The sequence below is a fragment of the Agelaius phoeniceus genome, chromosome 2 (assembly GCF_051311805.1).
Source record: "Agelaius phoeniceus isolate bAgePho1 chromosome 2, bAgePho1.hap1, whole genome shotgun sequence".
NCBI classification, from domain to species: domain Eukaryota; kingdom Metazoa; phylum Chordata; class Aves; order Passeriformes; family Icteridae; genus Agelaius; species Agelaius phoeniceus.
The window spans coordinates 31,964,830-32,083,209 of record NC_135266.1 but is presented as its reverse complement, the minus strand read 5'-3'; the positions used below and the strand labels follow the sequence as shown (position 1 = coordinate 32,083,209).

At 38.5% G+C, this 118,380-nt stretch overlaps 1 protein-coding gene across 1 annotated transcript; it reads left to right on the top strand.

Annotated features, from left to right (window-relative positions):
- The first annotated feature begins 13,246 nt into the window (after positions 1 to 13,246).
- Positions 13,247 to 106,989, top strand: TMEM131 (transmembrane protein 131). Its single transcript, XM_054654533.2, has 41 exons — positions 13,247 to 13,524; positions 32,806 to 32,867; positions 44,051 to 44,091; positions 50,599 to 50,667; positions 60,017 to 60,140; positions 61,046 to 61,162; positions 62,046 to 62,168; positions 62,831 to 62,911; positions 65,521 to 65,671; positions 65,801 to 65,857; positions 66,781 to 66,842; positions 71,945 to 72,053; positions 73,852 to 73,960; positions 74,703 to 74,856; positions 74,958 to 75,128; positions 75,398 to 75,508; positions 75,594 to 75,728; positions 76,142 to 76,246; positions 77,569 to 77,655; positions 80,814 to 80,966; positions 81,120 to 81,195; positions 81,298 to 81,415; positions 82,907 to 83,045; positions 83,136 to 83,245; positions 83,627 to 83,693; positions 84,624 to 84,775; positions 86,061 to 86,203; positions 87,310 to 87,496; positions 88,502 to 88,687; positions 90,641 to 90,799; positions 91,394 to 91,989; positions 95,110 to 95,285; positions 96,484 to 96,611; positions 97,828 to 97,952; positions 98,100 to 98,258; positions 98,919 to 99,093; positions 99,748 to 99,869; positions 99,976 to 100,072; positions 101,151 to 101,248; positions 102,471 to 102,634; positions 105,977 to 106,989. The coding sequence occupies exons 1-41, from the start codon at positions 13,359 to 13,361 to the stop codon at positions 106,271 to 106,273; spliced, it is 5,661 nt and encodes a 1,886-aa protein (XP_054510508.2). The 5' UTR covers positions 13,247 to 13,358; the 3' UTR covers positions 106,274 to 106,989.
- The last annotated feature ends 11,391 nt before the right edge of the window (positions 106,990 to 118,380 follow it).

Sequence of the window (118,380 nt, the reverse complement as noted above, 5' to 3'; positions counted from 1 at the left end):
AAAAAGGGCAGCCAAAGGGCAGCCTCCACAGGATGGTTACCTGCACTGGGGAAGCTTTACGGGGGGTTCCCCTCTCCTGGTCAGAAGACATTTTTAACAAGGCAGAACTTTATGTATTGAATTTAGAGTGAGTAATACACAGAGACTGTGTGCCCAGTGGGAGACTATTAGAGACTTTGGTGTTAACATTTACTTTGAAAAGAGTTTGCACAAAGGCAATTCATTGTTTGTTAGCAGCAGAAGATAACTCCATGGACAGGTTAGCAACAGAGCTATAAACACTGAGACAGAAATTTGGGGTGTTTTTTTAAAGGTATCAGCTGTGAATTCCCAGCCTCGGGGTGAGTCATTTAAACCAGATGCAGCATTTCAAGGAAACATTTCTGGTGAAGTGACTAAAGAGTTGGAGGAGACCCAACTGCAATGCATTCATAGGCATCCCATGGGTCAGGTGAAAGAAGCTGTTTCAGAGGCCTCCTGGGCCAGAAGGTATTTGTAGATGATGCAGAGACAAAAGCCAAAGGAGGTGGGGTTGCCCATATAGAGGCCAACTCATCAAAAAAAGTAGAAGCTGCAGAGATGTCAGCACCCAACAATAAGAGTAACATGTGTGAAGAGCTGTCCAGGCACCTGCTGCTCTGAGCAGAAATCAACAGCTGAAAAGAATTGTGATTTGGTGAAAATATGACCCATGGAAAATACTTATGAGCTCGAAGGGGAAGGAAATGTACTGCCTGAATAACACTGGGAGCTACTAATGACTGGCTGATGCAGATTTCAAAAGAAATTAATCTCCCATCAACTTTGAGGGTGTGTAAACTCAGTGGATTATGTTTTGTGATCAGTATTTCTATCGCTCTTGTACTGAGACTTGCCTCCATCTAGGGACCCTGAAGGTGTTCTGGGCTACTGAAGCAAGTAAATGTGCTCTGGAGCAGAACTGAACCCCTCCACAGAAAGCTGTCAGGGAGAGATGTGGCTCCAGGGAGTTCTTTAGGCTTCAGGTGCTTCTAGAATGAGTATGGAGTGACAAAGATTAATTGCCACCCCATGACAGCTCTAAACTAGGTCATTGTGTAATAGTAAGCCTAAGTGAACCTGTTGGAGTATTTGAAACACAGCTGTGCCATCAGGTTTTCTCCTTGTCAGGATGCTGCCTCATGTGGCATCAAAAATTGAGCTCTAAGTAAGAACAAAAATGCGATTGACATTACCAGATTCTAAGGACAACAGCCAAACATTTCACAACATGTCATGGCAAAGAATTGTGAAACATCCCACTTTGTCTAAGTACTAAGGAAATATTCACAGAGGACAAAGAATAGAAGCTATTGCTCTAATACAACCCACTTATCTTAAATTTGCAAGAATTTGAGCATGTAACTGGGTGTAGTATCAGGTGATATACCACAATGTGTCTTTGCTTTTTTTTTTTTTTTGCCATAGTGGATATCTGTGAGGTATTGGGTGGTGGAAAATGGCCTGACCACATCCACATCATCTTGGACTTCCTATATTGGAACTATTAAAAAAAACCCTACTCAGCCACTTCACCAACAACTGAGTCAAAACTTTGCAATAACTATAAGAAAGGTAATTCAAAATAGCAGCAAACTTTCCTGCAGTCAAGAGCTGAATGTGTTATTGGTTTTGACTGGAAGTCTGCATCATCTAGTTACACTGACATTGACAAATTAAGACAGAGTACAAACCACCGCAAGGTCTGCAGAGTACCTTTCATATTCATGCATACACTAGAGATATTCCAGAGGATGAGAAATTATCTAATATAAGAGATGAAACCTGAACACATTCAGGAAAACCCATAGGAGGAAGATCCAGACCAAGCCAAAAGGTCTCTGAAGCTGTTTTAGAAGATTAGTTAAGAAGGTTTACCTCTCAGGGGATGTCACTGGATTCTGCACTAAAACTTTGAAGAGACAAATTGCACAGGATGGATGGGCCTGGCTGATAGAACAAACATTTTTGTCTCACCAATAATATAGAATCAGGAATTCAGGGTATCCCCCCAACTTGAGCAGGCATTCTCACACTGGAGCCTGTGAGGACTGGTGAGCTTCCTTCCAGCAGAGAAATCCCAGCAGTGATCACACTGGTAATGCTTTCAAATTCTTGCTGAACAACATAGGGAAAAGTTGCAAAGAGCACCTGGCTGTGATACTGTATGTTTGTCCCTGTGGGAAATTGCTGTGTTTATATTATATCACACTTTTTGCACTTGATGGGTGAGGAGAGGAAAATGAAAGTTGTGCCAGAGCTTATACTCAGAGTGCTTCTCTAAGTTTTAAACTTCTATGTGTGAATGATAAAAAATAACCTGGAAGAAGAAAGCTTCACATAGATAAAAACATGACTATAACAAGGTGTTCATCCTAAGGTATTTGCTTTATTTTATTTGATCCCAGCTGAGTGAGAAGAACACCAACAGAAATTGCACAGTACCCCACCCAGACTTCCTTCAAGAAAATCAGTTCTGTAAACTACAGGACCTGTGTCTGAAGGGATTATACTTTTTGATCATATAACTGCACAGATTGAAAAGAAAAAAATTAAAAGTTGAGACTAAAAACTGACACTGCTGTATAAATAAAAAGCAGCCACCACTTGCTCAGCGGGAGTAAGCAGAACATCTGGCTTCCAGTTCTGTAGCTGCCTAGCTGAACAGTTTGGGAGCACTAAGGAGCTACTGCTGCCTAGGAGGAAGGGAGTGCCCAGCATTAGTCACCAGAAACAAGGTCTGAATCATTACATGGAGTCCTGATTCAGCAAGTTAAACACTGGTGTGAAACAGGAGATGGGTCCTCAGCATTCCTCACTGAAGCGGACAACTGCTGAGAAAACCAGGGGACACCAGTGACATGCCTGGAGATCCAGGAGGACCTGGGACTGACACATCTGGCTCTACAAGGGCTTGGGCCCAGGCATGAGATATTGGTGTGCCGGGGGGAGGATATCCTGTCTCTGGGGAGGTCAGTGACGACAAGAGGTGTATGAGGTGGCCCTGGAAGCCCACAGCCATGTTCAGAGTTTGCCTTCCCCCACTCATTTTTGCTCTCCCTGAGCAGATGATATAAAGGCTCACACTTAGGCCTCCTGCACCCGAGAGCAACTGCCCACAATTACGCAAAGCGAATGTGTGTTTGGAGAATGCCACATCAGCACTCCTCCTAGGGTGTGCAGAGGATTTGAGCCAGCTCCATATGATGTTTACATAAGAGGATTTGATCTAGGCTTCTAGTGTGATTCACAGGGCTCTGCCCTGCTGGAGTAGCTAAAAGTTAATTCCTCTTGCTTCTGTACTTGGCCCTGGTACTCTGCTTTTTATGGCAACTGCATCAGTAACAGCAATATTGCAGCAGTCATTACAGTCCAATTTTAACATAGGTATTTTTAATTGGCTTTTTTTTTTCCTCCACATATTTTCCCAACTGTAAAATTTGTGCTTACAAATTTATACTTCAACTCCAAATCCTGCTTCCTTTATTTAGATGAAAACCAGAACACTAACATTTAGAAATACAAAGTTGCCAGCACTGTTTAAACATCCTTCTTTAAATATGTAGGTTTGCAAAAATGAAACTGGTACCTCTGTATTTTGATGAGCTAAAAATGACACTGGTTTCAAAGATATGAAGCATGAAAAGAAATGAAAGGTTAAACTATAAATAACGTGGTTTTCACTTGTCCTCCAGAAACTTACACAGCTTCCTATACATGTCACCACTAAGATACCAACTCATTTATCAATGCCCAGATGTTTCCCTGTTTAAAGAGAAGGCCAAATAATGATTGACAGTTGTGTCTGTAAAAGCGAATAAAACAGTGCAGAGGTGGTTCTGACACTAATGGAACCAGCCTTAATCTGTTACATGCAGACACAGAACTTTTTCATCTTGGAGCAGGGTACTGTGTCTTTATTATCTTTGAGCAAAATCTACAGCCTGCTCAGTCATTAGATCAATACACTAGGTGAAATGTAGTAAAAGGTGTGAGAATTTCAAAGAACATCACTGTAGCACTAGATTTGGTTGGTTTTTTATTAGGGATAATAGTCTCAAAAATATGCTTCCTCATATTTTTTCTTATGAATTTATATGTTTTCCATTCAAACCCCTGGTGTTCTCTCTTCCTGCTTTTCGATCAGGGTAACCATTCTGTATCTCAGTCTTCTGACTTTAAAAAGATTGCAAGACTCACAAACCACACAAGAATCTAAGAAAGCTTCACCTACCAAAATTTCTTACATGTCTTACTTTCCCCATACTTTAGGAGCAATGTGCAGACAAACTAGAAGGCATTAGAAATAACCATGTTTTGAGCTGGATTTAGCATTTAATGCCTGGAAGTTCAGGATGTGACCAGCCCTTATTGGGCTCAGGCTTGATTATGATACTGAATGATCTTTGCTTTCTATGTGGCACAACTTCTGCTGTGCAACTTTTTCATGTAGGGCTATGGTTAAATTGTAAGTTATCGCAGCTAATTTATCTTGATTTGCTCTTCTTCTTCTTCTTGCAGATTAATTTATCTCATTTTTAAGTGTGGTGTGGCTTTCTGGATAGTTCCAACACCAGCAGATGCTGCTTAAGCAAGAAGTTTGACTCCCCAGATCCATCTGTCAGGTTCCCTGGGGATGCTTCTCTTACTCGTATTTCCAGGAAAGCAGGCTGATGGCTGGCTCCACAATCTCCAGCCAGGAAGTCCCCCTGGCTGCTTTTCATCTAGTCTCTTTCTTCTGACACATCCAGTTTTGGTGGGCTATAAGGAGACAGGCCTCCTCTGGAAGAGCTCCTGAGTTTTTGATACACTCATGCAATCACGCTGTGTCAAAGTACAATGAGAAGCAAAGGAATGCTGGCAAGAGAACATCCTATATAAGCTATGATTAAGACATTAACAGAACCATTATTTATTACTCAATTTTCTATCACAGCAACCAAGATCAAAGGTTTTGTCTTTTATTCCCCTAGGAAAACCTTATCTGGATCAAGCTGAGTAATACTATTCAGATTTTTTGCAGAACTCTCTCCTAGGTGGGCTTTTCATGAACTTGCAAATGTACTTTCTTCAGCTCAGCCCTCCATATCCGTCTCCTCTCCATTCGCCACCTAAATCATTTACACACAAGTAAGTCTGGATTTTATTGCTTACTGTTTCACTTGGAGCCACGAGAAACCCATCTGTCTTTGAAAAGCTTAATTTCATTTCAAAGTAATTTAAAAAATGTCAGTTTAGAGCTGCTCTGGTTTTAATTTTTTTTCCTTTGGTTTCAATATAATGCCATTTTTACATTTTACTTGAACAATCCAAAAGGATTATATACTATGAAATTTGAAATTATATACTAAGAGTGTCATTGTCACAGGAAGTTTGTTTCCACTGCAGTGCCTAGCAATTCTTTCTGTGTCTGCGTACAAGTGCTGCAGTAGCCATTGTGGGAACTGACTTCTGCAACTAAGCAGAAGTGCAGGGTGGTACATGCAGTTGCTTATGGTCTGAGCCAGCTGGAGGTTATCCAGGCTGGTCTGGGTATCAGGTAGCTGCACTAACCAAGAGCTCACAGCTGTGTTGATAAGTCCTGCAGAGAGAACAGTCATGGTAAATGCACACACAGTGTCACACTGTCACGGTTTCAGTTTTCATATCAGAGCTGGCCTGCAGCCTGGTAGCTCAAAGTATAAGAGCAGGCAAGCAGCTCTCACACCCATCCATACAGATATAATCCCTGAGGTATGCATGAGGTCTTTTAATATTCCAGAGAGAACGTCAGTTCCAAAATGCTCTGTTTTCTCTGGGTTCTCAGTTCTCTCTGTTAGATGAAATTCCACCTCCACCCTGATGCGTGCCCAGACGTCTATGCCTCAGTTTGGACAGGCAAGGCTGACAGCTCTTGTGTTGCTTGATGGGAAAGCAGCACCTGGAAGAAGAGCAGCAGGTTCTTATTAAAAATAAATTTCTTTTTAAAAAATTAACTAGTTATGTGGGAGCCTCAGCTTAGGCTTCCTTGGCACTCCAACCAACCACAGCTCCTCATTCAAGACAGCACTTCGTCTTTTGAATCTTTTTGTATAACAAAAGACCGGGATGTTTCATACTTTCATCTTATGCAGACTGGGGTTTGATAGACACTAGATAAAATTTTGCAGGGGACTAAAATATGCTAGCCCTGTTAGGATGAGGTGGCACTGGGAACTGCAGCAAATTCCTGGCTATATCCCATTTGCTCAGCCCCATGCTGTTACTTAAGTGTCATGCAGGAGCTCTGTTGGTCCTGTCCTGCTCAGCTGGTGCTACTTCTCTCTTTTTCTGCCCTTTTTTTTTCTGCCCTGCCTGGTGTCTCCTCTGAAGGGTGAAAGGGAGGAGACAACACCCATGAGCTCTACATCTCATCTCCTCAGACCTCACTCCTTCCCCTGGAGCCTTATAGCACAAAAAGAATGGCACAGCATACTTTAAAAGAAGTTGAGGAGATCTCAAACAAACATGGAGGCTGAGGGAACAGAGCCTTGAATGTTCATACTGGTACAGTCTGTATTGGGGCTAACCTTCATCCATAAATATCTCTGTAGTGCTTCTTGGGAGCCTTTATTTGCCAGTGTGAGAGACGAGATAATAAGCACTTGGAGACATGTTAAAGTGATGTCGATCAGTTCACAGCAGCAGAATATCAGGGACGATCTTTCCAAACATACAAGGTTGTACCATGAGAGTCTACCCTAGCACTTGGTCTTTTTTGGTTTTTTCTATTATAACATGCAGAAGTGAAAGAGATGCTTACCCACAACAGCAGAGGGGAAGTCAGACAAGAGCAAAGAGCCATTATTTATACAATCCAACCCAGAAACACAAATGAGACAACAGCAGAGCAAAAGAGAAGTGCATATCTGAGAGCCTGTACACAGAATGCCAGTACTAATGACAACCTAGGCTACCTGAAAGGACAGGAAAGTCCAGACATCCCCTTACTTATACTTCATATCATAGAGCGTATGCCTCAGTTAGGATGGAGAAAATATTTAGTGTTGTCTAGAGGGCAATGAGAATGAGGCAATCATCAAACTCATCAAGCTCCTCCACAAGTGAGACTTTAAAAACACAGAGCAAAAGACACAACGCATGCACAGAAAGCCGTAAAAAACAGATTGAACCATTTTCAATTTTTAAGGCATTTAATCAAATTCTACAATCAGAATTTCATCCTACCTCATCCTGCAAGGTAATCTTCGTGAACAGATGTCTCTGACTTTGGTCTCTTTGAGGATGAGGGGCCCAGGCAGCAACTGGAATCCACAGCATTTGATGTATGCCCCCTTTGCATGCTTCATCTATTGCTCTGTTCAGCTTTTAAATTGAAATCAACAGTCCTCATAAAAAAATGCCCTCCTATGATATAGGTTCCACGAGCATTGGTAGGTAATCTGGGACTGATAAACTCTGGCCATGAATTTCAGATGGAGGTATCTGTGGCTGAGCTTCTGAATCTGCATGGAGACAACTAGATAAATGATCAAGTGTGTTGGTGATTTTAAATTCTCCATGAAAATGAGTTGCACTTCAGTCTGAGTATGAACTAACATCTTTTCACACAAGTACAGAAACCCTTTGGCACTGGCACATCATTGCAGTGCTGTTGGATGTGCTCATCAGAAAATAGAGCACACAGCTGAGTGTATCACTATTATGGTAGAATCCAATTTTACTGAAAGAACAGGTTTCCAGTGAAGTTTCAACACCCAGAAAAGCTTTAGGAACTTAAGGATGCAGTTCTGTGTATCTTTGGGCTGAACAAGATATTTATCAGCATTCTGTTCATGCGCATTTATTTTATTTTCCTTTCTCCTTTCTCTGTTTTTATATGGCATCAGTGGATTACTTCTGCAGTCATGAATGTTTTAGCATAAGATGCCTGCTCTTATGGCAGAAAATTCAATACACAGGATTTACCATACAATTAACATCTATCTAGCATGATGTTGTGGGTACCACACTATGGTACCATGTCAGCAGTCTTGGATTTCTACCAGACTATGACAGGGACGAGGACTGTGTTAGAAAGTTCCAGCTTTGCTGAATCAAGGTGGAGTATGGGTGGAATAAATATCACATACCTTGCTGTCACACCAAAATACCTATCCACTACACCTGAAATTGTGCCAGGCTGCCAAACATTGGGAGAGGCAACAATACTGTGCTGACAGCAAATAGGGCTGTATTGCTGCACCCTTGGGGAGTGAATCTGGAAAGTCTGGCTCATACTAGCAAGGCATTTAACAAACACACAGCCAAACAGGAGCAGTTCCCTTCACTGACAGTACTTGTATGCACAAAGCTAACCTGGTGCTGAAGTATTCTGCCATGCCACGTTTTGAGGTAGGATAGAGTCCTTTGTGTTCTATCCCCCAAACTCACTATGACCCAGTGCACAGCAGAGCATGGGATAGGCTGTCAGGACGCTGCAAATGCATGAGGTCAAGTAACAGCCACTGAACTACAGCCACACAACATCCCTTTCTAGCCAGCCTCCTTCATGCCTTCACCTTTTTCTGTATCAAACCTCCATGCTGGACACAACTCCTTAGGTCATCCCAGATCAGCCCAGCCCACTCTGCCTCATGCCAGGATCACTACAGGAAAGAGGGACAAGAACAGAGCATTTGAAAGACACTGATGTACCAGTGGGGAAACCTGAATTGGTGGTCAAATAAATGAGGCTAATGCTTATTTCATGCGTCTTTCCAGGTACCTATCCACAGCAACAGTTCACATCCCAGTTCACAACAGGGATATTACCACAAAATACTGCATCTTTTATTTACTGTTCTTTTATTAGAAAAATGTGGCAAACCAAAATCAGAGTCATGGCTTTTATCAAGGCAAAGCTGAAAGTGGGCTCTCATCGGGCAAGTGTGTATCAGATTATGAGCCCAAAAAAAAGGTCATAATCCCTTTCTCCAAAAAAGAAATTTCTGGATCATTACATTTAATTCTTAAAAGGCAAAATTCTTAAGGAAATTGGGGAATTTTTTTCTCATGGGGTTAATAAAAATCATATGACATATCTTGGATTTTAATTTAGGTTCATGATAATATGAGTGATTAAGCAAACAGAAAATCAAAGTAGAACAAATAATAACACCCCCCCCTAAATTCCCCAATTTACCACTCTAGAAAATAAAATCATTAAGTAAAAAGTAACGAGGGTTCACTGAAAATAAATCTTGTACACAATCCTGGCTATTAAAATCCCAATATACCATATCTCCTCTGTTTTCATCATGCACAAGTTTCACAATGTCACCAATGTTGGAAACAAAGTGTTGGAAACAAAGCCCTCCAATGACTTGAAGCTGGCATGGAAAATGAAGCAGTAAGGGAATCCTGAGCCACTGGTCCTGAATGCAGGGCTGTCTTCAGCACACAGGTCCAGTATTGGCAAGTAAAAGACACATCACAGATCCACTGGCCAGTAAACCCTGCTTTAGGGTGCTCAAAAACATAGCCAAGTGATGGGGAGCATCAAATTGATGCAAAGTCATTTTGGCAGCTCAAGCTTATTGAAACATTTCCAAAAGGACAACTTTCCCCTGGTAGACTCAGTGGTATGAACATTGTTTCTCTGTCATCCATCATAACATTGAGGCAAATGAAGTAATGTGAGGAACAGCAACAAGCATTATCTGGAAGAGTGGTTTTATAGGGAAAGGTGAAAAGAGCTTAATACATCCAGTTTTGTTAAAGCAGAAGTAGATGGAGGCATGTTTCCAGCCAGCAAATGTTAAAGTAATGCAAACCCTAAAGATGGAAAGGAAATACTTGGGCTTATACATATGGGAACAAGTAGGAATAAATGAAAAGAGGTGGGGATATACTGAATATCAGAAAACCTTATTGGCAGTGAAGAGCAGAGCCTGTGCAAGATTTTCAGGATAATTTTTAAAGTTATTTAAAAATCATTTGAAAAATATGAATAAACAAGCCACTAGGAGTAAGACTTCACTAGCAGAAGAGTTGATTGGATTACACAACAGCCTCCTCTATCCCCATTTCTTCCTTTGCTTGGTTTATCTTTTACCAGTTAACAATATACAACATTTGGTAAAAGCAAAAAAAAAAAAAGTAACCTAAGGCACATTCATGACAGAAATCTCAATGCTGATTTAAGAGAGTTTATATGCTCCTGGATCCTGAGAAAGTGACCCCACAAAAATTTCTCGTTTATTTGAGTGCAACATCACTTGGATTTGATCCATGTCCCACAGAAGAGGTAATTCCCTGCAGGAGAGACAAGGTGGTTCAAACAATGGATTATTGCTTTTGTAGTCTGTCAGGCAGATAATCTCTAGTGAGTACCAGCAGTTGAAAAGGTTACAGCTTCTAACTAACCAGACTGACACTCTCCCAGAAATTTCTGCTTCCATATCAAGGTGGCAGAAGCAAAAAAAATTACTATAACCTATCAACAAAGGTATCTTACATGACAATTGAATGAGAGCATTTTGGTGTGCTTAGGAGGAATATTTTAAACTATCACAGCTCAGTAAATGCAGCAGTCTTTAGGTACACGATTTTTCACTCAGGGTGGAAGAACCACCACACTCTTCTGGGTGTTAACTTTACCCTGTTCGTTGTGCTAGCAAAGCTGACAGTGGCTGCAGGAATCAGAGTACAGCTCTCTGTCTCAAAGTCTTTCTGATGTGTTCTGTAGAACAGGGCATTTCTTCATCTGATGAGTCAGCTGTTGAACTTTAGTGCCTAAGTATTTCTGTAATTTCTGTTTATGAACACAAATACACTTCCATAAGAACTATAATCTAGGTCTTGTCATAGTTTATTATAAGAAGCTTTTTTCTAGTATAGAAATTGTTTTCTAAACTGTTCAACATGCTCAAGCAACACTGCAGTATCCAAATGTTGGTATTTATATGCACTGCATGTATAAATGAAACAACTTGAAGAACCTCAAATACGTATGAAATAATATAACCCAGATTAAAGCAGAAATAAATTAATGGAATGCTTTTTTGCTTTATCATTTACAGACATTGGACCATATTGTATTGGTTTTTCCTGCACAGAAAACAGTGGGAGTTCTGGATAAAGATGAAAGGGAGAATATGTACTGTGAGCTGTTTGTTTTCTACTCATAATATCTTTTGAAAAAGACATTCTGTATTTAGAACAAATAAAAACTGCCCATATTTTAATGTTGAAAGGTTGAAGATTCATAGATACCATAACAGTAGGACTCATAGTTCTCTTCTCATTTATAGCCTGGCGGATTTTGCCATGCTTACATCTTAGCTTTTTTAGAGTTCCCATTCATTTTAGTGGGTAGAACGCTCTAGAGCATGAATTATGAGAAAGTCTTTCTGCTTGGTTGTGCAATAGGGAATTTGAAATACGAGTAATAGAAATTAGCTGACTTTTTTTTCCCAGAAGAGTAATGCATGTACAGCAGAAGCCCAGTAAGGAAGGTAAAATCAAAATCCTAGAGGGTCTACTGTAATAAGAAAGCATTACTAACTGCTGTTTATCTTTCTGAGTTCTTAGGTTTGATTGTGCTCTTTGATGTACATACCTAACCCCCACAGAAGTCAACATGTGGGCTTTTGCTCACAGCAGCGATCAAGCTTTATATTTACTGTGGTTTGGGTGGTTCTGAGAAATATGAACAGAGACTCATGCTCATAAATCACTGATTTGTATAAACCCATTTTCAATGCACTAGTCAAAAGGCTATGCAAGTTTGAAAGATTAGTAATTACACAGAAGCCTTAGGTTCCTCCTCACATGTCTTCTGGAAACAATCACTATGGCTGGGAAAGGTTTCAACCCAGTACTTCTAAAATTCCATTTCTCCCTTGAAAATAAACCTAGTTCATGCTGTAGCCATAGTTCAACAAAACAACCACCTCCAGACTTTCAAGGTGTCTTTAGGGAGTTTTAACAATAAAGAACAATGTATGTTATGACTGTGTAAGAGCCATAACAAACGTTACTATTTTTAGTTAGGCTGTTAGTCAGTCCCTTAGAGACTCTGGCTCTATTACACTACCAAGATCGGTTATACTGTTGTGACAGATGAAACTCAGTGATGTGTTCAACCACTTCAAATCCAGTGTGACGTGTTGATCAGGTGGTGAAATGAGCAGTTGAGATGGCACGTGGGTGCATACAGGTTCTTATTCTAAAAAGGTAAGGCAGTTCTTCAGTGAACAGACTATACTACAGACTTTTACTCCTGCCACTCTATCCAAGATGACTTTGAGACTATCAGTCCTGTACAGATGATACCCAGACCACATCTCTTACTGTGAGCATTGCCACATGGCACACCTGGTACCACAGCTTCTGTCAGCACTGGTTCCACGGACCCATTTCCCAGTGTAACCTCCACTTGACAGACACCAACCTCATATGTATAACAATGCGCCTATTCTCCCACTGCAAATTCACTCCATGCCTTCCCAAAGGCCTTACGGCCACGCGTGTCACTCAAACAGACAGCGATAGGTACACGTCTTCCCTCCAGAGGGGCAGACGGGTGGTGTCACGCCCTAGCTCCAGCACAGGCTCTCACTGCGCCTCTGAGGCATACAAAACCTCGCAGCCCTCCGCTTCCGCTGCGGCCGAGGCTGCTGCACCGATGGGACCGGCCCAGCCCGGCAGCTGAGGCAGGGAGAATTCCCTCAGTGTGAAGCTATCGAAACCCCTGCTGCACAACGCTCCGGACCTCCAGCTGGGAATATAAGACACAGGAAAAGGACAGCAGCACCGGAGAGAAACGCCCCCGTCTCTCCAGCGAGGCCGCGCACAGAAGGAGCTGCCCGCCTGCCGCCATCTTGGACGCGGCTGGGAGAAGCCCCGACGGCCTCGGCAGGGAAACAACAGCGCCCCCGGCCCGCCCGCAGACCGGGAGACGAGAGCGCTACGGAGGCGGAGTGACCGCACCGCGAACAGCCGCCGCTTGCAGCAGATCTAAAATCGCATTTAAAAAAGCTAAATAAATAAATAAGAAAGAGAAAAAAACCCTCAAAACAATTAAACCAAAGCGACCTAGTCAGCAACCCTGCGCCCAGAGCAGGCGGAGCCAGCGGAGGGGCACGCTGCCTTGCCCGCAGTTAAAATGGCACCTGTTCTCCGCCCCAGCCCGGTAGGGGCGTGGCCTGGCCAGGGGGCGTGGCAGCCCGTGACACGCGCGTCAGGAGCCGCAGCGCGCGCTCGCGGGGGTGTCCGCCCCGCCCCTCCCCGAGCTCCTCCGCGCGCGCGCCGCGGCCCGGCCGGAGACAGACGCGGACACTCGGCGGACTCGCGGCGGCGGCGGCAGCAGCAGCGCGATGACGGCGGCGCCCGGCTGCCCCTGCTGCTCCCCCCGCTGCCCCCGCTGCTCCCCCGGTAGCTGCCCCTTCCCCCGCGCCGGCGGCTGGGCAGCCGCCTGGCGGGGCGCGGCGCTGCGCTTCGCGCTGGCGCTGCTCCTCCACACGGCCCGGGCCGAGAAGGAAGGTGAGACCCAGATTTCCCTTCCCTTTCTTGTCCTTCTTCCCCCCGCTCCTCCTCTTCTTCCTCCGGTGGCGGTGGGGCCGTTGGCGGCCGCGGCCCGCGCCCGCTCCCCGGCGGCGGGGTGGGGGGGCGGCTGGGGAGGAGCCCGGGGTCGCCGTCCCTTGTCCCGCATCCCGCCCGCTCTGCTGTCCCGCCCGCTCTGCTATCCCGCCGGTTCCCGCATCCCGCCGCTCCCGCTGCCCTGGCTGTGCGCGGAGTCGCGGCGCTGCCTCCCCCGCCCCGCCGCCGCGGCTGCCGGAGTGCGGGTGTGTGTCTGTGTCCCTGTGCCGCTGACGTTTCGCGGGGGTTTCTCCTCCCTGACAGCGGCGGGGACAGGGATGGAGCTGGAGCTGCCCTTTAAATAGGGAAAAGGGAAATAAATAAATAAATAAAATAGGAGGCTTGCTCGCGTTGAGCTGGTTTCCCTGCGGCAGGCTTCCAGTAGGAGACGAAGCCAAACCAAACAGACTGGCGAAGCAGCATGAGAAAGGGCAGAAATGCACGCTTTTGCATGGATTGGATTTTTATCCAATCACCAAGTGACAGTGGGACACCCCTTTTCCTCCCCAAACTTTTGACAGGTTTCCAGAGCCTTTGCGGAGTCGATGGCGTTTTCTCCAAACTTTTTAAAGTCCCTGTCTGACTTTCCCTAACTTGTAGTGTCTGTGATTTTGGCGTGGAGTCTTTTCATTGTGGTTTAGCAAGGAAGAAAAGCCCTGAGCGAAACACCTAAGCATAATCTGTAGCATTGCTGAGAACAGCTTTCAAGCATTTCCAAGGTGCAGACTTGTAGTCTGCTTGAAAGCATGGCCATGTGGCAGCATGAAAAAGCAGCAGGTAAATGTAATGTATTACTAAAGTAGGTGAAGCAGATTTACTTTGGCTGGACAGGAGAATTTGCTTTTCAGGCAAGTTGCTGCACCAGAGGAGGGAGGAGATTGAGGTCTGACAGGAAAAAAGGGAGTAAGAATAAAAAGGGTATGGAATAGGAGCTTAGCAAGGAGGGTCTAATCGTATGCCTAGACCAGACTTGAGGGAAGAAATACATCCTAATAAGGCATGTATTATTAAAAAAATAGTAGATATACCTTTCTAAAGAAGGGCTCAATTCCAGTCATTTCCTAGTAGCTTCTTTTTACAAATATGGGGATGTTGATATTAAGGTGATTGAAAACCCAAATCAGTTGTTGCACAGCCACTCTTGTTCACTTGACTTTGTCTACAGGAAATGTAAACATTCAGAAAACAGCATGAGTATTATCCCATATCCTTAGAGAGATTAGAATGTGTAAGTTTGTCAGTGTGGCCTGTAGTGTCTTGAGGTACTAAAAGAGTTGAAATGCTTGAGAAATTTCTGTTTTTAACTCTTATTGTGATTTCATTTCTTCTCAGGTAATAAGGTATATGTGTTTATAAGCTTTGTCAGTGATGTCATATACTGGTATGATGGAATTGATTCATACCCTAAAAGTTGTGGCAGCTAGGGTCATGGTCTGGTTGGTTCATTTGTGAAGAAGATACTGGATTTTTTTTCTCTATGGATTTTCTTGGCATTCCTAAATAAACAAGGGCAGTTTTAGATTCACAATTTGAACAGATACGATTGAAGCCCCTCAAGACAATGAAATAGTTGTAGTGATAACATTTAGTTCTGTTTACACAGTCAATTACTTAAGACTTATTCCAGCAACACATCTGTCATTTTCAAAAAGTGAATTTTTTTCTCAACTAGAACATGGATTTCTTTTAGCCTTCAGATTTCTGACATTTCCTGCCAAGTGTTCTGCTGTTTAGGGTAGTCTATGAGTGGTACATCTAAGGTCATCAAATAAGTGTTTCTTTGGTGTTTGTTTTTTTTCTGTTATTCATCTTTTATGAACTCCTGAGCAGAATTCACTGGCAATCTGCATTTGTGGATCACATGTTATAAAGTGTTGTCTTGCTTCTATTTGCTGAGTGCAATGACTGTTTAAACCCTGGATTAAAAAAAAGCAAAACAAAACATAAACCAAACAATAGTTTTAAAGCAAGACAAAGATTAAAGGGACTTGTGAGAGCTAGTTCCACTGATCTTAAGCTACAATGTAAGTGCCAGTCTGCAAGAGGTAGTGACTGAACACAGGAGAGGAAGGACCACTTTGGACACTGGGCCTTGAGGGAGCTCAAGGTGGGAGCTCAAAATGAAACAGTAATTGAGAAGAAAGGAGGGGATCATGTTCAGGCTCTGTCCTTAAGTGCCTTAGTTTTTACCAGGTTGTGTCAAGTTAAAGGTAATAAGACAATTTAAAAATAATAGTCAGGAAGCAGGGAGTAGCTAGGAATATCCTTTCCATCTCCCAAATGTGGGCATTCACTACAGCTGCAGGAAGGAAGCTGTGGAGAGGGATTAGGCCTGAGGTTGTGCATTGTTGTTTCTGAGCACTGCCAAGTTGAAGGTGGCTGTGGTAAGTAAGACACAGGGCAGTATGTACTCCAGAGAAGTTGGTACAGAAAACACTTGATAGAAGCAAGTGCCAAGTGAACAGTGAGAAGAATAGATCAGAATATGGCAAAAGAAAATGAAAAATGAATGTGGAGGACATTCTTTTCCTCTTACCTTGCATATACATGAGGAGAAACTGGGGGAATGATAGAGCTGATGGAGAGAAAATTATGCTGGCTTCATGTGGAGAAGAACCAGCAAGCAGTTCTTTATGGATGGAGCTGTCACACATAGAAACAAGATTGATGCTGGAGTATGCTACATAGATATGACTATTTCTTGTGCCCAGTCTTAGTTAAGGAGTTTGAGGGGGGCAAATGTAAACATCTTTGCCTAAAAGCGAGAAACAAAACTGAAATTGTGTGTTCTAGCTGTAAATCAGTCTTGAGGAACTGTGACATTGCTATACACTCTCTCTGTGCTAGAAAAATAGAACTTCTGGAATTTATCTGGTATCTGAGCAGATAGCAGAGTAAACTGGGATTGAACCAGCCAGAGAACCTTAAACATCAATTTCAGACTAAACACTGATATGTGGCTTTTCTTTTTTTGTGCCTAGCTGGGTCCTCCTGAGTGCCCATGTATTGCTGAGGAATGAGTAAGACTGAGAAGGTTGTAAAATTTTATGTTTGTTTTTTTTTCAGTTAGGAAATCTGTGAACCATTGAAAAGAATGACATGGAAGGAAAAAATTTCAGTCTCAAAGATCCTCTTGCTATTTAGGAGGGGCAAAAAATAACTTTATAGTTTCTTTGGGAAATATGTATGATTTTCAGGATTTTTGTAAGGCTTGTCCTTTCCTAGGGTAACTATCACATTCTGTATTGCCACATAGATTGAGGACAACTGTCAGTTTGTATTGGTGTGCTTTTTGTTAGGTGTTTAGTTTGTTTTGTTTTGAGATTTGTTTTGTGTTTTTTTTTTTTTTGTTGGGGATGACACAGAATAGCCTTCTGGGTTTTAGCTAGCTGGAAGCCATAGTAGTGCCATAACCCCATGGTAAGTTAAGTGTTTTGAAGATAAAGGTCTAATATGAGGATGCTTTTTTACCTGAACTGTTTTGTGTTGGCTTCCTTGTTTATATACATTTATATATTTTTAGAAAATCTTCACTTTATACAACTCTTTTTTTTTTAAATCCTGTTTTATTTGGCCAGCTGACTGAAAGCTTGTTGAGAATACTTTGATAGTTGTTTTACCTACCCATCTACTCACAACATAGGTGCAGGTAGAGCAAGGTTGATATTTAGGCTATGTTCAATTGCTGACTGTAATTTTTGAAGTTACATCTTAGTGCTGGATCTGGGAAAAAAATTCTATTTAAACATCACATTATGAAACCAGACAGACCAGTGAAAATAGCTCTTTTTTTTCTTAATGCTTGATGTATTCTCTTCTAGCTTCCTAGAAACCAAGTTAGTTACTGAGTGTAAGTGGGATATTGTCATCAGAGCAGTGTACTGATATGTTGGAATTCTGGTTCTATTTTTGTCATTCTTTCCAATCTCAAACAAATAACTTGTTTTTTTGTTTTTTACTGATATCTACAATAGCAAACCAGTATACTTCACAGGAGTATCAAAACTAGATTAATATTGGAAGATGACTGAGAGAAAGCTTATATGCTTAATATTATAAAAAGTGTCTTCACATATACTGCTTGTTTGTCATATACTGCTGTCAGAACTAATCTACAGCATGCCAGCTTTTACTTTTATGCTGGTGTTTTGACCCTGGCTAAATCAAAATTTCATTCAGAAAGAATGACCTCAATCAAACTGAAAACACTCCAGCAGTTGAGGTAGCACATCAGAACCATGAAGAGTGTGAGGAAAACAAAGTGGATAAAAATTGACCATGCTATCTCACTGTGGTTTTGAAACTTAAGTGTGGGACAGCTGATTAGGTCTGCACTGTGTCTGTGCACTTGTGAATGAAAAATACGGACCATGTGCTTGGATTGAATGTGCTTACTTGCTTGTGAAATCTTTGGACTAAAATAAAGGAAAAATTTTACTGCAGTGGACAGGAAGTTGAGACCCCATATTCTCTGTGACCTTCAATGTAATCTCAAAGTGGGTGCTATCATCTCCCTGCACCTCTTTCTCCCTCGCTGGTGTTCAGTTATATTGCATGTGTGAAGCAGACTGGGGTCCCCTCACCTGTAGAGGTCCATTGAAGGATGGTGTGCTCAGTTCAGGGCCTTGGATTGTCATCTCTTGAAGGAACTTGCTGTGGATTTGCGTAGTGCCTAATATGATGAAATTCCACCAGAGTGTGTGGAAGTCAATAGGCTTGGCATTATTTAAAGCTTTCAGTTGTGATTTTTTTGTGAATGATTGCAATATGGATTGCTCTGAGTCATCTGGATGTATTTGTGCATTTTAAAATTTTCAGCTGTTTGCTTGGACATTTGCTGTGAGTCACTTTATTTCAAAGCCTACCGAGTTTTATGCTGCTTAAAGTGATATGGGTTATGGTTCCACAGTGTGATTTACTGAGCCTGTAAGTTCAAATAATCTTTTCAAACAGTAAACTTGGTAAATTACCTGGGAGTCTGACAGTGAATGGTGGATGCTGTGGTTCATGCATAACGAGCAGTAAAAGTTATGTGACTGAAGCACAGGGTAGAACCAGTTTGGTTTGTTCCTGTGTTTGTGGGTTCGGCAAGAATAGAAGTCTATAATAATCTCTTTTATTTCTCTTGCTTGTACCTTCTGTCCCGTGTAGCACCCCTGACTTTGTCAGTCTACAGCATGAAATTACCTGGGTGCAACAGGCATTCAAGAAAGTGTTTTGTTTCTTTTTTCCTCTAAAAGACAGCAGTTGAATTAAATTCCTACTCTTCATAGTAATAAGTGGGAGTACTTGGAACTGGACTGAGTAATACCTAGAGCAGCCTCCTCTAACTAGATGTTCTCTGATCAGGTGACTGGGGTGGAGCCTCTGGGGTCACATCCAGCCTGCATTATCCTGTAGTTCCAAAAGTTGAGCAGAGTAGGTCCTTACAATGGAAGCAGCTGATTTGATCCATTTACACTGTGGGAGTTAGCAAACTTGAGTTTGAACTAAAGTTATTTTTTAAATAATTCCTGTTTTTCAAAAAAATTATGTTAGTATTTCAGCATTTTAATTATTTATACCAAGACAGAGGATGCAGAATTTCTTCTTGCATTGGGGGAAACCAAAGGAACCAGTGACCATTAGATCTAAAAACTTCAAGTTTATCTTTCTAGTCATAAATACAATCAATGAATAAACTTGTGTCAGATACGGATTTGTTAGAGGCAGCTGTTAAAATTTTAATGGGATGCAAGATTGTTATGTATTTCTGTTTTCTCAACTACCCTTATAGAATAGTTAGTGATTTACTGACTGCAGCAAAGATATAGTGCAGCATTTGCATTTAACATTTTTGAAATCTGATTTTAACATTTTCTCATAAGGATCCTTGGATAACTTTTGCTTTGGAATATGAAAGGGATTAAACCAGGATCATGTCTGTCTGTGTCTTAGAAAACCTTGGATGTAATGGGGAAATAGCAGAGCGCTGAAGGATTGCCATTTAGTTCCAATCCCTGAAAAGGAGGATAAAATTGAGGTGTTTCACTAGTTTGAGATTTTCCTGCTACAGTTACCAGATTAATCTTCTCACTAAGACTATCATAGATGCATTTTTAATACCTCTTCTACTGCCTGGCATAGCTTGCAACAGAGAACCATCTGAAAACAGGAGTTCTGCTGTCCTTTTCAAACTGGTTTTAGAGATATCTGAGTGAAATTTAGTGGAAGGAATTGTACAGGAAATGAAACTACAGCTCCTTCTGTCTGTGTACTCTATGAAACTACAAAATGTTATGTAATATAACTATTTGGCTGACTAATGCAACGCGCTTAGTTTTTTTAAGTAATTTTATAAATGGATCCATTGCCTGTTCTTCATGAAGCAGTTTGTCTTCACAATGTCTTAAGCGTTATCTGAGGGGTTTTTTCAGTTGAACACTTAAATCTGTGTTGGACTGTATAGATTTGGTGTAATAGGATGTACATGGACTTTCTAAAGTTACTTAAACTAGGAAAATCCCAGCCAACCCTTGGTTAAAGGGTTAGGTTTTTTTAAAGTTGTTTCAGTGAGGAAGCAGAGCTAGTATGATGTTAAACAGATTAAATCACCATTTGAAGGAATGATGATAGGAGACAAAGTTGTAAACATGCATGGTACCAATTTAAGTAGTCTGCAATATTTCCTAATAAATATGTTAAATGAATTTAAAGACTTGTTATCTGAAGCTTGTAAATGAATAGAAAATCATCCAGAAACACAGAAGTCGTCTAAGTGAATCAGTGATTTGCACCAAAATACTGTACAAATATTTACAGGTAGATTTTGTAGATAATGATAAAAACTATCTGGGCAACTAGATAAACTGCAAGGTGTATGGTTTTGGTTTATTTCCAGCAGTGGTTCATGTTCTACCTCAGAGGCTGGCTACAAGGAGCTCTTCCTGGCTATATTCTGGAACCTGTCCTGCTTTAGATATTTGTCACTGATCTGGAGTTGGAATGTACCAATACTCAAGGGCAAGTCTGCATTTGGGAGAGACCTAAGCAGGACAGAACAATGGGCTGACAGGATCTTCATGAAATCCAAAAAGGACAAATGGAAAGCCCTTTATATGGGACAGAATAACCACCTGCAGGGAATACAACCTGGAAATGCTGTTCATGAGTCAGCAATGTACCCTGGCAACATATAGGAGTGTAGCCACTGGGCTGAACAACGTGATTATTCCTGTTTAGTCAGCACTTAATAGGACACACCTAAACCACTGTGTCTAGTTTTGTTCTCTGCCATCCCACTGGAAGTCTGCAAGGATGGTCAATATATGCATGACCTGTGAATGGAGGCTGAGGGATCTTGTGGCAGTATGCCAAAATCATAGTAGTTTATGGAGGAAAATGGAGCCCGACTCCTCACAGAGGTTCATGGCTGGAGCCTGAGACAGTGGCCATAAAGTTAAACATAAAGAAAAGTCCAGGAGATGCTGCTCTCTGATGATCTGAGTAAGAGAGGCACTTGGGCAGTATAAAATAGCATTGAAAATTCTGTTTATTAAAGCTAACCATATAAAGAGAGAGTAGTACAGATAATCTTGGATCTCTTTTGATGCTGAGAACCCTGAATTGTGCAGCACCCAACAGACCTTTGAATGGACTCCCATGTGCAACACACTGTGCAGACCCCATCCAGAAAGGTTACCCTATTTTGCTCTTTTGCTGGATTTCCTTCCTTGTAAGAAGACAAGTCTATTCATAGTTTTTGCTGTCAGAAAGGATGTTCACATGGGAACTTCCATCTGCACTTTCAGATAAAGCAAGGCCACCCAGGTGGCATAATCACTGGTGATGTTGATTGCAGCTTCTCTGGGCTCCCCCTGCAGCCACGGAGTACGTGCAGCACGGCCAGCCCAGACACGCAGCCCAGCACAGGGTGGGTCTGCTGGGCTTGGCTCCTGCATGGATCACTGCCTCCCATCTCTCATGGGCTTCCGGTCAGCATGGCTGGGATCTTCTGCCTTGATGTGATGAGTCTGTATTTCACCAGGAGGCTGGTCAGGCATTGAAGCAGCTTCTCTAGGGAGGTTATGGGATCTCTGCCTTTGGATGTTTTCAAGACCCACCTAAATGAGAGCCTAAAGCAACACCATCCAAATTCAGCATTCACTTTACTTCTGCAGAAGGTTGAGCTGGATGACGGTCTTAATGTCCATTCCACCCTCAGTTTCCCTGTCTCAATATTTTGTGCCTCCCCTGTGATCTTAAAACTTAGTTAGAGATTGCAGTACTTTAGTTGCAGCTGATGGTAATATCTGTAAGGCATTACAGATGTCTTACAGATAGACATCTGACTTTTCGTGTAACTCCGTGGTGAAGCCAGTGTTATGGTAATAGTAATACAGATACAATTTTGGTAGAAGCAGAGCTGTAATTGTACCAGGAAGCTTCATGGGTTGCTGCATCACTAAAAAAGGGTGATCATAGATAAAAACAAGACCTTGTCAACCATTCCTTATTTCTGTAATTGTGGATCACATACACTTTTTTGTCCCCATGTTTTTGTTCTTTCTCTTGAAAAATTTGTTTCTAAAGGAGTATTTGTGTCCCATCTTTCATGTGAAGCATAATACAGCTATTAGTTTTTGCCTTTGCCAGCTGCTGGCAATATAGCAATACATTCAATTGTGATTTACATGTTAATATACAAGATGTATTAAAGTTAACAATCTGTGCAGCTAATATGTCTGAAGAAATACTGAGAGATTTGGATAGTTAATGTTGTGAAGTTTTTGACTATTCCTTTCTTGCAGTGGGAGACATGGAGTACTTTTCCCTTACTAGAAACCTTCTTGTCTGTTTGCTTGGGTATTCTCAGCTGTGTGTAACTTCAATCTGTGGAGGCAGCAACAGGCAGTTTAGAGGTACCAGAAATGACCATTATTTAGTGTGTACTAGGAAGCACTGAGGCTACTCTTGCCCTCTGAGTTGTCTCTCCTAAGTATAGGAAGATAAGGAAGGGGGTGTATGTATGTAACTTTTATATTATGATACAGCTGCTTTTATATTATCATATACCTTGCCAGTTGCCTTTTGTGTAGCTTAACTAGGTCATGATGTGCCCATATACCTTTGGCTGACCTGTATCATCCAAAATATTCAAAATATTAATAAATATCTTGTTTTCGGAGAAACATCCCAAACATTTGATGTTCAAGGAGAGATGGTTGTCATTGACAGTCTGAATCTTCACAGGTGAAGTCATTCTGCCAATCAGTACTACTGAATATCATTATCTGATGGAGAAAAGATTGAAATGAACTTCCAGTTCATCAGGGGAAATTTGATCAGAGTTTTATACTTGATGAGTGCTGTGAATTCTTCCTTTGATTAAATGAGATTTCTCTAAGGAAAAAGACTAGATTAAGGACCTTGGAGATTGAATAAAACATTTATTTATTTAGCATTATTTAATTAATCATCCTTTAAAAATACCTGTTTTGTGAAAAAACCCTCTAATGTTGAATTTAGCAAAGGTCTTCCTGTTTAGGTTGAGAGACTGAGTACTAGGCATATCAAAGTAGAAATGAGAACTATTTTTGAGTGAAGTCTTGTCTTGGGGGGCAGCTTAGTGATGAGTAAATTAGATGTCTCTCCATAACATATTCTGTCACTAAGCCTAAGGGTTTGGAATTATTGGGTGAAATCATGATCTGTGTTGCACCGGGTGTCAACTTAGATCATCCCAGCTGTTTGTAAAAGAGTCTGACCAGAAGAGAGTGTTTATTTACTTCTGAGGGGTAACTGCTTCCAGGGTATTGTAGGTAGCTAAATTGCATTCCTGCAAGCATTTAATTTCCCTATGCCTACTTGCACCTTTAATTTCTTATTAATGTTTTTGAAGTGTTCCCCCCAAACTGAAATTCTCCTGTTTTGTTTAATTGTTTTTGCTCTGTGTTTTATCTTCTTTCAAAGATTCTTTCCAAACTTTTGGTTGTTCTTCTCCACCCTTTTCTCCTCTGGTTTTATCAGCCTTTGCAAGCAGCTTTTTCCTGCTGGTGGTCTGTGTTCCCTCATGGCAAGTCAACAGACTGCTGTGCTCAGCAATCAATAAGTAGTGTTACTGCCACATCATTAACACTACAGCTTTAACGTCAGACCTTTTCTACCTTTTCCTGGCCTTTGATTGTTGTATTTATAAACTTCATATGGCAGCTGAACCAGCATTATCTTGCCACTCTTTTTCGCTTGTCGTCAGCCTTAATAGCTGTTTCCAGCGGACACTCGAGTGTTGCCGAGTGAGCATGGGAGGGGCGGAGATCAGTGCTCCTCCCTGCCAATGATACTTCTCTCCAGTAACTTGGTATTCACCCAGTCGCAACTGTTACACAACAAAATATAAACAATTGTGTTGTTCGTGTACCCTTGTTCTTCTGAAAATTCATGCAGGTCCGCCTTGGTAACTGACCAAGAAAAAAAGGGAGGCAAGATCAGAGCTCTCACTTAGTAGACTGCTGTTTCTGTGCCATGAATGATAGAAAGCATTCTCTGTAGTAGCTAGTAAGATAGGAGTAAGGATGGAAAACTGAGAGCATAAGCTGTAGCTCTTACCTGATGACATTCACCTTTCCAGCAAGACATTTAGATGTCAGGAGGTATCTGCCTGGCTCTGTCACCTTCCTGTTCTGTGGAGGGTTTTTTAGAAACTCTAAAAATTGCATCTTCCTTCCTATTTTCTGTGATGTGGAGAACAATGCTTGATCTTGGTTGGTTTTTATTAAGGTCATTAATCATCCTGGATGTACCTTCTAGGTGGGTCTTTCCATTGTGTTGATACAACCCTTTTTATTGCATAAGTGGGGGTCTGTTCACTGGTTCATTTCATAGGAGTATAAGTTTGGAAGACTGATGTTAATGGCAATAGCTGAAATTATTGTCATTTAATGCATTGTTTTCCTGAGGCTCCAGAAGCCATGAACTGACTGCTGTTTCTGGCAAGCTACATTTTGAATGTTGCTATAGGCTATAATTGTTTCTATATGCTAAAAAGATTAGAATACCATTAAGTGCATGTTATCTTTTTGCACAACAGGTTTCAGTGCTACATGAGTAGTAAAACTGCCACAATGAAAAGTTTCTGATCTAAAACTTGAGAAATTGAGATAAATCATTAAGAGTAGTTTGGAGGGACTATTGTTTTCCCCCATCTCATTGCAGCACTACTTACCTTGTTTTTGAGGGTAGTTCCAAATAATTTTATGTCTGTACACATTCAATAACAATACATGTATAGGAGTATAATTTAATTTACATATTGAAATTTTAAAATGGCCATCATTAGAATGAGTTGAAAGCCACATTTGGTATGGCTCAAAGCAAAAAAAAAAAAAGGATGCTATTTGCAGATGTTTGTTTTCTCTCTAGCTCCCTTTTAATTTTTTTACTCTCTTTAAATGATTTCTGAGAAGTTTCCATGAGTGTCAGGAGTATTGTTCTCTTTGGCTTCAAAATAGCATGCATGAAAGTTTTTCTCCTGCTTAGAGAATTATTTCTCCTTTTTATTTAATTTAAAAAGAAATTATTTTAAAATAAGTTTTCTCGTACATACCCCCTGTGAATGGAATTGAGTATTATTTCTTGAGAAGCACTTTGGAGCAGGAAATAAATATCTTTGGAGGAGCTAATGAAATTTTTGAAAAGTTTAAAAGTAAAGCATCAACTTCGAGCATCTGGCAGCTTTCAAAGTAGTATTTTAGTGGATTTTTTCCAGTGAAGTTTTATGGCCTTTACTGCTACTAAATGAAATCTGCCATTTTGGCCCATAGCAGATAGTTTTTTACATTCACGTAAAAAAACTAGATGAAAATAATAATTGCTTTAGTCAAAGTGGTTGGAAATGCACATTTCTGTAAAGCAGAAATACAGGCTGAATACAGAATAAGCATCTGAGAATAAAGGTGTATGAATAAAATGTAATCTTTTTGTGTGTCAATCTGAAATCATCTAATGTAATTTTGTTAGGAATATAAATAAAAGCAGATTTTTAGGTAGAGTACATGTTACTTTCAGTGAGCTTTTCTGTTTCTATGTATGTTTTGCAAGGATATATCTATCACAGAACACATCTAATTAGTGTTAGCTGTAAAAGAAACCTTGATGCAGTTGCACTGTCTTGTGAAGCATGAAACACATGTTGTGAGCCAGGTGTGTGAGCAGTGGCTTCAGGGTGGAGACTCACTTTCTTCCTTTCTCAGTCTAAGCAGTAGCTTCATTGTCTGTCTGGAGCCTGTGTTCTGAATCAGAATCATGCTGTCACTTTCTGTTTCATGGCTAGCTTTAAAAACTGAATTGGTGACTGAATTCCTAAAAATCTGCATCAGTCTTAACTAAGGCGAAAAGAGATGAGTGAATGAGCACAATGTGACAACTCTTCTTACTAGGGAAGGGCCTTGCTGGGCAAAGAAGCTTGTCTTTTATCTGAAGGAAGAAAAGACACAAAAGTAAGTTAGTGAAAGATTACATGCAGACTTACTTGGCTGTCAGTGATATGCTCAATTTGTGCTGTTGTGTGCAGTAAAGCAGAAATCATTTGACTTTCCCCCCCCCCCCCGTGAAATACTGTGCTCAGGTATTGCAAGTGATCCACTGTCTCTGTTTAGCTTGTATTAATTTGGGCATAGGTTGGTGCATATGAACTTACTTGAGTATGTATTGTGTAAAGTCAGATTTTTTTTTTTTAATGAGGAGTATAAAATGAGGGTTTTGATGAAGATTCTGGGTTTTTTTATTTAGCTTAATATATTGCTTTCCCATTTCACATGATGATTAAAGTGCGTTATCTAGGGATGGTTCTATTTCAAATCTAATATATATAAACAGAAAATACAAATTTGGCCAGTTGGCTTTTTGAGGGATGGTCATTAGAGATTTTAATAATGAAGAAAGAATAAATACGTTTCTATGTAAAAAGACTTCAAAGTGTGATGTTTGTGATCTTTACTGCATGTGATCTTTACTGCATTGTGTGTATTTTCTTGGTCGTGGTGACTCTTCCTGAGGTCTGCTGGAAAAATTATTGATTTCCTTATGTTATGGAGTACTGGAAAATAAATAAGTAAATTGCCTAGGTAAGTGCAAGAGGATTTAGCTGGAAAGCAAACCTGCTGGCTGGTGATTCTCACTTGCCTGACATTCACTGTCTCATGAGAGAATGACCTTTTACATTTCCAGTGAGCAGTCACCTGTTGGGACATAGGCAGAAATCCAGGCTGATAGCTACACTGACTTGTCTGTCTCGGAGAACAGGCCTTTTTTAAACAGATTTGGTGTGTTGGACACTGAACTGAGACGTATTTCTTGAGGCTCACCAGACTTCTGTAGTCCTGAAGCTGATTAAAATGGTCACTCGCATTACAGTGTAACAGTGTTTTCCCTTATGTGTATGGTATTTTATTTTTTACAATGGAATTTTCCATCCATAATAATTTCATTTTTTCATTCTTTATCCACCTACCTGTATTCCCCATGCTGCTCAGTTTTCCACTGTTCAGTATGATTGAAATTGTGTGACTGTGCATAAGCGGTTAATTCATACTCAGAGCTTTAAAAATAACTTGTCCAAGTTTAGTTCTGCACTTTAACCAATAGTGATACAAATGTAGCAATTACAGTTACATAGACGGAAGTGAATGGCATTTAGCACATTGTAATTGGCTCATGTGGTTATAGTTACCTTGAAGTGAGCTTAGTCATTAAGACAAAGAGTTAGAAACTGGACTTAAAAAAAAATTTAATGTAAATTAGAAATTATTTAAATAATTGACCTTTCCCTATTTTGGTAAGATAGGACACTATTTTTAGAATTGGGAGAAAATTCGTGGACTAGATGATACAGGTTTGTATAAATCCAGTTTATAAGAAAGAAGACTGGCTTAGACAAGATTTAGGAAAGAAAACAGTTCCTGCAGCATGTAAGAGAGTATATAAAGATCATTAGCATAAAAATAAATCAATGCACTGCTATTGAGTAGCTGTTCCAGAGCTAAGTTATATTTCAGAATAGGGGTTTTATAAATGTATATATGCCAGAATGTACTTCCCTATTAAAATGAAAAAAATAACAGTGGCTAAAGGAAAGATAAATGTGCAAAGCCACCTTAAAAATTGGATCTCAGTCAGAGTAGGCCTCATAAACTGTGAGCCACGGAGATTTTTTTTTTTGTTGTAACGCACCAAGAGCCTTGGCATATTCACTGCTCTCATTACATGCAAATTTATTCTGTTTTGTGTAATTCAGTCACAGCTGAAGACTGGTGTTGGCTAAAGTGATTTTGATATTAAGTTCCTGTTTGCTTTGGAGATGTGTAGGATTTTAAAATTTTCTTGTTATTTGATGGTTTATAGGTCTGTATTTTTCTTGTTTTAGCCCCAAATATCAAAGGCTTGGACTAGACACAATCAAAATAGGGATGTGTTTGAGCAAGATTTCTCTATTAGGTGTATAAACTTCTGAAAATAAGCTACTTAAGTTAATTCAGCTACTGTTGGTTTAATTTTCTATCAAGCACTGTGATGTTGTTGGAAAGGGCAGGGGAAAGCATTTAGGAATCTTCTGGTAATAATGACTAGATAGTGCTTTCACTGTTCCAGAAAGCCATGGTTTGGGGACTGCGGGGTATGGTTGTGGTGGTGGGTTTTCTTTTGCCATTTTTTAAAGAGTTTGGGATGCTTGGAAAGTGCTGACAAGAACAAGCTGTTCTGGAGCAAGTGGAAAGCCTAGGTTCATGGTCTTTTTCTGATATCTTTTATGGGCTTTTCACAGTAAAGCTGACAATCAAAGAAGTTGCATTTTAAAGGTTAGAGATTGAAAACAGAAATTGAAACTTAGAGTATTTTTAGTGTAAGGTTTATGTATTCTGTTAGTAGTGACCTACTGTCTGAAAAGAGGAAACCAAGAATACACAAGCCAGAAGCTGAAAAAAATTGACCCTGAAATCATATAATATCCTAGTAGCTAGAGTGACTGAAATAGTTACAGATTCTCATCAATCTGTTACATTTGCTTTTTGCAGAAGTTTGAAAGGATAGAGGCCTTCTCTTGAGAGGGATTTGTGTATACCTCTCAGAAGAAAGTATTCTGTTCAGGATAGGTGAAGAGGAAATGAGACTAAGATTCTTCTGGCCTTGAAATCTGCGGATATGAATATGTATCCTTTTCCTTCTTTGGTCCATGAACATTTAAAGTTTGACTAATAGCTATTATAATAACCCCTCAGGGCTTCAGTTGCCTATAGGCTCAGGAAGGAATTATTTTCCATATGTGTAATGTGGCTTCTTGGCTGCTGATTTGTGCAGTGGCAGATCACGCTGTGACAGCTGAAATGCTTCCTACCCCAAATATTATATTGTGCCCCTCTTGTAGTAGTCACCAGTCATGTTGCAGGGATGACTAAAATAGCACAGGCAAGAGTTCTTAATTTGCTGCATTTTACTCTTCCAGAATATTAAAATATTGGCTACAGTATTAGACTGGTAATGGACCATGATGGTATCAGCATAAGCTTTGGGAAGAAGTTTTCCCAAGGGAAATTGTTAGGGACTTAGCAGAAAACAGTCATCTTCCTCTGTAGCATGGGGATTAGTTCACCTAATAAAGCATGCCCAAGTGATCTCATACTTAATTATTTACAGTGACTTTGCACATTGGTAACAACCTATTGTCTATCGGTGACAATAGGTACGTTGTGTAAAAGGACAGTAAAAACTGGTTTTGGGCTTGCATTGCAAAGTTTGTGAACTTGCTTAGGTCAGGTAGCACAAATGCAAAAGATGAGCAACTGCTTCTAATTCTGGAACGGGTGAAAAAAGACCCACAAGGGCACTGTCAGCATTTCACTTTGAAGAAAACTTTGTCCTCTCTGTGGTCCATGTTGGATGGTTTGAGAGCTGCTCTCAGAGGGATTCAGGTGACTCTTTATGACTCGTCAGTGGAGGTTTTTTAAAATGTAATTAGTTTTGCCTCATTTGAATGAGGTGGCTTGTTGTTTCATCCCGAATTGAGAGTCTGAGAAGCCAGTTGCAAAAACAAGCTTTCATCTCATGAAGGTATATGTATTTACTTGCTATTTCCTTGCTTTGATGAAATAACCAATAAAGAGAAACGCTTGAAAGGCTTGAAAGTTAGTCTAAACCAAAATGAAAGGTATAACCACAGCAACTTCATCACCACCTCGGTTGAGATGTGTCTGCTGTGAAATGGACAGCAGCCAGACTTTGCAGTGCATCTGACTTCACCTGGCACTGTCATCTGCTCTCTGAAAACATTTCTTAAATGGTATAGTGATGAATAGCACTTCTATTTAACGGTGTTTTCCATTCAAAATGTTCTGTAACATCTGTTGCTTTGTTCATAACTTGTTGTAAAGATGGAATAATTAAAGAGTGGCTGAAAAAGTGTTTGTAGCTTACAGAAGGTCTGTCTGAATTCAAGATGCTTGGGTAGAAAGCTTGGGCTAATTTCTGGGGGCTTCAGTCCATATTATCCTTGTGAAAGAACTGTTGCTGCTTTCTGGTCTTTGTACTGATGGTGCATTGTATTTAAATCAGGGGAGAAAAGCCTCAGAAATACTAAGAATTTGTGATTAGATGAAATAGCCTTTTATGCTTTGCTGGTTGTTAATAGATCATTTATGTAAAAAGTTGTTTTCTAATGACTTTTTTTGTTTGTGCCTAATGCCACAATCAAATGCTGTGTATTCTCTGTTTCCAAACTGGAGATCTAGATAGCAGTAGAATGCCAAAAAGTCTAACTTCAGAGGTGCAGTTCCTTTTGATTAATAGGAAGGTTTCCTTGTATCTATAATTTTTAAAATTGTGATTGCTGAATTCCAATATATCAAATACATGAGAAAACATAATTTCATTCTATATTTTTCCCAAGTTAAAAATTGAGAATTTTCCCTCTGTGCTAGTTAATCTGTAATTTGGGGTTCTTGTGCAGAGGATAAGCATGACACTTCTGTGAAATCATGATTAACTGTCATACTCTGCATTTTATCCTAACGTGTCAAAGCTTCATTTGACACTGCAATACACTTAGCCTTTTTTTCAGTGATTTTAAGACCAAAATTAAACCATGAAATTAATGTCTTGCATCATATATATTGCCAGATAAATTAAGAAGAATTCACTTGTTCTTTTTTCTGACATTAAACTTTAAACTGGCAGACCTATTCCAGTAATTTAAGTTTTAAAAGCCCAAAATTTGATAAACTGTACGACTTGATTTTGTAACAGCTCTTCAAGTGCTGTTTTGGTTTGTTTGGTTTTTGTTGGTTTTTTTTTTTAAATCTCTTGCCCTATGTTCTGTATAGCTCTTCAGTATAAATGATTGACCAAACTCCTGATTCTTGGATCAAGGATCGATTTTTGTTTGTTTTGGGTAACATTAAGGTAATAGCAATAAGCACACACAAAAAAATACTAACTTATTGCTGACACTACTGACTAGGACTTCTCATGGCACTGTACGTATTGCAGTGCCAGTGTAAATATTGCAGGACATGTGTTGTTTATGAGCTCCCCCTTTCTTCTCTATGGTGATTCTCACACTCCACCTGAGCTGGGCTTTCTCAGCCTGTGCATGTTAGAGTTGTGTGGTATGGTAGCTTGAAAAGTAATTGTATAAAACTTTGTTATTTGGAGATCTTTTAAATTTGTTTCAGGGTTTTTGCATACTAAAAGACTTGGAGACAATAGCAGCAATCTTTGTCTTATATTAACTTTTACTTTGGGTCATATGAAAGCAAGGTCGTGGAGTTTGTGCCTTTAAGGTGAAGGTATCAAAATGTGTGAGGAAGTCAGGGATGCAGAATGGGGTTTGCAAACAGTGATATGTTAAGTAGCACAGTGAGTTTTGGGTACTGAGTGAGGTGTCACCAAAGCAGCCAGTGAGGAAATGTTTGGGACAAATATATGTCAAAGCTAATGTTTCTCCGTGTGGTAGGTGCCTTTACTCCTGTCTACCAAGAGTGCTTTTTGTTTTCTAAAAGTACTGACTTTTTTTTTGTTTAAAGGATCGTAGAGTGGCATTGTTGGTGATGTCATAATAAACAAAGCTTCAAAGTGGGAGATAAAGGTCTAAGTCTCCTTTTTCAGACTGGGATTCAAAATTCATCTTCCAGAAGCAAACAGTGTACTTCTGTGCACTGGGAAATCTTTAATTTCTTCCTGTAGAAGTTGTTCCTCTTTGTGGAAAGAGAGGAATGTTACCAGTCGCTACTTCATCTAGTACACGGTAAAGACAGTCATGGAAAAAGGACATAGGATAGAGGAGGAGTTATTTACAGAACTTTTTTTTTTTTAATACAATTTTCTCATTTGAGATTGCTGCTCCATTTTATTCTAAAGACCTCCTTTGTGTGTGTGTGTGTGTATGTGAGTAGATTTTTGGGGAAAAATGTAGAACTCTTTGATCCTTTCTTTCCTCTTTAAATCATACTCATTCTTGTATAGATTATGATATTTTACAGGAAGGGCAATTCCCTTATTCTTTGTCTTTAGAAGAAAGTTGCATTCCCTACATTTAAGAGGAATTGAAAAACAATTGCCTGACCAAACATGTAGAGGAAATGAGTGGAGTGCTGGAGGATCCCAAATTTGACTGAGGCATGAACTTTTCATGGAGTTTAGCCTTATGGTACAAACACTTCTAAACTGTTTCAAATTTTAATATGTTCCTGTCAAGATGGAGCGGATTGTTGCCGTGCCAAGGATTAGGCTGCAGTGTGAAGGAGGCTTTCCAGATGTACAATAAAGATTATTGGTGTGTAAATGATACAGAAATTCTGTTTGTGTCTGAACTCTTTGTGGGCTTAGATGTATTAAACTTATTTGTTCAGGTACCCAGCCTGTCATTTTGTGGAAGTGTGGAGTTGGCTTGGTAGAGTCACTCATTTTTGAGACCCTAGAAGAAGTTGTTCCCTTTGGAGTTTAGCATTTTTAAGGTAAAAGACTGATTTGCCAAGTGTGGTGCTTCTCAAGCAAAGTTAGTGTCACAGACTTGTGTTTGTTATTTTGGTAGATTATGCATCATTATTTTGGTTTGTCATAGCTCTGTCTACAAAATTAAGATGTTTAATTTTTTTTTTTCTGATTTAGTAACAAAATGGGTTTTTGTTACATTACTTATTTTTTTGTTTTTCTTTGCAGCTTTTATCCAGTCGGATGGCATAATAGAAATGCTACGTTTTGATGAAGGAGACCTATTGCAGGTATGTAGTCTGAGTAAATTGTCTGATCCAGCAATATTGCATCTTTTTGATAGCTGCTTTTTGAACTCATGGGTTTGTTGAGTTCTGAAAACAAGCAAGCATTAAGCTCAAGTTCACAGAACCTTTGAACTTTCTAGTTACTTTCAATAGTATGCTTCAGTGTGGCCAGAGGTTCTGGTTCCTTGATATTTTGTGTTGGGAAAACTCGTGGGTATTACCACAGGTGCTCTCACAGGTTCTTCTCTCTTTCTCAGAAAAATTGGAGGATACTTTGTGTTTAAAGCTCATCTTGATCTAGAGTTGAGATGCAATTGGCTATGTAATCTGCTGGAACTGCAAGTGTTGCAACATTCCCAAACCTAAAGACAGTTCTTGGGACCAAGTTACCACTGGGTTTAAAGAAATTGTAATTACTGCAGTGAAGTAATTACTGTTGCAAATAGTTGTTTTTCATGTATGATGTTGCCATTCCTGTCAGTTCTCTTTTTGGTCTGAGTCAAAACAGGAAAAAAGTTAATTTTAAAGAATATATGCTGAAATTTTGAGATGGTGGTAGTAGCTAGGATGACATACATAGCAACATGACTTGATACTAGAGCTGCATAGGTGTGAAGTTCTATTGACTAGGATTTCATATGCATTTATTTTGTGGATTGCATGTATGTTGGGAATATTTTTGTTAAAATTCCTTGATGGTGATAGTCTACTACTTGAAAGGGAGCAGAGGAGTTACTCCTCCAGCATCTTGGGAGAAGTGGAGATAAACCAAGACTGGAGATGTCCTAAATCATTATGAGAGGAGTTAAAAAAAATATTAAAAAAAAAGAGGAGTTACCAGTGCTTGATTTATAATTCCTATCTCCTGTGTAGTTCAGGAAAGTCAATATATGCATCAACATATTACACATTTCAGATTTATGATGTTGCCTTTTTTGTTTTTTCCCTGCCTACTAAGTTAAGTTAGTTTTTTTCTTTCTTGGTCCTTAATGTAACTCAGGAATATCTTTCTGTGGATGTTAAGACTGTAATGTCCAAGAGTAAGATACTCCAAAATTATGTAAGCTGGTTACAGGAAACATTGCTGTTAAAAACAAATAAGAAACCCCCACTACAAACCCCTCAAAAAAAAACCCTCCCAAACCCAAACACCCTACCAAACAGGCAAACAAAAAAGCCTCAGGTTCTTCATTAGCCAGTTGTTCAGCTGTCATGTGCTAAACATATTCTCATAGCAGATATCTGTGTATAGGTTTATGTTTGGATGTGTAGAGTAGAGTGGTAGAAGTTTTCCATATAGTGGTTACAGTTTCAATTATTAAAGGTTTCAACTGTGAATATTTCTTTACCTTGCTTGAAGATCCCACATATCACCACAAATAGAAGGAAAAAACCCACAAGACTCAGTTTATTTTCTTTTACATACTCTACTAGAACACATTTGGTTTAATAAAATGAACAAATATCATTGGCCCAGTGTTTAGGGTAAAGATGATAGATGATGGGTAGTTGCATTCACTCATCTGTAGTTTAAGTGTTCCTTTATCACCAGGTTTATTTTTTTAAGCTAGTTCAAATTAATCATTAAAATCTGTAATTATCTTACTTATTTTAGCACTATATTAACCACTAGTTCTTAGACTAGAAAGTAATGGTACTGCTGTGAGCCACTCAATAAGTCATATCAAGATGGGAAAGTAAAAGAATTGTTAATTATACTAACCATTGCAAGATGCAGAAATATTATTATGGTGGGACAAATCCAAGCAATTCTACATTGGGCTGCCACTTCCCTTAATATGTTGCTGAATGTTTTATTTAAAAGAAAACAAGTGAGACAAAACTTCTGATAAGTGGTTTGTATGTTTTATGTTATGGTTGTGGCTCTTAAGCCAAACATACCTACATAAGTGAAACCACTTCCTTTTAATGCACAGGATAGCATATATTGTTTTCTCTAGCTTACAAATTATTTGGGTATTTTTATGTAGATATTAATATGGTGACATCTTGTGACTGCTTCCTGGAATTAAAAAAAATAAAAGGCAATTACACTGTTGTGAAACTAGACTTATGTCTTGTGAACAGCAGTTTACTAAAGTTTTAAACCTACTGTGATGTCACTGACTGTTTCTCTTTTGGCCTTTCCATAAGCTTTCACAAATGGCTGTTGTTCATTACAAATGCTATGATGTAGTGGTAAATCAGTATTGTCTGTTATGTCACCTTCAAACAAATGATTTGGGTTTTTTTTTAATATAAAAAACAACCAATTCAGTACAGTGATTAATAATGATTGAGGTATCAAAGACATCTCCAGTCTTGGTTTATCTCCACTTCTCCCAAGATGCTGATATCTTTAGAGTGGAAGCAAGATTTTTCTTGTTTGAAAGTTGCTTTACAAGTAAAGTAAATCAAATGCCTTGAATAATTATATTTTTAGGGATTCCTGCCACTTCCTTCCAGTTAGTGTGAACCCTGTTGATACTGGTTTCTTGTACTAATTTGGAGTATATACTGTTGGTAAAATACTCCTTATGTCTTTCAATCACACTTAAGGAATTCCATTGTAAAAAATGAATGTGTTGAAAAGTTTGGTTTGACCAGTCTGACTGAAAACCACTGTTTATTGAAAGAGAATAAATATTTAAATATTTAAGTAGAAAAGCGTTTCATTGGTAAAAATAAACTGACAATGGAAATTTCATGAGCTCATGCTACTGGATAGCAAAAGTAAGAGACTGTACTCTCTGGGTGTGGACTTAGAGTTTGTGGTTTAGAAAGTGCTATACTGTGTAGTTCAACCTTCTGAGAAAAGTGAGAATTATATTCTTTAGCATATGTGTTCAGATTAAAGGTTTATATCTAAATAAAATTATGCTAGTTCTGCCTTTGGATTAAATTAAAATAACGAGGGAATTTCTTATTTCTGTCTATTCACATGAATTGGTCCTTTAAGAGCTCAGCTTTTTGAACTCTTCAAATAATTCATTTAGATCCTGAATATAGGGTAAGAATAGTATTAATGTAAATGCAATGTAGGGTTTGGGGTTTTTTTCAATAGCAGGTGGTTTGCAGATGTCTGTATAATTGTTTGTCACTTCAGAGTCATAGACTTGGTTGATTGTGAAGGACCCTGGGAGATCATATATTCATTTTTCAGGTGGTGTTGTGTGTAGATGGGCTATGCCTGGCAGGTGCTTGACTCTTCTGCTCTTAACACATGTAGAGAAGTACGGAAGTTTCATGCCTAAGCTGGTTTTGCTGCTGCTTTCTTCTCAAGGGCATGTGTACACTCAGGTTTTTTGTTAGGTTGTTTTACCTCTTCATCATGATAATTTTGTGCTGAAATCTACCTGTAGCTTCTTCATGCAAGTTTTTTACAACACTCAATTTACTGGATTTTTATTTGTCACTACTGAAAGTGTAGCATTTATTTGAGACCTTGTGCTGAGAGAGAGGACAGAGTAGTTCCTTCCCTGTCTAGTAACGCTTGTTTTAGTAATGCCAAAATGAGTAGTAAGTTTTTGAGAGCATTTTGTTTGCTCATATAGTTTGTATTTCACTGTGCTTTCCAAGCACATTGTTTTCTTTAGTGTGCTATCAGTTATTCCCTTCCCAGTTTTACCTTTAAGCTCTCCTTCAGCTGAACTTTGCTACGTCAGTGTAGGCTGTCCCCTCCATGTGTTGTCCTGATTATTTGAACCCTTGTCCAGACCTGACAGATGCTTCATGTCTCTGACAGTGATGTCATCTGCAACAATTAGGAGAGCTGAAATAAACTACAACTGTTACTTTTAATAATTTGTCCTTTCATGTTAAGCCAACATACTAGCTCACTTTTTGAGGACGTTACTTTGAAAAATGAATGGTAAAGGAAAATTTATTTTTCAGAGCAAAGATTTCTTTTCTTTTCTATTTTTTTTCTTTTTTTTTAGTTAATAAATTACTTTCCCTGGTCCTATTTGTTATTAGAGCTTTTGCCTTGGGTATCTAATATTCTTCTGGACAGTGTAGTTGGGACCACTATTTTATAGAGTTATTAATTTTTTTTTTTTTTTAATTCAGACTGTTTGGAAAGTACTTCTGTATATGTAGTAGTATTTTTAAAGTAGTTTATTGCTAAAATGAGAAAGGAAAATGCTAAGACTTTTCAAATTATCTTAACATGAATCTGCCGCAATAATCATAAGTGTTTGCAGCCATTTTTTACAAGTAAATTCCTAGAAATTATTTTACTGATAATTACTGGTTTGCAGAATAGCTGAAATACTGGGAATAAAGAAAGCCTGTGTGCTTATATATACTTAATACATATTTGCTGTCTTTGTTCATAAATTGCTGTAAACTGCTTGTTACAGAGACTGATAGTGAGAATTGGTCTTATATGACAAAGAGACAGGATCTTAATATGACTTGCAGTGGCTTCTGAAGGCATGGAACCAAATTACCTTTGTAGGACTCAGCTGTATTGGTCTCTTACTGATGGAAGTTTAGTATTTTCTGCACTATCTCTACTTCAGTAGTGCAGCAAAGAATTCTTTTAACACTAGTGGCAAGCTTTCAGTTCTGGTGTATCAGCACTAGTGTTTTCAGGGAGTAAAGTCTAAGCATATTTTTTAATTACCTCAAATTTTCATAGTCTGTGTAAATCCATTTTTTCATATTTTATATTCATTAATTCATTCATTAATTTTCATATTGTATAAAAATAATTTTTAAAGGGATTTGATGTGATCTCCATTGATATTTCTGTAGCCCAAGTGTTAAGAATACAGGCTTGCAGGTGGGCAGTAAAGTGGCTGGACCATTGACCTTGATGGGTGTATTCTACAGGACAGAGTTCAGCTGGCAGTTGCTTACCTGTGATGGAGCTTGGAACTGAGGGCAGCATTGCTCAGTGTTGTCTTTAGCAGCCTGGTTGGTGGCATGGAGAGTACTCTCAGTGAGTTTAGAGATGCTACCAAATTGGCCAAAGTAGCCATTACACTGAAAGGCAAGGCTGCTGTTCAGAGGGCTTTCAGCAGGCTGACAGGAACCTCATGACATTCAGCTCAAACAAATGCAAGGCCTGCACCTGAGAGGGAACCACAGGATGGGCTGGGCCATGGCAGCAGCACTGCAGAAAAGACATGGGGGGGTTCTGGAAGAGAACAGGTTGAACATAAGTTGTCCGTGTGCTGTTGTAGCAAAGACAACTGCCAGCCTTCTGACTTGTGAACAAACGTGGACCCAGAAGATAAAGGGCGTGATTTTGCCCCCTCCTGTGAGACTGCAGCTGAGTATTGTGTCCAGTCTGGGCTACCCAATGTGAGGAAGGCACTGACATACTGGAGCAGGCGCAGCAGAGTAATACAGGATGGTAAGGGGCTGAAAGGCTTCTCATGTTAGGATATATTTTTTTCAGCTATTAGGAGAAAAGACCAAGAGGAAAACTGATTTTTGAATTAACACGAACCAGATTTTTCCTGTGTGCCGTGGAAGGATGAGAAGCCTTGGACACAGATTCCCATGCAAGAAAAAAAAATACTTTTAAACTTGAGGATGTTCAAACACTGGACCAGTTTATTAAAAGAAGTCGAATTTCTATCTTTTGAGATACCCAAAACATGATGCTGCAAAGCTCACCTGCACTTAGGAGACCTCCACTGAGCAGCAGCTGACTAGATGGCCTCTGGAGCTTTCTTTCCCATGTATGTGACTTTATAACAGAGTAAGAGCCATCCTAGTTCATTGCCATGGCTTGTGAGCAGCTGAAGTTCTTCTGCTTCTTGTACTGGAAGAGTTGCCATCCCCAGGCTTTAGATTAAAAATAATTGGTGCCCAGGAGTGACTGTTGTAAAGCCAGTGTCAACAGCATGTGTTGCATCAGCTACAGTGAAGTGATGAGGTTTTTGTTTCCCTATGTGAGTTTGGGTCATGAAAGACCAGGGCAAGAATGGCTTCAGTCCACTTTCAGCTACCTTTCAGATTACAGCATTCGTTTTTTCATTATCTTAAGCAAGATATAACTCATTAAGTTTATTTTAATTATAATAATTATTAGCATAGAGCTCATGAAGATTTAAGAGCAATGAAGATTTAAGCTGCCATTTATGTATCACTTTTGTAGCTATCTCTCAACATTTAGTTGCAAGCAGCACATACCTCTTCTACAAGAAGGAACCAGACCAGCCTTACTATGAAATAGTGAGATGTAAAATGTCCTGAATCTTTAGGACTGCAGCAGTCTTTTATATTGGTGTGGCAACTCCATTATGTATGAATATAGAAAACTTTGGTTGTTGAGAATTTTGTTAATATTAAATAAATATAATTGGTGTTGGATATCCCTGCTCTTGAATCCCAAGAGGGTCTGCCTCCTTGCATTGCCCCAAATGTCCTTGTTGAAGATTTCTGATCTCTAGCTTAGCTGCTTAAACATAGGTAACCAGTGCTATTTGAGATGTCCTGGGCATCTACATGGACCTGGCAGATGTGGCACAGGGTGTAGGAGAAACTGTGTCCTTCTGGATGTCAGTCAGGGAGCAGGCAGGCTGCCCTAGGATGTTTATCTCAAGTGGCAGCAGATGCCTATGTTTAGATGACTGAATGTAGTGCTAGGTAATATGACCTCTTATCAAGAAGTGAAGAATAGCTATTATAACAAATTGTGAGGCATTAAAATTAACTTGGTGGTTGTGGCTGTTTGTTTGTTTAGTGGGATTTTTTGTTTTTATGTTCTGGCTGAGGTTAACAACCATGGGTATTTCTTTAGAGACGGCCTTCAGGCTGTAAGGTATGGATTTTAATTCTCCATGTATGCAAGATTATTGTCTGGTGTCTTCCACAATTATACTGAGTCTTTAAAGTGTACTTTGAGCTACAGATTCTCCATGAAATCTGTCTTGAGAATATAACCCCATGGAGAGAAACTGTTCCTAAGTCTTGAAATCATGATGTTGGCTGACTGCCTTCAAATTTTCTAGCTCACTTTGTGCAAGTTTTCTCAAGATCTTTATACTGAAATCCCTTGATTTATGGTTTAATCCTACTAGGGTTACATAAGAGATTAAATTAAGACATGATACTGTTAGGAGCAACAGCCTAAATGTTATCTTCTCTCTTTAAATTAAAAAAAAAAAAAGAATTAAAAAAGAATCATCTTTCTTCAAGTCTTGAACACAGCCTGTTGGGTGGAAGGATCATAAATGCCCAGTACTGGTAAAAGGGGTGATTTTTCCCTTTCTCACTTTTCCCCCACTCAATTGTATATTTCTTCTGTGCATTTTGTGCTGACCTTAGGTTTTGTTGTTAGGGATTTGGATTGGGAAATTAATCCAATTGAAGGGGTTTTTTTCCTGTAATTTATCTTATTATATGTCTTGAAATATTAATAGTGTACACATGCATCATACTTCTTGATCGGTGCATGTCAATATTTTAAAGAGCATAGTTATGTTTCTCTTTACCTGATAAACCAACAGTATTAAGCAAAGCCTATACAATAAATAGTGGATTGACCAGGTACATGGCTTTAGTTCCTGACAGTTTTCTGCAGTCACAGAGGAAAAATAGCAGGCCAGACTGCAGTACAATAGGTCCACAATTATACCTGGAGATCAATTTTTTAAAAAAAAAAGTGTTTAGGACTTGTAACTGAACATAGTTGTATGTTTTTGTTTACTGCATGACTTGAAAGATTGACGTGTAATAAAAAAGAGTGGTAATTATAGAAACTGCCACATGAGATTTATTTTTGGTTTAGTTCCATGATGCTGTAGTTGCTGAAGTTGGTATGCTATTTCTTTGCTCTTGATTGACACTGATCCAAAAAATGAACTTTAAAAACCCCAGTGAAGTCCACACAACAAAATACACACAAAAACAATCAAACAGTAAAATGCAAGCAGGTCATGCTCAAAAAACAGAAAGTGTAATTAAAATGAATTTATAATATTGCTTGTGTTTAATGGACATCTGAGAGCAAAAACCAGGCTTTTCTTGTAAGCATGAATCTTTGGTGGATTTTTGCTCTTAAATATTTCTAAGAAATACCAGTCTTAGCAGAGTGATTTATGATTTTAAACCTGATCTACAGATATTCGACTTAATATTTTCATAGCAAATCAGTAATTTCAGAACATAGGGGAAAACCTTGGATGTGCAGTCAGATAATTCAACTCCCAGCAGTTAACTACAGCATGGCAATGTAATAGTTGCACTTTTTTTCAGATATGAGTATTTCCATTTCTTTCTGCATTTTTTTCTGGAATTAAAGTTGATCTCCACTGCCCTCTGTCTAAAAGTTGGCCTGGGTGGAATCTTGGACTGAGTCTAATATTAGTAGTATTGACAGCCAATTATGATGCTTAAGAGTACATATAACTAACAACTTTCTGTGTGAAATTATTAAATACTTAATAGAATGAGCTGTCTTGTAAGAGCCAAAGCTAGTTGTCAAGGATGGGACAGTGCTGGTAATTGCTATTTTAGTTGCCCTGTCATAGGATCTGAACCTGTTAGTTCCATCATCGGACTGTCAGGTAGCTGCTGGTAACTTAATTATGTGCTTTAGTTATGTTTTGAAAGAAAAAACCCTGCATTGTTGAAAGAAAAATGTTTTATTTGATTTTTGTGATTCGTGTGCTTTAAAGGACATTGGTAAGGATTACAAGGTTTTATATACAGTTTTGTATGTCTGTTAATTTCACAGAGTAAGTCCAGTTGTTGTGGTTTAACTCCAGCTGGAAGCTCAGCCTCACACAGCTGCTTGCTCTGTTTCCCCCATGGGATGGGATGGGGGAAGGGAATCTGAGGAGTAAAAGTGAGAAAACTTGTGGAATAAGATAAAGACACGTTAGTAGGTAAAGCAAAATAAAGCAATCACGGAATCATAATCTCAGAATATTCTGAGTTGGGAGGGATCACAAGGATCAATGAGTCAAACTCTTGGCCCTGCACTGGACAGCCCCAAGATTCACACCATGTGCTTCAGAACATTGTCCAAACACTTCTTAAATGCCTGTTTTTGTGCTAAACCACCCTCTGGGTGAAGAACCTTTTCCTAATATTGAACCTAAACCTTCCCAGACACGTGCTGTCACAGAAGTCATATACCCACTGTCCTTATCTCAAGCCATGAGTTTTCTCATGGTTGAATTGAGAAAATAATGTGTGGCAACTTGAAACTGGAAGGTTTGCCTTTGTCTTTCCAGTCTGAGGAAAATATAAGGTGTGGAAGGAAGAGATCTGCCTTTTTGTGTTTAATTTCTTTAGATTTCAGAGCTAATTAACTTGTTAATTAGCAGTACTTGCTAGAAAGTGTTAGATAGAAAACATTTTGTACCTTAAGCATTCATCACTTAACTAAAACTGATTTTAAATTTCTTCCTTCTTCATTTTAATTTAATTTCTCTTATAGCCTGTTGTAAATTGTTTCAGAGTAGTAAGTATTTACATGTATCTTACAGGAAATAGAAAATGGAATGTGGCATCAGAAGTTAAGAAGCTGAACTAAAGCTTATCAGTATATGAGTAATATACCTTAGCTAGGAAAACATGGAAAGATGTGTAAGCTTTTTTTTCTATTCAGTAAATTAATGGTGTTTAAATGAAGATTAAGATATTGACTGGTTTCCTAATTACAGTACTAACATAGAAGGTATATTTAAAGAAAAGCTTGCTGACTTTCAAATTACAATAGCATAGTATAAAACACCTTTGCTTGTTTTTTAGTCTTTTCTTCACTGAGTAAAAACTCCACTGATTATTCTGTACTATAAAATGTAATTTCATGTGAACCCTTTCCTGCAATATTCCTTCAGCAAGGCAGTCTGACTCCCTATATCAGAGGTTGTAAACAAAAAAAAAACAAAACTAAAGAATACTCTGTATTGCCTTTCAAAATTGCAAATAAATCTTCAAGTTACAAAAGGATTAGCTTTGTTTTATGATGGTAAATAATACACTTCCAGCTTTCTTTAGTTTGATGTGAACTGGAGGGTGAGTAACCAAATAAATTCATTTTAAATCTGGAATGCTACTTAGATTTACAATCCAGAACTGATCCTTGACGTGAATCAAACATTAATGTTTGTAGACTCAGTGATTTAATAGGAATAATTATAAAGTTTCCAAAAAGTGTCTCCAAATAGCAAAATCAAGTTCCTCTAATAAAAGAATCTATATTTTAAGTAAAGACAATTTTTAAGAAACTATTTAAAAATACTTTTAGCTTAAAAAAAAAGATACAAAGTGTAATTTTTAGCTGAAATGGAAGTAAGTGAAGTGTCCAGCAAAAGGGACTTGATTTTTAGTTCTGAAATGAGATACAGGTTTGCATTCCCCTTGCAAACAAATGACATCGTTGTACTGGAGGTGAACTGGTCAAGGTGCACTATGGACTTCATCAGACCTGTGAGCTTTTTCCCCCCACTCTCAGGAGATAAGTATTCTGGTTGGCCATGAAATGTCTTTAAGAGGACAACTAAAATCCTCAGTTTGATCTCCAAATCCTGTGGGAAGACAGAAGTTTTCCAAGTGTGGTATGCTTTAACATTAGCAGTATTAGAAGGACACTGCATACACAGGCTTCTAATCCAGTTGGTGTTTCTTAGGCAAGAGTAAACTAATTGGGAGTCCCTAGACAACCTAACCTCCTTGTTTGCAGGTAATTAACTGAAATGTCCAGCAGAGTGGAAGGAAGGGTATGAATAATAGAGGCTAGAAGATCATTAGCTGAGAAGGAGGAGATGGTGTTTCCTAGTCAAATGGAGATTATAGCCTTCTTTGTTTTCTAGGTGGTAAATTACATCAATGAGGTAGTTGGTGGACTATTTCTTGTTTTATATGCTTTTCCTTGTAGTTTGTTTCTTACATCTATCTATGCTAGGCTTTTCTTTTGCTCCATACAGTGTTATCATTTCCTGGACTTTTTTCTTCTCTCAGTTTTTAGGTTGTTAAGTTGCTGCTTGTTTTGTAGTTTGTGAGCATTACTACTACAATTCTTGTCTAAGGCCAAACTTAATTTCTCTAATTGGAAAAAACCAATTTACATTTTCTGCTCCAGGTCAGAGCTTCTCCTTTTTGTTTTCAAGCTCTGATTTACTCAGTTGCAGTTGCCAGGTTGTTAAGTTGGGGTTTTTTCCTTGCTGGTGGTATAATGCTGTTGGCCTCTTAAACTTAATTTTTTTTTTCTTTTACAGACTGAGACAACTTTAGGCCTCAGTTCATATCAACAGAAAAGGTAAGCACTTTCTAAAAGTTTAAAACAGACTTTAATCATAAGATTTGTGATACTTTTCATAAGAATAGTAACATTTTAATGTAAAAAAGATCAAATACAAACCATGTTATTTTTTTCCAATTATTTTTCTCATACAGAGGAAATGAAACTAAAATGAGATAGTTTTTAATATTGAACAGCTCAATCATGGAATGGTTTGGGTTGGAAGGGACCTTGAAGATAAGCTAGTTCCATCCTTCTGCCATGGGCTGGGTTCCTGTCCCTCACTATCCTATCAATAAAGAATTCCTTCCTAATATCTCATCTAAACCTTCCCTCTTTCAGTTTAAAGCCCTTTCTTTCTTGTTCTAGTACTAAATGACCTTAATGACCTTGTGAAAAGTCCCTCTCCACCTCTATTGTAGCCTGTTTTGGGTACTGGAAGGTGCTCTAAGGTCACCTCAGCCTTCTCTTCTTCAGGATGAGCAGCCCCAACTCTCCCAGCCTGTCTTTGTAGAAGAGGTGCTTTGTCCTTCTGATCATCTCTTATGGCCCTTCTTGAGGAGGATGCTTCACATGTGGAATAAAAAACTGAAGAATTCTTTGATTCACTTTGTGACTTTTACCACAGAGTAATTCTGTGTAATTAAACTGAAAGTCTGCTTGTAGATTTTTTTATAAAAGTAATTTTTCTGTAGTTTCTTTTATTGAGAAAGTTTGCCTACTTCAAAAATTCTTCATGTACTCTTTGAGGAAAAAGTTGATGTTATCTTTGATAGATTCTTCCCTGCATTCCTTTGTGCCATCATAAAGTCATTAAGGTTGAAAAAGACCTCCAAGATCACCAACTCCTACCTTCAGCCACGTGCCACCATGCCCACTAAGCCATATCACAGAGTTGTTCATGTGCTCAATTTGTGATGGTGATGTCACCTCTTCCCTAGGCAGGCTGTTACAGTACTTAGCCACATGATGGTTTTTTTCTGAATATCCAACCTGAATCTCCCTGGCTCAGCTTGAGGCCATTTCCTCCTGTTCTGTCTCTGGTTGCCTGGGAGGAGTCTGACCCCTACATGGCTACAGCCTCCTTTCAGGTGGTTGTAGAGAGCAGTGAGTTCACCTCCAAACCTCCTTTTCTCCAGACTAGACAACCCATGACCCTGTGTTGTCTTCTCCTGTCCTGAAGACATAATCTGTTACTGAAGAGTTTGCCATGTATGATCCCTGAGAAGGAAAATAAGTGGCCTCTTTTTTCCCTGGTCTCTAATTTTTCTCTAAAGAATCATCAGATATTCTTGTTTGTTGAATGAATGCATTGAACAGTAATAATCAAGCTTGTTTCTTGCACAAGTAGCATTCAGCAAGCTGTCATAGTGCATTTTCAGTAAATAGAGTTATGTTTTTTCCAAAACCTGTTTTCTGTTCCTTTCCAGGAAATCTAGTAAAAGAATTTTCCATTTTGAATGAGTTCCTATTTTACTGTGTGTATAGTTGCTTAATTGTGGGTTTAAGATCCTTCTTTTTGCAAGTTTTGAAAAACCTAGGAAATCTCCAGCTGTGGACAGGAATGCAAACAGCTGTAGTTATGCACTGCAGTATGTCAGATTGCAAGTATGAGAAGATGAATTTACAGGAATGATAGTTGAATGAAAGATAACAATGATTAGTGTATTTCTGTGTCTTGGATATAGCCAGACCTTATGGAGATTCTTTAAATGGAATAGTATCTTGTTTAAATCATGAAATCTCAATGGCAGGAAGAAAGTGCCTATATTGGCATCCATAGATTTGGTGCAGTATTGTTTCCCAGAAAACAACTGAATTTGGAGGTTCTTGAGATTGAGTTCATGGACTAGATTGTTTGCAGGATTTTTTAAATTTTAATTTCTCATCTAAGAAGATTGCTTTCTGTATTGGAAAACTTCAGTGTTCTAGACTGTGTTCTGTTAAAACACTAGTTTAGAGATCTGAAAATAAATAGTCCATTCCACTTAAGAGTGCTAGCCTATTTGAAGTTCAGTCACAATGTGATGAAGGTCTGCATCACAAGGTGTCTGATACCATGTTACATAGCAAATACCAAATTTGCTTTCTGTTTTTCTCTCTCACTACTGTTACTGGTTTTGCATGAATCTTTCCTTGAAGTTTTTTTCTAGGTGATTTTTTTCAATGGCATTGCAAAAAAAAAATACTTAACTTCTCTAGATGTCTTGTCTTTCCTTATTCTTATTAGGGATTATTTCTTCTTCTTGGTATAGAAGAAATAATATTTCTTTCCAATATTTTTTCCCTATTTAGGCAGTTTATTCAGTTCTCTGATCTACTTTTTAGCACTAAGTGGAAGGAGGGAAATGAGCTAGCAATTTAATTTGTTTTCTTCATGCCCGTGGTCAGGTTACAGTGCATCTATTCAAGCTTCTCCCTGTTCTTTCCCCAGACACTCCCCCTTGGGAGTTGCTGGCTTTGAACTTTGCCTGTTACAAGAGTGTTTTCCTGATATAAGGTTAATATTGACATATCTGAGCTAGCTACTATCTGGATAGTTTATAAAAAAAAAATTCTTGCTAGTCTTTTTTATTCATCTGCAATTTTAGCAGCAGCTTCTGCCAGATACTGAAGTGGTCAATTGTTTTGTGGAAGTTCACTTTCTCACTTTCTCTCTGTGATTAATACCCATATTTCTAAAAAAAAAAAATCTAGTTTTAAAAATTAAAATATCTCAGTCTTATTTTTAAATATTAACAAGTTGTGGATGCACTCAGGTGGTTACAGAAGATTTTTAGCTCGAAAGGTCTGCAGTGGCTCTTTCGAGGATTCTGGCACAAAAAGTACCCACTGTGAAGCATTTGCCAATTTGTCATTTTAAGGGTTCACAGAGTTATTTTTAGATACGCTTTTATTTGATTTTGTGGTAATGGAAATAAAGTAGCAGCTTTCTAAGAGTTCTTGTCGCTAAATATAATCATGAGAATTAAGTTGTTGCACAACTTAATTCTGCTGTCTTTATTTCTTTACAATTTATGGCACAAGAGAGGAAATAAAACCCTTTAAAAATCTGCTGAAGTAATGTGGGAAAAAATACATGTGGAGTATGCTTAGATTTGAATTTTCTGCAGTAGCAATTAAAGATGTTACAGATAAGATTCCACAGAGCACACAACTCCTACAGAAATCCCAGAACAGTTAGAAAGGTAAAGTGAGGATACAGAGACACAGTTGCTGCCCAACTTTGCAGAAATCTTTAAGTACTGTATGTGACAAGCTTTTTCTTCATCTCCAAATGCAAAGATGTGCATTGATTATCTACAATTGAGTGCCTAATACTCTGATAAACAGCAAAGCATTATGGAAGTGCTGAAGAATGTCCTTAAGCTAGAAGAATATTGTGGTTCAGCATAGATGGACACCCATATCTGCTACAGTGTTTGCAGGCATTGCTATTTTGACCATGTTAATGACAGCATGTGTGACAAATACTATTGAGACATGAAGATGCACTTCAGTGAATTGCATCTGGGTAGCAGCAGTATCTGAGTTAGCAGTTGAGATAAATGTCCATTCAGATACAGCATGGATGGAACAGGGAGGATAATGAGCCTGCTGGGCACTATATGTAGCTCATTCTCAAGTCTCATTTTTAAAATCAAAATTCTTGCAGAAGGAAGAGGATGTTGAGAACATGTGAATTATGGGTCCATGTGACTCCTGGCCAGTTCTTAGTCTGCTGGCAGATATCTGCAGTCCTCTCTTCCAGATGCATCTTTTCTTTTTCATGCTGTTCTTCTTGTCTTTAAAAGTTAGAAAACTTGGAGGCGTAGGGAAGGAAAAATGTTTAAATTGTGATATAAGACCGGGAGCCATATTTCTACATGCATACAACAGTAATTAACTTCATGTCATTATGCTGTAAAGTTGCCCTTCCCATGGGTGTATCCAGCCTTCGGTGAGCAAGTACCCAGGAGAGCAGAGACATTATCATCATTTCCTTCTCTGCTGCAAGTTGACTCATGTTGGGCCCTTCAGAAGGCAAAGTTTGTGGATCCCTATATTGCTTGCTCCTGTTTGAATCTTATTACAGTTCTGACTTTTATAATAATACTTGGCATTCATTATGATGTTGCTGCCTTTACCAAACTTTAACCAAATGTAACAAATTTTAAAAATCTGTGTTGTCCAACTGGCTTTCCAGGATAATATAGCTCTGTGTCCTGAGAAAATGTTGCCTAACCTTTTGTGTATGTGGAGAATTGAGTATGTAATGATTGTTCAAGTTAGGCCAAGTTACTCTTGACAGTGTTTTCAATGCATTTGAAATAATGATATTAATTATCACTATTGTAAATATTTTTAATATTTTTCCATAAAAGGAATTGATATGTTATTCTGCCAATAATTACTGACACAAAAGAGGCACTGTCTAACTGTTCAAAGTTCTAATTTTGGAAGAAATGGACAGAATTATTTTTAAGATCACTCTAAGATGAGTGGTTTCTGTTTAGCATTACCTTAACAATGGAGGTACAGGAGCTTTTTGGCCTTTTTCATTTTGAAATGCACTCTAAATTGTTTTTAAAATTAGACTGTAAACTCTGAAGACAAGCTAGTCACTTGTTGTATCCTTATGAAATTTAACTGCTAGTATAGTTTTCCAGTTGTATTCTCCTACGTCCAGTGTCTCTGTAAACCTCATTTTGTTGAGTATTTGTTCTTCAGTTTGAGATTTGTCTTTAGCTGGTAAGGTGTACCCAAGCACTCTCTTATTTGACAACTGTAATGTCTTACAGTCACACTTAATAGTAGCAAGAATTTTAATTTTTTTTGTAGACCTGAATACAGTTTTTCCTATTGGTGTCTTCTTGTATTTTCACATCTGTTGTACTGTGATCTGCAAACACTTGGCATATGTGTACACACACATATTTAAGTATATACTAAGGCTGACTGGATGTACTAAGCCCACTCCTGTCCTGGTAGTGTTTTATTACTTTTATGTGGACAAAGCTGTTTTTAGTGACTAGGCTCTGTAGCATTGGAGATGCTTTGACATTAAAACATAGAGTGCTGGAAATTGATTGTCATGCTATGTATTATACTTGGAGTGTGAAGATTCAGTCTCAGAGTTTAAGTGAGTCATTGAGACAATGTAATTTTATTTAAAATGCTTTTGATTTGATATTGATTAAAGGATACAATTAAGCTTTCCTAGCCTATTCTTAAACTGTTACTGTAAATAGCTTCCTTGTTGAAGTGGTTCTGAAGTATGGTAAGGCATCGGAATTTGATCAATAATTAGCTTTCCTGGAATTGCAGTGGATGGAATTGGGTTGATCTTTGCTCAAGGCCTCAGCTTTCATAAGACAAACCACATGTGTGTGCCCCATTTCCTGGCTGCTCCTCCATGCTGCGGCAGAGCTGCGTAGTTCTGGGTAGAACTGCGTTTGTGAAGTAGTTTTCCTTACCCAGGACAAGTGGCTGCAGCTCTGTCTTTGGACATCTAGGATTGATACAAAGTCAGAAAACAAGGATCTAAACTAATAAGTCTGTTTTAATAACAGGGAAAAAAGCATTTGAAGAAAAAAAAAGCAGCTGTTGGTCCTGCCATTCAGGAGCCATTGATTTTCTTCCTATTATTCTTTAGTGTTCTGCAATTTTTTTTGATATTGTTGTCTCCCTTTTTTGGTTTTTGTATGAATAGGGTTTTTACTCAGCTCAATTAGTTACAGAGATGCTTAACTGTGATCACAGTCACATCATTCTGAATAATCAAAAAATGTTTTGGTCAATGAAACCACCTTGTATATTTTACTTTTCTTTTTTGTTGTGGGTTAACTATTGTGCTCTATATAACTATACTGATAAAATAAGCAGTAGTAGAGAATGCTTCCAGGTATGATGTTGATTTCACTGCTGGATTGTTTGAGTGCTGTTTAAGTTTTGGCCTTCATCTACTAGAATGCTCCTAAAGAGTATCCAGGGGGAGGTCAGTGTAAGCAAAGCTAAGGAATATTTCCAGAGCAGAGTCATTGTCTTCTGGATATTGCAAGTTTTGAACTGTATTGGGTGTTTTCTCACATGTGGCCTCAGTAACTTCAAGTGCATTCAAGATTGTTTATGTGCTAGTACAGAAGTAGCTGGAGAAACTCAGGATGTGTATGTAAATTACTGCTACACATTGGACAATATCCAACACCTCTTTCATTGCAATGTTTGGACATTGCTATGAAAGATGATGTAAACCTTTTTAGTGTGTTGTTTTACTCAGCCATCACTATATAAAGGAGAGGTTTACACTTCAATTATGTCCATTTTCAAGATATGTACTCTTACATAATCTTTCTTGGAGACACTACATGTTGTAAAATTGTGGTATTTTGACTGGACAAGTTTTTGTTTGTTTGTTTCTTCTGTTGAATTAATTGCTTTATTAGAATTAATGATTTTTGCTAAGAGAGGGCTATATGAGATGGGAAGGGAGCAAAAATGTGTCATTTAATAGTATTTTTTACAACATTTCAATTTTTCTTGTAGTGTATCCCTGTATCGGGGAAATTGCCGACCTCTCCGGTTTGAGCCACCAATGCTGGACTTCCATGAACAGTAAGTTGAAAAGTCTTTTGATCTATTTAGTTATGCAAATTAAAACAAAACAAAAACTAACCAAACAAAAAAGCTCCCAAACAAACAAACGAACCCCAAAAAGCCGTCCATCCACTGCAAAAAGCAAACAGCAAATAACAAACAAAACCCCAGAAAATGAATAGGAACAGTGTTTAATCTGATAGAGAAGGTTGTATACATAGATTGCACTAATAGATTGTAGGTGTAATTGACCTACAGAGGGCTGCTGTACTCAATATCATGTAGTATTAAGCACCATGTAGTGACCTGTCAGCTGCTATGGTTTTGATGATTTAGGTACTTGCACAGCTGCTCTGCAGAGTGGACAGCTTTAAGTCTAGAATGTAATGTTCTGAGGTGAGATTACCCCTCTGCTTGAATATAACCTGTGTCAGGGAGCATGTACTCTAGCACATCAGTTTTACTATGGCTTTGGTGGCAAAGAAACTGGGTGTGGATCTGCAATTATTAGAACAGTAATGTTGAGTTGTGAAAATACAGCCTCAAGCAGAACAAATAGCCTCCAGAAACTTAGCTCCATGTTCTCTACCTTGCAACTCGTTGCTGTTTCCATTAAACAAAAGAAGGAAGGAAACCAAATGTTTCACCAATGTACCTGTTAGTTCTGAGAACTACTTCAATCTTAACTCATCTTACCATGAACTGGTAACTGTGTATAGGTAGCTCCAATCCCTTTTCTTCCCAACAGTCAAAAGTGGTTCTGGAGTAGGTGTTCATGGAGCCTCTGTGCGTGATTGGTACTTAGACCGATGCAAACTGTAGTGAAAGCATTTCAAACATTTGTTACCAGTTCAGCCTGGAAGAATGAAAACAGCCCAGGTGTGCCTTAGCACAGCATTCCCTCCTCCATCCTCAGCCAGTACTGCTGCTGGATGAAAGGCTGTTTCATTTACAGATAAGCCACAGATTATTAACAAAAATGTAGGACTTTTTTCTGTTGGAAAGACTCTTGTGCATTGTGGTGACTATGGAGTTGAATAGCAAAATATCTCTTGGTAAGCCCTACTCTACTGCATCTCTGCTACAAGAAAATTAGGTTATAGTTAATAAATTATTTTAATGAGTGCAGTATGAATTCAAACTTACAAAGCAGTGTGCTTTTTGTTAGACCTATTGTAAACTTACCAATTGATTTGAGTTTAGGTTAGTTTCTTTTAAAAACTGTAGAAGTTTTCAGTTCATAGTAATTCTGGACTTTGATATTGGGAATGTATTTTATACACCTTTTTCTATAAATAAATTTGATGTTCTCTGAGATATCTTTTAAAGGTTATCTAGCATTTGCATGCTTATGCTCTGAAGAAAGCTACACATGCTTATTTGTTTTGTGGACTTCCAAAGATGATTTTTTTCTCCCTTGCTACAAGTAGATCCAAGACAGTACTTAGAAATACTTTAAGTCCTTCTTCATTATATTTTGGCTTTTTACATAAGCTGTTCTGGTCAAAGCTAAAGGCACTAAAGAAATGGTATAAATCTAATGCAGTGTTAAGAGTAACACAAGTCTCTTACTTGGGAATGGCTCTGTATGATACATACAAGCTGCACTGAGGGATTGCTGCCTTCTGTCAATTAAAATAAGGAACCTGTGTGTTAGATCTTGATTCATTGTGTGTTCCTTCTTTGGTTTGGGTGGGTTTTTTTGGTAGCTGTATATAATTAATTAATCTTTTGTCATTTAGGTTATAGTCTCAGGCAGCAATCCTCTTGTGATTTAATAAAACTTAAGTGAGTCGCCAAAAGCAATTTTCAAAAAAGTTTAGTTATGGAGCCCTAAAGTTTAGTGTAAAATCTGTGAACCAACTCTGAGAAATGCTGAGTAACTCAGCCTTATGGTGGGAACAAGCTGCAGGTGCCAAGTACCTTGGAAGTCAAATAATGCATATTTAAGCTTTTGAGTTTTTGCCTTTTAAATCAGCCAGGGTTTTCACATTCAAATTCTGGTTTTCTGTCTTTGTTATTAATGGATTTTAGAAAAGGCATAAAATGTGTGTTTTGTTTAGGTTCTGAATAAGTACTATACCCAAGGGGTGTTTTGTTAATAGGTAGCATGTAGCATATAGTAGAGCAAACTTTTTCCAAGTTCATCTTTATGCTGAGCTGTCAACATGTATCATACCTAGGCTAAAGAAAGATCTAATATTTATTTTCAGTTGTAAATCATGTCATATTTTTCCTGTGACATTTTTGGTGTGCTACAAATGTGTGGGTTTAATCAGTTGTTTCAAAAACATGTCAACTTAAACAGGAATAATAGTTAATAATAGTTACTTATCTAAGGATCTCAGAAAATCAAAACCAGCATTAAGTTGATAAATATGTGTTGTAGACACACTTCCTGTATTCCACCTGGAGATGAGATTACAATGGCCTTCTACTTCTGGTTTATAGCAGTTGGAGGTTTTTTTAATGCTGTTTTCATATAAAGCAAATCATATTCTACCACTTTGAAGGTAGTCCAGGTAATCTGACATTTATCACGAGAAATGCATGCTGTATGTTAGGATATGCAAATCTTTAGCTCACTTGAAGAGATCCCAAATGTTCTTTGTATACATTAAGCCTCTGGGAATGGGATAGAACTGAGGCAGGTTCTCCCATATCACTGTGCCAGGGGACTGCTTGAACTAAGTGTGGAATACTCATTTGGATATTTAATGTGTAAGCCTCTTTCTTGTGTTTCTGAAGCAACACCAATATTTTTCTGGAACAAATTCTGCAACATTTTCAGTATTGGAGATTCAGAGCTTTAAAGAAAACAAAAAAAACCCCTTACACCTAAAGGCAGCTCCACAACTACCTGACTTTTTTTACCAGCATTCTGTTCCTTGTATTCTCTTTTAAACTGTTACTCTCTCCTGTTGTTAAATGGGAATAAGTGAGGTGTTCTACAAACAGTAATCATTATGTTGTTCTCCGTGGTTTTGGGAGTTGGTTTCTCAGAGGCTATTTTGACAGAACAGTCATTATCTATATGATAATGACTCTCTGTTTAAAACAGGTCTTCATATTAGAGATCTTAGAGATGGCCACCTGAGGTGAAGGCTGAAGAATACTTTTACAGGGCAGTTTCCATTCAGTTCTTGCACCTACTTTGTGGGAGAACGTGGATCTTCACAGATCTCAATGCATTGCCTTTACCTTTGTTAATTCAGCTCTGACAGTATCATAAGTGAAGTTTAAGTTCTTTAACTAAATTTTTTTATAGAGGTGCCTTTTGATAATGGAGCACTTGTGTATTGAGTATTTTAGAATTCTACCACAATATAAGCTAGAACTACTTATCAAAAATTTTTTTAGATCTGGAGATATTTTAGATGAAGTTGATATCCTACCCCTGTTTCATAGAAATGATTGGTAATGTATGAAATAATACTTCTGGTTGCAGTAATATTTTAATCCTTGATTAACATATTCTTCTGTGATGAATGGAGGTTCTTGCTTCACTCAATTTGAGTGAGGTCCCATTCTCAGACAAAATTTTCTCGTTGGTAGGGCAGTATTCTGAAGTTCTTTATTTCAGTTTTATATTAATAATCTCGTTTTGCATTTCCTTTGAAGTGTTTTGATTGGGGGATTTTTTAATGTTTTCATATTTCCTGTTTGTGAACTCTAGTATTTGGCAGGATATTCTGTGAAGGCTTAAGCTGGGCTTGAAAGCAATTGCTTGGCAATGTTCAAATATTGAGACCTTGCAGGTGTGGAGACCTTATGTTACTCTCAGTAACTTTAAGGACAGGATAGTGTCAGAATGGGTAAAAATCTGGACAATATAGCCTATCTTAAACCTGTCTTAATATACCTCCCTTTGAATCTAGACTGCACTGCCTACAGTTATTCTTCTAATTACATGAACTAAGAACAAGAAGACAAATGAAAAGGGGGCATTCAGAAAGTGAAGGCGTATCATGAATGTGCTACACTGCAGTGTAAATGGATTTATACCCTTGTAAGGCTTGTTTGGTGTAAAAATTAGGGGAAGACTAGCATGAGAATGGAGAAATTATGTTGTTAACAGTTTAGCTATTGGAAGTTTTCTTGAGCTATAGATGAAATGTTTGCATCTACTAGTGTGCAGTAGATATTTACATCCTTAAAGCCATGGGAGTTACTTGAAGTAATATAGAATTGATATAAGTTTAGCAAAATGGTCTGTTTTCTTCATGAACTCTAATCCCTTATTCAAAAAATAGTGAAGAATTTTAGCAACTAGAGAATTTATTCAGATGACTATTTTTTCTCCATTTTAAGTACATTTACTTAAAAGTAAGTTGCCTACAATGTACATCCAAATGTTTACACAGTACATTTGATACACTTGTAATGTGCGAGTTTGAGATTGTTGAAATTTTAAAGAAATGTTGCTAAAGAAAACTTCATTTCCCTTGGAGTTTGCTGAATGTGAGAAATTGTTGACAGTAAATTGACATTTCATCCAGATCTGCCTCAGCTTTTGTTCACATATCATGCTAGACTGCACAATGCTGCTGAAAGTTCATTACACTCCTAGATTCATTCCAATCACACTTGGTGACATGGTTGGATAAACTCTACTACTTGTATATGTGGTTTTGATAACTGTTTGGAAAAGGTGTGATTTTGTTGCATGGAATCTACGTTAGATTCCTAACTTAATATGGAGCACTGGCTCTATTTAGTATGTTACACTGACACCAACTTTTTGTCAAGTCTAATGTCAAAGAACTTTCTCTGTTAAAAGTCAGTGAAATCTGGAAACTAAGAAACAACAATGTATGTATAAGGTTAGTACGTATACAAAACCAAAACCCTTCTGTTTTCTTTTCTTTTCTGAGTTGGAGACATGTTTGAAAATGCAAATGTATGTGCTTCAGCTACTCTTAACTTCAGGTAAAGAAGCCACTTGCCTGTGTCACTCAACCGGTTTTGTGTGAAGCAGGAAGAATGCTGTACTCACCATTTCTCTGGTTTTGTACGTGATGCAGGCTTCCTTTCTGTAAGGAAACTAGCATTTTCTTCAGAATGAGGCACAAAAGGCATTCTCTTTCAGTCTCTGGAGGTAACCTTGTAAGACCAGCTCGTTTTGTTTCTTTTAATTAAAAGTTGTTGAATGCGTTACAAAGTCAACACCCCAGTTCTTATTGTTGGAGCTTGCTCAGTCTGATCTTCTGGCTAGAGAACCATCTTCATTGGTTCAGGAAGTTCCAGAGCCTAGGAGAGTGTCCAGGGCACATGACTTTGTATGCTTTCCACATTACTCTTCTGCCTTCTAGGCATCTGTTATTCACCCCTCTCTGATAGGATACTGTGTGACAGGATACTGATTTAACCCTTGTGACACTTCTGATATGTTGTGTGACAACAAGTTTTACAGTTGTCTCTGCAGTTGCCAAAGATGCTAAATGAAAAAATACATGGGGGAAAACATGTCAAATTCTCAAATGTATGAGGAATTTGCCAGAATTGACTAGTGAGTATATTTACCTATATTCTCAGCATTTAAAAATGCATCTAGGAAGCCTTTGATTGACTTCATCTCTCTCTCCAGTCTCATTAGAAAGAGTAAGGGATGGAAGAGGAAGAATATATCTGCTGAATTAATATCTTTTGCTTTTCAGTAATAGATCTGTATCAGTTTTCATAAATCAAGTGAGCTTAAACTATGTGCAGTAAGAAAAAAAATTAATTGCTCTTTCAAAAGGGCATTTATACAATTTGTATTTGCTTTACAATGAGTAGCTACATATTTTTGCCAGTCAATTTTGGGCCAGTAACTCAAGAACTCATCTCCTCAAAATTTGCAAGAGCTTATTTCCATTGTTAAAATAACCTACCCTTTGATCACTGGAACAGCAGTGAATTCCATTACAAGGACATGCTTACAATACACTGCAGGGACTAACTCAGACTTTGAAAAGAGTTGAGTTGCAGCAGTAACAACATTAACACAGGCTTCTTTACCCATTTGACCATGCACCTCACCCTTGTTAATTAGCATCTTCTCATCTAGGTTATGGTATCAGGTTTTTTTATCAGTGTAGGTTGACCTTTTTATACAGGGACAAAGAATCAGGAGCAAAATCTTACATGCTTTGATAGTTCATGTTTGCCTGAAGGTCTGTGTCTATACCAGCTTCTCACAATGAAAAGTGCTAGCTGTGACTGCTCTGGGAAATTCTGCTCTAAAATTTGGCATCAGCTACAACCATACTTGTGCTGATCATTGTGGTTTGATAATCTGCAGCTTGGAGAGCATCCCTTATGAGATTATTGCTTGGTATGCAGGCTCATTAGAGGTGTCTGGTGCACATTGCCCTACCTGGATTTTACCATGTCGAATGGCAGAAAAAACAGATGAGGTTTATGAGGTCCTATTTCTTTATATTTGTGTAACATCACACCTAAAGAATATAAGGAAAGCTGTATCTCAGCCAAATGTAATACCAGACTCACTGTTTCAAAATCAGAATTATCAGCAAAAGAGTAAAGTAAAACAAAGTCCTAACATCAGAATTCCTTTTTAGTACCTTCTGCCTTTATTACCTATAATTATACTGTGGTAGTTGAGTCTGGAATATGAAATTAGTTAGCTATGGTGGTGGTCATGGCTGTTCCCCAACCAGTTTGTTTTTATAGATTTGAGCATCTCAAACAGATGTACAGTCCCTTCTTTTCACCACTGGAAAAACATGAAGGTCTTAAAGATTGCAAATAAAACTCATTAGCCAGGAAATCGTTCAAATATTAACAAACTGCCTTTCTGACATAAGCAGAGTGGTGGTTTGCTGTTGCGACTTCATTCAAGATCATTTTCTTGGCTTTGTGATGTTTCACACACATAAGTGTGCATCATAAGTGTCACTGAAGCAACTCTGATGTTCAGTTTTCAGTATATAGCTGTTTCTCTTTAAAGACCACAGATGATACACTAGTCATGTCATTTACTCACATGTAATATACTGATTAAAATCTACTCATCTCTTTCTTCTTGCTGTTGTGGTTGGAAGGAACTGTTCAGTTTGAGTCTAGTTTTTGCTGTCAAGTCCTCATATGAAGTGTGAGTGCTTTGTTACAGAGTAGGAGGATGATTTCCCGTTCTTGACAAGCTGCTAAACGTGTTGTGGGGAGAAGTACCCAACAACAGCACTGTGGCAAGCAAAGGAGTTGCACTAAGGCACTGGGAGCATGTCTTCCACTAAGGACAGTGAAAAATCGTAATGAGAACTACAGAAAAGACAGCTGATCCTCAGGCAACAAGAGCTTTCTTCAGTGTTGGAGGAGATTGACTGTTCTATTTCTTCCCTATTTTTAAAAAATTTTGATGTTGGTATAATCTGGGTACTGCTTTAAGGCTTGACCACTTTGTCTAAACAAGGAATTTGCTGCAAAAATGTTGACTGGTATAGAAGCTTCTGCTTTTCTTAGTTACCCAACAGATAAAATACTCAAGGCCGTCTGTAGTGATGTCAGTGAAAGGGTGTTTGAAGCAGTGTGTTCGTAATTCAGGGGATGCTGGGTAACTCCCTATCAGCAGACACTTTTCTTGGTTGTGGATTTGCATGTTTGTTTTTATGGTGGGATCTTTGGTGGAAGTGGGGGTAGAGATGAGGAAATTCGGAGGGCTGCCTGTCATTTGCATTCCTCTCATCTGGTAAGCTTTTTCCTAGCAAAAAAACAGGTGCATAGGTTTACTGTTTCGTTCCATTGATCAACAGTGTAGCAGTTACAGTAATTAGCGCAAAAGGTCAGAGCAGATAAACTATTTCCTTTTCTGATATCCGCATGTATGCTAGCAAGAGATGAAAATATTTTCTGTTAGGGCTTAACCCCGATGTTTGGTTTTGTATAGGTTTTGAAAAGTGAGAGGAATTGTGGTCTTTGTCACTGGTGAAGTTAGAGAAGTCAAAATGAGATTTTTTGATAGTGAAAGAAGGGTTTGCTTACAGAGATATGAAATTAGGTGAACTCAGCAAGCAAAGAGTTTTAGAGTGGCAGACTGTAGATACATTTTTGTTAGTGATGATGTCATTTATTGATGGTTAATAATTGTGTCTTTGAATTAATGGCATCGTCTTTAGCATCTGCTTCATGTGTAGGAGGTTCTGTAACCACGATCACTTTGTTAATTGTGGCACAGTGTGTTTATTGTCACTAAATTCTCCATTCAATAGAGTCTTTAATTTACAACAAAGTTACATTGCTTTATCTGTTGAGATATATTTCACACCCCCCTCTAAGCTGAAAAACTGTGACTGCAGTAGCACATAATTATTTGGTCTGTTAAGGTTAATTGAGGATGGCTGAAGCTGCCTGTTTCTGGTCATCATCACTGCAGGTAGTACAGGTAGTAATTCTTATCAGTAGTTTTGGTGTCCTTGCAGTGTTTGGAGCAAGTGACATGGAAGAGAGTGCTACATGGACTACATGTAGCCTGAAAGGTAAGAGTTAGCTATTTTGAATCCCAGAATTCAAAATGCAGCTGTTTTTAATCTGTAAACTGCACGCTTTATTAGTGCTTTGGTGCTGATACTTAAGATGTATGGGTTAAAAGGCATGAAAAAAAAATTCTGAAGAGACAGTAAAGTCTGAAAAATAATTGCTGAAACAGGAGCATCTATTGTCACCTCAGCTGTTGTAAGCAAAAAGAAACTAGCCAAAAACTTGTGTCAAATGAATTTGTTAGCGTGTCTGGTTACTGAAAACTTGAGCAGTTGTTTGACTGTGGACTTCCATCTTTTAGGGTTCCTAAATTCTAGAATTTTTCTTAAGCCTTTTTTTTTTAACTTAAGATATTAATTGAAATAAATATAGAAATAAAATAGTGGTTGCTGTACATGTCTGCATACTTAATTCTGTAGAGTGCATTGTAAAATATAATACCAGAAAAGTTCTGCGTAAGACAACTTATAATTTATCATCAAAAAAAATTTGCATTTAGACTTTTGGCTAATTTGTGTTCTGTTTATTTTCAATTGCTGTGTGCACCCTGTCTTAAGATAGTTATTTAGAAGTTCTAGCATAGGAATAGAAAACTCTGCTTCTTTTCATTCTGAAGTAAAAATCTGACAATAGAATTTCATGAGCATGATACAACATTAGGTTAACCTTCAGGAAAAGTAAGCAAGAAAATAATGGAAAGTATGTTAACTAAGTAATTCTTATAGGTCCAACATACAAATGTTACTTGAGAAAAGCATTAAATGCAAAGCTCTGTTGTTAGTGCTCATCACTTTTATTCTCCTATCTGGTGTAATGCAAAAAAAAGTCCAATGCTTAATTGTCTAGATTTCTGACACTTTGTAAATATTTTCTCTCTCTGTTTTGACAGGCCAGTTGGAATGCCAAAAATGGAAAAAGTTTACCTACATAACCCTAGCTCAGAAGAAACAATTACATTAGTATCAATATCTGCTACAACATCACATTTTCATGCATCATTTTTCCAAAATAGGGTAAGTTTTTTTTACTTTCTCAAAATTAGCTTTTCTTCTTTCTCTCAAATCTGAATGGAAACTTCTCTAAAAGAGTGACTTACTGCAATAATTGCATATCTAGAAGTATTAAATACTGCAGTTCTTCATCTCATATTAGAGCAAATTTGAACTGAGCACAGAAACACAAGGAGTCCTGACTATGTTGGAAATATAATTGATGGTTTAACAGCATATCTCCTTTGTTGCTGAAGTGAGTACATTTCCTCAGAGCACTTACAGAAACAGACTGTTCCTGTAAATTTTCTGAATATTCTGAGTCATGTAAAGTGGTGTTAGTTAGTGTGCAGTAGCCACTCCTGTGTACTCAGAGCTGTAAGTAGTTGTGATACAGGAACTTGCACGTTCAAAAGCACATTGTCAGCAGGGTTAACTGCTAACCACACTGCTGTCAGATAGAGTCCTCTAGTTTCAGTTTTGTTTGCAGGGCCTGTGGCTTAGCAAGAGCCACGTAAATATGAAAGAATTCAGAAAACCTGTCTGTGATAAGTAACCTGTTGCATTTATTGAAGTCTTGTAGCAGTTGCGTTTCTCCAGTGACCTTTGAACTGTCAGTCTAAAATATTTTTGTGATAAGCTGAACTCTAAATTCAGAATTCAGTACAAAAATTCAATTAAATATGATCCTGCACTAGATAATAGTTTGAAAATAATGTTATTTTTATTAGTTTGTTCCACATTTCGTTTGTTTGAAAGTTCTACTTTTTTCTTTCCAAATCTGCAGTTGACTTTCTAACATCAATATTCCACAAAGGACACATGAGGATTTCTGCATCACAAAAAAAATATTGTTCATCTGCATGATGCAATTTATTCAGTAAACAGTTTTGCTTATCCCTTTGCTTGCTTGTTTTTATTTTTTCCAGAAAATTCTTCCAGGAGGAAATACGTCCTTTGATGTAGTTTTCCTCGCAAGAGTAGTGGGAAATGTAGAGAACACTTTATTTATTAACACTTCTAATCATGGGGTATTTACTTATCAGGTAAGAGAATTACACACTTTTCAGAAAAGTGAAGTGTAAATCAGGCAAAGCAGTGTCTATTATGGGATGTATAACCATCCAAGGATACTTGCACAATAGTGGTGGGTTGTTGGTTTGGGGTTTTTTTTCCATTAACCCAGTTGAAGAAGTTTCCATCCCTGTTGTTTGTTGTAACACAGATACACCATTGTAAGAATCCGTAGGGCAGTTCTGTAAGCCACATCAATGAAATTACATAAGATTTAAAATCCTCCCAATACCTATTTTGCATGTGTTATTTTAGTGACTCATTGTAGGGATCTAGCTCATCCTTTAGCCCTTTACTTATCTGATCCAGTGGCAAGACAATAATATTCATTAAGCTGGCAAAAAATTATTCACAGGAGATTCAGAAAGATAATTCAGACAGATGAGAGAGACTGATAAGTGAAAAATGAGAGAAATCCTTTTGTTGAAAGAATATAACTCTTACCATGACAATGTTTTGCAAACAAAACCAACAAAAATGCTTCCCAGTATAGATAGTTTCATAATGATAGGATTAAAGGCACATTTCCTATTTCATTAGCCTTTAGCTGGTATCTATCTATGACACTCTATTCTAGAGTGTCAGAAAAAAAGATGGCTTTTTGATTGTCTGTTTTTCAGTGTATGTGTATATAGTGGTAATTAGTAGAAATGAGGAATATACTTTAGCTGCAAACTAAACCAGTTTCTTTATTTCAGACCTTTAGTATGATACTGGTTTTAAAGAATTAATTATAAGTATACTATAAATCTAATGAAAAAGACTTTATGGTGGATTTCTGAAATGGGTGGGCATATTAGGCTCTGTCACAATTACATACAGCTACTTAAGTTTGTGTTTCTTTTTCTGAACCAGGTGTTTGGCATTGGAGTTCCGAACCCCTATCGATTGCGCCCATTTATTGGGGCACGAGTTCCTGTAAATAGCAGTTTCTCTCCTATAATAAATATCCATAACCCTCACAGTGAACCTTTGCAGGTGAGCATAAGAGAAAAATCATTAAATGCTTGTTTGTGGTATTAAACTGAAATTTTGTTTATTTTGGTACTACTTAAAATTCTGTTTGAACTTTAGAGCTATTTGAGGTCATGTATTTCATATTACAAGATCTTTTTTTCTGCTCAAATGCAAATCAGTTCTAGGCATTTTAGATTATAGTCGCAGATCGCGTAATTTCCTAAATTGAGATGTTCCAGAGAAATTTCAGTTTTTAAAAGGCTTGTTATTACTGAAAAATAAAGATTTAAACTTCACTAGTAATTAGGAGAAATACTGAAGCAACAGATCTTTTAATCCAGTGATGCCTCTTAGCTTTATTCTGTCTGGTTTGCACAGCATACGGTGTTGTTTCAGTATACCCCAGTATGTAATCTTGGAAACCTTTCTTATGTTTGGGCAGGATTGATGTCTTTACCTAACCAAATTCTGATTCCGTTAAGTGATTCACAAACAGTAAAATGCTCTAGAAATCACATAAAGTGTATCACTAGCAAATGGCTACATCAGCATTAGAGTGAATTTGTAAGGTATTCCAGTGATCAAGTAGTCACTAACCCATGCCATTGCCCATGATAATACCTGATAAGTAAACAGGATCCCTTTAAGGTTGAGTGCTAACATTTTCCTGTTGTCCACCTCAGGTGGTAGAAATGTATTCCAGTGGAGGTGATCTCCATTTAGAGCTTCCAACAGGTCAGCAGGGAGGTACAAGAAAGCTGTGGGTGAGTAGTCATGTCTTGCAGCACTCATTGTATTTGTTTGGGAGGTTTTATTTGATATGAGCTCAGGCTTTGGGGTTTGTTTTTTTGTTACTAATGTTGTGTCTTGTCATATAATCATTTAAAATACCCCATAAAAATGGAAACAGTAACAGGGTCTGTTAATATTATGGTAGTAGGAGTTGGATGAAAGGTTTAATTAAGATAAGCCATATGCATTGAGCTGTGCTGTTTTGAAATGTGAAGAATAAAATGATTCCCATTAGAATGAATTACACCTACCTGACCTTTCAGTCCTTGAGGCCTGTGAGCTGGATCTAACCCACAGAAAAACGATATACATCTTTTTCTGTTTGGTTTCTTGGTTGGGTTTTTTTTAATTTATCTTGGCTTTTTTGGTGGTGCTGGGGTTTTTTAACTTAGAAAGTCCTTCCTGCAAATTACTATGAATGCACACATGGGTTGAAAATGAAGCTAAACAAACTTAGGGAAGAAAAGTCTATGATGGACTACTAAGTAAAACAGCAGTGTGTGTAGCTGAAGTAAATCCCTAGATCATGAGTTGAGAGTGGCTGGAAACTGTTCTGGGAAATACTCCTACATGCATGCCCTGCAGCTACTCCCTACTCATCAATGTCTGCTGCTATAGACAAGGTAGTGGACTGGATGGACTTGTGATCTGGCTCATTAAATCTGGTTTGAAATAACACATCCTGATATCTTTAAGTGAAATAAAATTTAGAAGCATCCTGAAGGTACAGTTCTTGGCTGAATGCTGTATGTCACACCATTGGTAATGTCCAGCTAGATACAAAACGTATTTTCCTTTTCAGTTAGAATTACTTGATTTTTTTGATGACTAGTTTCTGGTCTAGGAGAGACTTCAGAGCCATTGGGCTCCTAAGTTTGTCTCTTGTTCAAGTGCATCATTACAGTAATGTGACACTTATATTTGTTTTAGGAGAATATTTCCATGTGAGTTACAAAGGACAATCACAATTCTTAAATCTTATGTTTTCTGGAGAAAGTCCATTAGAACGGCAGTATTTTAGTTTTAGGTACAAAAGTTGCAAGGAAATAAGTATTAACACAGATCACAACATTTTAAAAAAGGCAGTAGAAACAGATACTGATGGTTAGATATTCACATGAAAATAGATTTTAAAACATTATTGTCCTAATGCTTTGACACTGCTTTGGTCAAATTGCATTGCTTCTAAAGATAGCCCCTTACTGGTTGTCAGGAGAACTTGGGGGGGATGTTTTTCAGAGCATGAAGCTTTTTGGCTTCTCTTGCCAGGTTGCCAGTTAAAGCAATGATGACTCATATGTGAAAGCTTCCAGTGTCTGGCAAGGACTAATCCTCTTGTTTCCTCTATCCATCCATTTTCATACCCATTGGTATGCATTTTCATATAACCATTGGTATTTCAAAACAATAAGGCAGCTTTAAGTAATCAAACCAGTAGGAGGAAACACACAGATACATCATTGTATTGGTTATGTCAAGAGCTGCACTGCAGTTAGAAAAGGCTTCAAAGCAGCAGAAATTACTTGAGATATGGTGATGATACTTTGACATATGGATATACATAATTGTATAAAATTGTTCTGATGCCAAATGTTTGAATGTTTGGATGGAGCAGTCTGCATGTGCAGGAGTATTTTTTGATCTGACCAGCATTGGATCCCTAGTTACACATATGGAGGAGTCAGATCACATCCTTTGATACATTAATGAATGGCTGCATTATGTTGGGTCTGTGAAAACAGAACTTGAAATCTTCTTACTTTGATATTCAACAGCTTTCAAAATATACATCTGCAGTCATTGTGCCTTAGAAAATTTCCAGTCAAGGTTTTCATCTTCTATTAAAAAAAAAAAAACCAAGCAACCTACCAAAAATCCAATCCTCAGACCTTCTGTAATGTGATGAGGAAGACAATCTGATGTTAGTATTTCAGCTGTAGTGCTGAAGTTAGTCTTGTGCTGCAGCTGTGTTCAGGAAATACAGAAAGAGATGTCTTTCAAACCCTGAATGCAGATTAGAACTGACAGAATAGGCATGGTACAGCAACTGAAATTAGTTTTTACTTGCTCTTGTAAATTACATGGTGACTAATAAACATGGAGCTCTGCAAGCTTCTAGCTGAATGGAGTTGTGCACTTGTTTAGTTTGTGTTTAGCACTGAAACTGTATGGCCTGTGTCTGCTTTGGAGAAAAAATACTTAGAGTATGCAAATTCAATATTTGATATTACTGCCAACATTTTTTCTGAATATCTTTTGTTTATTGCTAGATTCTGCTAATGTAGTCTACTGTCTTTTTTACCACAATTTGAATACATAAAACGTAGAATCCTAGAATTGTTAGTTTAATCAAATGGGACATGAAAGTTCTCTTGCATATACCTAGTTTTAATCAGTGTCATATTAGATGATTACAGCTATTCTTTATAAATTTAATGGTAATTTTAGTCGTATGAAGCCTCTCTCTTCCTGCTATTGTAGCTTTTTCTCTTTACACAATTATACTTGATGTAATTATTTGGTGTGACAGCATTTTTTGTAATTACTGCACTCTCATAGATGTGCTTTGATTATTTATCAGGAAATACCTCCCTATGAAACAAAAGGAGTGATGAGAGCCAGCTTTTCTTCAAGAGAAGCAGATAATCATACAGCCTTCATTAGAATAAAAACAAATGCCTCAGACAACACAGAAGTTATTATTCTGCCTGTTGAAGTAGAAGTTACAACAGGTTTGTGAAAGAGTGGTTGGGGATTGGTTGATGTTTGGGTTTGTTTGGTGTTTTGGATGGTTTTTTTTCAATTATTCAAATTAATTAACTCTTAGTATAATAAGAAAATTGTATTTTTTTTTTTTTAAGCACCAGGAATCTATTCATCAACAGAAATGCTAGATTTTGGTACACTACGAACACAAGGTAAACCAGTCTTCAGTTCTCAAAGTATTGATCAGGAATGGGGTGGGGAGGGGAAAACCCAGTACCTTTGTACTTGTTCAGGGTTGCTTGTGGAATGATGTTTTTAAAAAGACAGAGATTACAACAGTGGGTCACAATAGTGCACAGATGCAAGAGTACTTGGGGTGTGTACAAGCAAGCAGTAGTTTGCACACCAGGTTGTAAGTCCAGTAGTAAGGTTAATGTTACACAATTGCACATGGGTTAGTCTGAAAAGCATTTCAGTTCAACTGGTTTGTAAACTTGTGAAAATGGCTTCACTTCTTGGGTAAGTCTTAATAATTTTCAGGCAGGGGAAAAGTGAAGGTGGGCAAACTTAATCAATTGTTTTATGATAGGATCTTTTTTTAATTGCCTCTAACATATTTGGGCTTAACATTTAACATTAATATTGTTTAGTGATAAAAAGTAATAAAACTACTAGTGATTAGAAAGTAGTAAAACTAGAGGTATTTTTTTTTAACTGTAAGGGGGATTTATTGCTGACAAAAAGCAATATTTATCTTCTGTTCAGCTAAAAAAAGATAGCTTCTGAAGAACTTTTCCATGCTACTTACTTATCATGTAAAGATTTTCAAGTAAGAGTAATTTCTTCTGAACATGGTGCATCTGAAAAAGTCATTGATTATGGTATTTTTAGCCTGTTCACTTCTTAATGTGTTAGAAATATGAGTGTAAGCTGAAGTATGTAATGCCTACTAATACACAAAAAGGCAGTTTTGTTGGGACTAGCTATTTTGACTGGCTATTCTGTTGTGTTAGTATAACTTTTTAACACTGAATAGTGGAGGTATATAAGAAACCAGCTAGTGTAAATGACTTTATATAAGATTCACATGTTAAAATAGCCTAATAGACAGGTGTGTTTTTTTGTTCTTTAACAGATCTGCCAAAAATTTTAAATCTGCATTTATTAAATTCAGGAACAAAAGATGTGCCAATTACAGTAAGTTTGATTTCTTTCAATTTGAAACTTTCTACATGGATTTATTTTTTCTCATAAAAATTGATGATTCACAGGTTTACCATGTAGTGGTCAGAATTAGAAGCTAGGTTATGTGTGACTGAAAATGTAACTTAATAGCAGAGCAAATAATTTTTATGCATGTTAAAATTAATTTGTGTCATAGTCTCCTTTGAAAGCTCTGAACAGCATTTTTAGGCTGTACCTGCAATATCTGAACCTTTGCAAGCTTTTATAATTGAGAACAGTAATTCATGTTCAGGGGGTGTAAGATTAATACAGTCTCTGTAAGATTCTTTGTCGTCATCACATTTACACATCAGTATATAAAGTGGTTCCCCAACATAATTTTTAAAGTTAAGCCAAGAGTAGCTTTCAAGAGCTGCCTGTAAAATTACCCTTTTTTTCTTGAGCTTATCTGCTTTGTTCCTTGAAATAACAAAAGAACCCAAACACTCTAGGGCCCTGTGCAGTAAGACCACTGGAGCTGAAAGTGAAGTGCAGCCAGCTTCAGAATTGTAGCATTTGGATTTTCTACTTTCTTTTTTTACTTCAGAAATTCAGCACTAGTCTGGTAGTCCGCCTTTGTTCATTGATACCTTCTTCCTGTGTGATTTTTCTCATTGCCCACTATTTTTCTCACTTCCTCCTTCTTCCCTCCCTTCCCTTCCTGTCTTCCTTCTTTTCCAGATTTAGTTGTGTAGCTAGCTATACCTTGTCCCAGTGCACTTCAAAAAGTGTTGAAGTGTTGAAAAGGAACCAGAGGAGCCAAAAGAATGACTGAAGGATTGGCAAAGGTTCCTTACTGAGATCTTGGAGAGCATCTCTGTGTTTATAAAGCTTGAAGCTACAACTATGAGGAAGAGTGTTTTAATAGTAGAGATCTACAAAATCTTAGGATACTGGAAACTGAGGCCAGATGAATTTGAAGTAGAAATGGGAAACATTTTTAGTGATGAAGATAAGTTTTCATGGTGACAATAGACCATTGCAGTGCTTGCTAAGCTGTTACTCACTAATAATTTTCAAGACAAGAGACACTTACAGTATACTGCAAAAAGATTTTTTTTCATTGAGGTCCTGATGCTTTATTACAGCAGTGAGGTCAGGTGGTCCTATAAGAATCATGGCTTTGTAAGCTATGGCACAACTTCCATAGAGAGTTTTAAAAACCAAAAAGACCTGTATAGGTATACGATTTTTGCATTGAGAGGGTTGGTAAATTCAATAAATTATTTTTCCAGCTGTATTTGCAAGTTTGTCTTAGATTTGACAGTTTACTTGTTGGTTGGGCTTTTTTATTATTTTTTTAAAGTGTGTAATATGCTTGCTTTGTACAATGCAAATAACCACATTTTCAGACCATCAGTATCACTTCTAATACCTACCTGGTTGTGTAGTGCCTAATTCATACTCCTCCTTTTAAAAAAAGACCCAAGCCCATCCATTTTTTTTAAGCTATGGTCTTTGGACTGGGGGCTGTAAACCATAAATACCAATCTAATGGAAGGCTGTTACTTGATAACCTTTATACATATCATGACAAAACTTTTCCAGAGAAATTGGGTTTTTTTACTGTGTATCAAAGCAGTTGATTTGGTATCTTTAAAACCTTTGGGACTCACTTTTGCAAGGAAAAAGCTACCACACGGGTCCAGATATGATGTGTTTTTCAGTGTGTCACATGGCACATCAAGTCAATTGTCCTTTTCATTAAGGAACAACTTTGTTGGGAAGTTTGTAAACTTTTTAGCTTTTGAAGCTCTTTGTGAATTTCTGCTGCTGTGCCAATCAATGAATTTCAAAGTGGAAAGCAAGAGTAAAGAATTTCACCAAGAAGGGACTTTATGAATAACTTACTTCTAGGAAAGCTTGACAAATAGACTTCTGACCCTTTAGAGCTAGTTTAAAAGTAGTGAGACAGACTGTGTGACAAATTTCATCTTAATGTCAGAAGAAAAGGCCAAGGCTATATTTAGCATATGTTTAAGCTGGGTGCTGGAGGAGCTAAATATCTTCAGGTCATCAGTGTGTGAGAGACTGCTAATACTGTTGCCAGACTTGTGGTTGTTCTGCCTTCAAGTACTTAGTCATGCTGTGGTCCAACAAACTGGTTGAGGATGATAAGAGCAAGCAAATAATTTTCTTTTTCAAGTTTTAAAACTACTTATAATATCTCCCTCATTTTGTGGGGTTTGTTCCATTACTAAGGATAATAATGCTTATTTAATGACTGGATAAACTAGTCATGCTGCAACAATGAAGCCATTCTATCAAAAATCTGGTAAATGTAGATTGTTGAACACTGTTTTATCCCTTGTCTATAATGTAAATTTTGTGTTTCCTTATGGCATTTTAAGCCTGTTTGACTGCTGAAAGCAAAGGGATACTTCAAAATTTGAGGTCCTGATCATATTGGATGCCTAAAGAGCCAGGAACTTCAGGACAGCCTTAGTGAAGCTGAATTGTATCAGTTTGAAAACCAAAGTGTTTGTGTAAGAAAGTATTAAGTTCTGTCCCAGCTTTAGAATAGGGGTTAATTTCTCTTAGCAACCTGCAAGAAGTAGTTTGCTTCTGTGTTGTGTTTTCATCTTCACATTTGGGTGTATGCATCTCAAAATTATCAAGGAATACAGTTTAGTAGTAGCTTGTTCCATGTTCTGGATGATTCTTTATGGAGAAAGTGAACTTTAATTAGTTAGGTGTTTTCTCTGTTTAAACACAAGACCAAGAAATTTTTGACAGTTGTGTCTGTAAAAGAGAATAAAACAGTTCAGAGGTGGTTCTGACACTAATGGAACCAGCCTTAATCTGCTACCTATAGCCACAGGGCTTTTTTGTCTATGCTAGGTGGGCAAGACAAAACTAGGCTTAGGAGCCTTCTGACTGGTAAACATTATAGATGAACATGAGCCAGTCTTCCAACCCATACTCTTTAGTTTATTAGAATCCATGTAGCCCAAGAGTCCTTAATCCTTCAAAGTCTTTCTCAAGAACTCCTGCAAAAGCAGGAAGTTTTAGCCCCTCTTTGTGTCCTTTAGCACATTTAAGATCTTAATTTTCTGCAGTTATGCTAAATATTGAATGTGTCTTCACAAAGCAGGGTCAGGAGTCTTGAGTGGGTCATTCTGTGGGAGAGCCATGTGTTACTGAAGTATGTCTATTTAAAATTATTCTTTCCTTCAGAAGTTGCTGTTAGGAATTTTTCTGAGAAAATTGGTGGTATTATGTTCTTGATGGAACTTGTTTTGTGGATGATTTTTAATGTATATTTCAGGACAGGCTTTACTTGAGCTTTATTTAAAATAGGTTGAAATTTGAGGAAAGTGACATTGAAAGGATACCTAAAGGATGTTTGTTTTTTCTCTAGTTGTCTTAATTTTGTATTTCTCTTTATAGCATGTAATCAAGCAACAAATGGGAAATGTGCATTATGCAGTGCAAAAATTTTCGACAAAACAGTATAAATTCCTTCCTTAACTAAATTTGCCAGCTGTAGACATTTTGAGTAAATACATGTAGGTTTGTTACACTTGTGGTTTAAGAGATGCACCTCTGAAACCTGCCTTTTTTTTTTGGTAACAGGCTGTCCTTTTGAATACTTCCAGTTTGATTTTCTAGGTGAAATCAGCATTATTTCAAACCAGTAATTTAAAGAAAGCATTTTGCATGAAAAGAGCTTCTGAAAATATTTATTGTCTGTCATCCAGAAGTTGTGAACTTTATCACAGCTTTGATTTTTATCTGCTTTAGGAGGGTTGTTGTTTTTTAAAGACATGTCAAGATTTTAGTTTTGTAGTGTGGATCTCATTAGAAGAAAATTGATATAATTATTAATTGACTTGTGAAGAGAAATACCAAATATCTGTACTCCATGTATGCAGATATGGTGGTGGACAAAGGCCAGTGCTATAAATCCAAAATACAAAACTTCTGCTTGAGTTAACAGAGATTATTCATTAGCTGCAGGAGTAGTGCTGCTTGTTCCCACTAAAGATCATGTGGTCTGCAGAACTCAGTTATTTATGCACACTTTTATGGCTTTAATTTACAATCAAGGGCAGCTTGGCTTGGAAGAACTGTAATTGGTTTGTGCCACTAGCTGTCTGCCTTCCTCCCTGACCAAGAAAAGCTCAGCTGCTTGTTAAACAGGTGCTAAACCTCTGCAGCCCAGCAGAAGGTAAGGCAGCACTCATTTCAGTTTTCTTAATTCAGCATCTTGTGATTTACTGTGGCTTAACAGGTGCTATGTGAGCAGCTGATCTGTTCTTAAAGCAGGAGGAGACAGCTGGGGAGGAAGAATCACGGCAGCCATCCTAATTTTAAGCAAAACAAGAATAAGAGCATTTAAATGCTTCATACCCAGTTTCTCCATGGAATCTAGATGGTTTGCTAGCAATCTTTATAGAGTCTTCAGATGACATGGAATCCCTTATCCTGCTGCACAGCAATGAGTGCCTCCACAAATCAGCTCTGGCTATTGACTGACACAATAGCTCTTCCAGTGATGGCCATTTGCCTTTTCCCTTTGGTTTAAAACAGTAAATCCTCAGATGTAAAGGGTGACCTTGTAAGGTGTTAGTGTAGAATGAGTGTCATCACAGATCTACAAAATGTTTCTCTATACAGTTAGTTATTTTTTTCTCTGCAGACTTAGCATGGGATTAGAGACAAGGGAGATGTCTATATCCTCTCTGTTAGTTGCACAAGTCAGTTAACAGCTTTGTTAGTGAGTGCACCAGAAACAAATATCCTAGCTATTGTAGCCCTGCAGCATTAAGAACAAAAATTAAATCCTAATTTAAATAAGGATTGGTTTCTATTTTATTAATATGTTTCTGGCCATACTGCCACTTAATTCAACATCCCCAAGGAGAACTCACTGTTTCCTACTTTGCTGTATATTGACTGAGTAATTTGTAGGACCTGAAAAAAATTCTAAAGCCACTTGTAATGCTGCTTTCTTATAGGAAAGACAGACCTAGAACAGCTTGACCAAAAGTAGTTGCAGTTTTATCACTGTGAAAGGTTTCACAGCATGTTAGCAATGATACATTTACAGATGCTTCATATTTTGTTTGCAGAGTGTGAGACCTACACCACAGAATGAAGCGATAACAGTGTATTTCAAGCCCGTTACGTTAAAAGCCTCTGAAAGTAAATATACCAAAGTTGCAAGCATTAGCTTTGATGGTAAGTACTGCTCCACTCTTCTTAGAACTTGTCAAGTGCTTCTGAAAACTTACTGAAGTTTCATCGATTATTTTCACTATCTAAACAAAAAACTGTTCATAGTTTTGAGAAGAAAATGGGATTTTCCTACCTGGAAAAGGCTTACAATTCTTCTGAACTTCAGTTATTTCTGAAAGGATTGTCTTTGTTTATGATGAACAAGTATCTTAGACTGGTAAATACAGATGAGAAGGTATTCTTTATTTTTCTAATAAACATAACTGTATTCTTATGTTAAGGCCCTGGTTATTTAAATGTATTTTTGTTTTAAGCAGACATTTGTTTTTGAGAAATCCTAACAAACAAGGTAATGAGTACAAGTTACTCCTGGGGAAATTTCAATTAGACACAAGAAGAAAATTTTTCACAATGAAAACAATCGCCCATTGAAATAATCTCCCCAAGATGGGGGGGATTCTGCAGTGTTGGGTGCTTATAATCAATCTGGCCAGGGCACTGAGACATCCTGTTTAAACTGTATTTCTGCCAGGAAAGGTTGGGCCAAGGTGTCCTTGAGGTCTCCTTCAACCTGGTATTCTATGATTTTTCTCCTACATAGTGTGACTTCAAATACTATGCTGACACTTTGTAGAAAGGCACCTCTGTTTTTTAAAGAGATTTTAATCAACTGTTAAAATGGTGGTGACTACTCAGATGTTACTGCTTTAAGATACTAGTTGGTGTTGTAAGTCTTTCTGCCTGGATTGCTTAAAAATGGAATCTTACACATGAAATAGTTGTGGTAGACATAATTTTAGAAGTTGCATAGAAAAAGAGGAAAAAATTGATTTTTATTACCATTTATGGATTAGCACTTTAAAAATTTAATAGCGCATGGTTTCTAAAACAAGTGAAGTACATTTTAGCTTATAAATTCTGAAAGAGATGAATTCTGTCAACCTAAGGTGATAATACATTCAGATTTTGAAGCTGGTGGGAATTCTTATATGAGGACCTACTGGCTAACATATGGTGCATCTTAGAAGGAATGGTGGTTCCTGGGAAAAATACCCAGTTAAGCTGCTTAATGTGTTTAAGGAACTGACTTGATGAATTCTTATCAGTGAAGCAGCCAGCCCTAAATATATGCAATTTCAGCTGTCCTAATTACATACAGGGGCTTTAGGGGCTTGGTGGCTTCTCTTAATTAGTATTTGAATACCTTGATTTTTTTTTTTTTGGCACTACTTCTACCAGGCTGCCATTGCTTGTTCTGTGATCTTGGAGCAGATCTGTGAGCATCACTCTTGGTGCTTGTGTAGTTTAAGTTCTTACATGGATTCTACTTCTCTTTTTGCAACATTTAGTTTGTCTTCCATTTCTTTATTATTAAGATCCTCTCTACTGCTAATTCTAATTGAGGGACCCAGCAGTCTCAAGCTTCTGTTCTGTTAGGAGAGGGATAGTTTTATTCCATATTCTTAGTGGAGACTTCAGTTCATCTGGATCCAAATTATCCTCTGGACATGTTCAGGTAATTTATATGACAGCAACAATCAGGCTTCCCTATTGTAGAAAAGCTTAGTAAATTGGGCTGGTCATCTAACTGGTGGGAAGATTTCAGAATTGGGATCTCTTGTTTCATAGACTTTACACCATGTCAATTTGGTTATTGAAATTCCCTTAAACTCCACTTTTTTCCTTCCACAATAATTAATTTCTGGGCTAGCTCTGTGGTTTTATTCTTCCACTCATTCTAGTATAACTTAATGGATCAACTTTTGTCAGCTTTAACAAACTTATATTTTTGTGTGTGCAGCATCAAAAGCAAAAAGAGCATCACAGTCTTCTGGGAAAATAACTGTTAAAGCAAAAGAGAAGAGCTATTCCAAACTTGAAATACCGTATCAAGCAGAAGTGTTGGATGGGTAAGCTTCCAGTAACTGAACATAGTTCAAAAACTAAATGCTCTAAACTAGAGGGGATTATTCCTGTTTGTAAACAAATGGATGAAGTAGTCTTAGCCATTAATAAGTTGGTTTCAAGGCTTGAAATTGACATAAGTGAGTTGTTTTTCAGAGTAGCTGAAGACTGCAGATGAGATATTTTTAAAATGCAGTATTGGAAATATTTCTGCTTTTGCATTCGCTGTTCTATTGCCATATGAAGTAAAGGTAGAGAAAGTACTTTTGGTTTTAAGCAAAATTTTGGAAGAATGCTGTATTTCCTTGAGCTTTGTTATTTATTTACAAAGTATGACTAAGTTCACTTTATAAACATTTTGAATGAGGTGCTATTTTATCAACAGAACTGGCAGACTATTTTAACAACCGACAAACTAAACCTTACCTTATCACAGCTTTGTGCTGCAGACACATGATTTGGCTAATAAAAAATACATGTAATTTGCAAATTTTCTTAATACTTCAACACTTCCTTTTAGTCCCCCTATCATCCTCAGTTACGTGTTTCCTTATCTTATTTGAATTACTTAGTTACTGATGTCCCTGTAGTGCTAATATAGTAATATAGTGCTAGGGATAATATAGTTTCACCATGCAGTGGGGTATGTATCTTTTTAGGTGTTTGAAATAATGAATTCTTTTCTTTGTGTAAGGAAAACACTTTGAGGAAAATCTTTATTTCCTTTACTCTGTTTTCTTTTGATAGTTATTTAGGATTTGATCATGCTGCCACACTCTTTCACATTCGTGACAGTGCTGCTGATTCTGTGGAAAGACTGATCTATTTAACAAACACATTCAGTTTTGCAGTCCTTATACACGATGTTGTGTTACCAGAAGAAGCAAAACCAATGTTTAAAGTAAGTCCCATTTCAGTGAATGCTTTTATCTATTAGTAAATCCTTAAATGTGATATACTTTGTTCAGTTGTAACCTTGGTCTTCATTGTTCACTGATCTAGATCCAGAACTTCAGTAAACCAGTCTTAATTCCACCCAATGAATCAAGATATATTTTTACACTTCATTTTATGCCTTCCACATCATCTGTTCACGTAGATAATAATATCCTACTTATCACCAATGCTTCTAAATTTCACCTACCTGTCCGAGCATACACAGGATTTCTTGATGTAAGTATTTTCCCTTTTTTTGGCAACTTCTGTGTAATTAGAGGCAGACTTCATAGACTCTTTCAGCAGACACCAAAGTAGAATAAAGAATTAAAAATTCTTTTTTGTTCCCCTAAAGTCTTTAGTTTTACATAGGAAGTTTATTAATGTAGAATTGAGATGGTCATGGTAGTGTTGTATTGAAATTATTAATGTGATTTTTAATGAGCTTAGAGTTTGAGCAACTTTATATTTCACTTATGCTAAAATACTTTTATCAATGTTTCTAGTACTTTGTACTGTCTCCAAAAAGTGAGGAGCGATTTATAGATTTTGGCATATTGAGTGCAACAGAAGCTACCAGCATCTTATTTGCAGTCATCAACAGCAATCCAATAGAGGTGAGGATGCATTTATTTTTAGTTTATCTTTTAAAAATTTACATCAGTGTTGTTACTGAAAACAATACCTTTTGTTCTTTTTAAGCTGGCTATAAAAAGTTGGCATATTATAGGGGATGGTTTGGCTGTAGAACTTCTAACAACTGAAAAGGGAAACAGAACAACAATAATTGCAAACCACCACGAACTACAAAATGCTACTGCATCTGATCAGTCTTCAGTAAGTAAACCTTTGAATCCATTGCTTTAAAGCTAGATATAGGAGAGAAGAGAAAAACCTCTGCAAGTTCTTTCAGTTTCATTTTAGCAGAGGAGAGATAAGAATTCTTAATTTTTGTCTGAACTTGAGTATGATAAAGCATGTTGGCTTCCTAAATTTATTTTAAGGAGCAGCATTATATTTACCCTTTCCAAACCTAATCAATCTCAATACCCTCATGATGCTTGTTGTTAATCTGGGATGAGTAGAAATTTATCACCACAAGGGAATAGATAATTTTTGTGTTAGTCACTTATGTATATGAACTCATTGTTTATCACTGACAGTAGTTTTAAATGGATTTTGAGTCTGGTTTTGGTGAAATTTCTTTTTGTTTAATGGAATACATTGGTGACTTTTTCTACCATTTACAGGTGATACTCGCATCAGGCTATTATGCAGTGTTCAGAGTAAATCTAATAGCGAAGGAACTGGAAGGAATTCATGATGGAGCTGTGCAAATCACAACAGATTATGAGGTATATTTACTGTATAATAAATGAGTATTGCCCAAAATATCTGTTTAGTCTTTAAGTGTTGTATTAGTGGACAGACTGTAGCCTGAGTTGAGGTTGGACGGGAACTCCAGAGGTCAGATTATCTTTGCAAGTTAACCCTGCATCATACAACAGGAATGTTACTTATGCTTTTATTATGATTTTTGACTGGCTTTCAGAAATATCCATTTAAATCTGACTTAATGCTTTGCAGTTTGGGTTCTTCAGTGACATGACACATCCTCAAAGCATCAATGCATGGATCTTGGGGCATGTCATGTTCTGACAATGTGCTTCTCCACATTATCAGTTACTGAAACAAAGCTGTAATATCAGCCATTTTTGTCAAAATGCAACGTGAAAACTGTTTTGGAGAGTCATAGAATCATTAAGGTTTAAAAAGACTGGATACCCCCATACTCACTAAACCATATTGCAGCTTTCCACAGTTTGCTGGCAGTTGATAAAACAGAATCCTTGCACTGATTATTATGGGAGAGAACAACTGGTTGCCTCAGCTTCATGTGCCTTGTTTTTGCAGGAGACAGAGCCTAATGAATAATGCAATTTGTATTTAATATCTTTGTGTGGTATATGGAAAAAAACCCCAAATGTGACTCTGTGCTTATGAGGTCAGGAAATTATATCACTGATTGAGTAGTTCTGATGGTGCTACAGAAAATGAGAAATTCCCAAATTCTGCCAGTTATTGGAGATTTGAAGCTTTCTTGTAGTATAACCACTTCAGCTACAGATGTATGTGACCCTTCAGCTACAGATTCTGAAGCATTTTATTTTCTTGCTTGTTACAAGTTATTCTACTTGTAATGGTACTTGAATCTCATTGCCATCCCTTCCAGCTACTTTTTCAGTGTGTATCTCAAGGTATTACAATAACACCATGTTTTGAGAAGTTGGGTATATTTTCTTTCCTCAGTTACTTTAAAGATGTTACTCTCCTGTTTTCCAGCAAAGTAAGCCCCATTCAAATGAGACCTATATAATATCCCATTGGGGAGCTTATGTTTTCAGTATGCTTTTCTGTTCCATGTAGAGGAGAACTGAGGATGGCTGAGTGAAGGAGTGCTTCCTGACAGTGTGAACTGACTGTTCAGAATATGATGATGGGTTGAAATCTTAATTCATGTCTCCATGTTTTAAATTTCTATATAATCCTAGACTACATTAATTGTACACTTTCAGGGTTTTATTATTATATGCAATTTAAAAGTGGAAGAGGCATTTAAAGGCTGGAAATGTAAGGGGTCTTTTTCTAAATTTTCCTTTTTATTTTTTTGGTCCAGATTTTAACTATACCAGTGAAGGCTGTGATTGCTGTAGGCTCATTGACCTGCTCCCCAAAACATGTTTTTTTTCCACCTTCTTTTCCGGTAAGAGAGTTGGGGAGGATTAAATGTTTACTTGCTGTGTTTTTTCTTTATATGCCCTTTTCAAGGGAGAGCACTGTCCTGAATTCTATGTCAAACTGCTGGGGAGATTTTGCTACCAAACTGTTATGATCAGTTTGTCATTATTTTGGGGGTTGTTTGGGATTTTCCCACTCTGTGTTCCAAACATGAGTTGTCCCTACATCTCCTCAACAGCCCACTTGAATGGGATCTTGGAATATTCATGTAATGGGATAGATCTCATAAGAGGAAGATAGGTCAGTCAGCAGGACTATCTCATAAGAGGAAGATAGGTCAGTCAGCAGGACTTCAGTGAATGTTTGCTACAATTGCCACATATTCCATTTTCCTTCTGATCTCCTGTGTCACAAATTCTTCTGAAGTCTTTTGCTACTCCAGAGGTCAGACAGTCATGCCTACAGTTCCCAAGATCACTAGTTGTTTTTTATCTTTAAGATCTATTTTGTTTTTTTTTACTATATAGCCTCACCATATGGATACTTATTACACTGAGTACCACATCTAAAACTTCATTATTACCTACTTCATAAGCTTTTGAGAAGTTAAAATAGCTTAAAGGTCCACTTGGCTTTCATTCACTGGACATAAAGCAGTTTCTATATTCTCTATCTGAATCTACTAGAATTACTTGAAATTATTATCATGATTATGAAGAACAATTCATGTGAAGAATATCCCTTTTGACTGCCACATAAAAATATTTTGTTCTATGTTGGACCATAAAAAAGTAATATTTTTTAATCTCCTTTGAGTTTGTTCCTGCTGAAATGGTTAAAGAGCTTCTCAGTATTTCATAGTAATATGCCCACAGTTTTGTCAGCTTGATTTTGGCGGGGGGGAGGGGGCTTTGTTTTGTTTGTTTGATTATTGTTTGTGAGTGTTTTTGCTTTGGCTCTGCAATTTTTTGCGGGGGAGGGTTCTTTGTTTTTATTTGGGGGAGTTTTGGTTTTTTGTTTATTTCCTTTTGCTTTATTTTCTTTTGGCAGATACTACTTCTTATAGCACCTGTGTTTCTCAGACATAGCTCTGTTGCTGTCATTATTCTTTCTCTTCCCTAGATTACTGTGATTTTTATTGTCTTCATGCTTCTTTTCTAGTAATGTTTTCAGACAATTATTCTTTCAGGGGATCTTTGGCCTCCTGCATTTTGTTTGGGAGTATAGATTCAGATATAATTATCAGCTTTGACAAGATTATATACTGTTTACTCTGGTCAAGCCCCAAGCTTTTCAGAGCAGTCAGCTTCACTTTCTACTTACATTAGTTGATCACTTAGCTCTTTTTATATTTGAGAACACAAAATACTTACTTTTACTTTTACTTTTCTTGGAATAATTTCAAACTAAACTTATGCTCACTTAACTCATGCTACTCTAACATTTAGTTCTTCTGTAATGCCTCTATTACGTATGAAAATAAGCCTAAAATAGCATCAGTTCTTTTTGTTTCAGTGTTTGGTGGAGAAACTTGACAGCTACACCAGCCAGGAATAACTAGGTGCTACTATTTTAGTAACACATGCTTTTCAGTTCATACTTAGGATGTAATTCCCCTGCAGCTGCCTGGTTCCCAGAGCTGGCTGTCTGTTTATAGTTTTAGTGTATTTGTACCTAAGTGTGATTTCTGGTATTCTGTTGAAGGTTGTCAGCAATACACTGACAGTGTGTACAGGTCTTGTAAAGGTCAGCGTCTTGATTTAAACCAATCTTAGCTCTGTTGACTTCTGCTTCATAGAGTCTTCTTTGCCTCACAGTGCCACCTCTTAACTGTCCCCTGATCAAAGCTCATCTTTGAGGACCTCTATGCTAAATGGCATTGTTCTGTTTTTCTTATTACTGCTGAACAATTGTTTTCCCTTGTCTGTTGTTTCACGTCTAAATGCTGTGTAAAGGTCTTAGTAAAATACTATTTATTTGTTCTAGACACTTTACCAAACCTGTATCTTGTCCCATTGATGACAGTTTGTTACTCATAGGAATTCACAGATGAAGCTCAGATATACCTCCTAATTCAGTTTAACAGGACTGTACTGTTAAGGATTTATTCTTGTACTTTCTTTCCCTCTGCAATTACTTCTGTTGAGACTGTTGCAATATGTGACTGTTTCCTGAGACCACAGGCAAATTTTGAACCTGCAAAAGACCTCTTCCATGTCTCTACTTAAACTTAGACTTATTTTTTTAAAAGTTTGAAGTATTGATTTAAGGGGAACAAAAAAAAACATGTTCATTAAAAGATAGCCTTGGGTATTTATATTTGCTCAAACTGATTTTTTTTTTTTAACATAAATCTGAAGTCTCCCCACTAGTCCTGAGTTGCACTTCTGTCTGCTTTTGTTTCTAGTATTTGTTTCCTCTCTACATACCAGGGTTGAGTGTTAAGGTGTAAAATATGACCATGGAATCATTAATTTACAACTGGGGCAGGGTAGAGCTTGAGCATTGTAAGGATTTTGATAATGACAATTAAACTACATTTTCTGTGCTTAAAAGATTTGACTCAGAAAAGCAGGCAGGCTGTAAAGGTGTGGGGAAAATCTTCCTGGTTTTTTTCTTGAATGTAGTTTTCGTGTGTTATCTTAATTGCATTTGGGAGCAGGAAGAGGGTTTTAAAAGCTCTCTGTCACCTGTAGTTTTTGTAATTGTAGCTTCCCCTTCCTTTCAGATTGTAGCTTCCCCTTCCTTTCAGATTATTTCTAATTCCTAGTGACTAATTACTATTTCTAATTGCCAGCAGTGATCTTTTACAAAAAGACTGTTTCCTTTTAGTAATCGGAGGCTCAGCAAACTGAAGTTTTCTCTTGCCTTTCCTCTTCTGATATTTTTTAATCATGATTTGATTAAAGAGAGCTGTTGTCCAAGCCCTTCAAAGATACTTCAGGTGTTCTTAATTTTCAAAAAAGGGTGCACTGTGTTTGGAAGCAGATGGAGGAAAAAATACAGCTTCACAGAAACTTACTATCTTGAAGTGTTGCAAATGGCATTTCTTTACGATAGCGTAGTTAAAATTGCAGTTTAACATTTCAGCAGTGCTGTGGTCTTTGCCAGCCTGCATAAATAGATACATATGCTAGGGAAAAATGCATATCCTGCAGACTTTTTTCCTTTTATTTTCCTTAGGGGAAAGTAGTTCACCAGAGCCTGAACATTATGAACTCCTTTTCTCAGAAAGTGAAAATACAACACATACGGTCCCTGTCAGAAGATGTAAGGTTTTATTATAAGAGGCTAAGAAGTAATAAAGAAGATTTAGAGCCAGGAAAAAAATCAAAGGTTTGTTTATGTCTTATTTCTAAACATTTATAAGTTCTCTTTTCTATATAGCATGTGTTAAGTTTCTGTGTTCAACAGAAATCTTCCCTCTTTTTTCTTTGGTCGTTAGATTTACTGTGCTGTTTAATTGATCAGCTCTTACATGTTTTGCAGATTGCAAATATTTATTTTGATCCTGGTTTACAGTGTGGAGATCATTGTTATGTAGGATTGCCTTTTCTATCTAAATGTAAGTAAAGTTCAACTTTCTAATGAAAATAATTTCAAATAAGTTTTCTCCTTAATTAATGATTTTACTTGAAGATTTATAAAACCACATTATTTCCTACAGCGGAATCTAAAGTTCAGCACAGCATAGCAATGCAAGAAGATGCATGGGATTCTGACTGGGATTTGCATGAGAATTTATTCAAAGAATGGACAGAAATAAAAGAGAACTCAAGCCATAGGTAAGTGTTATATTCCTGTTGTTTGCTCAGGCCTTAAGTCAGTACTAATTCTGTGACATGTGTGCTCTTATAGAATAAAAGGCTTCTTAATATTGCTGTGCTCTTTGAGAGGGGGCCAGAAAGGAATTGCTTGGCCTTCTCTGCAAAATCTTTAAAGAGAGCATTTCAAAAGTTAGAAAACAGTAATAATTTTCCCCAAATTAAAGAAAACATTGACAGTTACTATTCACTGAGTTGCTGGAGTTCTTTACAAGATTGTAACAGCAAGGAAGTTTCTACTCTGCAAAAATTTCCAAAACCAGATTATACTGGTTGTTCAGTATCCCTGCTTAAACAGTTTTAAAATAATATCTTCAATATCCCTTTTAAGATTTCATAAGGTTTTCTGTCATTACCATACCAGGATTTTTGCATTTCAGTGAATTACAAAATTTTCTGCTATTTTACCTTGAGAAAGATTAATGGTTGCTACTTAATATTTAGAAAAGTTAAACTCTGTAGACTGCTACATACCCTTTAAATATCTGCCTTCTCATACATAAAGTTGATTTAATGTCCAAGGGACACGAGTTAACATAAACAGCAAGAGTGTGTGTGTCTTTTGTGTTGATAGCATCCAGATTGCCCTTTCAAAAAAAGGCATGTGAAGAAACAAAATGTCTGTATGCAACTAAATAGAATAACAAAAGCATTCCTCCCTTATCACTTCTGTGTTATAATGGTGATATATTATTAACTACTGAGAAAATCTGATCTAAACAGAATCCTCTATTTAGCTGCACCAGTAACTTCCAAGAATGTTCTATTCCCTACAGGAAGAGAACAGTAAAGGAGAATGCTAAAGATCAGTTCTGAATAAGGAGTAGTTTTAACTTGAATATACAATGATTTAATATTATTTATTATATTTTAAAGTATTTAATACTTTTAAAGAGAGTTAAAGTTACCCAGCTGTCCAAAGGAACATTCAGGGAAAGGAAAGAGAACTGAAAAGAGGTATTGTGACTTGGACATTTGGAATTTCTCCAAAATATTTCTCTGGGTTTGAAGCCTAGTATTTTGTTTCTTTTGCTGACTGGAGAGCTCAGTACTTTTAGTTTAGTTTCAGTTCATGCTGGAGAACTTGTGGGAGAAGGGGACCCAAGTCTGTTGTGGAGGTTGTTGAATAGCAAAGAACTTCATTCATTGATGGAAGTAGCAGCTAGCACCAAGTATGACTTGTTCAGATTTGCTTTAGGTTTATTAGACAGAGGTGCAGGCACACAGTCTGTGCATCCATTGCATTTAGAGTAGATGTACTGATTTACTGTACCTATGCAGGCAAAATTAATTTTATGGATTGTGGATGCTATATTGGAACTTTCCTTTCTACTGTTTGTACCTTTGCAAATCATCAAATAGATTTTTGGGCTGTTTTTCTTTACTGATCTGAATCTCAGTGATATTTGTTTCTGCAAAACATAAAAGTGAGTTTTATAACTGTTTCTCCAGACTGAATGCTGTATTTGAAGTGGACACAGATCTTCAGAAGAATGTTAGGTTGAAAATTACAGCAGAAATGTCCTGGCCCTCCATCCTTAGTTCACCACGCCATCTAAACTTCCCTCTTACCAACACAAACAGTTCATCAGTAAGTTATTTTAGTGATAGTATCATTTAAACAGATATTTCTAATTGCATTAATGGTAATGTAAACTTATTTAAAATTCTTTCTGAATAGGAAGAAGAAATTTTTCTAGAAAATCCAGCTGATGCTCCTGTGTATGTTCAGTTTCTTCCAGTAGCTCTGTATTCTAACCCATCCACTTTTGTTGATAAGCTGTTGGAACGGTAAGTGTTGTTGTGCAATCCTTGGGATGTACTCACTGGGCAGAGAAAATGCATTTTACAAGGAGTGAATGCATGATATGGCAGTTGTGTTGGTAATTCATATTGGCCACCTCTAGAATTTGAATCATTAGACCAGTTGAGAGCTGAATCTATTGCCATTGAACACACATCTGTATTTTTTACTGAGCTGAAATGTGTTTACATTTCTTCCTTAACTTGATGTACAACAGGGGGGAAATAAGAAAAAATAAAATCAAGTGATGCTTTCAGATGCATATTGGGCTACCATAGATACTTGATTTGTGCTAAAATCCATAACTGTAAGTATGTCATTACCTTCCCTGATCTGTGAGAAAAAAAAAAATTGCAATTTAATTTCAGGTTTAATTTGAGTAAACCAGCTAATTTCAATCAGAGGACTCTAGAGTTCCAGGTCTTCAGAAATTGTGTAAGTATTTCAATACATTCTTGGTAATTTTAAATTCAGGTTTTTAATGTTTTAATAAGAGTTTTGAGTCAGACATGTCTTCAGGTATTAGTGTGGAAAATGTAATGTAAATGTAATATCTGCTGGATATCAGAAAATATGGAAAAGAAATATTTCTTCAAATTTAACTAATAAAGTGTCACTTTCTATATGCTTACATTATAATACAACTGTGGAAGTTACAGGAAAGCTGAATTTTCTCTTTCTCTTACTGGCAAGATTATTTTCTTCAGCATAGTGGTTACTAGTTCTAAAATGAGCAATGAGCAAAAAATTGATTATTCCATTGCTTTGTTGATTCTTTTAAGTAATTTGAGTATTGTGGACTACTTTTAAGTGTGTGCATTTTCATATAGAGCATGCCACCCCCATCCTCAGCACTACCTTTTTTATCTGGCTTTTCCCCTCCATTTGCAGTTTGTTTTTGATTACCATTTGATGCTTATTTGGTGTCTCAAGACAAATGGCAAACTTTGCAAAATAGACTTCTTTGAGTAGTTCTTCGATTTTGTTTGCTTAACAATGGAAAATTCCGAGGAGAAAAAATATTCCATAATGGTTTGATACTTATTTAGTGTTCAAAATATATATGTAAGAACTTCTGATCTTTTTCTTCCACTAGAACTTTATGAATCTACATGGGTGAAGTTTAGCTCAGTTCTGTTTTGTTGTGCTGTTCTGCTTCTCCATTAACGCAAGCAGTTTACTAATAAGTAGGGAAATTCTTGTGCTATCAGAGTTTCTGGTTAGAAAAACCAGACTATGTCATTGAGTAGTATCCTTTTTTAGAACAAGACCAATTTTCTAGCTAAAACAATACCATTTCTATCAAACACATGTAAAAATGTCCTACTTTTTAAAGCCTTGCTTTGTTTGTCCCCCCCCCTTAAGGTCCAACCACTACAGACCACTGTGGGACTTACAAAGGGCTTGGCTCGTCATTCCATTTTAAGTCTAATATTAAAACCTGGTGAGAGAAAGTCTGTCAAAGTAAAGTTCACTCCAGCTTTTAATAAAACTGTTTCATCATTGATTGTTATCAGGTAAGAGATATTTCAGAAATAAGTGTGAGTTTTTCTCTGTTTTTCTTTTTGTACATATCATACTTGCGATCAGCTGTCAAGAAATTATTGCTTTTACAAGAATAATTGTAGAATCCTATGTGTCTGCAGAGAGGTTAAATGTAGTTGTGACATGTCTTAGAGTATTTTAACTGTATTCATATATATTCAGTGATGTAAATATATAGGCCACTGTTATACTTACCACAGAATCACAGAAGGGCTTGGTTTGGAAGGGACATTTAAAAGTCATTAATCCAATTCCCCCTGCAATACCAGGGACATCTTCAGGTCTCTCAAAGGTCTCTCAAAGGTCTGTCTGATCTTGAATGTTTCCAGAGATGGGGCATCTACAATCTCTCTGGGCAATCTGTTCCAGTGTTTCAGTACCCTCACTGTAAAAATTTTTCCCCCTATATCTAATCTGAATCCAGCCTGTTTTAGTTTTAAAACCATCATTCCTTTTCTTGTCACTACAGGGCCGATTAAAAAGATTGTCCCCATCTTTCTCACAGGCTCCCTTTAAGTACTGGAGCTCCTGTGTGGTCACCAGAAACTTTCTCTTCTCCAGGCTGAATAATGCCAGTTCTCTCAGCCTCTCCTCATAGCAGAGGTGCTCCATCCCTCTGATCATCCTGGTGCCTCTCATCTGGACTTGTTCCAACAGGTCCATGTCCTTCCTGTGCTGGGACCCCAGAGCTGGACACAGCACCCCTGGTGAGGTGTCACCAGAGCAGAATAGAGGGGCAGAATCCCCTTTCTCACCCTGCTGCCCACGCTGCTTTGGATGCAGCCCAGGGTGTGATTGGCTTTCTGGGCTGTGAGTGCTCATTGCTGGGTCATGTTCAGCCTCTCACCCGCTAACACATGGAGACTTCATTTCTGAAATAGATTCTACACTGTCTTCAAAGAAGGGTCTCTGGTTAGAGATGCCCTTTGCAAGATAAAGCTACAGTGCAAGTTCAGTCTTTCTAGTAAAGAGCATTAAGTTCACTTTTGTGTCAGGTATGATGCCTTACTAAGAGATACAGATTTTAACTAGTATTTCACTGGGGTTTGTATTTGTAATTTATGTTGTAATTTCATAGGGTTTTGTCGTGCAAACACTACATTTGAGACCCCTGCTGTTTACTTCCATAATGTGGGGAATTAGCTGTGGAGCAGCTATTTGAACAGGATATTTGTTCTCCAGATTTGGGATATAGACTCATAGTCTATGGAGAAGCTTTTATGAATGTTTCCCCTCGCCCCTTTTCTTTTTCCACAGAAATAATTTGACTGTAGTAGATGCCATATTGGTACAAGGACAAGGAACAACTGAGAGCTTGAAGGTTGCAGGCAAACCTCCTGGTCCAGGAAGTTCTTTACGCTTTAAAATCACAGAAGCATTATTAAAAGACTGTTCAGAAAGTGAGTACTTCTTGAGCTAATATGCTGAACAGAAAAGAAGTCGTATTTTATTTGTAAAACTTGACATGTGTAGAAATATTTTTCCCCTCTTCTAGTGACCTAGAAATTCAACTCCTTTAAATCCATTAAAATTGCTACTTTATTTAGGCAGAATACAAAATATATTATGGTTTTTGTTTTAACGTGAGAACTAGGAAATAAAACAGAAGCTGTTTGTCCGCTTAAATTCAAGACAGAGGAGAGGTAAAGATCTTTGCATATTTACTAGCAAAATCTCTAAATTTAATACAAATTGGATCATGGGAGTAACTTCCTGTGTACTTCTTTTCTTCATACCTTCATAATCTTTAAGCACATAACCATTGGGAAAAAAAGGTTGGGCATGTTCCTTGATGAAAATTAAATCCCAGCCAGATTCTACTCTGAGATCAGAGAAAGGTTTCTGCTCTGTAGCCTCAGGCTTGCTTCTGAGAGGAGAGCTAAGAGTACCTATATTACCTAAAAACTGGTAAAAGAGTTTTAGTTATATCTGGTATTAAAATCTGCTTTGCTACTTTGCAGTTTTCCAGACATTTCTAAGTGTCATGTTAATTATTATCTGAGATTATTCTGCTTTTTGTGAGGCATGAGTAAGAAAACCTGAAGTAAAGCTTAGTCATTGCCTTTTACCTGTTGTGGTTAGGGATTTTTTTTGCTAATAAGATATATGTAGTTAAGCATGTATTTTTTTTTTAAGACACACCAAAAAGAAACAAAAAACCCCATTTTAATTCTTCTCTTGCTGGGACTGTTCACAGAATACCACAACATTAGGCAGAACATCAAAGAGCTTTGCAGCTCAGGTGATTTCTTTGTGGGGCAGCAGTGCTGTCAGAGGTTAGGGGGTTTGTGTTTTTTCTGTGATGAGTTAGAGGGCTCTGGAATTGTACAAGTGCCCTACCTTGACAGTGATGGGAATCTGGCTGCAGAGGTATGTTCCTACAAGTTAATTTCCATGGACCTTGCTAGTCTCTCTTCTGCTGTAATATGGACAGAACTCTGTTCTGCTCTAAAATAGGAATATACTGAAGGATATCTAACCACTAACCACTGCTGTTTGTTTCTAGAAATGAAATATAAAGAACCGAATTTCACACTCAGAAGAACGTTTAAAGTGGAAAATACAGGGCAGCTGCAGATTAATGTGAAAACGATGGAAATCAGTGGCTACACATGTGAAGGATATGGATTTAAAGTAGTTAACTGTCAGGAATTTGCACTAAGTGCCAATGCCTCTAAAGACATTGTCATATTGTAAGTGGTTTTTCTTACATCTAAATGGAGCGTTACATTTGGAATTTTAATTTTGTTTCAGAGGAAAACTCTCTTGGTTAAATTCTGAGGGCTTTTTTCTGAAGTTTTGAGTGTATAGGGGTTTTGTACAGTGTTATACAACTACGACTTTTTTTTCTCTTCTGGCAAACACTATTTGATTTTTCATTTTACCATGTTTTTGTGACTGACTATAGTATTACTTCTATTACTGTCCAGTAAGTATAACTTGCTGTGTTGGAATAATGTTACTATTTGAGGTTATATAAATTTCCCTAATTTAACTTGTGAATGCACATGGGACCTAGACCTACATATGGATTTGGTGCATTGCAGTATGTAGAAGGGAGCCTTCAGTCCAAGGATTTTTATTGTAATGCACAGCATTTTAGTCTTGAATATTTCTTCTCTTGCCTTAATGACAATGATTGTGTAGTTCTGTAATTTTCAATTGTAAAAAATCTCTGCACCAAACACTGATCTTTTAACAGTGCTTTGTTGTAAAGTTAATTATTCATAAAATGGTACCTAAAAAGTTCAGAAGTTTCTTCTGGTCTGCAAGTGGATGTATGAAATATTGCTGCAGTGGAATAGTATTTCACTAGTATTTCTGCACAGTCTTGGTTTGTGATGAGACTGTGATATAGTGGTGATACAGTGTTTTTGAAAAGTCAGGTTTGTGGCTCAAAGGTGAAATGTTTAAAAAATTTATAGCTCACACAGTAGTTGTGAGCTATAAATGTGGTAAAACCGTGTCAGGTATTATAACTTCATATGGTACCACAGGAGTAATCTAGAATCAGACGTGTTAAGCATAGGTGTTAATGAACATAGTCAAACACATCTTGAGGTATTTGAAAGATACTCAAGTATTTTTAGGCTAATCAATGGAGCTGAATTGCAGGTTTTTTAATTTATAATTTATGAGTTATAAAAATTGCCTCAAACTTTTATGAAAAGTTCTGATGTGCTTTATGTTGTTTCCAGGTTTACACCAGATTTCACTGCTTCCAGAGTTATACGTGAATTAAAATTCATCACTGCAGGAGGCTCTGAATTTGTATTTATCTTGAATGCATCGCTTCCATATCACATGTTGGCAACATGTGCTGAAGCACTGCCCAGGCCCAACTGGGAGCTGGCACTGTACATAATCATCTCAGGAATAATGAGGTTGTGTGTGTGTTTGTTCTTACTGCTGTATGGGCACAAGCTGCCACTGCTCCAATATGGGTTACACAGAAGCACATGGGTATTCAGCACATGCTCTAATTGTGGTACACTAAAATAGGGTAAAAGGAGATCAAATTGATAAACACTCCTATAGATTGAATATGAACTGTTTAAGGCAAAGGAGTACTGACATTCTGTCAAACCAAAGACAAAATAATACGCTTCTTGCTTGAACCTATTTCCTTGGGGGAGATGTGTACTCCTCTTAGTCCTGATAATCTGTAGGGGTTTTGATAAATAAGCCAAACTTGAAACACATTTAGATATTAAAGCACTGATAGCAGTGAATTCCTGTAGAAATGTAAGCATCCTTCTCTGGAGTATTATGCTTTAGAGAGGTATAAGGCAGTGACTGTAATAAGCTTAGCAGATGCGTTGGATGAATTTAACTTTGCTGCCACTTGTAATGTGACAGACAACTGGTGATACTAATAATGGGATTTCTGAGAACCTGAAGGACATTGTTTGCAACACTGCACACTCACAGGTTACATAGTAGGATATTAATGCACATTTTTCCTCAGCAAACAGACATGTGCTAATTATACCTTGTTGAAATATGAGTTGAAAATGCCACCATTTTCACAGTCTAACCTGTACCTATCTTTATTTGCAATAAAGAGTTATAAACTCTATGTCCCTGCTCACCTCTTGGATGTGAGACACTTTAGCCCACTGCTTTTGTGCAGAGAAAACCCTAGCATGGAAACTTATCAGTAGGAGTTTTTACTTATCAGTAGCTACAAATGCTGTTTTCTTAGTGTTAAGCTTATATCTTAGTGTGAAATGTATTGGTGCTGTAGATGCCTGTGAAGAAAATGTGGCCTTTCTGTATGCTGCAAATCCAAAGCATTATCACATACATGTCATATTCCTTTTTTTTCCCCACAGTAAGTTACTGGCTCTTCCATTTTGCAAATGTTCACTTAGGCTGTCTTTCGTTGTAGGGATTGACAAAAAAAATAGAGAAGATAGTTACAGCCCACTTCATTTTCTTTTTTGACTCTTCAGCACTTTCCTAAGTAATGCAGTGTTTAGTGAGGAAACTGCATTTTTCCAAAGTAAGAGGAAAATTTCTGTTACTTAGGAAATTTTGTGTCGTCACTAACACTGCATTACTTAAATGTGCTGAGTGAGTACTTATGTGGTTTTCTTCTATATATGTGCTAGAAATGTATAGGCTGAGTTTGGTTTTAATTCTTTGACAGAGTAATGTTTGTCAGCTCATGAGTGTAGTTTGCTTGGATAATTTTATATGGGCTGTATTTGTTAATTAGACTTTACAAAGAATAGAGAATACTAATCCCTTCCTTACTATGTCTTTTTCCTAAAAATACAAAAATCCTTCTTAGCAGCAAACTAGACAAGAGTCTTAATATATTTTATAATATTCTAAGATTCCTGTGCATAAACTGCCTTTAACTTTTAGGATGCCATCGTGTATGTGTTTTCTAGTTGCCACTAAAATAACTCTTCCATGTCACCACAAAACTATCCTTAATTTCTAGGAATGAACACTAGGAGTTTGTATAGTCCATGTTTTTTAATTTGATAAGGTGATGTTTATTTTTGCCTTCCCTAAATCACTGTTGCTTTGAATAGTTACATGCTTGTGGCTCCAGGTTTTGAAGTCCAACTTTTTTTCTTTTGGATTAATACACTTGGCACCTGCATGTCAGGCTTGCATCTAGCTCCCATTCTCAGTGCTGGTGATTTGCTTATCATGCCAGTCTTGTGTATGTTATGTTTCTATCAGACAAAATTGTGGTTTGGATGAAATTTTTAGTATTTTCAGTACAGGATACAAACTTTTTGTCCTGCATGATTAGAGTCATTAGTTTTTAAATGCTCAAAACTAAGAAATAAATCCTTAAATACCTTTCTTCTCTGCAGTGTACTCTTTCTCTTGGTAATTGGAACAGCCTATCTAGAAGCTCAAGGAATTTGGGAGCCATTTAGAAGACGCTTGTCCTTTGAGGCCTCAAATCCTCCCTTTGATATGGGAAGGCCACTTGATCTCAGGAGAATAGTTGGAATTTCATCTGATGGAAAGTAAGTAAATGTTTGGGCTTCTTCTGGTACTTTTGCCATTTATTTCTTTGCTTCTTTAGTTATCAGGTCAGTTAGAAAGTAATACTGCTCTGTAGAAGAGGTGAATGAATAAAAGATATCCCCACAGTTGCTTGTAAAAAGATGGCTTGCATGAAAAGATGAACTTTGTGATTGTGAGGAATATTCTTCTTTTGAGAAAATAAAAAGGAAGGAAAAAAGGAAATCCACCAAAAACCAAACCCTGCCAAGTTTCCTGTTAATATTCTCAAAAATGAAACGTATAGACTGCAAAAAAAGAATTGCAGGCCAGAAGTTCCTACCTTAGGTGTCTTAAGTTAAGATCATCTCCTTTCAGTGTTCCCTCCATCATATATATCAACATTCATTTTGCTGTGGTTTTGTTCCTGCGTACAGCAGGTGAGTGGATGGAAAATGGTAAAGCCTACTGACTTGCCAAACCAGTTTTAGGCATTTTTGCTGGTTATATGCCAAGAATAGGATAGTTCAAGGCTTCTTTTGGATATAGTGATTCTCTTTTCTTGGTGAAGAATGGAAACACTGCAAAGTATGTTTAAACATGTGTTACTCTTCCAGCTTGAATACACTTGGATCGGATTCTAATCACAGTTCGTCCAGAGGAATTTATGGAGCAGGCAGTTCGTCTTCGCGATCCGGTGCAGGGAATCATAAGCAATGCAATGCAACAGCACACCTTCACAGCAATAGAAATGCACCTGATGTTGAAAACATCAAATCCAAAACCAATTCAAGTATACCTAACAGGACTTCAGCACAAGCAGCTTCCATGCAGTCCGTAAACAGAACGGGCCCCTTTACCTTGGATTCAGGTGCCACAGCTCAGACTCATGCCGCGGGCAAAAGAGCCAAGGGGACGAGGCAGAACCAGCAGCTGATGCAGCAGCAGGCACCAGCCTTGGCAGAGCAGCCCCTCCAGCAGCCCCCAGCAGCCGGGCCCCAGCAGCAAGAGCAGCAGACTGAAAGTGCTTTGCCACAGCTCCCGCTCCTCAGCCCGCCTCAGGGCGAGTGTGCCAGCAGCAGAAGGCACAGCTCGGAGGATTCAGATCTCACTGGGCTCATAGAAACTATGGAAAAAGACTTTGACCACCCAGAATCCCCTTCCCCTGATGTGTTTACAGAACAGCCCCCATCTCCACTAGCAAAAAACAAAGGTAATACAATTCTGTTTTAATGGGATGACTCCCTGTGTAAACTACAGGACAAGATTTAAACAATTGTAAAGGTCGTGTTTTCCTGGTGTGGGAAGGGAGTGCTTCTCTGTGGTTCCCTGCCTGTGCTGTGTGCCTGTGTCTTGAACACTTCTGTTACCTTATGGCAGTGAAGTTCACTGTGCAGTGCTAGCTTGTCATTCTTCCTACAAAAATGGTGGCATGTTTTGATGAAAGCAGGTGTGAGTATCTAGACACCTGATTCTCTGAAAAAGAAAAATGCTTTTTGGTGCTGCCCTTTTGCCTTTGGGTTGGCATCTGTCCCTCCCACCTCCATCATTTGGGCTTTGGGCTCAGGGCTCAGAGGAAGGGAAAAGGAAGTTGTCCTAGTGTGTTGTGAAAAGTGAGGCAGGGAGGAGGGGAAGAGAGGGAGAGATGGGTAAATAGTCCCTGTGGTATTGTTTGGGAATGGAATTCTTCATGCCCAGACTTGCAGTTGTAGAAAATCCTTAATGTCAGGTGGTTAGCAAATTAATATAAGGCACCTGTGTCTATACATTACATTCATTTTTGGATGAGGCTAGGGTTGAGTTGGACTTGTTTATTCATCTTTCCAGTTGTATAGTGCTTAAAATAGTGAATTGAATTTCATACATTAGATATGTTTAGACTTTTGAAATTGTCAGTTATTGCCTTCTTATGAACACTTCTTGAAATAGGATTTCTGATTATGATTTTTGCATTAGCAATTTCAATTGCATCCCAGAGTTATATGATCATTTAGTGTTAATATGTTTATTTCTAAACAATTTTTCATTTTTTGTTACCAACACTTGTACAGAAATGGCGCTGTGTTGCTTATTAGAGATAAAGTTAAGAAAATGAATCATGGGAAGGCATATAAACTCTCCAACATCTGTAAGATTGTGCCTCACCAAACACAAAGGCTTCACTCAGTTAGGTGGTAATGAGAGTTCTTAATTAGTTCAGAGTGGATGTTAGGATGTGTTTGGACTTTCAAAGTGGAGAATCTGAAGTGGTGGGAGGTTTTGGTATCACACTGAAATATACTACACTGTTTCTGGGCTGTTATGTTTTTAGTTTTTAGTGATAGGTGGTTGGGAGAATTAAGAGAACTGCCATCAATTTGTCAGATATTCATTCCATAAAGACTAAATAGGACTCCAGGATGTGATGTGATGTTAGGGAGGTTTCATGGATGGTGTCCATAATAGCAAACAGTGAAGTGGTGGAGCTCTGGAAAGCAAAGTGTCTGGTCATGAGGATGCAACATTCTCAAGGGTTGCATATGAACATACATGGGTGTGCAGTGGACTGATCCAGTCCATGTACTGAATGCCTGAAAGCACTTTGGAGTGCATCTTCCATTTCTAGTTCCCCCGAAGAAGGAGGCAGATCTTGCACTTGAGAGCTTTTTGTGATGCAGCTGCATGCAGTACATGGAGATCATCAAGTTTGAATTCATAAGCATATTCCCACTCCAGATAATGTAGTGTGTCTATTCCCATTTGTCCTCTTTAAAATGTAAAAACATAAAACCATAGGGGGAGTTCCATAATGTATCTGCACCTACATACACGCGTGGGTATTTGTCTTTAGATAAGTATTTAGAGCTAATCACAAACTTTTGCAGAAGCAGCAGCTTCTGGACTAAAGCTGTCTGTCATATGACCCTGTGCAGAATTGCTGTCTTATACAGTCTTCTGTTTCAGCTTCCTAAAACTTGGAACCTAGCAGACTGCAGTGGAGGCTGTGTTATATTTTTGTGATACAGCTGCTTTATGTTACATTTTAATGTCATGATAACATTTTACATAGATTTTCTAATTATGAACATTAAACTGTTTAGCAATGCTGAATGTAGACTACATTTCAAGCAGGTTTTGGAATGAGGCCTTCTGAGGCCCAGCCAAAATGCCCCCAATATGCTGGAAGTCAACCTTGAAAAAAATGTTCCTAGGAAGATCTACTTGTATTTACATATCTATTTTCATTCACGCTAAAAAGAATATTTTTATCTCCAATATTTTTGTTGTCCTAGATACTGAAAACACTGATACTTATATCTTAAAAAACAAAGTTCGAAGGCAAAGTTTGAAAGATATGTATCTGGTATTTGTCAAAATACTGAAGGCAAATTTCTGGTTTGGTACAAATTTAACCATTTTGACAAGTGAAATATAACAGCTGTCAGGGTGCTTCCAGTCTCAATTCCAGCTCGAGCTAGTACAAATTCCAGAAGGGGCAGAATCCAGTTATTCAGCACAGGTTCCTTGAGTCTTTATCTGAGTGAACAGTTAAATCCATCCAGGAGGCTGTATGCAGGCACTGTGTGGCTCATAAATGAGAGTGCTTATTTTGAAGAGCAGTATCTCAAGAAGAATCCTGTGAGTAAAGGCACATACTACAGCTAGTAAGACATAAGACTGTTGTGAAAGCTCAAATCCTGTGAGAGTACAGCAGCAGGTGGTGGTAAGCTCATGAAGACTCTGCACACACATGCACAGTTGCTTTGTATTGAGAATAGTCCACTCTGAAGGAATAAAATATGTTAGGAGGAGAAAGTATACTTGGGTGTGAGATTTTCAGGTTTTGGTCATTTGGGTTTTTTACCTCTTTGCTAGGCAAATACTGTCAGTGATTTTTCTCATCCATACGAGTCTTATTTCAAATTCTTTTGTGTTTTGTTGGGTTTTTTTTCCAACTGACAAGCATGCTGATCATTTCTATTCTTCATTTGTTTGGATGATAGAGCTTTTACCATCCTGAGAAATTTATGTTTAAATCTAATGTTATGTGGTTAAACTGTCAAATTTGATTCTATGGTGTTTAAAAGGAATGCCAGGAACAGAGCAGAAAGGAATTATAGGCAACCAGGTGCCCACATCCACAGAGAGACAATGGGGACACGGCTCAGGAGCGTAAATGTGGTGGTCATTAGGGTTCTTCTTTTGCTCACATTTGGTGCACAGCAGCAAAAGTGGTTGGTGTGTATAACAGGCAACAAACTTCAGAGGCTCAATCACGTGAGGCAGCTCTGAGATGAAGGGAACTCTCCTGTCTCTGAGCTGCTGAGCATCTGAAGCATCCATATCTTTCTAGGAAAAGGGAAAATGATTCAGCGCAAGGCTAAGCCACAGAAGAAGCGGGAAGAAAAGGACAGAAGAGGGAAAGGAAAGCAACAGGAGGATGAGCTGAAGGATTCCTTGGCAGATGATGACAGTTCTTCAACCACAACAGAAACCTCCAACCCAGATACAGAACCACTTCTCAAAGAGGTAAGGCACTGCTGAGGAAAGGAGGCCCTTGTATGGCCGTGTGTCACCCATTGGAGTAGGAACATGGTCTCTCTTCCCCACACCATCCTCATATAATACCTAATAAAGGAAGAATGTTAATTAAAAAGCACATTTCCCTATTCTTGCCTTCACTGTATCAAATCTGCACCTCTGAGTGTGAACATGCTTGAGTCCTGTAGTCTCAGGACTAAATATGCCCAGGTGACTGTGGCCTGAATTAGCCAGCAGCTGTCAGCAGCATTGTGGTGATTATCTCCTGGCCTCTTCTATTTGCAGAATAAAATGCCAAAGTGTGGATGCTAATTTCATTCAGTAATTAAGGTGCATGCTAAATCATGCCTTTTGCCAGTTATAAAGGCTCAGATCAATGGTGGTAACTTGTCAGCACATAGTTAACTTAATTACCTTATACAATACCCCTAGCTTTGCTTAACTTATTCAGCTCACATGCTCCAAGGTAATAAACTAATGTCTACAATTTGTGTAGTGGTTGGATTGTCATAGATATTTTGTCCTAAAGGAAACTCTGACAACCAAAGAAGAGGCAATGCCAAAGGGAAGAAAACTAATCCTAAATTTTGATATCTTAAATTTGAACTTTGTAAAAGACAGGGATTATAGCTATGGGAAAAAAGAAATCCATGGGATATATTTTAAAGGTTACAGTTTAGTAAGTTGTCACTTGAAAGTTACTGTTGATATTTTCAGGATGGCTATTTGAGACTATACTTGTATTTAGACAGTCTCAGAAGTGCAATTAAAGAAAATAATAAATGTAATGGTGAAGTTGCTCATATTATTTGCTTTGTTGAAGAGTGTGTTTTAGGTGGCCTGGACTGCATGCAGGAGATGCAGGAAAGGTCTCAGTACAGAGCTAGCATCATATTAAATAGACTCATAGGCTGTGGCCAGGGGAGCTGTGTATTTGCAAACATCAGATCTCCTTGAAGCTCATTAATTTGGTTATTTCCATTTCTGCTTCTCTAAATAGAAAAAATAGAAACCATATTTTATAGGCAAACTCATTAAGTCATGGAAAAATACTTTTAATACTCCAAAAATGCTCATGTTTTCCAACAGCGTTCTTTCCTCTGCCCTCTTTGTTATGTGTTTGTGTTCTGATGCAAGAGGGACTTTGCTTTTCATGATCATTAATATGACATTATGTCTTTTATAGGAACCTGAGAAACAAAAGGGAAAAGTTATAGCAGAAAAACCTGAAAATGAAATAGTCCCAGTAAAACAGAAAACCAAAAAAGTGCTTACAAGTATCAAGAAAGAAATCCCTGTAGATGTGAAAACCAGGTAAGCATAATGAAGTCTGTTTAGTTGGGAAAGTATCATGTTTAAAGGGAAGATGGGTTGATAAAAATATCTGTATTTGACTGTTGCAGCTGCCAGTTCGGCAAACGCCAACAGCAGGTACCTTTGAGCAGCTTCCTCTTCCTTCCTGATGTCAGGGAATATCTGAAGCTTGCAAATAATAAATTACTTAATGGAAACACAGCACATAAGTGAGAGCTAAATCCAGTGATGAAAATCAGGAGAAGCAATGTTAAGGTTTTTATAACAGGTATTGCATACAAAAAGTGAGGTTAATGATTCTAGGGGCAGCACACTGAGCCAGCATTTGTGTGAGTGCCCTTAGCTGCCCTTGGGAAACTGCAGCCTCAGTTTCCTTTTTCATGTCATAGAGTAAGGTCAGTCTTGGATGCTTTATTAAAGGAGGCTGCTGCCACTGCCAGTCCCTGTCCCTTACTGGCATGTGGTTGATGGCAGAGCATAGATAGGGGGAAACATGAAGAATCTTAGTCTTACTATAGCTAGTTCATTCCAAAATAGTGTTGTGAAATCAGATTGGTATCCAAGTGCCACAAAAGTAAACTTTACCAAATGGAGGTATGGTATATCAGCTGTGTTTTTCCTGCTGTAATTAATAGTAGACTGAGTTTACAGTTAGAAGAAATTAATGTTCTTCAAAATATTTCTGAAAACATTGCCTGGCAATGTCTTCATTTATTTTTACAATTGCTTTATCTTATATCACAAGTTCATATGTGTGGCAGTTTTCAAAGGCCACAATGACCACTGGCTTGGAATTCTTCTGCAAGAAACAGGGAAAATAGTTCCTCCCTAGAAGGTCTGAGAGACAGAATCAAATACCTGGAGAAAAAGAGCAATATACAGCCAATTGAATTTGGTGGTACATTTAAGTAGATTTATAGTATTGTTTAAAAACCAGCCCTGTATATTTAGGTTAATAGTGTATTAGGAGCATGGGATCTGACAGGGGTGTATAGGGATAGAGTAGAAACAGGGCAGCTGCCATTTCTTGTTGCCTCTGTACAATCAGATGGCTTTTGTGATCCTGGAGCTCCAGGGTGAAAGCTGCTTCTGGAGCGTGAGTGAGCTTAATACAATGTTTGGAGAGTGTGGGTCATATATATATGTGTGTGTGTATATAAAAGTGCTTTTCAGTACTTCAGAGCTTTGAAATCCAATAATTTCTGTTTTCTTTTAGTCCCTTGGAATTGTCTTATACTCCCCCACTGGAAAACAAGCAGCGCAAAACCTTTCCATCCAAGATCTCCACACCACACCTTTTGTCGAGTAGCTCTAAATCAAGAAACCTCCCCAAAACAAGAGGTAGTGTGAGGCTGGTTTTTGTAAATACCTCAAGAGTTTGATATCATTGTCTGTAACCCCTCTTGAGTGCTGAATTCTAAGTCTGGTGTGAGAAGAAAGCTAGCCAGTTTATTATCCCCACACTTGGTTTTTCTTTTGTTTTAATAGGTCCAAGCAGTAAGTTAATGGAGAGCAGGCCATCAGTATTAGCAAAATTTCTCCCCAGTGGTTCTGCACAGGAGCTAGGAAACACCAGCAGCTCAGAAGGGGAAAAGGATTCTCCACCACCAGAGTGGGACTCTGTGCCTCTCCACAAAGCTGGCAGCTGTAAGTAATCAGTAGACAATGGCAGAATGAGTGTTCTGCAATTAGTATCTGTAGATAGGCTTGATCTGTTTATAGATCTTCCTGTCTCCTTTTCACTGCATAGCTGAGCTCCATTTTTCTGCTATAGGCCCCATATTGGTAGCATCTGTTATGATTTGGGAGGTTTGAAAATGGCGTGGGCAGAACATAGGTCATTCTACAGCTCTCCAGTGATGAACAGGATTCAGAAGCTGCTGGAGAAATTGAGAAAATTATAATTACTGCTCAAAAAGATGTATTTTCTACAGTAGATGGGGTTTTGCTTGGTCAGGTCTGCTCCAGCCAAATTTGGAACTAATTAGATTATTTGTCCTTGAGAGGGAACACTAAAAGCACCTTAATGCAATGGTTAGCTTTGGACACTTACAATTTTTGTGGTTGCATTGTAAATCCCTTGTATGGGAACCAACTCACCTCCTCCTGCAAATCAGTCTCTCTGAAAATAAACAGCAGACCTGAATAACCATAGGTGACATAGAGAAGGAGCTGCTGCTTCCATCACTGGGAGCAAACAGCCTTTCTCATAATTCCTCCATTTGACCAGAAGGGATAGCAGAAGTTTGAGAAGCCTTTGCTGTAGTGTAAATCCTACAGGAAGATGTTTTGTGTTTCTCTGTATAGCCACAGACAACCTCTACAAGCTGTCTCTGCAAACCCTGAACGCAGACGCCTTCCTGAAGCAGCGGCAGCCCTCTCCAACGCCCGCCTCTCCATCTCCCCCTCCTCCTGCCACACCCTTTGCCTTCGGGCCTCGGGGAGGCACTTACAGCAGCATTGTCAACAGCAGCTGCAGCAAGTGAGTCCAGATCCTACCTCCTACTGATTTCCCAGCTCCACTGGTGGAGCTGTGCTTCACAGGGGGCATCTCCCTGTTCCCTATTCCCTCTTCCCATGGAAACTGCTTTTCTGCAGATACACCACTGTGCACATCTTGCCTTGCTGTGAAACACTGTAAATTGGAAAAAAACTATCTCCAATTTATGATCCAACTCATAAATTTATCTCCACTTTATGATCCAACTCATCTCTACAGCCACAACAGCCCTATTTTTCACAATACCAGCAGTTTCACTCCTAACTCTACGAGTTCTCTTCTTACTAACCATCCTAGAGGTAGCAGTAGTGATAATCCAAGCCTATGTCTTTGTGCTCCTGCTGAGCCTCTACCTACAAGAAAACATCTAATTCTCAATGGCACACCAAGCACATTCTTACCACATAGTGGACCCTAGCCCCTGACCCATCCTAGGAGCAGCTGCTGCCCTCCTAACCACCTCAGGATTAACAATATGATTCCACTACAATTCCCCTGAATTACATGAAACTTTTCAGCCGTTATAAACAGTTTCTTGAATGCTAGCTTAAATTGCTCCTTTTTAAATCAAACTGCTGAAGTCCAAAACCTTACTTGTTTTTACCCTTTTTTGTCTTTGTTTCTTTCTCATTTTAGTGAAACAAAAACCAAGCAGCCTAATGGTACCAAACATAAGCTGGCAAAGGCAGCTTCTCTTCCAGGCAGGAATGGAAACCCCACTTTTGCTGCTGTAGCTGCAGGTTATGACAAAAGTCCAGGTACTAGAACCAGTTTGAAGTTCTTAATAATTCCAAATATTTCCTGAATAATCTGTTATTTTGCTGAGGTTTATTTTACTCATTTTTTACATACATATTCTCCCAGGTGGCAGTGGTTTACCAAAGGTTTCTCCAAGCAAAACAGATGTTTCCAGCAATATCAGCATTTCCCACACAGTTGTTGACAGTGATGGCTCTGACAGGTAATTTTTATATTCTCTAGGCAAATACCTGGACCACTAGAAAAGAAGATTGAGTATTAATGGTATTTTGAAGGGAGTGACAGTACTCATTCTGGTTAGGCTTTTTTTAAACTATTTTTAAAGTCTAGGCACATCATCTCTCACCTTGCAGAAAAGTTGCAAGTGACTCAAAAGTAGAGAGAAAGATGTTCTGGATGTGATGGGAGCTTTTTCCTCCTCATTCCAAGTAACTCAACATTCTGTTCCTGGACATCCACACAATGAGAAATCAGCTTGGCCCTCTCAGTGCTGAGGAGTGTGTATCAAGGTCACTTGAAGGGTGACAGGCAGAGTACCTTGCTGTACAGCAAAGCCTTTCACTTCTGCTTTAACATAGAGACCAGAACTGTCAGTGGGCTTTGTGCTTTCAGGAGGAGCAGGGCAGAGCTGCACTAGTCACATTCTCTGAGGCACATGTCTCTTCTGACATTTTGGCAGTTACTTGTAAAAAGCAGTAACCTTTCTGGAGTAGGCAAGAGACTTGAATTCAAGTTTCCATATGTAAAGGAATTACTTTGAGTGAGGTTTGTGCACTGGAGTTTTGTTTGTTTTGGTGGATGTTTAGCACTGGTTCCAGTTAACTCAGCTGTTACTTTTAAGAAGCTTGTTCATGGGTGTATTTGTATCCCTTCCAAGTCACTGCAAATTTTATCTGCTTGAGAAAAAAACCTTAGACTCCATGAGTTTTCTGAACAACTGATCAAAAGAGCTACTCTCATGTTTGTTTGATACTCATTCTACAGATTAAAGAGCACTGTCTGTATTATTGTGTTACTCCAAGATGGGTGTATGCACAGGAAAATGTATATCACCAAAATCAATTGTTAAAACAAAACCAAACTGATTTCCTAACTCTTGATCACCATTAAATATTTATTTAGTATGTTTAACTATATATTTTTATATAGATATATATATAAATATAATAGTTAAATATGTATACACACATACTTTTTTATATAGATCAGTAAGTTCATATTGTCAATAGTACTGTGTTAATAAGCTGTGTATTGCCTTCCTGTTCCTCCATAAAATGTAGTTCGGGTTTGTGGAGTCCTATCAGCAATCCCAGCAGCCCTGATTTCACACCTCTCAACTCCTTCTCTGCATTTGGACACTCTTTTAACTTAACTGGAGGTGAGTTCTCCTGTTCAAATATTTTTCTGTATTCAAATACAGGTAGAGAAATGTTGTGCCTTCATTCCACTGGTCTAAATACAGTGTTTCCATCCTCACTTCTAAAAGGGAAGACTATGTAGGAACACTTGTTAAAAACTTGGTATTATATTGTGAGTTTCACTCCAGAGAAAGTTAGTGAAATCTCACAGAGTGTTTGATGGACTGAGAATGCTTGGGTTTGTTTGGAGTTTCTCTGCTGCAGTAAAATTTCTGGGTTTTGGGGGTTATTTCACTACTTCTTCTTCTCCATCCCTCTCCCAAAACTTTACTGTAGGTCCCACAAATGTGCCAGTAGGCCTGTGGTTTCCTGAGCATAAACACCTGCTTAAAATCATGGCTCTGTTAAGTGAGGCAGTGGCCCAGCCCTCGTGTTGCTTTTCTCGTGTTTTCCTGCAGTATTTTTGTCTAGCTGCACAATGAACTGGTGCATACTAAACCAAGCAATTAATTAATTAATGTACTTAAATATTTGGGTAAATTTCCATCAATGTAATAGAGGTGGCCAGGCATTGAGATTGCAGGGTGTGGTTGCTCTGTCTACTTGGGCACGTGTGCTGTGTTTTGAGGTGCCTGAAAAGATGATAAGCAAAGTAAACTTTGGATGTGGCATTGGTGTCTACTGATAAAATGCTATTTACTGCCCCAGTTTGATGTCTGCTGGAAATGAAAACAATGGCAGCTGCTGCTGCTGTGGGGTTCTTTCTTCTTCATCAGCAACACTTGGCACCCGTGGCTCTGAGGGCACCAGTAAAAGGCCTGGGATCAGTTCTGTGTGTGAGAAACAGGCAAGCCATGACTGCCGGTGCTCCCTTTTCCTTCTCATGGCAGAGATGGAGTCAGGGCTGGGGCATTCCCAGTGCTGCCTCTTCCCAGGAGTCACCTGGGAAGGGAGTGCTGCAAGGCAAAGGAGTGCTGCAGTCACAGAGAACTGCCAGGACTCTGAGTGCTGCTGTGCTTAGGCAGGACTGAATTACTCACAGCAAGGCTTCAGCTCTTTCCCCACTTTAACCATGACAAACTCTCTGGCCCTGTCTGATGCTGGTCACATGAGATGAGATTTGTATTACCTTCTAATATCACTGCAGCAGGACCTGCTAGAAAAATATGGGAAATAATGGTGAAAAGTATTGTTCTTGGAAAAAGAGGGAGAGTACTCATTTTTACTTCATTTTATTTTTAGAGGTTTTTAGCAAGCTTGGTTTAGCTCGATCTGCTTATGGGCAGGATGTTCAGAGAAACTGGAATGAATTCAATAATGTTCCATCATCCATCTGGGATCCATCAGCTACAGATTCTGTACCCTCCTGGCCAACAAGCTCAAGTTCCCCAACTCATACAACTGCAGTAAGTACTCAGTCCATCCAAATACAATGGTTTATTACTGTTACCAACCTGTTCTGTATGTGACATATAATTTAATTCAGAGGAATTTGGGATGAAAAGAAATTAACTGAAGAATAAAAGAAGAAGGAATTTACATATATTCATCTTGGTGTATTTAAGTTGACATGGCTGTTGGACAGAGTTATTAGTCTCCCCACTTGCAAATGATGAATCCATGGACACTGCTTCCCATAAAACTATCACAAGAGCACCTTGCAGCACTTAAAGTGTATTCTGCTCCCACATCCTTCAGGTTTGCTCCTGTGCCATGGCTGCACACTGCATATGTTACTGAAGGTTTGATGGACAGTTGCAAATAGGCAATATGATAACTTCCACACTTTGATTCTGCTTTCTGAACGCATTATTGCACCTGTTTGTAAATTAACAAAAGGTCCCAGAAAAAAATATCTAAAAGACCTTAAATATATTCTTTTCAGTTTAGGAAAAAACACTAAAGGACTGAACACAAAGTGAAGTCTTTAAACTGACTACTTATTTTGATGAAGATTTTGAGTATAGCAAAATGAGAAAAGCCTCAACTTTACTGATTGTAGTGCTGCACTGTCATCCTTGTGTCAGACTAGAACTTATGCTGCAACAGCTGTCTTCACTGCCAGCTGAAATCCTTCTTCATGTTGACTTCTGAAAATGTTTTTGTAGTGAGTAAGAGGCAGTGTTTACTTCACCTGGGAGCAGCTCAGATGGAGTGGGGGAAGGCAGGGACAGGGGAAGCCAAAGAAGGTCACACAGCTTCTTATGGACACAGGCTTGCAGATCCCATCCTTGTCATGTGGTTACAGCCAGAGCTGGAACCTCACTGAAACTATGTAAGGAAAGATGTTTGGATTTTGGTCACATGGAGGGTAGGTTTCTCAGCATTTGATAGAGGGAGGGCTTGAGGACAACCAGAACAAGCTGTCTAGCTCTCAACTCATATTTCCCAGCTGCTTCTGAAAAATATTTAGAAGTGTGCTTCAGGAAACATCAAGAAGGAAGCCAGACAAATGATATAGAAGAAGTGTCAGGTACTCCATTTAAGTACTTTGATTTGGGAGGAGATATTTTAGGAGTTTACTCAAGGAGAAGATCACATAATAAACAAGAAGCAAGCAGCAAACTGACTGAGATACTCGAGGCTATTATAAATGATAGGGGCATTTTCAAGTGGGTATGGCAAGCCAGAACAGGAAAGCTTGGCTTTTCCTGTTACTGAGCCTCCTTGCACTAGGTGCTGATAAGAGAGCAGGTACCAGGCCAGGGCCCTGCCCCTTCCTCTGTTCTGGGACAAGAGCCAAAGCTATTGTTGCAAACAGCACTTAGGCAGTGGCTCCTGTGTTACCCTATTTCTAGGAAGGTTTCTGTAGAGTTGATTTTGGTTGTTATCCTTCCTTGTTCCTCTTGCTTTCTCCTTGTATGCACAACTCTGCTTCTGTGCTTCTCCCCTCAGCCTGGCTGCCTTGCTGCTACTCCTCCCCAGGTTTCTTTCCAACCACATTCTCCTACTCCCCCTTCCTGTGTTTCTCTGTGTGTAGTTCTGCCTGCCAGCCCCTTTGTACCTTCTTCCACCAGCCTTGAAAGGGCACAGCAGGTGCTTTTCTCTGCTGCTCCTTTCCTGGTTGCTTCTGATTTATGAGTAAGCCTTTCTATCATGATCTCCCTAACACTTTTGGGACAAGTAGGAGCAAATAGTTCCTGCCTCTTGCCTGCAGCAGATATAGGCATGGACTTTTAGTGTGGGGGTAGACTTTTAGTGTGTTAGGGTAGGTTCTGAGCAGCAGAGCGAGTGTTTCATGCTGTAAGCTTAGTAGTCTAAATGCTGGCATAGCTTAAATCTAACCATTTATTTATGTGACAGTAATACACTGTGACCCTGGTCTGGCTCAGTTTCTCAGTGACATCGTAGAGTTCTGGTGTCATTGGCCTGGTTAGCCCCCAAGTAATGCTCAGAACTCCTGTCCAGCTCTTGGTAGCAAATTTTGTGGTGTGTTAGCATCCAGCCAGCTTCAGGTATGATTAGACTGAGCCTGTCTTCTTCATTCTGGAGCAGAGAATAAAAACCTAAAAGGGAGAAATTTTCAGATTCTACCTTGTTTTCTTTCCTAAAGGGATTTTTATTTAAATCTTCAGATGCAGGGTACACTGATACTGGTTAACCTTTAGTGTGTGTTATCCAAGGGCAGAGATTTTGGGAAGGGGTGCCCTATCTCCAGCCACTAAATCCAAACATAAGGATGCTTGTACCTAACAGCACTTACTCAACAAGTCTGCTGCCTTTTGGGTGTATCAAGTTTCCAGTGTATTTGCAAATTGAATTTACAGCTTATGTACATTAAATCTGTTGACACTGGGTTATGTAGTGCCAGAAGCCTGCATGTAGGTTGTGTGCTAATATTAGCAGTAAGTTATGCTAACCTTTCTCATCTCCATCTTTGGCTGCTTCCTGGTATCACTTTCCACCACACCACGGGTCAGGTTCCTCTGCTTGCTGTTTGCTACTCTTTGGTCTTTAGTAAAATACAGTTGAGAGAACCTGGGCCTTGTGTTCCTGCATATATTCTCTAGGCTTGCTGTACCTGTCCTGTATATCTCAGATGCATTTGTGATGTGCTGGAACTCTGCATCTGCACCATGACCATTTGTCAGAGACTTCCAAGTGTCTTGGAACCAGGACAGACTTTATGGAATTCAGTGATAATTGGCCAGTTCTCCTGTCCCCCTCTCCCTTCATCTGGAGAAATTCTGGGTGGGGAAAAGGCACATACTGGGAATATGCAGTAGGTACAGTGGGACTGAACACGAGTAGATTCATCCAAAACAGACAAGGTCTGACTACAGAGCGATAAATCTGCAAGCAGCAAAAAAGATGAAAAAAGGACTTTGCTGTTATCTTTCATTGCAACTTGATTTTTTTTTTTTTTTATTTTTTGAGTCTTGAACCATGTTTATCCACCTCATTCTAACTAGTTTGTTTAAGCATAAGTGTTCTGGCCCTTGTGTGTTGAACACTGCTAGTGCTTAAATTAGCTCTGGTATGGGGACGTCTCACTGCAGTGCAAACAGCTCGAAAGCTGCGCCCTGCAGCCTGTGCAGCTCCCAGAGCACTCAGCTGCAGCAGCAGTGTTGTTCCTCTGGGCAAGCTCTAGTAAAGGCAGGTCAGAGCTCTGTGTTGCAGTGAGGATGGAGGGGGTTCTGGAGCAGGCTTCTTGATGGTGCTGCTCAGATGCTTTTCTTTTGGGGGGCTGGAAGGTGGAAATTGAGGCTTACCAAACCACCACTTTCCTTGCTCTGTCTTTACTGCAGTCAATCCTGGGCAACCCCAGTGGCCTGTGGTCCACCACTCCATTCAGCAGTTCCATTTGGTCAAGTAATCTCAACAGTGGCCTTCCCTTCACCACTCCAACAAACGCCTTGTCAGGCATTGATCTCATGGGTAGTGAGAGCTCCGCCACTGCTCCGCCACCGCCCGCTGCTGCCGCCGTTGCCAATCCTGCTGAAGACATGGGACAGACCTACAATCCTTGGAGAATTTGGAGCCCAACGATTGGAAGAAGAAGTTCAGATCCTTGGTCAAATTCACACTATCCTCATGAAAACTAAAGCAAAAAGAAATAACTCTTACCCGGGTCGTGATACAATTCTGAATGCAAATTTTTGAAACGTCGTTTTCAGGCCGTTGCTTCCCCCAGCCCCACTCCCCCATCAGTCATGCTTTCATCACTCGCTCCTTTTCAAAGTCTGTCCTGCAGTATGGTAGTGTGAGGTTGCAGATAAGCTTGGAAATGTCTGGGTGTGGTCACAAATCCCAACTACAGCTATAGCCTGTAAATATGAACAGTTTCACTGGTTTCATATTTTACCATCTGCCATCTTTATTTAGGAAACAATTTGAACTCTAAAATGATACTGGCATGCAATACTTTCATGAAAAGTTTGGGTTTTTAAATTTTTTCCAGTGTTATCCTCCAAGTTCTAATTTAAAATCAAAAGGCACTTTGTGCTAAAATGCAGAGTATTTTTTTAAAATAAGGCTGTCTTTATTAACACAGGTTGTAAGAATGTAAAAAAGGAAAAAAATCAACAAAAAATACCAACAAAACCAACTCAAAACCTTAAGAGCAAAGTGGCTGAATGTAAGAGCATTCTGTTGAGACTGTAATACACTTTATGCTGTTTGTACATTTGTAAACCTGAATGCATTTTTAAGTTGAAGTGAAATGCACACAGCCAAGACTTGTGCAAGAAACAAGATACCATGTGCATTTCTTACAGATACAACTTTGGGTTGTACTTTAAAATAAATATGCTTTTTTCAAGATTTGTCTGCTGTAGTTCTGTTCCCCTTGTATTTTCTGCACTTGTGTGTTCATGATTCCACTTGGCAGAGTCTTTGTGCCAAAATCTACTGCACACAGAGTCTGTGTTACCAGAAACTTCACTGCAGATGAAACCTGGCTTCTCACCAGCGTGGGTTTGTATTGCAGTAGAGAATAGAAACTGTTTTCAGGGTTATGCAGTGCCACCCACTTGAAAATTTACTGGATAGCAAAAAGTTGGAAAAATGTCTACATTCTTGAGTTTCCAGGTATCAGGCATAAGAGCAGCTGCTGTTTATGCTCCACCCATCCCTTTGTAACACTGTTCTTGCATGGGTCTGAACAAGAATGTTACTATTCTTAGATATGATTTATCTGTCCCTGTAAGGTGCCTGTTTCCATTCATTAACAGTAAGGCAAGCCCCAGTGACTACATGTATTCATCTGAGCTGAAGCCAAGTAAAAATGAACCCTTCCATTGCCAGAAACCATTAACAGACATTAGCACTGTGAATCTCAGTGGCACTGCTACCAATTTACAGAATCCATCCAGTAAAAGAGTAAGAACTGTATATTTTAGTTAATATTCCTTCTAGCATAAAGGTTATGTATGCAACATAATATATCTCCCATTTATTTAACCAAGGGAGCCCTTTTCTACTTGCTTTAACAAACTCTCCAGGTGTCAGGCTGCTGCTTTCCTGGTGCCAGCAGCAGAAGCTCAGAGATACAGATCTCCTGAATAGGAACCTGCTGTAACTCCTTTGTTCTTAAAATTTTGAGTACTTCTAGAGCCATGCCAGGTCATGAAATGTTCAACTTGGATTTGTGTGCAATTTCCCTCTGAGTAACTGAGCAAACAAGTCTCTGACTGAGTGAAAATAAAGAATAAGCAGTTAAGCTCCTGACATGCCAGGGCATGCTTCTCTGCAAATGGAGCTTGGGAAGATAACCAGCAGTAACTTCAAGGTGAAGGGAGCTGCTTAAGGTCATATGCCACCTCTTTTACCCAGCAGCTGTTTACATTGGAATTGATTCCATGGAGGATAGAAGCAGAAATTAATTCTGAGATGATAATAGTCTGCTGTGGTTTAATCAGTGAGGGTAGGAATAAAAAATTCTGGTTTAGAACATTTCCTTTTGAACAAGACAAGGCAAAACACAAGTAATTTAGATGCCTTTCCCTGACCCACCCCCACTTCCCCCCAAACATGTGAGCCATTCCCTTGTGATAATGCAAATAACCTTGGCCACTATTAAAATATTCTTAGTTTTTGTTTTGGAAGAGCTTCCCCTTGAGCACCAGTTCAGTGAAACCACCTGAACTATGAAGATCTTTGACACAGTTTTCAGTTTGCTAAGAGGGGAAAAATCTTGTCTTTCTCCCAAGGGAAATATCAAAAGCCCTAACACTCCCTGAGTGTCCTATCTTGCTGCTCCAGGGTTTTTTGGAGAGCACCTTCACTTTGTTTTGTATACTTAAGGAAAGCAAAAGGGCTGCCTTAAAGAGAAGTCATAATTGCAATTGAAAGGAATTTGGGTGAAATAAAATCGAGGCAAAAAGTTTGGTATAACTAAAGAAACCTCTGTGTATGGTAAGTTTGTGTACAAGATGGGTTTTGCTGCCTCTCCCTGAGGTACCAACTCTCCAGCTTCTATGGTATAGCCACCCTTGGCATGCACTGAAACATCTCTTAAGCAGAGGGTGAGGTGATAATGAGACAGAAGCATCCACCATCACAGAATTGTGGAGAGGACAGACCTCTTATGACCTTATGATGAGGTAAAAATAAAAAGGAATGAGATTTTGACAAAGCACATGCAGTCTTGCATAAAAATCTGGATGGGGTTGAAAACATTGCAGCGTGCTGGGAGGACAAGCTGAGCATTGGGAAATGTAAGGTCAAAAGCTGGGCAGCAAAGGTGGCTGTTTGCAAAGGCAGCATGGAAAAGACTGAAGCTCAGACACAAGGGAAGTTCTGTCTGGAGTAAAAAGACCAGAGGAAAAAACATCTTAAAGTGCTCAGAAGATGGGCTGTCCTGGAAACCATGGAGCTCACAGCCCTTTGGATAATTTCAAACATTTCTTTGGAGTAGAATCAGGGCCAAACTGCCCTGAGTGAGCTCTACTCTTCCAGATCTGGAAACTACCAGGAGTGCAAAGTTCCCAGCAAGGAAAAGAAACAAGAGGAACAATTACTGTTAATTTTGGCCATTAGTTTGGTGCTCCTAAAGGGCAGTTCTGTTCTGCCAATGCTAAGAAATAGACTAAAAGCCTAAAAGGTTCCTGGTTTGTTACTGAAATCAGGAAGCCTGAGGTAGGAAGTATGGCCCTAACATGTGAAATCAGTTTAATTATCATGAGCTCTATTTCCAAAAGCCATTGAAAGGCATTAGATACTTTATTAAAGTGCTGTATCAGAGCAGGCTGTACTGTTCCAGGGATAGAGAGTGGTTATTTCACAGGTGCAGGTACACTGAGCCCAGCCCTGGCCACAGCTCTGTCAGTGCAGGGTGTGCCTGGCTTGGGAGGGAAACACAGAACTGGGGGGTACCTACCTCCAGACAAGGTGGGATGAGAATGTGAGTGAACAGCAGGTTCCCAACCCTGGAGCACAGTGTGAAATGGTGCAGAAGTTGTGCTCTGCACTTCAGCTGATGGTGAGCTGTGCCTGACTGAATGAGAGGTAAAATGAGTACACAAAGTATGAAGCTCTTCCACTGACACTATTTCACCCAGGTATTTTAACACTAAGTATAGCTTTAACTGGGCCTTGTCTGTTTTCCCAGCCTTTAATTATGAGCAAGTTTTCTGAGCTCCAGTGTTTTGGCCCTATGAAACAATGACAACTGCAGCTCTCAATGAGTCAGTTTGTTAGAAGAGGGATTGAAAATAATCCAGCTTCTGTATGGCTGTGCAACTGGAAGAGCATTCAGTCACCTTGTGTTAAACAGGTTCTGCTTCAAAACTGAGTCTTTTGCCCAATACCTGGTTTTGTCTAATGCCTCTCACTGATGGACTTCATGTTCAGCTGGTGCTTCAGTCACATACATACTAAAGCAGCCTTCAGGATGACTGGATCAGCATGCTCTTCAGCAGCCCTCTGAACACAACTTCTAACCATGCTTGCTGCTACTGTGTGCTGCTCCATGCTGTGTAATCCAGCAGCAAGCAGGGCATTTCCTTTTTTCATTTATATATACATATATATATATATATATATATATATATATATATATATATGGAACCTGAGGACAGTCCTGAACAAAACTTTTTTTTTGAGCAGAACTGTGTAAAGGTAGCTGCTCAGATCTAAAGATATCAGTTGGATCAGCTGATCTTAAACAGCACATTACATTGTACCAAGAGAAGTGCAGAAAGAAGGAAGTGCCAGTACAGATTTTATGTCCACTTTCTAAGAAAATGCCCTTGAGGGGTTTCTGTCAAGCTGGGATCTCAAATAGTAGTCCTCCAAAAAGAACCCTGTATATGAAAATTTAAAATCTGAAAATTCACTCTCGATTTGCCTATTGTGAAGCCCATGTTTGAGTCATCCAGTCATTAGCACTGAATAAAGTGGGATCTCCAGGAGGTACACTCACTCTCCTGAAGTTTTTACCAGACAACACTCAAGTAGTCCTTGAGTGGCAGCAGGAAGTGAGTGGGATGTTCTCACACTGCAGTAACAAGCTTCACATGGGACTCCCTTGCAAGCTGTGAAAAATCACAGCTCAATTACTTGCCCTAAACAAGCCAGAGCATCTGGAGTGTAGCATCCATGAGAGAGAAAAAAGGGATTGGCTGGGGAGGGCACCAAGGGGGTGGGGGTGGGTGAAGAGAGAATTAAATAGATACAGGCTGACCATTTTATAGTTAAAGGACTAATAAAATATTCCCAAAAGAAAAGAAAAATACAAACAACACAAGGACAACCCCAAACCAAAACAAATTAGCTATTCTGGAAAGTTTCCTAAGTGTTTTTAGTATGAGTCCATGGCAGGATGAAATCACTTGTGTTTCAGCTTAGTTATAAGAATCTTCCTGGGAAACAAGTGTACCAGGAAAGCAGCACCTGGAGCAGCTTCTGCCTCATCCATCATCAATTCTTGGCCATTCTGGAGTTACTGTCAGGGAAGACACTGCTCACCAGAGAGAGGACATTAACCTGCTCTATGGCAATGTAGGACACAAGAGAAGCCAGTGAGGAGAGCCCACTGCCTGTCAAGAGGGAAATATGCAGAAAGTGGAATCAGAGGAGAGGCTGAAATGCTCCTTCCATGGCTATTGTTGGCTTCCTGGAAGGGGGAGGGATTTCCATCACCCCTCTTCCTGCTCTAGCCTGTCCTTATCAGTCATTTAATGAGCAGCAAAATCCTACCAGTGCTGAAGAGTCTGACAATGAAGAATGAAGCAGGTCCCTAAAACAACACAACATTCTTCATTTAATGGGTATGACTCAGCTTACAGCTCACAGGGGAATTCCTGATGTACTAGAAATCTTCTAGGACAACAGTAATTTTAAAGAATATTAATTTTTGTCTTATCCCAAACCAGAAATTTATTCCTGTGAGCTTCCCATTCAGGTGTAGCTGCCAAACTTTGCCCACCTGCCAAATTCTGTTTTGTGGCTGAAGATTGGACCTCCAGTTCAAGGAGGTAAAAATCAACAGATCTTAAGAACACATCAATAGTATCTTAAGTCTTCAGTTAAATTGTGCAAAGGCCATGGCAGAAAATATTATACTAATGCTTTGAAATAACAGGGAGGCACACAAGGAATAAAATAGTTCAGCTGAATTTAGCAAGATAGTGAGAAATTCAGATTTCACGTGCATGTGAGGAAGGGAGGGTGGAAAAAAAGAGTTTTAGATTGGCTATTAGAAAAAACTTCTTCACAAAGAGTTGTCAAGTATTGGAACAGGCTGCTCAGGGAACTGGTGGAGTCACCATCCTTGGAGGTATTTAAAACACGTGTTGCACTTGGAGACATTGTTTAGTGATGGACTTGGCAGTGTTACATCAACAGCTGGACCTGATGATCTGAGAGGTCTTTTCCAACCTAAATGGTTCTGTGGTCCTGTTCCGGTTGAAGATGGTCCTCTCTTTGAAGCAGCTAAACTCAACATTTTAAAGAAATGCTCCAAATGGAAAACTCATCACATCTCAAACAGAAAGCAAAAATCCATGCTGCAGCTATTAGCACACAGAATATCTCATGGTTATGTGGAAATTAATTTCAGATGTGAAAATGTGGGAGCAGGGCTGGGCTGTGAGTTGGACCCACAGTTCAGGTATGTGGAATGAGAATGAGGTGCACTGTGAGCTTAGTGCCCTTGCATTGATCAACTGCATGTAAAAATTCATATGGTGCAGTTATTAGAACAATAAAAACTGAATATTGCTCAAGTCAGCAGGTTCAGCACCAGAGAACTTCAGAAAATGGACAGTATTTGTCCTGACTTTGTAATTGAATGGAGCCTCCTTGTGAAAAGACCTTGTGGTTTGGTTTATACAGCAATAATAACTCATGGGGGGAAAAAAGGCTTTTAGGAACTCTGATTAAATTGGCACACTGGAAAACACTTCCCCATACTCGATAAATGTGAGTAATGCCATTTCCTCCCTTTGCAGGGTGAGGAATGAGAGTTCCACTGTTGGATCAACAGCCCCCCTCTGTGGCTGCAGAGAGCAGCCTGGACACCACAGCAGTGCCAGTGGCTTTAAGATTTCCTCTAAGGCTTATCCTGACACCTTGAAAAAAAAACCATTTCAGATTTAATAGTAGCATTTTGCTTTAATTAATTGTGCACTGGGAAAATGAACACTCCTTTCCCCACTGCCAGGCTACACAGCTGCCATTCCTCAACAGTGATGTGCCACGAGTCCTACAGCAAGAGGAACTGGAAAGTTCTTGCAGTTCAGTAGGGAAAGTCCACAAACCAGGGCAAAGACCAGTCACACCAGGCTCTTCCTTCTCTTCAAACATGCTATCACAACATGCCAGACAAGCCTAATGCAATCAAACTATTTCCTGAATTTATTCTGATATTTCTTTATATTTCTTTCATCAAACTATCTAAAAGGAACAACTTTTCTTTCTTTCCTCTTCTGCATAGAATCTTTTTCTTTTTCAGTATCTCTTTTTCTATATCTGCTCACCACAAAAAATTATTTCCCCACCTTTTTAGTAACATTATTCAGTTTTGTGTTCTCTAAATAACTATCACTCTTGATTTATAATATGAAATGAAGAACAGTGATCACATTGCTGTTTATCTAGGTCCACAGCCTGAGAGTAGACAGGAATGTATCAATAAAATAAAAACAACAACAATAATAAAAACAAACAGACAAAACAGCTACAGTCTATGGATGAGCCATCATCTTTCTGGTTAACTACTTCCACCACAGAGACAAATTCAGAAGTTAGGTTCAAGTATTCTATGCACAATCTGCATAAACATCATAATCTTCATCTTCTGAGGACTCAAATGATGAGAGCCCAAGAAAAAATAAAGAAGTGAATACTCAGAGAAGGGGAAGTAGAGACAAAGTGACACAATGGAAAACACCAAAATGGCACTAAATAAATCAACTCAGACCTAACACTTCTGACAAACCTACTTCCAAAAATGCAAATTATTTTAAAAAACCTGTGCAAATACATGTGGAAATCCCATGCTATCTTTACTCTGCCTTTCTACAGATATAAGGTAAATGCCACTGTCAAGACAGGACATGAGATAGGGATGGGTTTTCCTATACAAAGCCCAGACATTTTGAGGTTTCTAATTCAGGTTGGTCAGTCTTGAATCTATTTGCTTGCTGAATCTTACCTACTAACTGCCTGTTTAATTAAGTAATTCTCACTTCTGTGCCTGTCCAAGCAGGACACAGAAAATCAGATTTTCTCTGGCCCCTGGGTAGTCTCACTAGCAGAACAGCACTGCTCATGAAATGCAAGCCCCAGTGCAGGAATCCTGTTCATGGAGGGAACATTTGGGCCACAGAATTACAAACAAGGGTCTGCTTCTTGCCTTCACCCCAAACTGTGAGAAACAGGGAGCTAACCTAGGATAAATTCACCCTAAGAAACCATTTGTCCCTGGAAATGCCCCATGGCACTCATCCTGCCTGCCTCACTGACAATCGCCCCTGGCAAAATGGGAAGTCACTTTCCCACCTCTCCACTCAGTAAAATTCCCACTGATTCCTCAGAACCTAAATCAGCAGCACTTCACTGCCTTACTGAAAAAGCCACCTGGTGCTTTTGGAGTTGCTGTCTGAGGATGACTGGAGGGAAGGGAGAGAAGCAAAGAACAGAAAAAGAAGAGCTCAGTTTCCAGCATCCTGTGCAAAAGCTGATGCAGTGAAGCTGCAGCAAGGGTTTGGAGGGGAAGGACAGTGCTGCTGGTGATGGATTCCTGAGGATGCAATGCAGAGAGAGAACAGGGAACAGGCAGCTCTTGAGGACCTTGTCCACAAGCCATGCTTCTCAACAAGGTGTGACAAATGTGGCTGGGCTAAGGCTGTGGCTGTGCCACCAAGGCCAGAAGTACAAATCCCTGCCTCTATTCCCAGCACTGGGCAGTGAGAGAAGGAAGCTCAGGCTGAGGTAAATCTCACTGAAAATTTCTCAATAGCAATTCTGTGATAATCACATATCCTCTGAACTGAGAGAGCCATCATTCTCTCCCAGAATTTTCTTGGGAAGCTGTGAGAAAGCTCAGAGAAAACAATTCTTATCCTCACCCACTGCACCTGTTGTTGTGCACATGTGGAATGTGTTATGGAGCTTGTTTACCAAAAGGTAGTTTCTTAATTGGACTCTGGTGATGGTGCTCTGATGGAATGAACCAATTAGGTCAAAGCTGTATTGGACTGTCTGGCAAGGGCCAGGGGTTTTTCATGTAGTATTGGATAGGCTAGGATAGGATAGGCTAGGCTAGGATAGGATAGGATAGGATAGGATAGGATAGGATAGGATAGGATAGGATAGGATAGGATAGGATAGGAACAATAAAGCAATGGGTCAGCCTTCTGCAATCATGGAGTCAATGCTCATTATTCCCTGTTCAGGGGCTTGCTGCTACTACAGCAATTCCTAGTATAGAAAGCCTTAGGAAACTCATCAGGCAACTGAGATATCTACCAATTGAGCAAGATAGAGGTTGCAAGTGTCATTTGTAGATTTAGTCCAAGTGGTTCTTGCAAAGCTTTGCTGATGGCAGCAGTGGAGCCAGAATCTGGAGTGTGCAGCTCAGTGCAGATCCAGCCACACAGCCAAGGATGACAGCTGGATTGTGTGTGCTGAGTCAGCCCCACAAAATGGTACCACACAGGACCAATCTAGATACACACAGTAAACACAAACATTGCCCATTTCCTCAGTAAATAAGCACCCTACTGGCTGATACTTCTCAATAAGCTTCATTCTAGCTCCTGCCATGTCACCCAGGTGTTCCAAAGTTATCCACTTCCAGAGAGTAATCCCACACAAGTATTGTAAAGCCATATTTTCCACACAGAAAGTTTGTTCACATTTTTTTAAAGAACTAGAAGTTTCATGAGAGAAATTCTAAATCTGACAAGGAACTGAGAAAAGTCAGAGACTCCTCTTCAGCCATTTGCCTACAGACCTTGAAGCTGTGGACATTTCAAGGGAGCACCCACTCGAACACCCACTCGCTCACACTTGAAACTAAAGCTGATTAAAAATAAAAGTTTGTGTGCTGTGAAAGAAAGTCCTGACACACTCAGGGGAAATTTGGTCAAAACACAACATGAAGAACATGGAATGAAACACCACAGTGAGAGGAACAAAAGGGGACAGGAATACCCCCAAATGAGAGAGTTCTGCTGTCAGAAAAAAATACAGAAAAACCCATCAGAAGGACAGGATCCTGTTGTAGCTAATGAATGCCATTCCAGACCTGACAGATGTGTCTCAAACGCCTAGGCAGGTTCACCTCATGTTTGTTACAAACCCAAACCATAAAGGGCATTTAATCAACATTTTCAGAGCATTTCTATAGCAGCAGGTAGCCTCAGTGATTTCAGTGCTTGGTTCTGGTGCCATCATCTGCCTGGCACCAACATTGCTTGGTGGCAATTCAATCAACAAAGTGAGCTGATTGAAAAATAAAAGTGAGTTATTTCCATATTGCATTTCACAACTTCTCAAATCTGTACTGTAGGCTAACAGCAGCATTTTGAGACATGGCTACAATTCAAGCAATTTGTAGACAAATACTAAGAGCACTTAAAAGCTACCTTGCCTTCATGTAAACATGTTTTACTGCTTTCATTTTAGGAACTCCAAAGATCAACTTGCCTCTGTTTCAAAATGGAAATTGCAAGTGCCACCATTATGCTGAGCCAATGGAAAACTAAATGATAGGCAGCAACCAGAGTGTGATCCTCAGGATGTTTCATTTAAGTGCAGGATCTAACAAACACTACAACAGGATTCTCAATCCCAGATGAAATGATACTACAGTCCCAGCACATTTCCACAGAAGATGCTGCACAGTGGGAGAGGGGATGGTCCGTGGTGCCAAGCAGCCCTTGCCCACGGGGAGCGATGTTTGAGGGGATGTGTGTGAGCACCATGCCACCAGGCCAGCCTCACCTCCACAGCAGCCTCCTTCCATCCCTCCCTCCCTCCCTTCCACCAGAGGAAGGCAGTGGCCTCTGCTGTGGGGCCTTCCTGGCTGGCCAGGACACCCAAAGTAGGTGGGAATGTGCAGGTGGCTGTGGGTGGAAGGGGACAAGTAGGAACCCCTGGCTGGGTCCTGGTGCTCCCAAACCTCCCCAGTGTTGTGCCTGTCACACAGGATCCCAGAGCATTCTGAGTCAGAAGGGCCCACCAGGACCATCAAGTCCCCCTCTTGAGCAAATGGCCCATACAGGGATGAAACCCCCACCCCTGGGGTTGTATTAATACCACACTCCCAGCAGTATACCATGGGGAGCAGGGTTATGGCCATTCCTGGTGTCCAGGCTGAAAGGTCCCAGGTGATTCCTCTGTCCATGTCAGTCACTCTTGTTGCTCACCCATTTTCTGCTTACCCCTCTTCAAATCACATTGTGAATAAATGGATAAACTGCATCCATCCCGAATTGTGAAGGGCAAAATATGTCATTAACTGGGAGAGAAAGTTTTCCTGACATTTAAAGCAATATGAGAAAAAGAGGTTGCTGTTATGTTTTCCCCTTCATTGCCTAGAAGTCTTGTAGTTCATTGGGAAGAGGTATTTTAAACAAACCCGCTTGCAGTCAGCAACAATATATAGACACAAAGTTTCTAAGATATGTCTTAGATATATTTAGGAATTCACAAACTGAAAAAGGTTGAAAAAGTTCACACTTGGTCACCAAAATTACATACAACTTCTTCTGATGAGGATTCTTTCTCTGGTTTAAACAAGTGGTTTGCTATTTTTTGTTGTACCCTTCTTGGTTTTCTATTCTGCCATGCATTTTTTGTGTTTTATCTATGAATATTTCCTCTCTTTTGGCACAATGCAGGTTTCAGACTTTAAGCACATCTGTGGCACCAGGTAACCCCTTCAGAAGTGCTGCTGGTGCCTGTACACAGACTCTGTACCAGCACTTCCAGCCCTGCCTGAAGGGCAGCAGAAGCCATGGGGAGAGATGGAGTTCTGCTCCAGAGCAGAGCCCGTGGTCATTGCTGCTCCCAGCAGCTCCCCATGGGATCACTCACAGGCACACAAGGCCCTTCACACAGCCCCAGGTGCTCAGGGAACCCAGAGTCATGGTCAGGGCTCCAAATGGAGCAATCTTTATGGAAACACCTTCACCAGCTTCAAACACATGACACTTCCCAATAGCTCAGAATGCCTTCAAGAGATGTCAGATTTTCACCCATTTTTTAAACAGCCCACCTTTTAAAATTAGGAATAATACTGGTAGATACTTTTTGAACACCAATTAGAAGTTTTAAAATCTGTGTATATATATTTTTATATATGCATCTGATTTTGCATTTGCAGTTCAGGAATTCCTACCTGTAAAGCATTTTCTCTTTTTGCATTTTGAACGAAAGCAGTGTGGGTTTTTATCTTCTATTGTTTTTCCTTTTATATAACTGAAAAAACTGAATTCACTGAACTCCACAAATGCTCCTCAGCCCTCTTTCACACAAAGAAAATTCTATTTGGCAGTTCCCAAACTCCCAGTGGAAACAGAATTCTATTTTTGTGTTCTATTCTTCATATTTTACAGAAATCTGAATGCTCTGAATTATTGTCTGTTACACTGTTATATAAACTTTATTTAATTTGAAATCAAAATGACAATCAACAAGGACAACCTGTCCCTGCTGAAAAGCAGCACAACTGCTAAAGCTGCTTGGAGGGATGAGTTGG

Bases quoted from the DNA above. Each gene is read 5' to 3' on its own strand.
- TMEM131 (XM_054654533.2), top strand. From the start codon at position 13,359: ATGACGGCGGCGCCCGGCTGCCCCTGCTGCTCCCCCCGCTGCCCCCGC. The intron at 44,092-50,598 runs GTAAGCACTTTC...TTTTTCTTGTAG, and splicing joins AGTTCATATCAACAGAAAAG to TGTATCCCTGTATCGGGGAA. The intron at 75,129-75,397 runs GTAAGTATTTTC...CAATGTTTCTAG, and splicing joins CATACACAGGATTTCTTGAT to TACTTTGTACTGTCTCCAAA.